Below are 134,326 nucleotides of genomic sequence, written 5' to 3' on the forward strand. Positions count from 1 at the left end.
CTTATTTTTCTGAGTAATACAAAACATGGACATTAACCCTGGCTGGTGTAGCTCAGTGGATTGAGCGCGGGCCTGCGAACCAGACGATCGCAGTTCGATTCCCAGTCAGGGCACATTCCTGGGTTGCAGGCCAGTTCCCAGCAGGGGCCATTTCCTAGCAGGGGATGCCCAAGAAGCAACCATACAGTGATGTTTCTCTTCCTCTACTTCCCTTCCCCTCTAAAAATAAATAAATAAATATTTAAAAAAAAAAAAAAACATGGACATTATATTTTCACTGGTATCCCCACCTGCCAAGGATTCTGTTCACATTGGTCTTGGTAATTATGTTATTTCATCCATTTTTCTGAACATATCTCTACAAGGCAAGGACTTTAAATCTATGTATATAATATATGTATGACCCTGTTGGTCCATGAGGGCAAAACCATATTCATAATCATACTAAGCCATAATTTGCCTTATTCACAGTGTTGATGTTGGCATGGAGAGTGGGTAAAACTGCTGGGGCCTCAGTGGGAATGAGGGCAGTGAACCCCAGGTGGTGGCTCGTAGTCTTCCTCACCAGGCATGGCAATAAAAAAAAGAATGCTCACTTCACTTAGCAATATCTGTGATAGAACAGGAAAAATGATCAATTTTATGAAATCTCAACTAAAACTACATAGCCATTATCACATCTAAGCAGAAATAGCAGGAGTTCCTCAATATATCATCAAATGTCTAGTGTTCAGAAATTCCTGGTTGCCTCATGAATTGTTTTGTCTTTGGTTTGTTCTAATCAGGATCTAAACAAGATCGACACAGTGCATTTGGTTGATTTTTATAGGTCTCCTTGAACCTCCTGTAGGTAGGCTTCCCTCTTTTTTTTTTAATTCTCACCTGGGGATATGTTTATTGGTTTTTAGAGAGAGGGGGAAGAAGAGAGAGAGAAACAACAACGTGAGAGAAACATCAATCAGTTGCCTTCCATGTGTGTCTGACCAGGGCTTGGTGTTCTGGATGACACTCCGATCAACGAAGCCACCCAACCAGAGCCTTCCTCTTTCTCTTTTAGTCTTTTATTTGTTCTGGGACAAAAAAAAATTGTTGCCCTCTTCAGCCTCTCCATCAGATGCTCTTTGCTTTGGCCTGGTGGCATTTCTTCTGATTTGGCATCACACCATCCACCACCAGGTGTGCTTGGGTGCCTTGTGGATTGTGTGGCTCCCACTTTGGAAGGGATCTCTGCCAGAGGTCCCAGTTACCAGTGCCAGGTAAAGTGAGACTTCTGAGAAAATTGTTTATTTCTGTATCATGCAGGGCATGTAACATGACTATTAATGTCCACAGTTGCAAACTTCACCTCAATCATCTTACTACTTTTCTCCAATTTTACACCCAAGGAAAGCCAAGCTCTCTGATCTCTGTCCATGCTGTCCACATAAAGAACATTGTGATTGAGGTGTGATCCTTGGTGTCTCATAGCCCAAGGTATATCTTGGTATATACCTTAAATTCTTGATAAAAACCAAGAATTTAAACCTGCCTGCTTTCTAACCTACAGTGAAGCAAAAGGCAACCATCCACATGCCCCATCATACAGACATTGCCTTTTTTCTTTGCTGTGCTGATTTCTTGGTTGGGTGTCATCCTGTACACCAAAAGGTTGTGCCCTGGTTCAATCCCCGGTCAGGGCACATGTCTGGGTTATGAGTTCCATCCCAGGTCTGGGATGGTGAGGGGAACAGCTGGTCCATGTTTTTCTCTCCCTTCCTCTCAAGAATCAATGGAAATATACTCTCAGGTGAGGATTTTATTTTTTAATTAATTTTTTAAAAGATTTTTAAAATTTATTTTTAGAGAGAGGGGAAGGGAGGGAGAAAGTGAGGAGAGAGAGAGAGAAGCATCAATGCATGGTTGCCTCTTGTATGCCCCCAACTGGGGACCTGGCCTGCAACCCAGGCATGTGTCCTGACGGGGAATCGAACTGGCTACTCTTTGGTTCTCAGGCCAGGCTCAATCCACTGAGCCACACCAGCCAGGGAGGATTTTTAAAAATAAGTGCATAATCTGGAATCCAGGAGTCACCAGGTACAAGCTTCCACTTGTCCTCTCCCAGTGGAGTCATATAGCCCTCTTAATTCTCACAGGAACACTGAGTAGGGGGTACCATAGACTGTTGCCAACCTGGATGCTCCCCCGACTGTGGCCATATTTACTGGGGGTTGGTAACATCCTAACTCCCAGTACATCTCAGAATTTGACTGTATTTGGAGATAGGGCCTTTAAAGAGGTAATTAAGGTTAAATGAGGTCATATGTGTGGGCCCTAATCCAATGACTCATGTCCTCATAAAGGGAAATCTGGAGACAGACATGCACAATCACACAACCAGGTATCCACTGTGTCACACAGTTACACCTGTTATCACCATTACAGTCACTGTAGCAACATACAACATTATCATACACAGTTTGGGACCTTCATGCTGTTTCAGGCCCCCATCACCTCCATGTCTGTCTCACACCATCATATATTGTGACAGCCACATGCATCTACACAATTAATTGACATGGTGACTGAATACCCACACGTGGTCATAGAGAGTGGCACACACACACCCCAACATCCAGGTAATATGTAGTTACCCACAACAGACATGTGGAGTCACCTAAACATGGTCACAATGAGTCACACACATTGCACATGATACATGCCGATCACACAGGCACCCACACTCCTCAACTGACCCCAGCACTCACATTCCTCATACACCCCTCATCCCCTCACCATCGTCCCACACATCCCTTACGTCTATGCACCGTACACGGTTCCTCCAACTGCACCATCCACCCACCACCCCAGCTCCGGAAAGGCCCGACCTGTGGACAGTATGCCCGCCTAGACTACAATTCCCGGCGTGCCCTAGGCTGCTCGAGGGCCTCCTGCGCAGAACCTTCTGGAAATTGTAACCCAGGTCGAAGCACGTTCCTTGGGACTGGAGACAAACCGGGCGTTATGGACTAGGTGGGCTGCGCGGTGCATCCTGGGAGTTGTGCTGGCGGCGGGTAGGCGCCCCCGCGCCCGCGCCGCCAAGTGTCCTCTCGCAGCGCAGGGAGGGAGGTAGGTCCTGAAGGTTTCCCACCCGGCTCTGGGCACCAGAGGAAGACCGCAGGTCCGGAAGCCTTGAGCCGGCCCGAGCGAGTGTGCGTGACGGGCCGCGGGCGGGAGTGAGGGGCTGACTGCGAGCCGCGCGAGCGACACCTGTGAGTGCGGGACCAATGGGCAGCGGGAGAGGAGCACCTCCGGACCGAGCGTAGAACTAACTGATGAACTGTGGGGCCCGCTGAGGAGATGAAGGGCGTGGGAGTGGCCGACCAGGAGTGGCCTGTGCAGGAAGACCGAGCTACGGTGTGCGACACGTGTTGGGTGTGGGCTTGTGGCTGGCGGGCTGGGAGTGGGTGACCCACCGGTAGGATGCGCGGCTGACCGTCCCGGTCAGGAGTGCGGCTGGCCAAGATGGCGGCTGCTTGAGGTTTGGTAGGTGGGTTGCGTGGTGTTGTGAGAGGATTTGTGCGTGACTGTGTGATTTCAGGTGTCCCTTGGCGTCTCTGTATCTAAGAGATTATGAATGTGGAATGATACTGTGCGATGGAGATGCTGTGAGATTGTGTGTTTAGTGACAGTGAGTGACAGAAATTGTATGTGCCTGGGAATATTTTGAGTTACAACGGAAGGGTGTGTGTATGTAGGCATGTGATAGACTGAGATTGATTGGTTGACTGATCTATAAAACCTCACCTGAGAAAGTTTATTGACTTTAAAAAGAGAAAGGTAGAGTGAGGGAGAGAAACATCATGTGAGGGAGAAATATCAATCAGTCGTCTCCTGGACCCATCCAAAGGGGAGGCGGGTCAAACATCAAATCTGCAAACTTTTGGTGCACAGGACGACACTGCAGTTAGCTGAGCCACCCAGCCAGGGCTTGGCTGAGATTTTTGTCGGGGGTACTGCAATGTGGGTGATTTGCCTATCTGCAGCTGAAATTATGTGACCAGCGCCTTATGGATATGTCCCTGGCACCTTCTGGGAGCTAAAGTCTGGCAGGGGGCTGTGAAATCATCAGATTGGAAGTTTACTGCACGGTTGCTGGGCGTCAGGGCCTGTGCTGGACCCCGTTATGGATCTCCTTGGGTAACCTCACCACAATCCTCTGAAGTAAGTGCCTTATCAGGTGAGGTATAAGGAAGAAGTCAGAAATGAAAGAACCCCTTTCTTCAGTTGATTAAGGAGTTGTGGGCCTGGAAAACTAGGAGAAATAAGATGCAGAGCAGGATTTTAGGACATGGGAGTAACAGGGACAAAGACAGGGACTAAGAGGAATGGGGTCATGGCAAGGTGACCAGAGGCCCAAGTGAGCTTTACAGTGGAGTTAGGGACTAGAACACAGCTTTGCCAGAGGTTGTCCACTGCCACTGAAAGGTTTCCACATTGGGATCTTGTTTTACTAATTTTCGCTTCTCCCTGTGCCCATGGCCAGGATTCCTTCAAAGGTCTCCTATACCTCTGTCCATGTAGCTTCTCAGAGTTGGGGCTCCAAGCAGCATGAATATCAGGGCTGACATTAGATGAGAAAGAGAAAAAGAGCTATAAACAATTATACCTGTGGGAGTTGTGGTTGGAGGAAGGAAAGGAAGTCCTTGAGTAAGGGGGAGCCTATAGCCACAACACACATGCTTTGGGGTCTCCTAAGAATGGTTACATTTCATGTTTTTCCTGACTGTAAAAGAAAAAAGATTCACTGTGAAAAGCTATACAATGAAGATGCAGAAAAAAGTTGTAGTATATAAGACCTTGACAAAGGTATAGATAAATTAGAATCCTTATCCACTGCTTGGTGGGAATATAAAATGCTGTAGCCACTTTGGAAAAACAGCTAGGTAATTTGTATTAATTTATTACTTTTAAAAAGTGATTTTAAAGACAGAGAGAAATATATATTTGTTATTCCACTTACTTATGTATTCATTGGTTGATTTTTTTAAGGTTTTATTTATTTATCTTTGGAAGTGAAGGGAAGGAGAGAAGGAGTGAAGTATCAATGTATGGTTGCCTCTCGTGAGTCCCCCGCTGGGAACTGGCCCGAAACCCAGGCATATACCCTGACTGGGAATCAAACCACGATCGTGTGGTTCACAGGCCCACGCTCAATCCACTGAGCTACGCCAGCGAGGGCTCATTGGTTGATTTTTATATGTGCCATGACCAGGGATGGAACCCACAACCTTGGAGTATTGGGATGACACTCTTAACAACTGAGCTACCCATCCAGGGCAGTCAGGTGATTTTTTTTAAGTTAAGCATAGAGTTAATATATCACCCAGCAGAGAATTGAAAACATTTGTCTATGCAAAAAACTTACATGTGCAATTTTCATAATGGCAGCAATTTTCTTTTTTTAAAAGATTTTATTTATTTATCTTTAGAGGGGAAGGGAAAGAGAGAGGGAGAGAAATATCAATGTATGGTTGCCTCTCGTGCGTCCCCTGTTGGGACCTGGCCTGCAACCCAGGCATGTGCCCTGACTGGGAATAGAACCACAATCCTTTGGTTCGCAGGCCCACGCTCAATCCACTGAGCTACACCAGCCAGGGCAGCAATTTTCATAATAACCAAAAAGCAGAAATGACTCGAGCCCTCGAGCCCAGTATACTCCAGTTGGCTGGAGCATCATTTCTTACACCATAAGGTTTCGGGTTTGATTCCCAGTCAGGGCACATACCTAAGTTGCAGGTTTGGTCCCCATTTGGGATGTATACAGGAGACAATGGATGGATTTTTCTCTCTCTCTCCTCCTCCCTTCCTCTCTCTATAAAATCAATAAATATATCCTCAGGTGAGTATTATAAATAAACTTTAAAAAATTATGTTCATTAAAAGAATCCAGACACAAAAGGTCACGTGTTGTGTGATGCCATTTAGATGAAGTTCCCCGAATAAGCACAGAACAGATATAGGAAGCAGATAAGGGTTTGTCAGGAGTTGGGAGGAAGGGAAATGGAGAGTGACTGCTGATAGGTATGGACTTCTTTTTGGGATGATGAAAATATCCTGGAATTAGATTTTGACAATAGTTGTATAACCTTGTAAGTGTACATTAAAAGGGTGACGCTTATGATATATTAAATGTATATAAATATATTTTTTAAGGATTTTATTTAGTTTTAGAGAGGAGAAGGGAGGGACAAAGAGAGGGAAAGAAACATCAGTGTGTAGTTACCTCTCTCATGTCTTTCACTAGAGACCTGGCCCACAACCCGACCGGGCATGTGCCCTGACCAGGAATTGAACTAGCAACCCTTTGATCCACAGGCTGGAACTCAACCATTGAGCCACACCAGCCAGGGCATAATATATATAATTTTTTTGCCCTGGCTGGTATAGCTCAGTGGATTGAGCATGGGCCTGCAAACCAAATAACTGCGGTTCGATTCCCCATCAGGGCACATGCCTGGGTTGCAGGCCAGTTCCCAGCAGGGGACACACGAAAGGCAACCATACATTGATATTTCTCTCCCTCTCTCCTTCCCTTCCCCTCTAAAGATAAATAAATAAAATCTTAAAAAATAATAATAATTTTTCAAGTAGGAAAAGATTATGGAAGAGGGACTACATAGCCCCACAACACAGAGGAATCCACCTCTTAGCACATTTTCAAGGTGCAACCATGCTTTAGCATGAATCAGTACTTCATTCCTATTTACTAGGCATAATATTCTATTTTATGTATATAGAGCATGTTGTTCATTTGTGGATGGACATTTGGGTTATTTTTGCTTTTTGGTTATTATGACTAATGACCTGTGAACATTTGTTTACAAGGTTTTGTGTGGACATACATGGCTTCATTTCCTTTGAGTATATTCCTAGGAGTGGAATTGCTAGGTCATATAGTAACTCTGTGTTTAACCTTTTGAGTAACTATCAGACTATTTTTCACAGTGGCTGCACCATCTTCCTACATGTGGTTGCCTCTCACATGCCCATTACTGGGGACCTGGCCTGCAACCTAGGCACGTGCCCTGACTGGGGATCAAACCCAAGACCCTTTGGTTAGCAGGCCAGCACTCAATCCACTTAGCCACACCAGCCAGGGCAAAAGTGATGCAGCTTTTGATGATGTAGGAGACCAGCCATGCAGCCTATGTCATTCAAGACACCAATGGAGACACTTCCCTGTGGAAACAGGGCCACAGGCCAGGAGTGGCCCTTGTGTCCCTTTGTAGAGTGACAACAGGCCAGTGCAGGAAAGGCAGGTGTGGGGGAAGGGCTGACGCTGTAGTTTGGGCTGTTTCAGGATGGGAGCCAGGAGCTGAGCCCTCAGAGGAAAGTTGTAAGCACAGCCATTCAGAATCGTCAGACACAGCCACTGAGACCCTTGTGGGGAGCATTTCCCCAGGATATACCTTTGGTGATGACTTTGAACCCTAGAGCAGCTTGGAGAAACTGGTAGGACTCTTGGGGGATGCCTGGACAAAATCTGCCACCCAGAAAGCAGATTTCAGGCACACTCCAGGGCATCATGAGGATGCCCCCATGGACCAGACTGGCTGTGAATCTGGTGCCTTCAGGAGCCGTCCCAATGTGTGGCCAGATGACACTTGGGAAGAGAAGACTCCTTCTGAGGAGAAATTTGGTCCATTGGATGGTCCTGAGACAGAGCCTCCATGCATGCACACAGGGAGGACGTCCTCCAGGTGCAGAGAGTGTGGGAAAATGTTCAGAGCACCTGGGCCCTGGAGCCACACCAAAAGAGCCATTCCCAGAATATGCCCTATACCTGCAGTGAGTGTGGGAAAGCCTTCAGCCGGAGCACCCACCTGGCCCAGCACCAGGTTGTGCACACAGGGGCAAAGCCCCACAAATGTAAGGAGTGTGGCAAGGCCCTTAGCCGGATCACCCACCTGACAGAGCACCAGCGAATCCACATAGGGGAGAAGCCCTACAGGTGCAGGGACTGTGGTAAACCCTTCAGCCACAGCACCCACCTCACCCAGCACCAGAGGGTGGACACAGGTGAGCGTCCCTACACATGTGATACGTGTGGCAAGGCCTTCAGCCAGAGTGCCCACCTGACACAGAACATGCGCACCCACAGGGGAGAAGCCCTACAGGTGTGACCCTTGTGGGAGAGCCTTTAGTGACTGCTCGGCTCTGATCAGGCACCTGAGGGTCCACTCTGGGGAGAAGCCATACCAGTGCCAGGTTTGTCAAAAGACCTTTGCACAGAGATCCTCTCTCACCGAGCACCGGAGGGTCCACATGGGAGAGAAGCCCTACAAGTGCAGCAACTGTGGGAAGGCCTTCAGCTGCAGCTCTGCCCTCCTGGTGCACCTGCCCGTCCACATCGCAGTGCTGTGGTGACCCACCAGGTGGCACCCTTGGACTCAGCATGGAAGAGAAACCCTGAGTTCCAAAGGAGCAAGGGAAAACAGTGGGTCATCGATAGCTCCCCAGAGTGATGAGTTCTTAAGGGCAGACCTGGGACTATCTGGGAGCAACTCTGTATTTGAGGATCCAGATGAATGCAAAAGTGTCCAGGTTCCAGATGTATCCCATTGTCTTCCATTCACACTAAATCCATCTCAGAGAGAGGACAGGTGAGCTGAGGAGCTGGGCTTGTCATCAGAGCCAGGGCAGTCGGGTGGCATTTCTGTCAGGACTCAGTGGTCCCAGGATGGTCCTGGCTGGGTTTCCAGCTTCATGCTTCCTTTTCTCCCCTGCTTAGCCCAGGTGAGGTACTACCCATACCACCTCCGTGCTTTTCCACTGATTATTCACTTCACTGTCCAACTCTAAGGCCAGCTCACGAGGCTGCCTCTTCATGAGGCAATTTCCAGACCCTGCATCTCATCCTCTCCTTCACTGAGGGTGCTGCCGACACTCGCCTGGAGGCATTTATCTGTGAATCTCCCCCTCCTTCCACATCCCACCAGCCACTGGCCCTTTTCGTTTTACCTGTACTCAGCTGTACTTCATTTTCTTCTCCATCATCACTTTCTGTGAGCCCTCATCGCCTGTCATGGATTCCAGCAGGGGCCCTCCCAGACCCCTCCCTGCCTTCTCCATACCGGCCTCCACGGCACTCTTTCCACACACTGACTCTGATCATGTTCACCATGGCAGAAAGCTCTCCAACGCCTCCCCTTGTGTGGCAGAGCTTCCTGAACGGGTTCCAGGTTTGCCAAGATGAGAGTTACTTTGGGCTCTAAACAACCTCGCAAGTTACCCTCACATACGTGTCTGAATATGGTCATCTCTCTGCATGTGCTGTGATGTGAATGGTTTCAAAGGACTGTTGTCTGGGGTGAACCTCAAGCTCCTGAACCTGTCCGTTCGTGAGCATCTGTGACGTGGCCCCACTGGCCACATCGAACTACTAGCAGTTCTTGAAAAAGCCGTATTTTTGCCCACTGACATGCCTTTGTACCCGTGCCTGGGACCCTTTGCTTTCCTCCAAGATGTTTCAAATATCTTCTCTCTCCCCAGCAAATTGTCACCCACCTCCTCAGGCTGACTTCAACTCGCCTTTCTCGCTCTCAGAACGCCTGCAACTTCCCTCTCCCAAATTTCCTACCATGTGGTATTCACTCCTGGCAGCGTACAGGGCCATTTTATTCTCCGATCCATCAGGTATTACTACAGGACATAAGAGGACAGGCCCTGACTCACATCTCTGACACGCTCCACCCAGCAGTGTCCTTGTGTTTGTTTTCTGGGCTGTCTCCCACCACAGTGGAGGAAGGGCCTTCTTTATTATCACTTTCCTAGTGGAAATCTCATTGTGCTTTTGATTTTGACTTTGATTTTTTAAGGTTTTATTTATCTATTTTTAGAGAGAGGGAAAGCGAGGAGGAGAGGGAGAGAATCAGTGTGTTGGTTGCCTCTTTCATGCTCTCTACTGGGGACCTGGCCCGCAGCGCTTTGGTTTGCAGATTGACAGTCCACTGAGCCACACCAGCCAGGGCTTGACTTTGATTTTTAAAATTCAACTTACTTAAACAAAAAAAAGTTCGCCCATTTACCCCACCTGTGGGGTTCTGTAGGAGAGGCACACTTAAAACAAGGACATGGGAAAGCTGAGGGTAAAGGAATACGAAAGGATATGTAAGGCGGGCATGAAGCTGAAGGATGCCAGTGCAGCTGTATTAGTTTCAGACATTAGCAAGCCATGTGTTTAAATTCGTAGAATTGTACACACAAACTAGATGGATATGGAGATCTTGATTATGTCATGGTTACATTTGTCAAATTCCATCAAACACTTGAAAGGTTTATATGTTATCGTATGTAAATAAAACCTTAATAAAGTTGATTGTAACAGAATTGGTTTGTATCTGTTTAAATCATAGGAAATTCTTTGTATGTTAAAAAATCATCAAATATCAGTAATTTCACATAGTTAAATGTAATTAAGTTGCCAATATTTAATATTTTTATCCACAAAGAAGTAATTTTCTATGATTTAAACTAATAAACCTTTGGCTGGTGTAGCTCAGTGGATTGAGCACGGGCTGCAAACCAAAGGGTCGCTGGCTCGATTCCCAGTCAGGGCACATGCCTGGGCTGTGGGCCAGGTCCCCAGTGAGGGGCGTGAGAGGAAAACCACACATTGATGTAGAAAAAAATAATAAGCAAACTAATACAAACCTATTTTTATTTATTTTTTATTTTTTATTTTTAGATTTTATTTATTTATTTATCTTTAGAGGGGAAGGAGAGAGGGAGAGAAACATCAATGTATGGTTGCCTTTCGTGCGTCCCCTGCTGGGAGTTGGCCTGCAGGGAACCGGCCTGCAACCTAGGCATGTGCCCTGACTGGGAATCGAACCGCGATCGTCTGGTTCGCAGGCCCGTGCTCAATCCACTGAGCACAAACCTATTTTTAGAAGATTATGTTTAGAGAGAGGGGAAGCGGGGGAGAAAGAGAGGAAGAGAAATATCAATGTGTGGTTGCCTTTTGCACACCCCTTACTGGAGACCTGGCCTGCAACCCAGGCATGTGCCCTGATTGAGAATCGAACCAGCAATCCTTTGGTTCACAGGCCAGCACTCAATTCACTGACCTACACCAGCCAGGGCTTCAAACTTATTTTTAACAGCCTAATATGAAGCTATTACTGATGTTTGTTCCCCCAAAATCAATGATATAAATTTCACTTGAAGAAAGTAGAAAAGAACAAAATAAGGAGCAGGTAAAAGAAGGGAATAGTAATGACACAAGTAGAGTGCAAACAGAACAGAGACCGTTTAAAAAAATGAGCAAAGACAAGTTCGTTTTTTGAAAAAGATTAATAAAATTTGATAACCCCCCAACCAGACTGGCAGAGAGAGGGGGAGAAAGTTTGGGGTGGGGTACAAGAAACATCAGGCCCAAAAGAGGTTGACATTGTTATAGACACTGCAGTCACTCAAAGAATACAGGACTATGTAAATCATCCCTGGCTGGTTTGGCTCAGGGGATCGAGTGCCAGCCTGTAGATTGAAAGGTTATGGGTACGATTCCCAGTCAGGACATATTTGTAGGCCAGGTCCTCAGTTAGGGGTGTGAGAGAGGCAACCAATCGATGTTTCCCTCCTTCCTGTTCTTTCTAAAAACAGAATCTTAAAAAATAACAAAAAAAAGGAATATGTAAATCAGACCACACAAATGAAATAGGCAAATTCCTTGAAAACACAGTTTATCAAGTATATGTTTATCAGCATATTCATGTTGATAACATGAATATACACCCACTATATACCAGTACCTGGAGGGCCAAACTCCAGGCAGGGACTGGGCAAGGATTCAGTAGGGTGAGTCCCCATTGCCCCACTAAGTTGGGCAATGGGGACTCAGATCCAAGGGACAGCAGAGAACAGAGAGGAGTCCTACCCCTCTCAAAGCTTTAAGTTCCCATGTGGGAGACCTGGCCTTTGGCTGGGGGGACAGTCCAGCATCATTACCTGGTGGCCATTCACACTGGAGGGCAGAACCATAACATGCAGCCTCCTTTGAACCTCCTCCCGGTGTGGGGACTGATTTGGGCAAGGTAGGTGGGGAGTTGGGTGTGTCTGGAGCCTCAAGCTACCTACCCACACTGGCTGGGGCCCTGCAGCCTGGGGAGCGAGACTTCTTGGTGGAAGAAAAAGGTCTTGAAAAAGGTGGGCCCTGGAGCCAGTCATCAGCCTCTCTACCCTGAGGACCCAATCCAGGGCCTGCCCACCTGACACAGGATCCCAGCCTACTTCCCTCTGTCCTGGGCATCCAGCCCCTGCAGCAGCAAAAGACAGTCTGTGGTCACATTTATTAATTCCTAGGAGAAATTAGGGAGAGCCCTCTTGTTCCCCCACCCACCCCCCAGGGGAGTCCAGCCTCCAGCTGCAGCAGGAAGGGTCTGTGCTGTGCTGAACCAGGACACTCTCAGCAGCCTGCGTCTGCAGTTGAATCAGTGTCCTAGAGAAATAATGACAAAAGAAATGGCAGGGGAAGGAGGTACCCTATGTGCAGTCAGGGCGGGCCTCACTGAGGCCACACAGTAAAAAGCTGCCAGGCCTCCCTCCTGGTGCTCCGGTCGACCGAGCCACCTGCCCCCCCACCCCCGTGGGGCCGGGTTTGAGTGTTGTTTCCCTTTCTGCAATTTTGACCAGTTTCAGAAGAGACTGGACACACTCCCAATGTGCTGTGAACATGTGCAAGGAAGGGCACTCTGGCAGCGGGCACAGTCTAGGCAAAGGCAGGGTGGGGAAGGGCAGCAGGGAAGAACCTAAGGCTCAGACCCCCAGGGGAAAACTTCACCTGCCACCCGGAGCTCCACTGGATCGCTGAGGTCAGACACAAAGGGCCAGCTGGTGTAGCGGCAGGTGTAGTTGCCAGCATGTTGAGGTCCAACATAGGTCAGCACAAGATCCTCTGAGGAGTAACTTCTTGTAACCACCTCTTTGCCTTGCAGCAGCTCAAAGGTGATGTGGGGCACACGGCTCAGGGGGCCCTTGCAGTGCAGGGTGGCATCATGGCCTGGACTCACTTCTCCGCTCCACAGGGGCTGGAGCTTCGGCCTGGGGAGGGGTCCTGGGTGCAGCAGAAGGTCAGGCCAGTTACTCCCTCGCCTCCAGCTGCTCCTGAATCCCTGCCCTGCCCTCCTCTCGCTATAAAGCCCAGACCTGCTGGCCTCTGTCATCCACACCTTTGTCCCCTTTCTTGGTCCCAAATGGAGATGGCTGCCTTCACACTCTGAATACTGCACTGTACTGGTTCACTGCAACTGTCTGCGTCCCTGCGTCACCCCATTCCCCAGGACCCTAGCAGTCCCCTAGACCTGGGCCCTGAACTGAGGCTTCCTGGGGTCCCCACATATGAGGGCCCGAGGTGAGGGGAAGAATACATAACCAAGAGAAATGGTGTTCCCTGCAGAGCCTAGTGTACAGCACAGCCCAAGGTTGGGAGGCAGGACCTGTGTGCCAATGGCCTCTGCCCGGTGGAGCCCTTGATGAGGAAATCAGAGGAACAAATAGACCCCAGGGACTGCAAGCACCTGGAGGCTTGCACATTAACCCTCCTCCCATGGGGAAAGGGGTACAGGTAGGTGTAAGGCTGGTAAGACAACATGGGCCCTGGCTGGTGTAGCTCAGCGGACTGAGTATGGTCCTGTGAACCGAAAGGTTGCCGGAGGGATTCCCAGTCAGGGCACATGCCTGGGTTGCGGACCAGGCACCCAGTAGGGGGCGTGCAAGAGGCACTGATGCTTCTCTCTAGCTTTCTAAAAATAAATGAAATCTTTAAAAATAAAAAGATAACACAGGGAAACTGAGGCGCACGCGCTCACGTCCCAGGTAAACGAGCCAAATACGAGGCATCCCCAGGACTTCCGACGTTTTTTCCGTAAGGGTTTCCACTCTGCATTTCTGTAAGGAATCGTCTCTTTGGCACCAAGGAAATGCGGGTGCCTCACTACGCACCGGGACGAAGGCGGTCGGGTCCGTCCACTCACCGCCCACACGCAGCTCCAGATGCTCACTGGGCGCCGAGCCCGCGAAGGGCGGCGCAGGGTCTGTGTAGATGCAGCTGTAATTGGCCCCGTCCATCGGTGAGACGTCGCGCAGTTCGAAAACGGCCTCGTCGCCTGCCGGGCTCTGGAGATCAAGCACCTGGCGCCTATTGTTGCCCTCGCGCACCAGGGCGAAACGCAGGCCGGCCCGGGGCGCTCGGCACCGCAGCCGCACCAGCGTGCCCGGCTCCGGGCGCAGAGTCGCTGGCTCTGCCGAAAGCTCCGGCGCAGGCAGCATCTCTGCGGGGAAACGCGGGTGACCGAGGAGCTGAAATCCACCCGCCCACTCCAGGACGCCCGCCTGGACACCCCCCCCCCCGCAAAACAAACAAAAAACATATTGCTCTCGTCTCCCACCCTCCTTGGATCTTCTGCACACTTCCTTGTCAGTTTCTTTGAACTTCCAGAATAGATGGGGCCAAAGGCATGGGGGTCGTGGTACCCGCTATGTCCACCTTCCACCACTCCTCCCCATCTCCCCAGCAACTGCCGCTGCTGCCAGTTTCCTCTCCGGGGTCCATGCTCCATGTCCGCGTCCTGAACAGGTCCTGCGGCCCGANCCCCCCGCAAAACAAACAAACAAAAAACATATTGCTCTCGTCTCCCACCCTCCTTGGATCTTCTGCGCACTTCCTTGTCAGTTTCTTTGAACTTCCAGAATAGATGGGGCCAAAGGCATGGGGGTCATGGTACCCGCCATGTCCACCTTCCACCACTCCTCCCCATCTCCCCAGCAACTGCCGCTGCTGCCAGTTTCCTCTCCGGGGTCCATGCTCCATGTCCGCGTCCTGAACAGGTCCTGCGGCCCGAGCATGGCCACCTACAAGCAGGTCTCCGCACCCACCCGCACCTGGAGGCTGGGGGTCCTCATGTACTTGGCGTCTGCATGGCCTGCGCCACACTTGAATGTTGACCCAATTATTCTTCGTGGGGCCGCAAAGTTGTTGAGCTCAGTGTCATATTCTCAGTTGGGGAAACTGAGGCCACACACATTCGTCGGGACCGGGCTGGATCCAAAGCCCTGCAGTCCCGGAGGACCTTCCCTGGTGTCTCCCCTGCTCCCCAGGGGCACAGCGCAAGGTTTACCGTTGCTCAGCAGCAGCTCCACGGGCTCACTGTCCTGGGACCAGGGCATGTCCTCCCCGTGCAGGTGGCAGCGGCAGGTGTAGAGGCCACCGTCCCCCGGGGCCATTGAGTTCAGCGTAAAGACAATGCGGTCCGGGTTGGTGCTCCAGCTGTCTACGAGCAGCACCTTGTCTCCACGCCTCAGCTCGAATTCCATGCCACTCTCCAGGGGCCCCACACAGACGAGGGAAGTCTTTTCGCCACGGAGCAGGACCTCTGCAGATGCTCCATGGAAACTCAGTTTGGGCGGTGGTGGTGCGACTACAAGGAAGGGAGGTTAGCTGGGGCGGTGGAGTCCTAGATACCCTGTTCACTGAGAAAGCCCAGCCTCCAGAACTGTTGCAGCCCCAGGCCTCCCGTGGCCCAGCAGCATCCTGTTCGGGCCTGCTGGGATCCAGGTAACTGTTTCCCAGACCCCATGCTGCTCGCGGTATTCAGGGTTAGGGGTCACGTTAAAGCAGCTCTATGCTCCAGGAACCTCCTCACCCAGGAAGCCCACCCATTGGTCCACATACTCACCCAGCTCCTCGACAGTCACAGTGGCACTGGGTTCAGAGGGGGTGCCTGCTGCGTGGGTCCGGTAGCTGCAACTGTAGTTGCCAGCCTGTTGGACTGGGAAGGTGGCCTTCACGTCCTGAGGGGCCTCAGCCACCTCCAGGAACTGGTCATCGCCTTTCCGCTTCAGCAGGAAGGTCACACCCCGAAGTGTCCCTCGGCACAGCAGGGTCGTTTCCAGGCCCGGCGTGATCCAGGACACAGGCTGACTTGAGAGCAGGGGTGGAGGCAGAGTCTCTGCAGGTGGGGCAGGGTGGAGGGTTCTGCGTGACTCAGGAGACATGGTGGCTCAGCAGGACCTGAACCAGCACATTCAAGAAAATGTGAGGGAGCCAGGGAGATGGACAGGGACATAAAACAAGAGGAAGATGTGTTATGGGCCCTACTGCGTACCAGGCTTGCCCAAAGCACTTTCTGGGAACTCAGTCATTTATTCCTCAGAATCTTCTGGGGTCAGTATAAAAATCACCCTCGCTTAAAAAAAAAAAAAAAAACTTACTCATTTCTAGAGAGGGGGGAGGGAGAAAGAGAGGGAGAAAAACATCAATCAGTTGCCTTCCCCATGGCCCCAACCAGGAACCTGGCCCGCAACCCAGGCATGTGCCCTGACTGGAAGTCCAACCAGTGACCATTTGGTTTGCAGGCCAGCACTTAACCCATTGAGCCACAACAGCCAGGGCTCACTCTCAGTTTATAGATGAGAAAACTGAGGCTCAGAGATGTCAGATGACTTGCCCAAAGTCACCTAGCCTCTCAGGCAGTCAGGGTGGGAGAGGGGGACAAGGAGAGAGTAGTGGAGGAAGGGAAGCCTCTCTAGCATGACCCCTTCTCACTGCTCACCTGCCCCAGTCACCTCTACCAGGTTGCTCAGCTGGGTCCATTGACTGTCCATATCATAGCGGCAGCGGTAGAGACCACGGGTGCCAGCCGTCACTGCTCCTAGCAGGAACCGGTGCTCTTTGGTGGGTACAGCAAGGTGCACATGATCCTGGAGCACCCCATCCTTGAACAGCTGGAAATCCGAAGTGAACAGGCAGGCCCGGCATGTCAATGTCGTGTTAGCCCAGGGTTCCAGCAGCGATTCGGTCTCTGCCCACAGGTCTGGCTGGGTCTCGACAACTGCGTAGGAGCCAGGGTCAAAGCCAGGCACCAGGACATAGGCACCCTCTGTGTGTGTCCACCGCCATCAGAGTGTGTGTGTGTCCACCCACCATCCCCAAGTCCCATATGCACCCACTGTCTTCAGTTCCCAAGTGCTCCCACCACCCTGAGACCAGCCCCGAGCCACCACCCCAGACCCAGCCCTGACTCACAAATGGCCGCTTCTGCCTCTGGGCTCAGGGAGAGACCTGCGGAGATGGGTCTGTGAGGCCCTCATTCCTGCCCCTTCTCACCCTCTCTCCCCAGGGGCCCCAGGCCCAGATGCCTCACCCCAGAGCAGCAGGAGGGCCACCAGCATGGACATGGTGGTGAGCCTCGCTCCAACCCTGCCAGCATCCAAGGTTAAAAGGCTCCAGCAAGGGCAGCAGTGGGTGGAACAGGGCACTGACCTCTTCTGGCTGTTTATCCTTCCCCAAGGCCAGGAGGGGGCTGGGTGCCTGTAGAGGGCGTTGGCTAGAGTGGACTCTTGTGGCTTCAGGAACCTCAGCAATAAGTGTGCATAGAAATGAACTATCATAGACATGGACAACAGGGTGGTGATTGCTGGGGGGAGGGGCTATAAAGGGGACTAAATGGTAACGGAAAAAAATAAAGATTATACCCTTTACAAAATGAATAAAATTAAAAGTAAATAAAAGTGATCATTTTAAAAATGAATATAATAGCCCTGGCTGGTATGGCTCCCTGGACTGAGCACCAGCCTGTGAACCGAGAAATTGTTGGTTCGATTCCCAGTCTAGGGCACATGCCTGGGTTGTGGGCCAGGTCCCCAGTGGGGGGCATGTGAGAGGCAACCACACATTGATGTTTCTCTCCCCACCTTTCTCCTTCCCTTCCCTTCTCTAAAAATAAAATAAATAAAACCTTTTTTTAAATCTTATTTTTTTAAAAAGAACTCATCGGCAAGAATGAGAATTTCCCCTCAGTTCTTGTTACTCTCAGATCGAAGATAGTTCTGCCCAGCACAGCCTCTAGGATATGATATGCGACCACAGGAAATGACCCCTTCACTGAGCATCTGGGCTCAGGGTTCTCTCCTCACTCTCTGTGTTCCCTTTTCTGTGGAAGGCACATATCCCTTTATCAAATGGTCTGGAAACTGGAGCAAATTTCATGCCATTCCTTGCTCCAATGCCCCCTGACCCACTGTCACTTTTCCGTCAGTTTTGCAATTTCTAACAAGCAGTTGTTCTCTGGAGTCAACCTGAGGCCTGAAATAATTTGACCAGGATCTAAAAGAAGTCAGAAGCATTTAACCAAGGCTCTCCACATGTTTTCAGTGAGGACACTTAAGAGCAACTGAATGTGGCTCTTTTCAGGACACTGCTGCCAACCTTCTCCAAAGGGTCACTTTGCAACTGGACATCGCAACCACACTGGTGGAAGCGTATCAATGAGTAGCACTAAGGGGTAAATGCCTCTGAGTGACACTTGGACAAACTGGACTGGTTCAAGGCAGAAACGCAGAGTTGGACACGTCCCACAGATCGTGGAAGTGCCACAGACGCAGCTCAGCTGTCACCACCGTGCTCTTTGGAGGCTACTGTGGGAGGTAGGGTATGACCTGAGGTTTCCCAAAGAGCTCTCACTCCAATCACACACATGATAATTGCATAACCCTCCTGTCCCCTCCAGGCCTGGGGACACTGGCCTTCGACCCAGGGCAGGTGAGGCCATGCCTTCCTCAAAGCCACTCAGAGTCTGGGTTGAAGAAGACTTTATGGAGCCACACCCAGGCCCATGAGAATGTGGATCTTTGCTGGTTCAGGGCTTATTCCTTGGAAATCCAACACCTTCTACTGTGGCCATGGCCACTTTGTGCCTTTGTTTCTTCACCTGACAAATTCGGCAGCTGGAGCACAAGACCCCGAGAGCAGGGTGCTCAGAACCCCTGGAGTGAAGAACTCTCCAAGCAAGTATGAGAACATCTGGGTGGCACTGACCAGTGGTGTGTCACAGCCAGTGCCAGACTACCCACGGGGTCCGTAAAGAGGGGCCCATTACCACGTGAGCCAGTGAGAGGATATGAGTGAGAAGCAGCTCTTTCTCAAACATTGTGTTTTTATTTTTAAATCCTCACCCAAGGACATGCTTATTGATCTTAGAGAGAGGGGAAGGGAAGGAGAGAAAAAGCTCACATGGGAAAGAAACATGATTGATTGCCTCTCTTATGTAGCTTGACCGGGGACAAAACCCACAATAGGCATGTGTCCTAACCAGGAATCAAACCCACAACCTTTCAGCTTATGGGACAATGCTCCAACCAACTGAGCCACACTGGTCAGGACCCAGACATTGTGTATTTGAGTTCAAGGGCATTCTTTCCGGGTGGGAAGTGGGCTGGCTGCTCTCCTGGTCCCTTATTGTGTTTCTGCCTGAGATGATGACTGTGCAGTTCCCCCAGAACAGGAGTGGGGACGAGGGCAGACTGGGGAGCAGCTCTGGGCCCCACCTGTCCAGCAGCACTGACAATCCCAGCAGTAGACGGATATGAATCTAACCTGCAATGCAAACCATGCCCAGGGCTGATGAGGCTGAGGGAGGGGCCGTCTCTAGAATGTTGGGCCATAAGGCTGCATTTCTACTCCTAGCCAAGAAATGAAAAAAGGTGTGCTAGCAAAAATTTGTTCACAGCAGCATTTTTCATAAGGTGGAAACAACCCAAACATCCATCAACTAATGGATGGATGAACAACATGTGGTCCATCTACATGATAGAATATTACTTTGCAATAAAAAAGAATAAAGCCCTCATATACAGTTGGATCTCAGAAAACATTTTGCTCAGTGAAAGAAACCAAACACAAACATGAAAATTTTTATTTTATTTTTTAATTTTTTAAAAAGATTTATCTATTTATTTTTAGAGAGGGAGAGAAATATTAATGTGTGGTTGCCTCTCTCATATCCCCCCACCAGGGACTTGACCTGCCACTCAGGCATGTGCCCTGACTGGGAATCGAACTGGCGATGCTTTGGTTCACAAGCCAGCACTCAATCCACTGAGCCATACCAGCTAGGGCAAAAATGAAAGATTTGATGTGAGAAATCTACAACAGGCAAATTCATACAGACAAGTAGACTAGGGGTTGCCAGGGACCAAGGGGAGGAAGAGCAGGGAGAAATTGCGTCATGAGGATGGAGTTTCCTTTGGGGGTGCTGGGAACGCCCTGGAATTAGACAATGGTGATAGCTGTACACATAGTAAATATGTTCAAAACTAAAAAATAAGGCCCTGGCTGGCGTAGCTCAGTGGATTGAGCACAGGCCTGCGAACCAGAGGATCACGGTTCGATTCCCAGTCAGGGCACATGCCTGGGTTGCAGGCCAGTTCCCTGCAGGCCAACTCCCAGCAGGGGATGCACAAAAGGCAACCATACATTGATGTCTCTCTCTAAAGGTGCCTTCCCCACTAAAGGTAAATAAATAAATAAAATCTTTTTTAAAAAACTAAAAAATATACTAAAAACCAAACTGAATTGTACAGTTAAAAATGGTTCACTTATGTAAACTGCATCTTAAAAAAAGAAAAAAAGGGAATGCACCCACGGCACCAAGAGTTCCTGCCCTAATGTCTGTGCTCGGCCACCTGGGCAGGCCCGTCCTTCAACATCCAGGATGTCACCCGGGTCCCGGCCACAGAGACAGCACTGCAGAGGATGAAGGCATGTGTGTTAACATTGCTAGGTGAAAATAAAATATGAACTCAGCCTGCACACCAAGCAGTTTCCACACCAGAAGCTTAAACTCTGAGTTGAAAACATTCGCCCCCAAGACATGGACTTTTCTTCAACCAGGTGTCTGTATTTTTTTAATCCTCACCCCAGAATATGTTTATTGATTTGAGAGAGAGAGGAGAAGAGGGAGTGAGGAAGGGATGGAGAGAGAGAGAGAGAGGTGGGGGGAGGGAAAGAAACATCAGTGTGAGAGAGAAACATCAGTTGGTTACTTCCCACAGGTGTCCTGACTGGGGATTGAACCTGCAACCGTTCGGTGAACAGGATGACACTCTAACCAACTGAGCTACCCAGCCAGGTGTCTCTTAATCCATTCATCTCAAGAAGAAAACTCTGTGTGTGAAGTGCAAGTGTGAAGCTGAGCACACCTGCTGGGAACAAGAGGCAGCATGCTGGCACGAGGTACACAATGCCTTACAGTGACCAGAGTCCCAGGGCATGACCAGCACTGGATTACAGATGGGAAGGGCAAGACTCAGGCAAGACAAGGAGCACAGGCACTGTTGCCCCAGTCTGTGTGACCAAGGAGCCCTTGGCTACCCACCCATGTTGGCCCACTGGCTACCCCCACCCCCCCAGAGTCCAGGGACACTACCAGACTGGGATCTGAGGTCTCCACACAGGGAGAGGTGACCTCCGATGTGGGGCCCTGTCCCCTCCTTCCTCCTTGTATAACTGTAACCCCAGCGTGAACTCCAGCCCCTCAGACAGAGGATGCTGAGCAACAGGAGGGCGAGTGCCCGAGTTTCTCTGCGTCACCCCTACGGAGGCACCAGGGTTTCTACAATCATGCACCCTGGAGCCCCCCACAACAGGATCCAGATCCCTCTGTCAGGACCCCAGGTCGTTGTGGTCCAGGCGTGAGGGACAATGGGACCTGGGCACCTGCCATGACCCTGCCTCAGGGCTTCCAGGGAATTCGGGGTCATGGCCGCTGGCCTTGTGACTTGGTTTGTGCAACAGCTGGCGGCCAGGCCAGCACCCAGCATGACCTTCTGAACCCCCAGAGATCTGGAGGCCAAGGACCGACCAGGGTGGGAGAAAACGCCAGGGGCAGCCTTCCCAACCCAGGATGGCCAATCTCCTCTGACTCAGTGGAAAGGCCAGAGGACAGGTGTCCTCTGAGGTGACCTGGGCATCAGGTCACCCTCAACTGAGCAGGTCCCCTGGAAGAGGCTGTAGTAATTGAATGGTGCCCCCACTGCCAAAAGACGTACCCACACCCTAGTGCCCAGAACCTGTGCGTGTGACCTCATTTGGGAAAAGGGTACTTGCAGATAGGGGTAAGGATCTTAAGATGAGATCATTCCGAATTCCACGGGTGGGCCCTGAGTCTAATGACAGGATCCCTATAAGGGGGTAGCAGAGAGAGAAGAGGAAGAGGCCAAGCCTGGACTGAAGCAGCCAAGAGCACCAGAAGCTTGGACTTAATGCACAGGACGGCTTCTGCCTTGGAGACTTCAGAGACCACTGCCCTGCCAACACCTTGATTCCAGCCTCCAGAACTGAGACAGCATACATTTCTGTTGTTTTAAGCCACCCCGTTGGTAGTAGCTTGTTACAGCAGCCCCAGGAAACTGATACAGAGACAGTCCAACACCCTGGAAGGGATGAATGGGTTGCAAGGGGGCCTCCTGATCTCTGCTGATGTGGAGTCAGGTGCCTGGACTGAGGGGCAGGGACGACTGGGTGGCCCCAGGAAGAAGCAGCTTGCACCCTGGACTCACAGGAGATGGGGGCCGAGGGTGCCCATGTAGTGCAACAAAACCTGTCTCCCAGGACCAGGCACAGCAGGTGGAAGCTGCAGAGAACGGCTGTGTCTCTTCCTCTCCCGACCTGCTGTGGAAAAGGGAGAAACATAAAGAAAGGAATTTCAACAAGAGCTGAAGGCAGCCAGCTCAGTGGGTGAGGTGGTCAAGGGTCACTTATTTGCCTCTTATTTGCCTGTTCACTTCAGGCATGGAACCTCCCATCCTCACTACTGTCCTCTCTCAACTGTCCAGGGGTAGGCAGGAGGGTTACAATGCGCCCACGACTGGCAGAACAGGGCGGGTGGTTAGGACGTAGGTGAACACTTGACAGAGTGGTGGACAGTGACTGAGCTCGACTGCATTGGTTCAGCGCAAGACTCCTGGCTTTCCTGCCTGGGCCTCGTTTTCTGTATCTGTAAAGTCGGAATAACAGGGCAACAACTCGGGTGGGGGGTGGGGGGTGTTTGAACTGAGCTGCGGCTCTTTCTGGGGCCCCTGATCTCCATTTAAAGCCCTGTGGTGGTTCTGGGAGCTCAATTTTTCAGATTCCTTTAGATCTAAAGTGTAAGAATTTTGGCAAGGCCTGCCTTTCTCTCTCTGAATCCCCATTTCCCGTCTGTAAAATGGGCAGAATGGGCCTTCCTAGACTTGGCATGAGGACTAAATGAATCAATCTGTGTAACAGTGGTGGGTTTTTAAAAATTTTTATTGATTGATTTTAGAGAGAGAAAGGAAGGGGGGGAGAGAGAGAGAGAGAGAGAGATCTGTTGTTCCACTTGTGCACCATTGGTTGTTTCTTTTTATTTATCTTTAGAAGTGAAAGGCAAGAGAGAAGGAGAGAAATATCAGTGTATGGTTGCTTTTGGTGCATCCCCTGCTGGGAACCGGCCCCTGCTGGGAATTGGCCTGCAACCCAGGCATGTGTCCAGAGGGGGAATCGAACCGCAATCTTCTGGTTCGCAGGCCGGTGCTCAATCCACTGAGCTACACTAGCCAGGGCTGGTTGTTTCTTATATGTGTCCTAACTAGGGGTCAAACCTGCAACCTTGGCGGATTGGGAGAATGCTCTAACCAACTAAACTACCCGACCAGGGCTCTAACAGTCTGGCACAAGGCTGGATGGTGCCTAGCAGGCCCTCAGAAAACTGTGTCTGCTTTTAGCTAATTTATGAAATGGGTCGTTCATTCAGCAGACATTTATGGAACTCGATTGTGTGCCAGGCTCTGGACGCCACCCAGCCGTCTCCAGAATTTGGAGCTACCCTGGCTGAAGCTCTAGTGAGTGTGGGGCTTTGTCCAAATCTTGATCTCCACACACAGCAAGCAATGAGCCCCCGACAGACTTAGGACCAGAAGCTTGACGCGGCAGGTGGTCCAGGCCCGTCGTCCCGGTAGACTGCAGCCCATTCCGGACCAGTTCAAGTCAGAGCCCGCGCGCGCCCTCTTACACTCCGGAACCAACCAACCATCCCCGCCCCGGTTCCATCCGGACCTGAATAGTTCTGCCATTCCTTCCGTCTTCTTTCGGGCCTGTGGGAGCAGGGCAGAGGCTCGAGGGGAAGGTAGTTCCTACCGCGGTCGGAACCCGGTCGGAACCGGACTCTAAGCTGAGTCGTTTGCAGTAGAAAATCCCGTAGGAGAGGAACTGGTGAACTTGTCGAAGCTGGACTGAGCGTCGGCGTTACCATGGCAACCGTCAAGCCTAGCCTCTCTCCAGCTTTGGTGATGGGAGGAGTGAAAAAAAGGCTTCGTTGCCCTGGCTGGTGTAGCTCAGTGGATTGAGCAGGCCTGCAAACCAAATGACCACGGTTGGATTCCCAGTCAGGGCACATGCCTGGTCGCAGGCCAGTTTCCAGGGACGCACGAGAGGCAACCATACACTGCTATTTCTCTCCCTCTCTCCTTCTCTTCCCCTCTAAAGATACTTAAAAAGAAAAAAAAAGAAAAAAAGCTTCATTGCCTGGAAATGACTCAATCCTCCTGCCTTCCAGTTACTGGATGCTGGTAGGTTCTAAAGGAGGATGGGCCTTCTGGCCTGGTTCTCACGCTGTCAGCATGCGCTTGTGCAGAGCTGGGGAGTTGCCAGGGTCCAGCCTGGGCAGGTCTCAGGGTCCCTGAAGGATGGACGGCGCAGGCGATGAATGAAGAGCCAGACACCTGGCTGGTTGCTGGAGAACGGCCAGCCTCTGACCGAACTCTCAGAGTTTGATTTAAGCTTTATTTTTCTAGAGATTGTTATATAACACTAGTTTGATTTAAGCTTTATTTTTCTAGAGATTGATACATAACATTAAACGAGCAGGTGCATGGCATGAAGCTATGTTAAACAAAGGTTATTTTGACCAGGAGAGTCATTAATCAGACAGTTAGCTGTATGAACAGAGCTTTTGTTGTCCTGCTTTTTTCCTATCTGTCTAATTCTGTTCCTGTCCAAGGTAGAGGAGGGGCTGTTACACTAACAACTTTTAGATATTCAGGGGCTACCTCATAAGGGGGGACTTTATTCTCTGGCCAAGAAATTACTTCATACAACTTCATTGGAATTCTGCAGATCATTGACCCTGAAATGCAGCTGTCTAAAAATCCCACCACCTACTAATCGCAAAAACAAACAGGCAGGGAGAGAGAGACAGGAAATCCAGCCTTTGCTGTGCAGATGCATCTCATCCATCCCGACTGGGTCAAGGGACAGCTGCTGGTCGGCTCCTGACAGGGAGTGCTGGATTGCCCCCATCCCTGAAATTCTTAAGCTGTTTCTTTGGACTCCCCAAATCCCAAAGGTCGGGTTCTCCCGGCTTTGTGATCTATAATTTTCTAAATTCCGGTCACTAGTTCCGCCAAAACCGGATGTCTGTTTCTCCCTCAATATTGGTCTCTAGCCATTCTCCAATTCTTGCCTCTGTGTTCCCCTAAAACTCAGGTCCTTGCTTCTCCTCCAGTGAAGGCCTTGAATTTCCCCTCTTCAAGTCCAGGTCCCCATTTCCCCCCCCCAATTTGTGCCTTGCCCCCACAAATCACAGCCACCATGAATCCGTATCTGTGACACTGTTCTAAATTCTTATCTTTCCAAAGCACGGTGGGTCACTCCTGTGAAGTCTGTAATGATGTCTACCATCAAGTGACCACCAGGGGACAGATCAAAAAGCTCCAAACTGGCCTTGTCTGATTCTGTTCTCATTTCTAGGCTGAAGGAGGAAACTGTGGTTCAGAAGGGTGGGCCTCTGTCTGCTTTTGAAGAGAAAGGGTTTGGAGGGCCCTCTGGGCCCTGCTGGGTGTGAGGGTGAATGGTGTCACTGCCTAAGCCTATCCACCCTGCTTTCCCCCAGTCAGCACTTCCCAGGGCCATTCCCCATGTCCAGGCACAGACCATAAGGATCAGACCATAAGGTCCCTCCAGGAACAGAAAGAAACCCACTTAGCCCCTCTTCATCCCTAGAGACCTCAGTGGGATGCCCAAGTCTACTGCTCTGCACATAACAGTGGTAAGGAGGGCAGGGGTATTGACCATTGGCTGCAGAGGTCTTGGCCTCCAAGTGTAGTTCCTGTCCCCACCCCACCCCCAACCACCAAAGACTGAGGTCTAACCCCCTAGACAGGCCAACTTCAGAGCCTGTGTCCTGAGCAATGACATGAGATACTACTAATGACAGTCCCAGAGTCTCCTGAGATGCTTCTAGATTGGTGTAGGGACAGGGTTGAGCCTTTTCAATCAGCCAGTCAGTAATTACACAAGCAATGTTCAGTAGGTGCTGAGCACATGCTATGTGCATGCCCAGGGCGGGTGCGCAAGTGGGGTCGCTGGGGACAAATGGAGGCCCTCCTGGGTCAACTGGCAGAGTCCCTTGTAGGCTGTAGTAGGAACTGGGAGGTGGGGAGCTTCCTGTTCTACCAGATGCCACCCTGTGCCATCCTGCCGGCCAGCAAGGGTGTGCAGCCGTAGTGGTCGTTGCCTCTGAGAAGCCCATCCGGGTAGAGTCCACGTTCCAACTCAGCACCAGGGTCTAGGTTTAGGAGGCGCCTAAAATGTGGGGTGGGTGTCTGAAGGACTGTCACGTGCTCTCAACGATGGCCTTCGCGGCCACTGGATATGGAAGCAGAGAAGGCAGGGCACCCACCACCATGCCGACAGAAACCCTGCACCCGTCCAGTGACCTCAGCTTCAACACAGGCTCCACATGGACCAAAGCTATTCCCTAGGCCACCTTCTGGACACAACCGCAAGCTCCTCCTACAGCGCTCCTCCCCAACCTGCACCCACACTCGATAGCAGGGGTCAAGAAGAGGCAACAGAGGGTCCCGGGCCGGGGAACCTGTAATGACAGACGATAAGCTTGAAAAATGTCCCCTCCCTGCCCCAAACTCACGAGTGTGGTGGAGGTGGGAACCACAAGTGGATCCCGCGCACGCGCACACCTCGGGGCCAGGACCAGCAGGGGGCAGTCGTGACCACAGGACTCCCATTCCACCACCTGAGCCTGTAGCGGTCTTGCCGGTGAGGCAGATATCACCAGGGCGAAGGGTGAAAGACTGCCGGACTAACTAGCTCCGCTAGAAACTTGCGGCAGGTGGGACGTGAAACCAGCGGCAGAACAAAACGGCGAAAGCTAGCGGGACTTTTGCCCTCATTAGACATGGCGGCACTGGCCTCACAGAGATCTCTACGCTAGTGCTGGAGCTTCCAAGGCCGGACAAGTACTGGACCTCAGACATCCGCCAGGAAGGCTAGTGCCTACGCTTCTGCAAGTGCGCACGCGCCGGAAGACTTTCGCGTACCCTGTGACGTGTCAGATGCCTTTACATTCTTGCTCTTGATTCGTTCACAAGTACACTGTGTCTTTACCGCGCGGGTCGCCTCTGCTGACCCGGAAGTTTTTGTTCCCGTTAAAGGCGTAGGTCGGCAGCCCGCGGCCTCTTCCTGTCTGTGCCAGCGGAGCGCGTGGTCCACGCGGAGCGACGGAGACGGCCAGGCAGCGCGCTCAGGTGAGGCCGTCGCGGGTTCGGGGGTTTGATGGACGTTCCAGAGTCTTTAAGGAAGCCATGGGCGGGCCCCGAGGCCGGAGGCTTCTCTCACGGGTCCTCACCTCTCCTTCCGGAAAACGTGCGTAGGGATCGGGAAGAGGCAAGAAGGGGTTGCTGGAGTCCCGCCACCTCCGGAACTTTCCCCGCAGCGGGCCTCGGGATTGTGGGATTGTCCTTTACAAATACAAGTTGAGATAGGAAGTTCCCGTAATTCTGAGATACACGATGCATCCTCTGCTTTGTACACGGTTCCTTCCTTAATAGTAGCTCCTGTTCCCTTTATAGTACCGGACACGAACCGTAGGTTTTGCCTGACTCTGCTCAGAACTCGTGTAGTGACCTTTGATGGCAGATAACGTTTCCGTTTTGCTGATACGAAAGCTGAGTCCAAAGCAGTTTGGTGACTCCCACTGTCGCAGAGCTCCTTAATGACGTGATTGAGAGTTGAACTCCAGCAATGTCACGTTAGGGCGCCTGGCATCTCCTGCCCAGCTGTGGTTCATGCATCAGCTGTTGACCCACGGGTTCTTGGTTGACAGACACATGCTTCTTGCTAACCCGTGAGTGGTTTCTCCAGGGTTCAGAAAGGTGGAGCCAGAATTTCACACCCTTCCTGGGTTCCTCATGACTTGTGAATTAGCAGGATGTGCGCTGGGCTCTGACGATTTCTGTCCCTAGGATGACCGACTGGGATCCGGCTGCACCTGCAGTAGCAGAGACTCCTGATATCAAGCTCTTCGGGAAGTGGAGCACCGATGATGTGCAGATCAATGACATTTCCTTGCAGGTTAGAGGAGACGTGGTTGTGCCCCCCACCACCACCAAGCTGGGGATGGGGGCCCATGTGGATTCTTTCAGGAAGGTCACTTCAATCTTGTAGCTGCCCTTCTAAGTCAAGAGATGAACACGTGACAGGTGAAAGGGGGATCCCTGTACCACCACACCCACCTGTCCACTGTTACTTGGATATGTACAGAGGTTGCTACCGTTTTTGTCAGAAGATGGTTTCTAACTCAGAATCCCATCCCATGGGTTATTTTTGTAGCAAAATACATGTAACATAAAATTCACCATCATGACCATTTAAAGGGCAAGGGTCCAACATCATTCTTCCACTTGTCCTAGCACCATCTAGTTTTTGTCTTCAGTTTTGAGCATTTTATTTGACAAATTTAGGCCATAGGATTTTTGTAATTTAAGTCTCTTTTAAACACTATATGCTTGTATTCAAGCAATGTTTGTTAGAGTATTGGTCTTGGCATGCTTGTTGAAAATTAGTTGAGCATAGATGTTTGTTTTACTTTAAATTGATTTTTAGAGACGAAAATATCAACTTGTTGTTCCACTTATTTCTGTATTCATTGGTTGATTAAAGAGAGAGAGAAACACCGATTTGTTGTTCCACTCATTTATGCATTCATTGGTTGTTTCTTATATGTGTCCTGACCAGGGATCGAACCTTTATTGTTTTGTGTATTGGGGCAATGGTGTAACCAACTGAGCTACCTGTTCAGGGTCCTGACACACTGTCTTGATCGCTGCAGCTTTGTAATAGGTTTGAAATCAGAAAATGGGACGCCTCCTACTTTATCTTATCTCCATATTGTACACTTGACCTCGTTTGCACTTTTGTGGGTCCCTTCTGGGGGAAGAAAGTTATATTTTGCGACTGCATTTGTACAGACATGAATAAAATTAGGTTGCATTATATTTATTATTTTCTCTTCTTATTTTATTTTTTTTAAGGTTTTACATAGTTTTACAGGGAGGGGAAAGGAGAGAGAAAGAGGGAGAGAAATATCAGTGTGTTGTTGTCTCTTGTGCATTTCTTACTAGGGACCTGGCCTGCAACCCACGCATGTGCTCTGGCTGGGAATCACACCGGTGACCCTTGTTTCCCAGGCTGGTACTCAATCTACGGAGCCACACCAGGCAGGGTCCCTTTTTATTTTATAAGGAATTGAGCCCTGGCTGGTGTGGGCCAGTGGGTTGAGTGCCCCACCTGCAAACCAAAAGGTCTCCGGTTTGACTCCCTATCTACATCCCTGAGTTGGAGGTGTGCAAGAGGCAAGCAATTGATGTTTCTTTTCTCTTTTTCTCCCTCCTTCCCCCTCTCTGAAAATAAAATCATTTTTCAAATGTATTTTCTTTTAAAGATATTTATTTATTTATTTATTTTTTATCTTTAGAGGGGAAGGAGAGGGACAGAAACATCAATGTATGGTTGCCTTTCGTGCATCCCCTGCTGGGAGTTGGCCTGCAGGGAACCAGCCTGCAACCCAGGCATGTGCCCTGACTGGGAATTGAACCGTGATCCTCTGGTTCACAGGCCCGTGCTCAAATGTATTTTCAAAGAAATGGAACAGCTCGTGTATACAGGGGTTCCCTCCATTAGACACCAGACTGTCACGGCAGTATCAGCCTCCTCTGTGTCCTTTCCTTGTCACTCATTGTATCTTTAGAAAACCACTGTTTATATCCTGATGTGTGAGTCATAGAATGGCCTTGGGCATGTTTCATAGTGGGACTTTTGAGAGTCCTGTAAATGATCACATAGTTCCTGATCCCATCCCCCTCCCCAACATGTTGGGGTTTTCTAGACATTTTCTTGGGAGATTTATGTATGCATAGAAAGGATTTTTGTGTTATATATTTTTTTAAACAATGGTTTGGGTGTCAGGACCAAGAGCATTGCTTGTAAACATTCTGTCATGCACAGGACAGCCCCTGGCCCTCCCAAGAATTATCTAAAATGTCAGTACTGCAGTTTCAGGAACACCAAATTGGGTGGTTGTGTTATATTTGTGATATTCTCCATAGTTTTCCACCCCATCCCCTCCCATTATAAAGCCACTTGTGCTGTAGTTGGTGTGGCTCAGTGGACTGAATGAATGCTGTTGGCCTGTGAACCTTAAGTTCATTGGTTCAATTCCTCGTCAGGGCTCATGCCTGAGTTGCGGGGCCTGGTCCCCAGTTGGGGGCACACTAGGGGCAACCACACACTGATGTTTCTCTCCCTCTTTTTCTCCTTCCCCTCCCCTCTCTAAAAATAAATAAAATCTTGGGGGGAAAAGTTAGTTGTTTACATTTTATGTTTTTGTAGCCGCGGGGGTGGGATGCTCATAACCAAGACCCCATATGTAGGCAGGCTACCCTAAGTGGGTGCTCGGTGCCTCTGGTCCATCCTGTTTCTGACCATGGTCTCCTCTTTTTCTTGCCCCAGGATTACATCGCGGTGAAGGAGAAATATGCCAAGTACCTGCCCCATAGCGCCGGGCGCTATGCGGCCAAGCGCTTCCGCAAGGCACAGTGCCCCATTGTTGAGCGCCTCACCAACTCCATGATGATGCACGGCCGCAACAATGGCAAGAAGCTCATGACTGTGCGCATCGTCAAGCATGCCTTCGAGATCATCCACCTGCTGACTGGCGAGGTAGGGTCTGAGGCCAGGTGGGCAGAGCGTTCCCTTAGCAAACCCTAAAGTTAACAGCCATCCCATGGTATGGGTGCTGTTAGGTGGAGTCCTACAGGTTTTAGAGATAAGAGACTAGGGTAGGGTACTGGCCAGACCTCAGGCTCATTCTCCTCCACCCCATCAGAACCCCCTGCAGGTCCTGGTGAATGCCATCATCAACAGTGGCCCCCGGGAGGACTCAACCCGAATTGGACGAGCTGGAACAGTGAGGCGACAGGCCGTGGATGTGTCCCCTCTGCGCCGGGTGAATCAGGTGGGCCTGGGGCTTTAGGCACAGGTGGCTGGGCTGATAACAGCAATCAGACCTTGGTGGAGTCCTGCTTGGGCAGAGGCTGGCAAGTGGGATGGTTCATTATGGTCTGCATGTTTTACCTGGAGTGTCATTTCCTCCAGGAAGCCTTCCTGGATTCCTATCCCATGTAGGGCAGATCCTAGCTCTGGACCTATTGGGCTGAGATGCCAATTGATTTTTGTTCTATTTTTTTATGCTGTGTGTGTGTTTCTTGGATTACTTGAGAATCCATTGAAGACATTTTAACCATTTCCCTCTCAACACTTAAGTGGGTATCTCTGAGAACATGGATGTTCCATCCCTACTGTCACCCCTGGGGAATTTTAATACCAGTTGAGTGTCTGGTGTTCCCTTAGTGTCCCCAGCACACCCTTTACAGCTGTTAGTTTTCAGTCAGGGGTCCGGGCCGAGAGCGTACAGACGCTGCATTTCCCTATTATGGTAGGTCTCCAGTCTCCTGTAATCGGGGACCCAACCTCAACCTTTGCGTCTGTCCACACTTTTTTGGCCCTCAGTCTGATCCCAGGTGTGGCAGCAATATGGGCTCCTGCCACGTCATCTCAGTGAGCCAGTGGGCAGTGATGTGTAGCCAGCAGTTTTGGGAGAGGGGCCCAGGCGGACCATGGCCCTGCCTGGCTTGGGGCATCCTCTGTCCCAGGCTTAGTGGACCTCTGCTCCCTAGGCCATTTGGCTGCTGTGCACAGGTGCCCGGGAGGCTGCCTTCCGGAACATCAAGACCATTGCCGAGTGCCTGGCAGATGAGCTCATCAACGCAGCCAAGGTGGGTGAGGACCCTGGGGGGCTCAAGGGGTGGGGTCTGCCCACATCCGGAGCTAATCATGCTCTTCCTTCCAGGGCTCCTCCAACTCCTACGCTATCAAGAAGAAAGACGAGCTGGAGCGTGTGGCCAAGTCCAACCGTTGATCATTGGCTGCAGCCCCAATAAACCTGTTTGCCCCTTGGGCAGCACCACCTGCCTGTGCCACTGTCTGTCCTTGGGAGTCTCTGGGAGATGGGACAGGACAGCCCCAAGTTCTGAGGGGCTGGTCACATTTCTGACACATTTTTTGGCCTGTTGGGGACCTGGATTCCCCAGGAAAGCACTACTGACTAAGAACCATGGCACCCTGGGGTGCTGGCCTGGCCACCTGGAGTGTTCCAGCTGGTTGGAAATGAGAAGGGTGGGGTTACCCTCACAGAGGTGTCACTCTGGCTTGGGGACAGGCTTGGTTGGTCCCCATGAGGTCTGGGTGGCAGCCTCCCATCCAGAGCAGCCCAGGAAGAGGAAGCTAAGCTGAGATCTGGGCCATGACCACTTCCAGCCCTTTTTGCTGGCCAGGAAGGGCCGACTGTCCAGACCACTGAGGGATCTGCCTACTTCCCACCCACACAACTCCAGAAGTCCCATCTGGCCAGGTTGTCCTGGGGGCTCCAGGCTGTCTCCTTAGGAGCAGTAGGTGGTCTGGCTGCAGCCCTTGGAGCCAGTGCCACCCCATGTTCCTCTGTGCCAGTGTCTCCTGGATGACTTCATGAGGAGGTGTTGGAGAGGAAATTGATCATCTGAGGTCCCTAGGCTGTTGGAGTTCTGTCACCCTGTGCTATCTTTCACCTGCCCACCACACTCAACATCGTTCTTTGTTCATCCTGGTGGGCGTGACAAGCAGTCTGACTAGTCTGGCGGGAACCTGGGACCTGGAGGGCAGTGGTGCCACCTCAGGCTCCCTCCCACAGGGAGGGGCACTTCTGTCCCTCTGACGGTAAGCCAAGGATTGGGGTCAGAACCAGCAGGGACTTGCCAGACAGAGGTGGCTCCAGCAGGTAGGAAGGGCCAGATGGCTGGGATTGGTCGGTGGGGAGCCGGGGACCCCTATTGTGGGCTTCCTTGCTCTGTGCTTCCAGGCACCTATCTTGAGGGTCCTGTGTCCTCTTCTCACCTGTCCCTGGAGTTTCTGCTCCTGCGGGGTCTGTCGACCTAGCTGTCCTGGGAGTCCCTATTTGCTCTTCCCCATGCCTGTCTGGCCCTCCCTGGAGCCACCCGCTCCTCTGCTGATTCTGGGTCTTCCAAGTTCCTAATCGGCTGTGTCCCCTGGGTTTATCTCTAGTTCGTCCGAGGTCCCTCCGTCTTCTCTTCTACGCCCCACCTTGAACATCTTCCTCTACCCCAACCCCGAGTCTCTTCTATCCCCCCATCCTGTCTTCTGCTTCTGGGGCCCTGCTCCACATTGAAGGAATCCCCTGCAGCGTGCAGACACTCAGTCCTTGCACTGCCTCACTTGCTGCCTGACTGCGTCTCCTCTCAGGCCCAGTCCGGATGCCCTGCCCTGGGCTTCCTTGGCTCCGCCACCCGAGGGCAACCCAGGCCTCTGGCCCAAGCTCCCCGGGCTCGCTGTCTACACCCCGGTCCCCAGGCCGGGGGGAGGAAGAGGAGGAGGACGAGGAGGATGGGGACTGCACCCCGAGCTCGGGCCCCATCCTGCCCCCCGCGTCCCCTGTGGAGTGCCTCATCTGCGTATCGCCCTTCGACGGCGTATTCAAGCTGCCCAAGCGCCTGGACTGCGGTCACGTCTTCTGCCTGGAGTGCCTGGCTCGCCTGTCGCTGGCCACAGCAGGCGGTGGCGACGCGGTGGCCTGTCCGATGTGCCGCACTGCTACGCGACTAGCCCAGCGCGGGGGGCTGCCCGCCCTGCCCACACAGTCCAGCCTGCTGCCCCACGAGGTGTGCGTCCCGCCTGCGAGCCAGGGCTCTGTGCGCTTCGACCGGCGCCGGGGTCTGCTCTACATGCGCCCACCTCCTGCGCCTGGGTCTCGCAAGACACGCTCCGCGCGCCCGCAGCCTCCACCTCCCCTGCGCCTGGGCCGCCCGCTGTCGCGCCGCCTGACGCTGGACAGCCCCACCTGGGCCTTTAACGCTGCGGTGGCACTGGCCGTGCTGGTGGCCGCAGGCCTGGTTGTCTCCGGCGTCTATATCTTCTTCCTCATCCCGCACGCCGCCTCTTCCGGTCCTGCACGGCCCCAGCTTGTGGCGCTCGCCCCGGCACCCGGCTTCCCCTGGTTCCCTACGCAGCCCACACCTGGGATGCCATGGACCGCAGGCCCCAAGGACAGTGACCTGGATGCCATCCGGCCAGAGGCTGCGGAGGATGCGCTGGAGCCCCAAGGGAGCCCTGGGGACACAGAGGAGGTAGAGGGGATGCTGGACAAGACCTTGGGCCTTGAGTGGGAGGCAGAAGATGGCCCTGGCTGGGCCAGTGGGGCACGGGGCAGGAGGAGGGTATGGGGGGCACAGTAAACGCATCTCTGACTGGTGGCAGATCCAGTCTCTGGTCCCGGAGATCTCGGTTTTATCCTGGGGGCCCTGCCAGAACCACTTGCTAGAATCCCCTGAGGCTTAGCTGGGGACCTGGTGGCACACATTTCTCCAGAGAGAGGTCTGGAGGTCTGGCGGGATTATCACCATTAGACAGGGACCCTTTCAAGAAGAAACCCATGAGAACACCTCTGCCTCCAATCCCTGTGGGCATTCAGCTGAGGGTCTTTGTAAAGACCCTGCTGGGAGGTCCAACCCTGTCTCCCTGAGATTGCAGTGGGAGTCCCAATCTTCATCTCTGGCTGGAGAGTCTTCCTCACTGACCATGGTGGCCCTGTCCTTGGAGGGCAGAGCTGCTGCTATTACTGGCTGGAAACAGCCCTCTGACCGGGCCACTGTAGGGCTGACTCCCACCCAGGTGGTGCACTTTGTTTTATATTCAGCTGCCTGCAGACTGTCTCGCTGCTACCCTGCACACCTGGCTGGGACCAGGGCTGGAGAGGGACAGGCAGGACCTGAGCCTCAAAGACTAGCTCCCATCTGCGTGCTGAGAACCAAGTTTCCATGGAGGCATGGACTTCCTCTATGGGTCCTGGTTTCTGGGATCCTCCTGATAGACTTTGGGGCCTGGGGCAGCTGTATCACCCAGGCTCACAGAGGCCAAGGTTGCCCTCTGGGTTAGTGATGCATGATTTTGGGGGTTGCTCCTAGATTTCCTTGGCAACTGGAGTCCCCATCACCCCCACCTCTCTTCATTAATTTCTCTCAGGGCCAGTTATTGCCCCTCCTCCTCTGCTAGGTTTCCATCAGCCTTTCCTGTTGGGCCCACAGGTGAAGCCTCAGCCCTCCTCATGGACAGCTGCCTCCAGAGAGGGCAGCTCTTGGATCCTGTTCTCCCCGCAGCCTTCCTGGCTTAGTCACAGCACAGTCGATGGCAGCCACCCTCAGGACATGAGTCATCTGCCCTGACCCCCAGGTCCTGAAACCCCGACTCTGTCTCTTCCCAGGGTTGGGGTGCTGTGTGTTGCAGGGGGCCTCCAGCATTTTTCCAGTGACATTTCTATGGGGCTAGAGACTCCTGTTTGGTTTGTTTACATGTGGTGTCCTCAGCACCTGGCATAGAGTGAATGCCAAACAGTTTTCTGGGAAGTGACAGCATTGCAGGTAACTGGTGGGCAGCCCAGGAATGCCTATGGACACTCTGGGCAGACACAGCTGCCAGTTACTCTGATCTAGGCAGTCAGCGGAGCTCCTTCTGATGTGAGCTGCTGCTTCCAGGTGGATAGACAGAGTGGGAATGGCAGGGTGTTCAAGGGAGTGTCTTTCGAGACCAGTTCCTGTCCAATACCTGTAGGGCCAGTGTCACTCACAGCCCAGCCTCCACTGGGAGGAGACCTGATCAGGCAGGAGCAAGGATGGCAATGTGCAGATTTTTCTGGCTGCTGTGACATATTTCCACCACTCAGTTCCTTAGAAAAACACACAATGTCTCACAGTTCTGCAGGCAGAAGTTTTGGGATCTGTCTCACTGGACTGAAGTCCAGGTGTCCACAGGGCCAGTTTCTTCTGGAGGCTCCAGGGGAGAATTTGTGTCCTTAGCTTCTTTAGCTTCTAAGCTGCATTCCTTGTCTTCCTCCGTCTTCAAAGCAGCAGGATAGTATCTTCAGATCTCTCCCTCTAACCCTCCTGCCTTCCTCTTTGACTTACAAGGACTCTGTGATGACACCCAGATAGTCCAGAATACTCTCACCAGCTCAAAGTCCTTAATTTAATCACATCTGCAAATCCTTTAGGCACCCAGGCAAGTTATCAGATTCAGATTCCAGGGATTAGGATCTGGATATCTGCGGGAGCCATTACTGTTTATATAGTGTCTCAGCTCCCTCCTCATCCCATCTCTCCTGCCTGGGATACAGGGGTGGGGGCAGGAGACCTTCCAGGGGTGGGTCCAGCCAAGGGAACCAGAAAGGAACCCTTGTCTGGTGGTACATAAAAGAGGGAGAGATGATGCTCTCCGCCTGAGGGTGTTCAAGGAAGGTTGCCTGGAGGAAGAGACATCAGAACTCTATCGTCAAGGACACTTACGGGGAAATGATAGCTGACATTGACTTGGGGACCTGACACAATGAGGTGGTGGCTAAGGGTAGTTGGCCTCTCCCTCCCTGTGCTAACCAGCTTCCTTCAGGAGGCTACAAGGAAGCATGATTTCTCCACCCTCAGCTGGGAACCCGAGGCCTCAGTCTCTCCTCCTGTAAAATGAGGTTGATGACAGAGCCCAGGAACCGCTGAGCATCCTGTCTGCTGATTACTACCTCGATGCCTGCCCGCCCACACTGTTCATGAACAAAGGGTCTGCCCGAAACCACCCCTGGGCCAGGATCACGGGGACTGCCTCCCACCCTTACCTTTCAGCCTGTGGTCACCTCTCCCAGGCCTCCCTCTGCCAACTCCATCCCTGCTGTCCCAGGCTTGCTCCTCCCCCCAGGTCCTGTGAACACCCAGACAGCAGGTCACCCTCAGTTCCTGGCATTATTACGGAGAGGCCTGTACCTGTCAGGCTTTGGTTCCCTCTCCTTTATGGTAAAGCGGACAATAAACACTTTATTTGCAAGAAGACTTCGTTAATCCAGTGTATTTATTGAGCGCCTGCTGTGTACCCACTAGGGGCACCAGAAGCACAAGGAGGGACCTCACATGGCCGGTGATGTCCAGAGGTCTAAGCAGAGGAACCATCATCTTAGCCATACGGCCTCCTCCGCCACGTTCGTGGGGCCTCCAACTCAGCAAATCTTACCTGGGTCCTCCCCCGGCTCTCCTCCCATTGCCCCTCGAGGGAGCGGCAGTGCCCAGATTGACAGATGGGGAAACCGAGGCTGGGGGTGGGCAGGGTGTGGACTCAAATGGGGACCAGAGAGCTTTCTGCAAAACACCTTCCCTCAATTACACGTTCTTGTCCGACCCAGACATTCGGTTTTCCCTATCCGCCACCCCCTGCCCCCCTTGCACACTTCCTGTCCCCGGCTCCGCGGCTACAGTTCCCTCCGCCTCAGTTCTCCCCTCCTGGCTAACACTTGCGCCCATTCAGGCCTCGGGAGTACAGGGCATGGGGAGACATTCGGCACTCGTGTCGTCCCCTCTGGCTTCGCCGCAGGCGAGGGTATCCTTCGGGACGCCATCGGTCGCAGAGCAACTCTCTTCCTCAGCCCGACGTGGTTCCCAAGTAACAAGAAGCTCCTCCTTGCAGGCGCGGCTCGCCGGGAAGCGCCCCTCTCCTGGGCCGTTGTTGGTCAGCGTCGCTAAGGACGCACTGTGAGGTTATTATGGGAAATGTAGTTCTACATGTCCTTCAGAAGCTGGGAACGCGCTCCCCTGTCGCCTTAGCAACGAGCAAGCGGCGCGCGAGAGAAGCTAGGAAATGAAGTGAACGCGTGAGGCGGGCGCCGACTGGACGGAGCTGCTGGCCGCACGGGTGGGGCGGGACTTCCGGGATTGCCCTGGCAGTGCTCCGTCGGCCGCCCGCGGTGAGTCTGTGCAGTCTATTAGCGAGTACCGCTCGGGCGGGAGGACTTCCCTTGAGTCAGGTGGGCGGCGAAGGAGAAAGGCGGGGACCCAGGCAGCGCCTCCGCACGCGCGGGCTCCTCCGAGGCGGCTCCGTCTCCTTGAGTGAGGCCCGCGTGCCCCGTTTCCCCGGAGGCGGCTCCGCAGCCCTCGGAACCTCGTACCCGGTGGAGACCGAGCTTCGAAGTTTCCTCGGCGGCCGGAGGTGGCTGCGCGCGGGGCGGCGGTGGCGTTCAGCCGACACTGGGCGCACGTCCTGGTCGCCGCCACGCTCCGCTCGCAGGTTCCGATGGCCGAGGAGACGCTGGTGAGTGTTAGGGGTCCGCTTCCAAATGAGCCCATGAAGGAGCAAGGCTGGGGAGGGGAGGGATAGCCGAGCAAAAATGCTGGTGGACGAAGACCGGAGCTCGGAGGTACGTGCGTGGTTCGGAGCGGCGACGCTGCTTGGGGCGGGCAGGGTAGTCGTTACTCTCCGTGGTGTCACGCTGGAGAACTGACATGTTGGGGGCTCATTAGTTTCATGCAGCTGGGGCGGGCTGGAGAGATTATGCTGGGTTGTGTGCCTGGCGGGCAGCTGGTTGAACCCTGTGAGGTGATCCCTGGGGCTCGGGGATCTGGCGGGCAGGAGATAGGGAGCTCCTGTGCTCCCTGCTCGGTACGTAGTTGTCATCTGTCTGATCCCCATACCTGTTGCTGTGGGCTAGATGCATACATAATCCAGTAGTAATATTAGGAGCGAGGGCCCTGGTAATTCTCTGAGGTGTAGGGATATTAGGAAGAGGGAGCGATGAGAGTATGGGCGGGGGCGGGGGATTGGGGCTCAAAGGGAAAGATGTGGCAGGACCCTAAGCTACACAAGGCCCAGGATGTTGTTTCTCTGTCTACATTTTGGTTGGCTTTTCTGCCTACTGTTGACCCGAAGGCTCAGTTGAATATCCATCATGGCAGGGGGTGACCTTTGAGGACGTGGCCGTGTACTTCTCCCGGGAGGAGTGGAGTCTCCTTAATCCCACCCAGAGGAGCCTGTACCGTGATGTGATGCTGGAAAACTTTGCCCTCATTGTCTCGCTGGGTAAGACCCTCACATTCTCCCAGCAGTCTGGCCACCTCTGCTTTTTCCCCATGGGAACTTGTGTTCATCCTAAAGCCCCACCACGGAGACTGCTTTTTTCTCAGGTTCCCTGGGTTGGTGCCCAGTACCGGACTGGGCTGTGTTCATCCTTCCTCTGCCTGAGCAGCCCTGTTGGCAGCCTCAGCCTCAAGGGCTTCTGGGGGATTATTTGGGGTTCAGATGTTTACAATTTTCCCAACAAATCTGATACAGCTCTGCCTTTTTCTATGACCCTGCTGAAGCCATGGCCCCTCTGCTCCCAGTTTTGCCACCTTCCTCCAAAGAAAATTGTATAGGGCCCTCCCTGGGCCAGGATTGAGCCATGAATTCGAAAGGGGGGAGAAAGAGGGATGTAAGAGAGAAACATCCATTGGTTGCCTCTCGTATGCACCCCTACTGGGGACTGAACTGGTAACCCAGGCATGCGTTCTGACCTGGGAATCATACCTGCAACTTTTCGCTTTGTGGGACAATGCCCAACCAACTGAGCCACACCTGTCAGAGAGCCTCCAGTACTTTATTTGATAAGTGTAGACACCTTTATCTTATTTCCAATCTTATGGGGAAAGCAGTCTTTTACTAATGAGTATGATATTGGCTGTGGGTTTTTGCAGGTGAGGTTTCCTTCTCTTCCTAGTTGGTTGAGGGCATTTGGCATGAGAAGCCCTTAGATTGTGTCTAATCTTTTCGCACGTCTATGGAAATTATAGTGTGACTTTTTCCTCTATTCTGTTAACATGGTGTATTTCTGGATTTGGTTTTAATATGTTCCACCTTGCATTACTGGAATAAATCCCACTCTATTGTGGTTTATAATGCCTTTTGTTAATTCCTGGATTTAGTTTGCTAGTATTTTTGCCACTATATTCATAAGAGTTCTCAATGTGCCCTGGTTGGCAACCTCAGTTGTTATAATGTCATCTTGATACACCAAGGTTGCAGGTTCGATCACCAATTGGCACACATAAGAAATAACCAATGAGCCCTGGCTGGTGTAGCTCAGTGGACTGAGCATGGGCCAGTGAAGCAAGGGGTCGCCAGTTTGATTCCCAGTCAGGGCACATGCCTGGGTTGCAGGCCAGGTCCCCAGTAGGGGACACATGAGAGACAACCACACATTGTTTCTCTCCCACTCTTTCTCCTTCCCTTCCCCTCTCTCTAAAAATAAGTAAATAAAATACTAAAAAAAGAAAGAAAGAAAGAAAGAACCAATGAATGCACGGACAAGTGGAACAACAAATCAGTGTCTCTCTCTCAGCTCTGCTCTCCTTGCCCCTGCGCTTCTCCCTACCCCCTCTAAAAAATAAAGTAATAAAAAAATTAACGAATCATCAGTGGTATAGATTTCTTTTCTTGTAATGTCTCTAAATTGAATGTGAGGGTAATTTTGGCTTCAGTGGATGGAAAATGTTCCATCCTCTGTTGTTTTTTGGAAGAGTTTGTATTTTTGTAATTTGTTAGCAATGTCCCTTTTTCATTCCTCTTTGTAATAAATTGAGTATTCTGTTTTTTTCTTGTTAGTTTAACATTTGTTGATCTTTTCAGAAACCCAGATTTTGGTTTCCTTGATTGTGTTTATCTAGTCTGTTTCATTTATTACTACTCTTTATTACTTCATTCCTTCTGCTAACTTTGGGTTTAGTTGCTCTTCTGTTTTCTGTTCCTTGAGGTGTAAAGTTAGACTATTGGTTTGAGGTGTTTTTTAAAAATTTTTTTAATAAGAGTTTATTTGAGCAAAAACTGATGACCTATGCCAGGGAGCAAGATCTCAAATGCCAGGGAGAAAAAGTGTTGCAGTGTCTTTTACACATTTGAAATTAAGGAGGAAGACTACATAAAAGTGGAAGAAAGTGAGTCAGGGAGTGTATTCCAATGTAGTTCAGATCATGTGCTCTGTTGAAGGGTCTAAAAAGAGGCATTTCAAAGGTGTGTTAACCCAGATGCACAGAAACAAAGGACTGCACCAAAGAAGTTACAGGCCTAGGGTTTGACTACCCACCTTGATCTGCTCCTGTTAGGGATTTATGATCAGAGGTTCGAGATATTTTTAAAATATTCTTGTTGTAGCTCTGGCTGGTATGGCTCAGTGCATTGAGTGCTGGACTGTGAAACAAAGGGTCACCAGTTCGATTCCCAGTCAGGATGCATGCCTACGTTGCAGGCCACGTCCCCAATATGGGGATGTGCAAGAAGCAACCATACATTGGTGTTTCTCTCCCTCTCTCTCCCCTTTTCCTCTCTCTAAAAATAAATAAATAAAATTTAAAAATTAATATGCCTGTTGTGAGAGAAATGCATTTGTATTTTGATTTTGTTCCCCGCCCCTGGCACAGAGCTCCTAAAACCTTTGGACTCTCTGCAGTGATGAGAGAGAGTGTTTTTAAAAACACTCATTGGGTGTTTTTTTGTATGCTCATTGTGACTGGTAGCTAGGGACCCCTAGATAGGTTCAGAATGAGGCCTGGTCACCAGAAAGACTAAGGCATGATTGGAAGGTGGAATTTTTAGCTACTCCGTACCCCCTCATCTTCCCAGCCCCACATAGAGAGCAGAGGGCCTGGAGTTAATCACCAACAGCCAGTGGTTTGGTCTATCTTGCCTACATAGTGGAACCTTCCTTAAAACTTCTAAACAGTGGTGCTTGGAGAGCTTCTGGGTTGGTGAACACATGGAGGTGTTGGAATAGTGGCATCCCCTGGGGAGGGGGTGTGGACACTCAACTCCCATCCCCATCCCCACGCCCCCCTTGGGAACACCTTGCCCTGTGCATCTCTTCCTTTTGGCTGCTTCTGAGCCGTGTCCTTTATAATAAACTGGTGACCTAAGGAAACTCTTTTCCTGAGTTCTGTGAACCTGAGTTTTAGCAAATTAATGAACCTAAGGAGGGATCACTTGTGGAAATCCCCGACTTGTAGTCAGTTGGCCAGAAGTATGGGAGTCCTGAGACTTTCCATTGATGTCTGAAGTGGGAACAGTCTTGTGCAACTGAGCCCTAAACCTGTGGCGTTTGACACTAATTCTGGGTAGTTGGTGTCAGAATTGATGCAATCCTTGGACACCCAGTCGGTGTCAGGGCTGGAGAAGTGGTCTGGGAAACTCTCTACATGCTTGGTGTCACAAGTGTTACGAGTAAAACAGCACAGAGGTGTTTGTAGCTATAATTTCCCCTTTAAGCTCTGCTTTTCCCCCCATAATGTTTTTATGTTGCGTTTTCATTTTCATTCATCTAAAAGTGCTTTGTGCCTGGCTGGTGTGGCTCAGTGGATTAAGTGCCAGCCTGCCAACCAAAGGATTGCCAGTTTGATTCCTGGTCAGGGCACATGTGTGGGTTGCAGGCGGGGTCCCTGGTTGGGGGTGTGGGAGAGGCAACTGATCAATGTTCTCTTATACATCATGTTTTTCCCCCTCTCCTTCTCATTTCCTTCCCCTCTCTCTAAAAGTAACTAAATAAAATCTAATAAAAAACCTTTAAAGTGCTTTTAAATTTTTTGTGGTTATTTAGGAGAGTTTTAAAGTCTATAAATTTGTGAGTTTCCCAACTTTTATTCTGTCATTAAGTTCTGTTTAGTTTCATTGTAGTCAGAGAATATACCTTCATTTATTTTTATTTTTTTAAAGATTTATTTATTTATTTATCTTTAGAGGGGAAGGGAAGGAGAGAGGGAGAGAAGCATCAGTGTATGGTTGCCTGTCATGCATCCCCTGCTGGGAACTGGCCTGCAACCCAGGCATGTGCCCTGACTGGGAATTGAACCGTGATCCTTTGGTTCGCAGGCCTGTGCTCAATCCACTGAACTACACCAGCCAGGGCCCTTCATTTATTTTTAAATTTTTAAAATGGGTTTTATATGTTTATTTTAGAGAGACAGTAGGGAGGGAGAAAGAAAAGGAGAGAAATGTGGATATGTGAGATATTCATCAATCAGTTGCCTCTTGTGTGCCCTCAGCTAAGTACCTGGCCTGCAGCCCAGGCATGTGCCCTGACCAGGAACCTAACTGGTGACTTTTTGATCCACAGGCTGGCGCTCAATCTCTTGAGCCTCACCAGCCAGGGCAGAGAATGTACTTTTTATGATTTCAGTCCTCTGAAATCCACTGAGGCTTGTTTTATGTCCTACCAAATGGTTGGCTGTGAGGAATGTTCCAGAGTGAGAACATTGAGGAGAAGGTGAGCATATGTATCTGCTCCCTTTGGGTGGCCTGCCCTGCATGTGTCTCTTAGTTCTAGGGGACTTGTAGTGTTATTCAAGTGCTACGTCCTTGTCCATTTTCTGCCTCATAGTTCTATCCCTTCATTGAAAGTAGAAACTGAAATTTCCAGCCATTATTGTTTATCTGTTTCTTACTTCAGTTATGCTAGTTTTTGCTTCATAAGAGATTCTTTTTTAAAAAATGTGGTAAAACATATAACATGGAATGTATCCTCTCAATTAATTTTTAAATGTACAGGGGAAGTTCCTTTTCTAATACTCAGTTTCCTTCTGGTTTCCTTGGTGACATAAGATTCCTGTGGTGTATGGCTGGCTGGCCTCTTAAACTTTCTCCCTCACAGGATTTGTACCTTCAGGATCCCATGTGGCGGCCCAACTGGAGGGTGAAGAAGAGCTCCAGATGGCCAACATGGTGGACATTACTCTGAGTCACAGAGCAGAAGCCAGGAGGGGCTCTGGTATCGGTGAGTGCCGTGGGGGAGCCTTGGTCTCGGTAGCAGGCTCACAGCACGCTGGGTCCTGTGTCCGTGTGCACTGGCGCTTTGGTTCTAAGGCTGGTGACTGCCCCTTACTCCCACCCTGCCTTTCCCTCTGGACACACGGTGTGGTCTTGCCGTGTCCACCATGACTTAGGCCCTGATGGCCCACCTCTGTGGCCTGTGTGTCTCATCATTTCCCCTTCTCTGTGCTACAGTCCTCTTTTTCTTCTTCACCATGCTTACAGTCACCAGTAGCTCAGGCCCTGCTTAAAGCCTGTTGCACAGACATGACTCGGCTCAGAGGCTCAGCTCTGCTCCCCACACTCTCCTGTTTTTGTGTCCTCACCCCTGTTGAGGTCTCCCCTGTTCTGTGATCTGGTGGAGCCCTATTGTGCTGGGCCAGCCCTTGCTCAGCAGACATTTCCCTGCTGCTCCGTGGGGATTCTGTGGACTCCCTGCTGGGTGTGTCCCACGTGCACCGGCCATGAAGGTGCCTCCTGCTGCTAATCCAGCTCTCCACAACTGATGCGTCTCCGTTTCAGGTTGTCCCTGTCATCATCAAGTGTCACTGTCATCATCACTGGATGATGGGGAGGCCGCTCCTCAACAGGTAAGGAGCTGCAGAGTCCGCCTGTCAGAGAAGCACCTTCTGGGTGGGGAGGCTGTGAAAGCCATCCCTGCCGCCTTAGGCCACCTCCAGCTCCAGGCCACCCACAGCAAGGCGGAGCCACGCAGGAGTCTGGGGCGCAGGGAGCCCTTCCTGCCCAGCCCCAGTCGCAAGCAGCAGCAGCAGCAGCAGCAGCAGCAGCAGCAGCAGCAGGGAGACCACACCACACAGAAGTCCTTCACGTGCAGCGGCTGCAGGAAAGCCTTCCCAAAGGCCTTCACGCTCCTCGACCACCTGGTAACTCACTGTGAAGAGAGACCTTTTAGGTGGCCAAAAGGTGGAAATGTCCCCAAGGAGAACTCAACCCTTCATCACCGAAAAATCCACACTGGAGAGTCATCCAACGTGTGTAATGAGTGTGGAAAGGCCTTCAGTTACCCGTCTAAACTAAGGAAGCACCAGAAGGTTCACACAGGCATAAAACCTTTCAAGTGTGGTGAGTGTGGAAAAACTTTCAACCGCAAAGACGCCCTTGTTCTACACCAGAGGATTCACACTGGAGAAAGGCCCTATGCCTGCCGTGAATGTGGCAAAGCCTTCAGCGTCCTGTCCACCCTCATTCGGCACCGGAAAGTTCACATTGGAGGCAGGCCGTATGAATGCCGAGAATGTGGGAAGTTCTTTAAATACAACCAGAGCTTCATTCTCCACCAGAGAGTTCACACTGGAGAAAAGCCTTATGAGTGCAAGCAGTGTGGGAAGGCGTATGTGACCCGCTCAGGCCTGTACCAGCACTGGAAGGTCCATACTGGAGAACGGCCCTACGAGTGTGGCCTGTGTGGGAAGACCTTCACCACCAGGTCCTACCGCAACCGGCACCAGCAGTTCCACACGGAGCAGAGGTCCTATGAGTGTACGGAGTGCGGAAAAGCCTTCAAACACAGTTCTACCCTCCTTCAGCACAAGAAAGTCCACACGGAGAAAGGCCTCTACGGAGAAAGGCCGTAGGGGGACAGGATGTAGGAAGGCCTTTCACTGTAGCTGGCACCTCACTCAACAGGGAGGGCATCTCTGCAGAAAGGAGACTGGGGAGAGGAGCATTTGAAAGTTGAACTGGGCACATCCCATCACTCATGCTGTGGGGGCTCCAGGTGTGGGGGTTCCAGGGAGGTTGAGAGCTGTGCTGCACTCTGACCTGCACAGGCTGTGACAGAAGCCATCATACCTCTGCCACCTGACACCTCTCCACAGTGCATTGTCACCCAAATGTACTCAGGGACAGCAGACCTCCATGCACCCTGCTGTGTATGGAACAGAGTCATGAATGGTGGAGCCCATGTTGGGCCTTATTTCCCCCTGAGTGGTTTAGGTGTGGACACAACTACCTGTGGCCAACAACTTAGCTAAGCAGTGTCTACAATGGACATCTGGGGACGGTGAACCAATTTCACGGACACTGCTGACACTGCATGCGGTACCTGTTGTGGGTTGACCCAACCCTGGAACTGTCTCACACTGCTCTGGAAGGCACAGCAATAAAGGTATCATTGCTTAATTTACCTTTAACGTAGGCTGTTCTGATTCCTATGTGAGGGAATGGTGAACAAAATTGGGCTCATGAATAGAGGGAATGGCTTCTGTGAGGACCCCTGACTCCTCTGTCTGGGAGAGGACAGCAGGATGGCAGAGAACAGTTCTAGTTGAGGATGGTGTCGCTTGCATTGGTGCCCGAGACCTGCAGGGAGACTGAAAGGTTTAGTGGGTGAACCGTGTAGTCTGGGTGTCAGGTTTATTGGTGGGTCAAGATTAGAGAGTTGGGGACTGGCTGGTGTGGCTCAGTGGGTTGAGAGCTGGCCTGTGAACTGAAAAGTCACCAGTTGGATTTCCAGTCAGGGACATGCCTGGGTTGTGGGCCACATCCCCAGTTGGAGGGGTGTGAGGCAACCGATGATGTTTCTCTTGCACACTGTTTCCCTCTCTCCCTCCATTCCTGTCTCTCTCAAAAAAAAATCTTTGAAAAGTTGGCATTAAATGCCCCAGGTGTCTAGGGACATGAGCCAGGGCCTTTCTTCCCAGCAAATGTTCCTGAATCTCTAGCACTGTTCAGAGGAAGCTGTTTCCAGAGTCAGCTCAGCAGCTATGTCCACTGAAATCTGGAATGTGGAGTAAGTTGTAGACTAACCATAAAACCAGCAGGGGCCTATTGGAAGACTGGTGGGCACAGAAACCCTACACTAATGCATGGGGGGCCTGGTACACTAGCAGGTCTGAGCAGGTTCTAGAGAGGCCTCCACACGTGCTCCGGCAGCTGTGGTTTCAGGAACTGAGGGTCACAGAAGTTCTCTGGATTACAGACTTGTCATCTGTGGCCAAGGTCACTCTCAGTTATTTTTCTTTTTTCATTCTTCTAGCCTGTGTGCATGTTCAGTTCGTGGCCATTGCTCAGTGTCCTGGGACGTGGCTTTAGGGACCCAGCCAGTGTTCCTGGTATCTGCACACCATGGCCTTCAATGTTTTTGGTACCACTGTCCCTGGGCTCAAGGGAGAAGTGGCTGATCTTGTGGTTTGCGGGATCTTTTGATTTAAAGAACATTGGGCTTTTTTCCGAGCTACCAAGGGAAGGGCCCGCAGGGCATTGTTCTCAGTTCCCGCGTAACTTAAAGGGAAACTTTCACAATGTCCGGAGGCCTTGATGTCCTGCAGATGAAGGAGGAGGATGTCCTTAAATTCCTCGCTGCAGGAACCCACTTAGGTGGTACCAACCTTGACTTTCAAATGGAACAGTACATCTACAAAAGGAAAAGTGATGGCATTTACATCATAAATCTGAAGAGAACCTGGGAGAAGCTCCTGCTGGCAGCTCGCGCCATGGTTGCCATTGAAAACCCTGCTGACGTCAGCGTCATTTCGTCCAGGAACACCGGCCAGCGAGCGATGCTGAAGTTCGCTGCCGCCACCGGAGCCACCCCCACTGCCGGGCGCTTCCCTCCTGGCACCTTCACTAACCAGATCCAGGCAGCCTTCCAGGAGCCGAGGCTTCTGGTGGTTACCGACCCCAGGGCGGACCAAGGCATCCTACGTTAACCTGCCCACCATCGCGCTGTGTAACACGGACTCCTCTGCGCTACGTGGACATCGCTATCCCTTGCAACAAGGGGGCTCATTCAGTGGGTCTGATGTGGTGGATGCTGGCCCGGGAAGTTCTGCGCATGCGCGGCACCATCTCCCGCAAGCACCCGTGGGAGGTCATGCCTGATCTCTACTTCTACAGAGACCCCGAAGAGATTGAGAAGGAAGAGCAGGCCGCTGCTGAGAAGGCTGTGACCCAGGAGGAATTTCAGGGTGAATGGACGGCTCGGGCTCCCGAGTTCACTGCGGCTCAGCCCGAGGTGGCAGACTGGTTGGAAGGCGCGCAGGTGCCCTCTGTTCCTATTCAGCAGTTCCCTAATGAAGACTGGAGTGCTCAGCCTGCCACTGAAGACTGGTCTGCAGCCCCCACCACGCAGGCCACGGAGTGGGTGGGAACAGCCACTGAGTGGTCTTAAGCTGATCTTCCACAAACTCTTATCAGAATGGAAATAAGGTTGATGGAAATAAACAGTTTCTTAAAAAAAAATAATAATGTTGGAAACTTTTCCCACAAGGTAAATGAACTGTCAGTTAAGCAAAACTTGTATGTTGCCTGTAGCTGTGTCCCTGGTCCTGAAACTGCTTCCTGTCAAGAACGTTAGTAGGAGCTCTTTCTCTTCTGGTCCCAGTTGCTTCAAGAGCTGTGGGTGTGGGTGCAGAGATGGCCAAGTCCAAGAACCACAACACACACATCCAGTCCCCAAAATGGCACAGAAATGGCATCAAGAAACTCTGATTGCAAAGATGTGACTCTCAAGGGGATAGACCCCAAGTTCCTGAGGAACATGCACTTTGCCAAAAAGCACAAGAAGGGCCTGAAGAAGATGCAGGCCGGCAATGCCAAGGCCATGAGTGTATGTGCTGAGGCTATCAAGGCCCTGGTCAAGTCCAAGAAGGTTAAGCCCAAGATCCCAAGAAGTGGCAGCCCAAGCTCAGTCCACTTGCTTACATTGCTCACCCCAAGCTCAGAAAATGTGCTCATGGCCACATCACCAAGGGTCTCTGGCTCTCCTGGCCAAAGGCCAAGGCTAAGGCCCAAACCAAGCTCCAGGATGCACATGCAGCCACGGCTCAGGCTCAGTCTCAGGCTCCCAAAGGTGCCCAGGCCCCTGCAAAGGCTCCATAGTAGAGGCCTCTGTGTGCCGATGTAAGGACAGAAGTACTGGTGTGCACCTGGGGTCCTCCTGTGGTGTTTGTGCAAATAAACCTAAGGCAGGGTTTGTCTGTCAAAAAAAAAATTAGAAGGAATTGTGTTTGGAGAGAGCCTGGGACCCAACATGATGGGCTGTGGGCTGCAGTGTTCATCCTACATATACTGGGGCTAGAAACCACCACTGCTGCCTGTAACTGTGCTGATTCTTCCCGCCCATCCTGATAGCTGAAGGGGTGATGACCATACTGCGTACAACTTCAGGCAGGTTTGCAGTAGGGAGTTTTTGGTCGGTCTGCTTAAATTCTCCCTAACACCGTAAAATGTATGCCCACCTCACATCTGCTCAGGCCCTCTTTTCTGAGTGTAAAGAGTTGTGTCTCCCACATGGGGGTTTGTTAAGAGCAAAGTCTAGTTGAGTCAGGTAGGGCCCAGGTCTCTGAACAGATGGGGGTGGGTGGCACTTGCCCTAAATCTGCTCTCTGGTCTCTTGCTGGGGCTCCATACATAGCAGCCAACCTAACGGGGAGTGGGTGGAGAGGTTTCCCTGTTGATGCTGGGACATCTGGAACAAAACCCAATGGCTCTGACCTTTTGACCTGCTCAGGGACCAGTTTGGGCAGGACTCAGTCATTCCATCATGTTGGCTCAAGCTCACCTGGCAGGCCAGCACCGACAGCCCATGGTTGCAGCCTCTGTCCTCGCTGTTCCAAGTCTATCTTCTCCCCAGACAGGGGTAGCTCTTTCACAATCTACCTAGCAGCTCCTGGTCCTTTGTTTTGTGACCCCAACTTGTCAGAGATGCTTGCCCCACCCCAGTCCTGCCTCTCCCACTAAAACCCCTTCAACAACTTGGCCAAAATACGCCCTTTTCATGAGTCCCCTCACTCACAGTCTCATTTGGAGTTTCCTCCCTTTCTATGTCTTTATGCCCTGATGTGAGGCTGGACACTGACCCTCTTGCACCTGCTTGTCCTCATAGATGTCTGCACATTTAAAATCAGGGCCACATTTGTACTTGTTGAAGACTTAGAAACAACCCTGGCTGGGTATCTCAGCTGAACCATTGTCCTGATGGGCCAAGGTTGCAGGTTCAATTCGTGGGCAGAGCACATGTAAGAGTCAACAAGAATGCGTAAGTAAGTGGAACAATGCTGTTTTCTTTCCCTCTCTTAAAAACCAATAAATAAAAATTAAAAGACTTAGCAACATACCAACAAGGGCTCAAGGCTTCACTGATATTGGAATCTAGCAGTAATGTGTTTCTTGCCTTCTTCCTTGCTTGTGGATGGCCATTATTTTGCCATCTTCACAAGATGAGGAAAAGCAGCTCTGGTATGACTTTTTAAAAAAAAGATGTTTTGTTTTGTTTTTTTAATTTAGAGGGGAAAGGAGAAAAGGGGGGGACACTGAATGTGAGAGAGAAGCACCAATCAGTTGCCTCTTGCACACTCTAACTGGGGAGCAGGCCTGCAACCCTGGCACATGCCCTGACTGGAAATCAAATTAGTGACCTTTCAGTTGGCAAGCCCATGTTCAACCTGCTGAGCCACACCAGTCAGGGCTCTCTTGACTTTTTTTAAAAAATATTTTATTTATTTTAGAGGGGAAGGGAAGGAGAAAGAGTGGGAGAGAAACATCAATGTGCAGTTGCCTCTCATATGTCCCCTGCAGGGGACCTGGCCTGCAACTCAGACATGTGCCCTGACTGGGAATTGAACCAGTGACCCTTTGCTTCACAGGCCCATGCTCAATCCACTGAGCTACAGCCAGGGCTTCTTGACTTCTTATAAGGACACTAATCCCATCATGGAGTCCCATCCTTATGATCTCATCTGAACCTAATTAGTTCCCAAAGGCCCCATCTCCTGATACTATCACAGAGGGTGTTAGGACTTAAACCAATGAATTCTTGGGGGGGTGTACAAACCTTCAGTCCATAATATCACCTAAGGAACCAAAGCAATTCTTTGTGACTCCCACAGATGAAGAGCCTAGTCCTCATGGTGACTGGACACAGAGTCAGTTTTTGTTTGCTTGTTTGCTTTTGAAGATTTTATTTATTTTTAGAGAGAGGAGAAGGGAGGAAGAAAGAGAGACAGAAACATCAATGTATGGTTGCCTCCCACGTGGCCTTCACTGGGGACCTGGCCTGCAGTCTAGACATGTGCCCTGACTGGGAATTGAACCGGCGACCCTTTGGTTCGCAGCCCACGCTCAATCCACTGAGCTATGCCAGCCAGGGCCACAGTGTCAGTTTTATAAAATAAAACAAATTGGTGGCAGTTGTGATTATTAACACCAGAATCAACATGAACTGCTGGGATATTTTCAGCTGAATGCCATCCACCCATGGAGAATGTGCACCTTCCCCAAGAAACCCAAACGGAACATCCCACAAGACACCCTCAACCAGCAGGGGTAAGTTCATTCCAGAGCACTCTCAGAGGCAATGGGAATGAAACCATCCAATGAGCCCAAGACGATCCTGATTTGCTCCAGGACAGGGGAGAGAAGGCACAGGAAGCTGTTTTCTCCATGTGTACGTGGGTGACTGCTGCAAATGTCTGGATCCAGGCAGGCTAGACGGGCTCCAGGGCACATACCTCTGCCCGGGTCCCTAGGCTACTTGGAAAAGGCAGAGCAGTTTCTGAAGGCTTTTCCACATCGGTGGTACATGCAGGTAATTTCACTGTAAGAGTTCTACTGCATGAAGTTTGATCTGAATGAAGACTCTCACAAAGTCTGTTTCCATAAGGCTCCACTCAGGTATGAATCTTTTTATGCTGAGCAAGGTTGCAGGGCAGCTAAATATTTTCCCATGGTGGCCACACTCCTAAGTCCTTTCTCTGGTATGAACTACCTGGTGTTGAACAAGTGTGGACCTTTCACTAAAAGGTTTCCCACATTGGCTGCACTCATACAGCCTATCTTGTGTGTGAACTCTCTGGTGACGAATCAGGTGAGAGTTGTTGCTGAAGGCCCTCCCACACTCACTGCACTCATAACACCTTTCTCCAGTATGAACTTTCTAATGTTTAATGAGAATGAAGTGTTGACTAAAGAATTTCCCATATTCGTGGCATTCATACGGCCTTTCCTTGAATGCTCCAGTGCTCAGTGAGACTGGAACTGTGAACAAAAGCCTTCCCACATTTGCTGAAGTCATAAGGCCTTTCTCCAGTGTGAATCCTCCAGTGCTGCATCAGGCTGGAGCTGTGGCTGAAGGCTTTCCAGCATTTGCTGCATTTATAAGGCTTTTGTCCAGAGTGTACTTTCTGGTGCTGAATGAGGGTGGTGCTATTGCTGAAGGCTTTCCCACATTCACTGCATTCAAAAGGCTGTTATTCTCTGGTATGTACTTTCTGATGTTGAAGGAGGTGGGCCCTTTGGCTGAAGTCTCTTCCACATTCACTACATTCAAAAGGTCATTCTCCAGTGTGAACTTTCTGGTGCTGAGCAAGATTGAGTTATTGTTAAAAGCTCTTCCACACTCACTGCACTTGAAGGGCCTTTCTCCAGTGTGAACCCTCCAATGCTGAATGAGAGCAGAGCTCCAGCCGAAGGCTTTACTACATTGATTGCACTTATGTGGTTTTGCCTGGGTGTGAACTTTCTGATGCCGAAGGAAACTGGACCTTTGGCTGAATGCTCTTCCACATTTGCTGCACTCAAAAGGCCTTTCTCCAGTGTGAACTTTCTCATGCCGAGTGAGGTGTGACCTGTTATTAAAGGTTTTCCCACATGCACTGCACTCATAAGGCCTTTCTCCTGTGTGAATTTTCTGTTGATGGAGTGCGAGTTTGTGGCTGAAGGTTTTCCCACAGTCACTACATTCATAGTATTTTACTCCAGTGGGAAATTTCTGGTGCTGCCTCAGCTTACATGGGTACTTAACGTCCTTCCCACACTCTTTACATACATGAGATGTTCCTCCAGTGTGAAATTTTTGGTAATTAACAAGGTTTGGTTTCTCCTCTAAGGAATTTCTAACTGTTGGGCCTTTAAATGCTGTCTCTTCAGAGTGAGTGTTCAGGTGGTTTAGGGGAGCTGAGCTCTTCCGGAAGGCTTTGTCAGTCACTGCAGTTGAGGAACTTCCATGTGGTATGGACTTCTGGGAGCTGCCCAAGGTTGGAACTGTGTGGGAAGAACTCTCTGCACTCGGTGCTCCTACATGACTTCCACTGCTGTCAATGGCTGGGTTCTGATGGAGGTCATGGCTATCTAAGACATCCTTACCACCTTCCCTGAAAGTGAAGGGCTTTTCTGACAGGTAGACCATGGAGCTCTTCACAAATGAGTCCCTGTCCTTGTCCCATCTGAAGGGCTTCTCTCCACTGTGCTCCTTCTGGTACTGGGGAAGATTTTCATTGAACCAAAACTCTCTTCCACAAGCTCCACGTGTGCAGGGGGTCTCCTCAGGATGTGTTCCTTGATAGTCTTCTAGATGCCAGATTGTCTTTTATGAATGGGCCACACACGTCACAGGTATCCGTCTCTGGGGTGGAGGGATATATATTGGGGATCCTGACCTGGGACAACCCTTCCACAGGAGCATTCTGCTTGGAACAAGCCTCCTCAGCTTTCACTTCATGCCAACAACCTTAAAGCCGAGAAATTTCCGGTTAACTTGGTGTTCCACTTGGTGACAAGTGCATTAGAAATGGGTAATGACACATACAGGAAGGGGCCCAGGGGACTGTTGACAGGCCAAGGGGGCCAGAATAAGAGTGAAGGGCCGACTGGGCAGGATGACACCCAGCCATGCCACAGAATACAGCAGGCCTCACGAGAGGCAGGGACAGAGATGGGGCAACGAGCATGAATAAACATCCCTCAAAGTGAGATGTGTGTACACATACACACGGCCAATGAGCACATGAAAAGATGTTCAACAGCATCGATCATTAGAGAAATGCAAATACAAGCCATAATGAGAGACTACTTCACACCCACTAGAATAGCTATAACAGTGGGGCAGTTCCATTCCTGTAAGTGTAGGGGACCGGTTTGTTTTAGTCTGGCAAATGTGACTCAGCTCTGTATGGAAAACCTGCAGATGTAAAGTGGTGGGCAGGAACCAGACCTTCAAACCGCGTTTTCCCATGGGAATCAGGCCTAGAAAATGCATACAGACTGTTGTGGCTTTCTCTTGATAAAATCCCATCACCCTGGTCTAAAACAACAAATGTGTATTGTCTATCTTCAAGGTAATTTCCAAAGCCTATGTGAACTTTCCCAAGGACAGAGCTAATCAGCTCGCCACCATTCCCCTCTGCATGTTATTTTCATTTCCTTGACTGTACCTAAAACCCAGACAGTAATATTCTATGTGATAGATAATAAATCTTTGATGTAAGACCTGAGGAAAACAATAAAAGCCTATCTAGGCAAGGGTCGAGGCGCTCTCCACTCGAAAGAGTGCCTGAGGCATCCATAGACACTTTCCCCTTGAGAGAGTAACCGCCATTCCCCTACTCTCCATAGGATTGTTGTTGCCTGTGCCTTTATTCTCGTCGCCAGCCACAACAGGTGGGCTCTGTTGGCTAGAGTCCACCAAATATATATATATACCCAAGAGAAATAAAAACATATCTATACAAAAACTTGTAAGGTAAATAAGTGTTCACAGCAGTATTTTTTCATAATAGCCAAAAAGTGGAAACAAGCCAAAAGTCTATTAGCTGCATACATGAACTCTATACAATGGAATATTTTTCAGTCATTAAATAGGAATGAGTGTTGTATATGCTACAACACGGGTGAACCTCTGAAACATAAGCTAAGTGAAAGGTAGTCACAGAGAAGCATAAATTCTGTGACTCTCTTTATATGAAATGTCTAGAATACGCATATCTGTATAGTCAGAATGTAGGTTATAGTCAAAATATAGTCAGAGGTTGCCCCTGACTCAGGAGAAAAGATTGAGGGAGGATAGGGTAAAAAGCTTTCCCTTAGGTGATGAAAATGTTCTAAAATCAGATTGTGATATTTATACAGCTATGTAAACATAGTTTTTTTCATTTTTAAAATTATTTATTTATTTATTTATCTTTAGAGGGGAAGGGAAGGAGAGAAATATCAATGTATGGTTGCCTCTCGTGAGTGCCCTGCTGGGGACTGACTGGCCTGCAACCCAGGCATGTGCCCTGACTGGGAATCGAACCGCGATTGTATGGTTCACAGGTCCACGCTCAATCCACTGAGCCACACCAGCCAGGGCTCATTTTTAAAATATATTTTATTGATTATGCCATTAGTTTTTCTAATTCCCACCATCATTCCCCTCCACCCTGCACACCCCCTCCCCCACCGTTCCCCTTTAGTTTATGTCCACGTGTCTCAAGTTCTTTAGATTCTACATTTTCCCTACTATTCTTGCCCTCCCCCTGTCTATTTTCTACCTACCATCTATGCTACTTATTTTCTATACCTTCTCCCCCCTTCTCCTCCTCCCACTCCCCTGTTGCTAACCCTCCATGTGTTCTTCATTTCTATGGTTCCACTCCTGATCTAGCTGTCCTCTTGGTTTGCTTTTGTTTTAGGTGTGGTTGTTAATAACTGTGTGTTTGCTGTCCTTTCACTGTTCATATTTTTCATCTTCTTTTTCTTATATAAGTCCCTTTAGCATTTCATATAATAAGGGCTTGGTGATGATGAACTCCTTGAACTTGACCTTATCTGAGAAGCACTTTATCTGTCCTTCCATTCTAAATGAAAGTTTTGCTGGATAAAGCAATCTTGGCTGTAGGTCTTTGGATTTCATGACTTGGAATACTTCTTTCCAGCCCCTTCTTGCCTGTAAGGTCTCTTTTGAGAAATCCGCTGACAGTCTGATGGGTACTTCTTTGTACGGGACTGTCCCCTTATCTCTTGCTGTTTCCAGGATTCTCTCCTTCATTTTAATCTTGGCTAATGTAATTATGATGTGCCTTGGTGTGTTCCTTCTTGGGTCCAACTTCTTTGGGACTCTCTGAGCTTCCTGGACTTCCTGGAAGTCTATTTCCTTTGCCAGACTGGGGAAGTTCTCCTTTATTATTTGTTCAAATAAGTTTTCCACTTGCTCTTTCTCTTCCCCTTCTGGTACCCCTACAATTCAAATGTTGGAGCGTTTAAAGATGTCCTGGAGGTTCCTAAGCCTCTCCTCATTTTTTTTGAATTCTTGTTTCTTCATATTCTTCTGTTTGGTCATTTTTTTCTTCCTTCTGGTCCACTCCCTTGATTTGAGTCCCAGTTTCCTTTCCATCACTATTGGTTTCCTGTGCATTTCCCTTCATTTTAATTAGTTTAGCCTTCATTTGTTCCTCTAATTTGTGACTAAAATCGACCGGTTCTGTGAGCATCCTGATCACCAGTGTTTTGAACTGTGCATCTGATAGGTTGGCTATTTCTTGGTCGCTTAGAGTTACTGGCTCTGGGGCTTTGAGTTCTTCTTGAGCCATATTTTGGTCTGTTCGCACCTGTTACATATGAGGAGCGGAGCCCTAGGTGTTCACCAGGGCGGGGCGACCCAGTTGCTGGGTTGAGACACTGTATGTGGGGGCGGGGTCCAAGAGGAGCAATGGCGGTCCCCTCTGCTGCTTCCCACCACCAGGGCCTGCAAGGTCCGTCTCACTGCTCGCTCCTTCGGCCTATCTGTGCGCGAATGTGTGACCGTGGTCAGCCTGCCACCTTGTGCCCTCACTGGGTCTGCCTGGTGCTACCCCACACCTAGGATCCACCCACGGCTGCCTACTCACCTGGGTCCAGAGATCTCCCCTGCCGGACCCGCTCTGTTGCTGGTTCCACCCCTCTTACTATTCTGGCTGAACACTTCGTTGTTGTTGGACTTCCATTAGTTCAATTTTCTATGTTTTGGCTGCGTTTTTGTTACTGAAACTTTGTTGACTTTAAACTTGGTTGTGAGAGGGGGCACAGTGTTTTCACCTATGACTCCATCTTGGCGAAAGTCTTAAACATATAGTTTTAAAGGGTGAATTTTATGATGTATCTAGTGAAGCTGTTGTTTCTTTTTTTAATCCTCACCTGAGGATATGCTTGTTGATATTTTAGAGAGAGAGAGAAACATTCATGTGAGAGAGAGACACTTACCACTTGTTTCTGGCGTGTTCCCCTACTGGAGACCAAACCCACAACACAGGCATGTGCCCTGACCCAGAACTGAACCAGTGACCTTTCGGTTTATGGGACAGATGCTCCAACCCACTGAGCCACATTGGCCAGGGCTAAAAGTGTTTTTAAAAAATGTCTCATGGGGGAAGGGGCAGAACCCAGACATGACCCCACAGTGGATCAAGCTCAGTGGGACCTATTAGGCAGAGCAGAGAGATGCCTGATCCTCAATCTCTGCTCCTACAAGGCATCTGGGCAATAGCTACTAGGATGACTCATGAGACTGTCCAGGGAAAGACAGGGGAGTGCACACGGCCCAGTCCCAGCTCCCGCAACATGAAACCTGGGAAAGAAGCCTCCTCCATTGTTGGGCTTTGGGAAAAACAGAACTTTCTATGAGGAAGAGGCATAGGGCAGAAGCTGGCCACCATAGTGCAGCAGGGCATAGGGTTTTACCAAGCGAGGTCATAAGCTCCAAGTTCTCCAGCATCACATCATGATACAGGTGCTTCTGAACCTCACCAAGGAGCCCCCATTCCTCCTTGGAGAAGTACACAGCCACATCCTCAAAGGTCATTGGGCTCTGCATGATGCGACAGGGAGCCAAAAAGTGGGCTGAAAAACAAAGACACAAAATAGTCAAATGCACACATTCAAGCCCTTGACCTGTGATTCAGAGTTCTGCATTATCTGCCACTGACATCTCCTCTTCCTGTAACACTCTCAGTCCATCCTCCCTAGGCCTCCACTTCAGAGGAGACGGCAGGCCCTGGAATCACTGGTATCCCTCTCCCCTTGTACTCCCCGGTCACTGTACTCAGGCCAATACGACCCAGAGGAACAAAAAGCAGGTAGGCAGAGGGATGCTGTCTGAGCTCTGGATTGCCAGGTCGCTCCCCTCCCCACAATGGCCACTGTCCCTTACATGCCCCACACGTGAGAAACCTGGGGCTCTTCCTCCTTCCTCAAGCATCTAGCACCAGGGCCCACTGATTCACATTCCCTGGCCTTGTACAGGGACCAGATTATCAGCATTTCTCCACCCCTCTACCCCAGGGCCACACAGTAGGCAACTCCCGGGAGGTCCCCCTTCCACTGTGCACACAGTATACTCAAGAATGACAACCAGCACCCAATAATGACCTGGCCTGCCCCAGGTCTCTAAAAACCCCCACTGCAAGAGACAACCATCACCCCTCTAAAAAAGCCTCCCCTTCCCATCCAGCCAACAAAAAGAACCTGGACCATGGCAGTCACCTCTTTGATGGTCTTCCTGCCTCCAACCTCACCGCGCTGCTCTCCACCCAGCATCCAGAGGGGGTCAGTTAAGACCTGATCATATCACCTCCCTCCTCTGTCCTTGATTCCCACCGACTCTGGCCCCCTATTTCCAGCAGACGAAATGGAGACCTGCTGTTCCCTCAACACTTCCACCTCACTTCCAAGAAATTTGCACATGCTGATCCCTATGCCTGGATACTCTTCCAGGCCTTATCCCATAGGATTCCAAAAATGTGAAGCCCTACCATATAAGCTTTGGCCTGGGTTGAGGATGCTGGGCAAAGTGACAGTCGGGGCCCCAGACACCATCGTTTCCTCAACCCCTGATTTTGAGGGCGGGATCCTCCACTCACCTTTGGCGAGTCCATGGGCGACGGAACCTGAGTCCATGGGTCAGAACCTGCAGGCTCATCCGAACCCCAATTTCCACTGGGCGGGCGACCACCGGCCGAGAGTCGTACTCAGGGCTTCGACTCCACAGTACAAATGGACCCAAGGAACTGGGAGCTTCCTCCAGGGGCAGTGGGAGGAACGCAGGATGCAGAGGTTCGTCAACTCGGTTCCACATCCGGTAAAATCGGGGGTCAGCAAGGAACAACGATTAGCGTGAGTGAAAGTGCCTGCAAACTTGCGGCAAGAGTCCTGGCACTTCCCTGCCCTCTTCTCCTCAGATGTAGTGGCCGCCAGTGTCAGGCGCCACAGGAGAAACGGATACACAATGATGACAATGGAAGTCCCCCTCCATACTCTGCACCCCCTTCGAAAGCGCCCCACTCCAGAGCTCGATTGGCTCCGGGCTCGCCTAAAACTACTGTTTTCCTGACCCAATCGAAGTGCCGCCTGCTCGTTGCCTAGGTGATCAGGAAGGATGCACAACGCATGAAGCTGCTCACCAGATGCGAACTGCGTTACCCAAACAGTCCCTGCTGTGCGTCCTCACCAGTGCTGGCCAATGACAGCTTACGCCAGGGCATTTCTGGCTTAAGCCAATGATCTGTACTTTAGCCAATGATCGCCTAGGGGCGGGGCGGAATTCCGCAGGTCAGACCGCTGCTTCGGCGTCTGTTAGGTCCTCACAGAGGGGCTGTGGACCGTTCCCAAGAGGCTTCCGGTGCCCAAGGAAACCAGAGCGGGGAATGCACGAGGGTCTGGAGGTTCCACCTCTGTACCCCGTACGCTCTGCTACTGCGGCGAACTACGACTTCCACCAGCTCGGGTGTCTGCGGTCGTAAGGGGGCGGGCCCTCGGCTTGGTGTCCAGTTTGACCCAAACTACCGGTTCCCGAGGTCAGAACCCAGCCTGTAACCGGACTGCGGGCGTGACACGTGAGCCGAGCAACTAGCCAGCAGTGAGGAAGGGTCTCCTGGTCCTACTAGGCTGGACTCCGAGCCCCGGTGCCCCGAGTTTCCCTCTGAACCCCAGGCCTCGGCGTTCAGGACGGTGGAGGGTCTCCTTTCAGAATCCTGGATGGTAGGATGTGGAGTGTGTACAGATAGATCTGCGCGTGCACGGACTCGGCGAGGAGACCCACCTGAGAGCGCTCGGGAAAGGCCTATCCCCACTACAGGGAACTGAGGGCGTGAGTTGGAGTTCCACCTCATTGGACGGCAGAGAGCGGGAGACAGGATGCTGCCACTGCAATATTCTTCAGGAGGGTTGTGAGGGTGGCCTGTCCGCGACAGAAGCAGGGCCTAGGGGAATGGTCAGATTCCAGATAGATTTCTGCTAGCATGGGGCTGAGTGAAGCACCATCCCTAGTGTTTAGGAAGAATGAGGTGCTGCCCGTGGAGATCGGAGGCTGGCAGGAGGAGGCCGTTTTGGAGATTAGCAGTTGGACTTTGTTGGTGTCTAGTCCCAGTTGTCTGGAGAACTGCGAGTCGAGGTGACAGACACATGCCAGTGTGAACACACAGGGAGTCCTCATTTGGCTTCCAGGTATCCAGGCTGCGGTGCATTGGTGGCCAGGACCAGGGAAGGGCCTGAGAATGGGGTTTGGAAGGCTGTGGTTACAGATGGGCCCTGGGGTGTCCAGTCTAAGGACCACTGGCTGAGTGGAGGATGTAGGAGCAGAAAGAGAAGCACTTTCCAAAGACCCACAGATCTTAGGAGAATGTACTTCCAGCAGGAGAGCCCATGCTCTCAGATATGTCAGGGGACAGGGTGTGGGAAACATAGTAGAGTGCTGTAGGGACAGACTGGGGTTCCATGTTCCATGCCAGTGCTTAGGTCACATCCATCTGCCTCCCACTCCATCTGGTTTTGCAAGACCCAGTGACCTTCCAGGACAAGGTCAGGTACCTCTCTCAGAAAAAGTGGGCTCCTTAGTGAGGCCTGGTGGGGCTTCTGCTTGGATGTGTGTGTGTTGCCACCCTCCAAAGCAGAGAAATGCTGGTGAAGTGTGTGTAGGCTTTTTTGGGAGGGGACAACTCCTTCCCAGATGTGTATCTGACACACTCTGGAATAAGTCTATAGGATTAAGTCAGGGTGTAGTATAACCTACAGTGTAGGATTAAGCTCAAGAAAGGCACAGAAGCCCTGGCTAGTGTGGTTCAGTGGACTGAGTGCTGGCCTGTGAATTGAAAGGTTACTGGCTTGATCCTAGTCAGGACACATGCCTGGGTTGTTGGCCAGGTCCCCAGCTGAGGGTGTGGAAGAGGCAACCAGTTGGTGTATCTCCCATACATCGATGTTTTTCTAGCTCTCTTTCTCTCTTCCTTCCCCTCTCTCTAAAAATAAGTAAAATTAAAGAAAGAAAGAGCCACAGGAGGCAAGTCCTCAGCATGTAGGAGAATGCAGGTGTGGGGACCAGGCTGGGATAAGAGTCATGGACTCCCACTCACTCCTTAGCTTTCAGCAGGATCCAGTACAGGCAGGCCCCAGGAGATGTGTGACAAGGAAGGGGGACAAAGAGCAGTGTGCACAAGCCCAGGAAAATCCAGCTGCAGCTGAGCACCTGGTGCTCAGGTCTGTACGAGCACATGTGCTCCTCTCCTCACACACTGAGTACAGTCTGATATGGGATGGCCCTGCAAAGGGAGGGGATGAGGAGAGTGGGGGAGACACAGAGATCAAAGCAGTGGGGTTACCCATCATGGAGGGACAGAGACAAAGAAAAGGTAAGAAGATGGGAGTAAGATGTGGCCACTGGCCCCAGACACAAGCACTAGTGGATACAGCAAGTGCGAAGTAGAGTGTGAACCCAGCCCCACCCCACGTCTCTCCCAGCTCTCATTCACCAGAGCTAGGCCCTCTCTCAGCCTCTCTTGCAATGGCTGCAGACATGTCCACCATATCAGGCACCAGTGTGTTTTGCCCTGTTCCAAGTGGCAGCCAGACAGGACTTGGAAGATACAAATACTGGGAGAAAGACAGGGTGGGTAAGTGGCTGGCCCAGCTCAGGGCAACCCACCCTGTGACAGACTAAAGGGAACCCATGCCATCTTTGCAACTGGGAAGAAAACATAATTGCGAAATAAGCCTCTGCAGAATTGGTATCTTACAGGAACAGCCCAGTGGGCCCCACTGACCAGAATGTTGGTGTCTACGGTCCATGACACAGCCAGACTCCTGGAAATGTCTGACAGAAAAAGGGGGCAGAACCTGAGCACAGCGGTTCCACCCATCTAGACAAACTCAGGCAGCCTGACAGGCTCTTGGCCCTGAGTCCTTCCCTGAGGAAGTCTTCAGAAGCAGCTGCTTCTGAAGCAGACTATACCTGCAGCCTAGCTCTGCACACACAGCAGGCAGTTCAGGGAAGGAAGCAGTGTTCGTGCTCAGCCGTGAGAAGACAGCTGCTCCTGGGAGAAGAGGAAAAGCAGAGCCTAGAACAGGAGACCAGGAGGGCGAGGGCCTTTCCCATTTAGGCCACAAGTGCCAAGTTCTCCAGCAACACGCGGTGGTACAGGCGTCTCTGAGCCTCATCCAGGAACCCCCACTCCTCCTGGGATAAGTATACCGCCGTGCCTTCAAAGGTCACACAGCCCTGTCATGATGGGGACAGCTAAGTCAACCAGACCAAAAGACAGCAGAAAAACAAACAAACAAAAAAATGCACAAATGAACACATCCAGACTAGGCTTGTGATCCCACATCCCCGATATGTCTGGTGGGCAAAACTACCCTTAACACACTTCTAGGTCACCCTCCTCTCAAACGCCAATGCCATGAGTGCCAGCTCCAGTCCTGTGTCATCCCACCTCTGTCTCCAGTGTGTCTCAGCCTTCATCTGAGGGACCTTGGTCACCTTCTGGACCCTCCTCTCCCCCACACACCCTTCCTTGTTGCTGCTCCTCCATTCATCTGACAGCCTCCCTCTCGCTGTCCAGGTACCCAGGCCAGCCACCCAGGACACTTGCATGTCCAGCTGCCTATCCATCACCTCCACTCAGGAAACTCAGCCTCAACATGGGCAAAACCCACCTCCTGATCTCCTCTGACTTCCCATCTCACTTCCACCTTCCAGTTGCTGAGGCCAAAATCCATGAACACACCCCTACCTCATCCACTTCTCTCTCTCATCTTTCACATAAAAAAAATCTGGCTGGCTTAACCTCAAAGATACAAAATCCAATCCCTTCTCCCAACTCCTTCACCACTCTGGCCAGGCCACCACTGTCACTTCCCTGGTCTGTTAAGGTCACACATCCTTAGGGACCTCCCTTTCTCCTTGCTCACCCTCACCCCTGCCCCATCTGTTTTCCACTCTGCAGCCACAGGGAGCCTGTGAACACCTGAATTAGGTCATCTTCCTCTGCTCCAGTCCTTCGGTAGCTTCCACCCACCTCCCTCAGATGACAGGCCTATCATCTCAGGCTGCCACTCCAGGCCTGGCTCCTGTCCACCGGTCCTAAGCCCGACCTCAGTCCCCTGAACACTCCCAGCTCAGTCTCACCTCCAAGCATTTGCACATCCAGGTGCCTGTGCTTGAAACAGCCTCCCACACCTTGTCCTGATACATTCGAGAAATGACGGTCTTTCCACATAACCCCTGCTTGGGGAGACCCTAGGGTCCCCAGCAGCGAAGGAAGGGGACGGAGAAGAGTCCCGGGAAACCGGTCGTCTCCCCTCCCTGGGGGTACCCTGGGTGAGGTCCGTGTGAGAGGTCAGCGCCGCGGCTGTTGGATCCGAGCCGGTTCTGTGTGCTCGGCCAACCCCACACTTGCATTGGGTCGGATGCCCGCCCGCCGCCCGTCATTCAACAGTGCAAACGCGCACGGGGCCCAGGGCGCCGCCTCCGGGGGCCGTGGGGGCCGAGGGCCGGTGCGCAGGACTCCGGTTACAGGGGATCGCAGTACAAAGCGCCGAGGTCGGCCCCATCCTGCTTACTGTCTTCCCGGGCTGGTCCTAAAGAAGCGCCAAAAAAGCGGCCGGAACGCAGGGCTCAGGACCCCAAAGATGACAAGAACCACTGGGAAGAATAAAATGATCTTCTGCTAGGGGGCTGCTAGAAGTCCCGCCCCCACCGACAGAGCCACAGGAAGTACCCCTATTTTGCGCTGTGATTGGCGCAGGTCCCGACCCCCCCCGCCGAGCCTTCTGGTCATTGTAGTTCAGCCTGCATCCGAGCGGGCGGCTTCAGGACTTCCATGGCAACGCCTAAGCGCACTGTGAAGAGCTCTGGGAAATGAAGCTGAGTTGAGGACTAGCCCGTGGAGGCTTCGCTTCCTCTTAAAGGGGCCGCTCTCAGATTTCCTCCCTCGGCGTTGTCGAGCAAGCAACCCGTGTCCTGGGCCTCGGGCTGCCGGCCCTGAGGGGCTTCTGGGAAACACTTTTCTTCTGTGTGTGAAATGGAGGTATGCCCCGTCCCCAAAGGAGATTTTATGCAGTAATTTAAACGTCTTGTATTCATCAATCCTCAAACTAGTCCCTGAGTCAGTACCATCAGCGTTACTGGGGAACTTGGAAGTTCTTGCTCCAACCACGGAATCGGGGTTGACCGGGGTCAACTCTGGGGTTGACCCACTCTCCTGAGGAATTGGGATGCTCATTCGTAATCAGCTCTACGTCAAATTCTAGGGAGGAAGCTTGGAAAATACAGCTTCCTGCTTAGCACAGATCCAGGGGCGGGGTGCTAAGTACATGGGAGCTGTTAGTGTTATATTATTGTTTCACCACCGCCACCATCATCATTATCATGGCCAAAAGGCACCCTGGAACTACCCTTCCCAGAAGGCTCTGCGCGTGAATCCGCAGCGCGCATTGGACCTGGCGGGGGTCGAACTTCCGGCCTCCGAGACTGTCACTTCGCTGCAGGGCGTCGGGCCACCGGGGTGTTGGGGGCTGGGGCGCGGCCGGTGGGTCCGTTTTTCAAGGAGGTTCGGGAGACCCGAGGCGAGGGCTGAAGGAAGACGTGAACTCTAGGCCCGCTCCGCACCCGTCGTGCTTGCTGGTCGACGGCCACGCCCCCCTCCCCCGCCCCGGCCTTGGTTTCTCCAGAGTCGCGTGGGCAGCCCCCTGGGGCCTTCGGGCGGCTCCCGTACCCGCGTGCTTTCCGGCCTCTGTGGCGCCGCGGAGGCTGTACCTTGGCCGTCCGTGCCCTTGACGGACCGGAAGACTGAGGCCAGGAGCAGGGGCGCCCAGCTCGGCCGCCGCAAGCGCTGATTCCGATGGCAGGGGCGGCGCAGGTGAGTAGAGGTAGTCCCAGACTCCACGCGCCCGCCGGGAACCCTCCTCCATGGACCAGAGTCCCGCCCGGGAGGGACTTTACCGGACATCTTGTCTTCCCCTCTCGATACGCTCTGGACCCGGTGTCCAGGCCAGTGGGGTGTGCACGTGAGGGATCACCACTTCTGGCAGCCAAGGAGGTGAGGGTCCCGCACGTGTAATAGCTGGGAAGGGAGACAGCCTGTGTGCTTTCAGACCAGAGCTTTTCACCTGGAGCTCGGGAAGATAGTATGCATGAAGTGTCAGGCCGAGGAGTGGACTATTCCGAAGGTGCCAGGAGCTACAGATGATTTTAGACATGATTAAAGTTAGGAATTTTAACCAATTCTGCCGTTTCTCGAGTGGAGAACAGACACAGAGGTGGGAGGGGGGCGTGTTGTGTGGAGGGAGGAGACGATGGTACATGGACCAGACTGGGTTTTTGCAGAGGGGAAAGCTGTTGAATTCTGAATAGATCTGCCTTGTTATCAGGTGCAGGGTGTGATTGAATGTCCTGTGTGAAGACCTTCCCAAGTTTTTTTAGTCTGAATACCAGAAGAATGGAGTTGCTGGGTACTAAGTCAGGAATTTGAAGGGAAAGCAGGTTTCAGGGGAGAATTAGGAAGAATCTGCCCCAGAGTTGAGTTGTCACATGCACCTCGAATTGTTGATTTTCAGAGACAGAGTTCTGGTATTCTGAGCTGAGGCAGGGCCTGGGAATCAAATATAGGAGGAGATTTCACTGACTCAGCTAGGGCGATAAAGAGCTGCTCACAGTTTCTGAGATTCTTGGGAAGTCTACCCGGTGGCAACCAAGTTAAGAAGAAAATAGAGGGGGCATGGCTATGGAGGGAGAAACTGGCCCATTAGATCCTTTAGTTCATTCCGTGGAGACCAGAGGGGAGTTCATTCTGTGGAAACCTCTCCTACAGTCCTTTGGGCTAGGGGAGCGGCCTTAAAATGTCAGGCAAGTTCAGCAGGGCCAGCATTGCCAACAGAGATGGGCATGTGGTGCGAGGGAAACAGCTGAGACTTATACAAATGCTTATTGGGAGAACAATGGGGGCATGTCTGGGGAATCAGCTTGTGCAGAGGCTAGAGAATGACTGGGTGCCTGGGACTGCCCTTCGATTGGCAGCCCGCTGACAGTTGGGGGCTTGCTCTGGCTGCCTTGATTAGAATGGCCAGTGGGCAGGCCAGGGAGGCTTGTAAGGCCTAGTCAGGGAGGGGCCCAGACAGGTGAGGGAAGTTGCATCTGCAGAGCCCTAGCAGGGAAAGGTAAATGTCTGAGGGAGATCAGCAGAAGTAGCCACTGGGACAGAGAGTTGGACCTTGGGGCACACAGCCATAACTTACATCATATCTGTCTTCCCTTGCCCACTGTTGTAGGGCCTGATGGTCTTTGAGGATGTGGCCGTGTACTTCTCCCGGGAAGAGTGGGGGCTCCTGGACGCAGCCCAGAGGGCTCTGTACCGCCACGTGATGCTAGAGAACTTTGCACTGGTGGCCTCACTGGGTAAGGCCCTGGGTCTTCCATGGGAAAGCTTAGTTGTCACCGAGCAGCCCCACACCCACTGGCTGAGTATGTCTGTCTGGCTATGGCACCTTTGTGCCTGGGCTCCTTTGGCACTGCTGACATGTTTCTCTGCACAGGCACCATTAAGCTGTTCCTGTGAGCCCTGACCTGTGGTGGGACCTTCAGGTTCTCTTAGTTGCACAGATGATGCCACCTCTGACGCACAAAGCCCTGACTCCTGCCATCTGTTGGGCACTTGGTTGTCATGAGCTGAGGCTGGCCCCTCACTTGCTTGTCTTGTCTCATAGGACTCTCTGCCTCCCGACCTCGTATAGTCATCCNGTATGTCTGTCTGGCTATGGCACCTTTGTGCCTGGGCTCCTTTGGCACTGCTGACATGTTTCTCTGCACAGGCACCATTAAGCTGTTCCTGTGAGCCCTGACCTGTGGTGGGACCTTCAGTTTCTCTTAGTTGCACAGATGATGCCACCTCTGACGCACAAAGCCCTGACTCCTGCCATCTCTTGGGCACTTGGTTGTCATGAGCTGAGGCTGGCCCCTCACTTGCTTGTCTTGTCTCATAGGACTCTCTGCCTCCCGACCTCGTATAGTCATCCAGCTGGAGTGTGGTGAGGAGCCGTGGCTTCTCAGTGGGTCAGATGTGACCCTGGCCAGGAATTCCCAGAGGAGGCCCAGCCCTGGTGAGTGGAGCTTCCAGGTTAGGGGGGTGTCCTTCTTTCCCACCCTTCTGGACACTGTCTCTCCCGCCTCTCTCCACATCCTCTCCTGCCTCCCACCTGATTCCCTCCTGTTCTTCTTTCACCATTAGCCTCTCCTACAGGCTCTAGCCTTAGCTGCCCTTAAATGGGGAAGTCCCAGGACACCCCAGACCTCAGAATCCCACCCTCAGCCACAGTGTATGGCCTCAAACCTTCCCTGTCTTACCTTACCACTTCATCTCTGGGGCCATTCATTCATGTGTTCATTGTTTCCTGAGCTCTTGCAATGACCAGGCCTCGGAACCAGGGGCATAGCCTTGTTTAGGATAGTCCTGGTCCTGCCTTCATGGAATTGACCACGCTAGGGGAGAGGAGTCCATAAACAGAGTTCGTGAGTAAAACTCTGGCATCAGGTAGCCATCAGCATAAGGAGCACAGCAGCCTGGGGAGTTCCCCAAACAAGTGAGCTGTGTGCAGAAAGGGTACCTGTTCTTCTCTCTAGCTTCCACACCAGACCTTGAGGGTCTCCTTGCCCACCCGCTTAGACTGTTCCAGTCACTTCCCTGTGGTCAGGATGACCTAGTAATCCACTGTTTCTGTGCCTTCAGGTTCTCAGTGTCTGGCAGAGGGCAGAGATGTTTCTGGGGAAGCAGCATGGCCAAGGACCTTCCAGGATAGGCTCCCTCCAATGCCTGCCAGGGTCCTCCCCACCACTGCTGCCTGTGAACCTGAAAAATGCCCAGAGGCTCAGCAGGGCATTTCCTCATCTCAGGAGAGAAAACCCTCAGGGGTCTCCATGATCTACTGGGAAAGGCTCCTGCTACGCCCGGGCAGTGGTGAGGCCAGCATCAGCCTGCGGCTGACTTCCCCGCTGCGGGCTTCCCTGGGCAGCCCACCAACAAAGAAAGCCATCACAGATCATGCAGAGCCAGGCAAGCAGCTGAGGGCCTCCGAGCTTCAGAAACCCCCTGGGAGAACCTTCTTGAGTGTTCCAGACCTCAGGGCTGTTCACACTGTGGGGGAACTAGGAACGGAGATGGCTTGGCAGGAGCCTCAGAGACTTCCTGCCTGCCAGGAGCCCCCAACCTGGGATGAGCTGGGTGAGGCCCTCCACGGTAGCCCCAGCCTGCTTCCCGGGGAGAAGACCTTCGAATGCAGGGCATGTAACAAAGTGTTCGTGAAGAGCTCTGACCTCCTCAAGCACCTGCGCACGCACACCGGGGAGCGACCCTACGAGTGCACACAGTGTGGCAAGGCCTTCAGCCAGACGTCGCACCTGACACAGCACCAGCGCATCCATAGCGGTGAGACTCCCTATGCATGCCTGGCCTGCGGCAAGGCCTTTAGGCACAGCTCCTCACTGGTACGGCACCAGCGCATTCATACAGCTGAGAAGGCCTTTCGCTGCAGCGAGTGTGGCAAGGCCTTTAGCCACGGCTCCAACCTCAGCCAGCACCGCAAGATCCATGCGGGTGGGCGGCCCTACGCTTGTGCGAGGTGTGGCCGCCGCTTCTGCCGCAACTCCCATCTGATCCAGCATGAGCGCACACACACAGGTGAGAAGCCGTATGCTTGCACGCTCTGCGGAGCCGCCTTTAGCCAGGGCTCCTCGCTCTTCAAGCACCAGCGTGTGCACACCGGCGAGAAGCCCTTCACCTGCACACAGTGTGGCCGCGCCTTCAGCCACAGCTCCAACCTCACGCAGCACCAGCTGCTGCACACTGGCGAGCGGCCCTACCGCTGTGGTGACTGCGGAAAGGCCTTTGCCAAAGGCGCCGTGCTGCTCAGCCACCGCCGCATCCACACGGGAGAGAAGCCGTTTGTGTGCTCGCAGTGCGGCCGTGCCTTCCGCGAGCGCCCGGCCCTCTTCCACCACCAGAGGATCCACACTGGTGAGAAGCCAGTGCGCAGGCGCAGAACCAGGCCTCCTTTGGGGGCCTCATCAGAGGGCATTCCAAGGGACCCGCCCACTCCTGCTTCAGGCCCAGACACACCTGAGCTGCCAAAGCTGGCTGAAGCCTAGGTCCCAGCTCTACCCTTTCTTACCTGTAATGAGTCCCTTCCAAGGCTGAAGGCTGAATCCTAAGCAAATCCACTCTGGAGAAGTTTTGTGTGTGCTCTGAAGTTCACATGGTGACAAGATCTGCCACTTCAGCCACAACTGCCTCCTTCATCCCCCAGAGGTCTCACCGAAGAATGGTCAGGAAAATGGACATGGAGGCTGGGACTTTGGTGGAGCTGAGTGGTGGCTGTCAGAGGCAGGGGAGGCTGGCATGGTGGTGCCACTGGTTGCATGTTATGACTGGACACTTAGGGGAGGAGGGGAGTGCTGATCTGTTCATCCGAGGCTCCCTGGGAGTGGGCATAGTGGACAAGAGGTCATGTGGGAGTTGGGTGCCAGCCTTGGGCAAGGGGCTGGGCTTTAAGCCTCAGCTTTCTCTTCTAGGGAAAAGAAGGGGGGAAAAGGATTCTAACCTACAGAGGGTGTTTGCAGTGCTCTGACAGACAGGATCTGTATAAGGCCAGCTTGTGCCAACTTCCAGCTCCTGTTCTGAGTGCTGCAAGGTTCCCCCTCAAAGTCCTTTGAGGTGGCTGATGTGGCCATTACCCCCACTTCTCATAATAGGAGACTAAGGCACAGAGATGGGGTGTAAGTTACACACTGTAGGGCCAGGCCTAGCATCCAGGCAGCTCACCACCCCAGCCCCACACTCGTCTGCCAGCTGTGAGGGCAGAGAGAGGCCTGGCCTGGCTCCCTGCACATGGCCGACCGTCGGGAGGTGGAAGAGGTAGAGGTCTGCAGGGGGAAAGAGAATAATGGCTCCCAGCCACATTCGTCCATACAGATTCATATCCAAGCCTCAGCTCTGGCCACATCCCATTGTTACCAAAGTCAAAGTTACAGGAGCCTTTACATCCCTACTGCCCTGACAGGAGGTGACTGAAATAACAGGCTCATAGAAGACAAAATGGGGCTGCTTGCTTCTGTATGGTCTCTGCCCAGGTGTGGCACCCTCCTGAGATCCACCCTCAGTGTGATACCCCCACATGATGACACTGAGGCAGACAGCTGGGGTGGGGGCCCAGTTTGCTTCCTGTGGTCTTCAGCAGCTTGGATCCCATCTCAGCCTCTGGCCTCACTCGCAGGGAAGTTAATGGTCTTTTTCTTGGGGAAAAAAGGACTAGAAATTACAACTTGGAACTAACTTGGGAGAGACGTTGACTGTAAATTCTTGCACAGCACTGTGGGAGTCCACACCTTCAGCCTCCCCTCCCACCAGGTCCAGGGAGGCTCCCTGATAAAGGTTTCTTTTTCAAATTAAGTGCATGATAATAGCCTGGTTTCACTCTAGCACAGAGCAGATGTGCCATCAGGATGTGTCATCGCCATGGACCTGCAGGGACTTGGCTTCAACCTGGTGGGTCTTTTGGAAAAGCCACAGGGTAGAGGCACAGCCTATCTGTTGCCCCCTGAAGTGCTGATGTGTCCTCTTGGCAGCCAGGTAGGTGAGTGGCAGCTAGATGGGGTGAGGCTGTCCCAAACAGCAGCTCTGCTAGGAGTTGTGCCTTTGTGGTTCCCAGCTATGGCATCTGAAGCAGGGGCTACATGTGACCCCAAAGGTTGACCCCAGTCCAGCAGGTGTTCCAGTCCCATCATATCCAAGACCTCAGAGACATCTGTTATACTGAGTGAGCACAGACACGATACCCCCACCCCCACTCCCCACCTGCCAGCAGAGCCAATCCCATCTTTTGTCCCAGTTCCTTCGATGTGGGGAGACGGTTGGGGAGAGGAGTCGTGCAATACCCCACCCCCCAGACCCTTCCAGGACATGTCCTCTGTGCCTGGGCTCTTGAACCATTGTCTGCTCCTCCTGGACTCTTGCTCTCTGTTCTGGTCCACATTCTGGCCTTGCCTCCATCTCTCCTTTCCCCAGGCTTGCCTCCCCACCCTAACTGAGGACTCTTCTGAGAGTCTGTGGGGACCCACAGAGTCACATGCCACATTTTCTGCAACTTGGACAGAAGCTCCTTCAGGAGTCCAGTTTCCACCTTGAGCTCTCCTGACCCCTCAGCTTGAGCCTACTGTCTCCCCACTACCTTCCTCCCTGCTTCTTTGAACCCCTTCCTATCTCTGTGGCCTCTGCTATCCCTGAGTTTCTCCATAAATGTACCCCTCCCACTACTCAGGACTGCTCAGTGACCTCCACTCTGTTCCTATGGGAAGAGCTACCATGGGCATCCTCCTTCCACCATGTGGAAGCTGCCTCCCTCAAACCTCTGGTCACACTGAGCCCTGTCCTGCCAGGTGGGCTCCCCTGTTCTTAGCCCTGAACAGGCTGTGACTATAAAAATGTCCCTGGTCTTTCTGGGTCAAGATGGTGAACTGAACCCATCCTCTCAAAAGCCAACTGAAACCACAGAAGACCATGTTTAAGACAAACCTTGTGGGTTTGTGAGGAGGAGGATGGAAAAAAGAGTACATGACAATGGCATTCTACTCCTAGATGAGGATGAGGGAGCTGTCACTGGCTTAGGGAAAGTCAGTACTGAGTTGGCACTAGGGTAGGTGGAGGTGGACCCACCAGGCTTATGCTGCAAAACTTAAGAAATGACACTTGCAGTCTCCTTTGAGAGAAGACCTAAAGGATGACTGAGGGGAGAGATACTGGAGGAGCTGTGAGCCCCAGGTCTTTCTAGGGTGGATGGTGAGAGATCTGCTTCTAGAGGGTCTGCTCAGTCCCTGTGAGAAGACCTAAGCCCCCACAAAAGAGCCCAATTTAATGTTGCTACTGGGAAGAGTTGACAATCCCCAGCCACTCACATGCTCAGAGCTTCCAATCAGTGGTTAAAACCACAGCTCTGTAGAGAGCTGGCAGCTAGGGATTCCTAGGTATCAGAAGTCATGCTTCACGCACTTGATGTGTGGAAGCAAAACTGACCTCGATAACACTGTCTATGAAGGTAAACTAAAAATAAAGGCCACCTTACTAGTTCTGGCCCCCAAAGTAAATAAAGTTTTGAGTACTGGTATCTGAAGACCGGTCAGACTCAGATTATGTAAATCATGGGACAGGTTCCTAATTGGTAACTGGGTGCCCACCGGAGAAAATGCTCAGCGAAGATCAAATGAAGGACCCACACTCTCCTCGCTGGAAACAGGTCAGGGGGGCCGGACCCTGTTTCCTTCTGGGACCACCAGGAAGTAAGTCTGCGGAGCAATAGTACGCAACCCGCAACCCGGCCTCCTCTGAAGGCAAGGGGACGCTCCAGCTGTTGCCTTGGAAACCTCTGCAGGAGGGCGGACACATTCCTACCGCAAGACCAGCCACAAGCCTCAAGCAGCGCATTGGGGGAGGGGCCTGGGTAGAGTGCCAGCTCTGATTGGTCGGAAGGTCACGTACCTCACCTCGCTTACCAATAGGAGCCCGGCCCATTTTGCACACGCGCAGAGGTCTAACGGCCCACCTTGGCAGTTGCTGAGTTGTAGGACACAGATGCAAGGAACGGCCGCCAGTGAAGGAAGGGAGCTCCATAACCTGGGCTACTCTGCAGATTCCTCTACGAAGAATGGAGCACTTCTTAGTCGTGAAAGATCTCTGAAAATAGCCTCCGCTGACGGAGGTCGCGACTGTCCTTACTTGTTGAAGCTCATGGGAAACGTAGTCCGAAGGGAGGGGGCGGTGTCTTCGCAGCAGTGGTGTGATTGGCCAGAACTGTGTCGCCAAGGCAACGCACGGAGGGGCGTGGAGCGGGGCGTCCTGCGAGAGGTGGGAGAGGCGCGGAGGTGCCAGTGACCGGAAGTGGCCTGCGGGCGCGGTAGCTGAGGTGAGCGTGGGCCCTGCTGGGCTGGGCTGGGCGCGGCTTCTACTTCCCGGGACCCAGGCCCTCCCCCCTGCGCTAGGGAGCGCCCGCGGATCTTCCGACGTTCCTTGAGCGCTTCACCTTCGAACGTCTCCCATTCAGAACACTGTTCTGCCTCCTCCGGGAAGACCTCCCTTCCTTCCATTTTTGAGAGATAGACTCGGGAGGCTGGTCTCGCGGGTTTGACAGCCCCCCCCGACGTGGGCGTGTTTCATTCCAGACCCTCTTCAGGGTCACAGTTACCGGCTCACGACTCTTCGCAGGTCGTCATTGTGGTGTGCTTTTTTCACATGCACCATGTACATGGTGCGAGTGATCCACAGTTTGCTATGGTCGGCGAGCACAGAGCCCTGGAGTCCAGCCTCTACCCTCGACCGAGAGCGCAGACGCGTCTTTCCCAGTAGCCAGCCCCTCAGGGTGACCACTTCAGTCAACATGTTCTGCCTTAGCCCCTTCCCATCCTCTCGGCCCCAAGCCTCCCTGTCCTCCTGTGGACTGACTGCTACCTCCCTCTTCTGCTGGACACTTCCTGTGGCTCCTCAGCCTGACCCTGGAAACCTATCTCTCCAACACCCCCGGTTGTTCCCAGATGTTGGCACTTTCCTGGAAGCTCCATTGGACAAACTGCCTCCAAGCACTTTTCCAAAGTCTGCCTTATCCTGATGACTTGGCGGCCTTTTGGCAGGTACCCTGACCCATCCTTTTCTGCAGGTTCCTCTTGGTGGCTCCAAGAAGACTCTTGACACAAAAATGCCATCCTCACTGGAGTCCCTTCTTCCACCTTCCGTGGATCCTGCAGCCACTTTAGAGGACCCTGAGGCAGCACGCCTGCGCTTCCGGGGGTTCTGCTACCAAGAGGTGTCCGGTCCCCAAGAGGCTCTGGCCCGGCTTCAAGAGCTCTGCCGCCAGTGGCTGCGGCCAGAGGTGCACTCCAAGGAGCAAATGCTGGAGCTGCTGGTGCTGGAGCAGTTCCTGGGCTCGCTGCCCTCTGAGATCCAAGCCTGGGTGCGAGGCCAGAGGCCAGGTAGCCCTGAGGAGGCTTCAGCTCTAGTCGAGGGCCTGCAGCATGATCCTGGGCAACTACTGAGCTGGGTGAGTATGGCCAGTTTGGCTTTAAGGAGGTACAGAGCAAGACTAGAGCCCTGGTGACTTCTCTGTTCCCTTCAGATCACAGCCCACGTCCTGAAGCAAGCAGTGCTCCCAGCAGCACAGAAGGCAGAGGACTCACTGGGGAGGCCTCACCCTCCAGGGATAGTAGAGCCCCTCAGAGCAGCTGCTGGGGAGGACCCACAGGATGCCCAGAAGAAGGGGTCTGCTCAGCTCAGTTGCAGTGTGAAGGAGGAGCCTGATGTGGATGGGCAGGAAATGGGTAAGAGTGGGGGCCGCACTTGGCTAGGGGGTCTCCTGGTGGGAGTGTGGATGTCCTCAGCTGGGATGGGGACCCAGGAGGGACTGCAGACTGCATAGCAGATCCCTGTGAGGCAGGAAGAAAGTGCTGGCTCACTGCATGCCATGTGGCTGGCACACACAGGGGCCTCCTGCCTGCTGGCAGAGGAGGGCCACGGCTGCAGCACTTGCACCAGCTCATCTGCCCTGGCTCACATGGGCAGCCCCTGACCCCTGTCTGCCTCACTTCCTAGCACCTGCTAGTCCCCTAAATCCAGCCCAATCCCAAGAGGGACCAGTTGGACATGGGGAACCGGACTCCACCTCTTTCCATCCACCCAGGATTCAGGTGAGCAGCCCCAGGTGGGAGGAGAATGTCTTGGTGAGCACTCTGCCAGCCAATGTTTTAGGCTCCTAGGCCAGCCATTCTTGTGCTCTTTGCTGCTCAGATTGGAGTTGGTACCAGGGTCCCCTGCAGGTCCTGGGGGACAGGGACAGACTGGGGGTCTCTATAGTTGGGTAGGACTTTAGAAAACTGGTTTAGAGTGATGGGAACAGTTAGGAGTTGGCTTCCTCACAGAGAAGTCAGTCGGGGGTTGCAGCTCCCAACCAGTCCTGAGCCAGCACCTGGGGATTTACACCCTCCCTTGTGTGCAGGTGGGGAGGGGACAAGATGACCAACCATGGGTGAAAGCCTAAGCCTCAACCACACAGCAGTCCTGTCTCCCCAGCACAACTGAGATCAGAATGGAGAGTCTCTTCGCAGGAAAGTCTCTTCGCTCACAGTCCCCTCTGTCTAGCTGGGTGTGGAAGCTCAGCTGAGGCCCCCACTACCTGCACTGCTCTCTTCTTGAGTGTGGGTAGCAGAGTAGCAGGGGTCCTGTCCTCTCCCAGCAACTTTGTTCCTAAGCCACTCCACTCGAGCATCCTAGTGGAAGAGGTGGGTGGGATGAGCTAGGAGGCTGCAAAGTGCCCCAGGCTCCCTCTACAGCCTGAGGAACAATAGGAAACAGACACAGACTGGATTCAAAGCCTCCTCACCTCCAGTCATCACCACCCCAGCTGTGACTCCCTGTGGCCACTGCCTCCTCTGTCACTTGTCTGTGGGGACTATTTTTCCCAACCCAGCAAAGCTCCAACCAGATAATGGGATTCTGAGAGGCGAGAAGATTCTCTCTGTCCACACAGAGAACCCAGCCCACATTACCTGTGCCAGGTGTGGGGCTGTACCTCCCATCGTGTGGGCAGCCAGGTGCCCACATTTGGGAGTGCTGAGGGCTCTTTGCAGCTTCCCTGGAAAGGAGCCTGGAGTCCCCTGAGTCCCTGGATCTTTTGCTCAAGGGGACACTGCTCAAGGCACAGGTGTGGGTCCAGCCACATCTTCCCTGACTGCCTCTCAGCAAACCCAGGAGCCCTAGGCTCTGTCCCTCCAGAACGTGGGGTGGGGCAGCTCAGGGATGAATGCTGGCAGCTTCCGGTAGGTGAACCGTAGGCCGCTCCCACACATCCGCTTTCCCATCCCTCACACCTCCATCTGAGTGTGGTCTGAGTCTCCAGGGAATGAGGCTGTGACCTGGAGAGGGGTGGGCTGGAGTGGAGGTGCAGGCAATGAAAGGCCTAGTCCCGGCAGGAGGAGTGGGGGCTGCTGGACCCGTCACAGAAGGAGCTGTACTGGGACGCGATGCTGGAGAAGTACGGCACGGTGGTCTCCCTGGGTGAGGACCGGCGGCACCTCCTCCCCTCTCCCCTTCCTACATCCCTCCCTATCCTGTGGGTGCCCGCCTTCTTCCTCTTTCCCAAGGGGCTCCCATGCTACCTGCCAAGGTCCCCACCCCCTTCCTTTGTGCCAGCCCTTCACCCGCCCAGTGCCAGGAGTGGCGCCTGATCACCCCCAACCCCAGCAGGGTTACCGCCCCCTAGGCCTGATGCGCATGCTGAGTTGGAGCCAGGGGTACTGAGCACAGGGACAGAGGACCCAGGAAGCTTCTGTCAGCGTGAGTGCTGCCCCATGGGAAAAGGGCCACCCAGTATTGGGTGGGTGGGAGCTTGTGTGGCACACACGCAGTGGGAAGGGCGGGGAGGGGGGCCAGATGGCGGGCCAAGGTTCTGGTTCCAGGGCCATTGGTCCACCACGTGTCCTTTTCCCAGGGGGTGAGAGCGAGGGTCTGCCAGGCTGCCCCGAGTCCCCGCTGTCCTGGGAGGGCCCGTCTGGGGCCACCGCATTGGTCCCGCCACCACCTGTGCCGAGCGCCGCACGGAGCAAGCCCTACACCTGTGAGCAGTGCGGTCGCGGTTTCGACTGGAAATCAGTGTTCGTCATCCACCACCGGACGCACACCCGCGGGCAGGGTGCTCAGGCCGCATCACTGACTGTCGGGGGTGCTGAGAAGCAGCTGCAGAATCCCCGGGAGCCGGGTGCACTGCGCCACCCCCGGCGCATGGCCCCAGCCCCTCGGAACTACGCCTGCGAGGAATGTGGGCGCAGCTTCAGTTGGAAGTCGCAGCTGGTCATCCACAGGAAGAGCCACGTTGGCCAGCAATGCCACTTCTGCGACGACTGTGGCCGCGGCTTCGACTGGAAGTCCCAGCTGGTCATCCACAGGAAGAGCCACCGGCTGGAGGCCCCGTGAGCGGCTGGAGAAGGCCGACTCACCTTAGCGATCTCCTCGTCCTCAGGACCTGGACTCAGCCTGGAAGACCGGGGGACAGTAGCGGGCCCTGTAGTAAATCAGGGCTCCCAGGAAGCCACCTGGGTGCAAGAAAAGAAGCTGCTCTTGCACGCCCCCATGCCCCGTCTCATCTGAAGTGAGGCCTGGTTTGAATCCACCCTGACCAGTGGCCGAGGGGCGACTTCCAAGCTTGGATCAGCCGGCGATGCAGGCTGACGACTTTTCCAAGCCCTGGGACCGCGTTAGCCGCAGGTAGTTGCTCAACAACTGCCTCTTCCCACCCTTCCTGACACAGCAGGGTCTGGGGTGCACATGTGGTAGGTGCAGAAAGCCCAGGAGAGCATCGGTCTGCTTCTGTTTGCAGGAAGAGAGAAAACTAATAGTCCTTCATATGTGTTGTAGGTTTTTAACAAATCCCACTTTTACAGTAGGGAAGTTTTTGCATAACAATCCTGATTTCTGGCTCTGCTGGTCAGAAGATCAGCAGTTCCGCTCCTCCTGCCTGGCAGCTGGGGCCACTAAGCAGCAAACCCATGAGAAGGTCCAGCGATTCTGGTCCAGCAGTCCTGGTTCCCAGCCAACCTTCTTCCTGTACTGGACACATCACTCTTCCGGCCTTGTTGTCCTTTGAGCTCATGAGTGTCAGCTTGAGTGGACACTAAGGGACTTACATTTTAAGCATGGGTAGACAAGGGGGCCTCACAAAAAAAGGATACACACATGACTTAGGCCATGCACACCTGCAGGTCAGGACTGTGTCCCCACGGCCCACACAGTAGATCAGTGGGTCACAAAGTTAGAGAAAAAAGGATTAGCTGCCTGCTGCCCGTGGAGGTATGTCTGGATTCCTAGGCAGGCATTTGGGACTTTGTTCAATACATTGTGTTGGTTTCCTGTTGTTGCTGTAACAAACTTGGCTTGAAACAACACGAATTTATTCTCTCATGACTGTGAAATGGGTTTCACTGAGCTAAAATCAAGGTGTCATCAGGCAGGCTGCTTGTGAAGCTCTAGGAGAGAATGTATTTCATTGCCTTCTCCAGCTTCTAGAGGCTGCCACATTCCTTGGTTTGTGGCCCCCTCTTCCACCTGTGAAACCAGCCATGGTGGTGAAGTCTTTCTTATGCTGCCATCTCTCTGGCTGTGATCCTCCTATCTCTTCCTTATAAGGACCCTTGTGGTTGCGTTTAGGGTCACCTGTACTCTGTGACAATCTCCCTGTCTCAGGATCCTTAATCACTTTCTTTGCTCTCCACCTACACACTTGATTCACCTACAAAATCCCTTTTACATGTGAGATAACAGGCTCCAGGGATTAGGATGTGAATGTCTTTGGGGGCCATTATTAAGCACCCTTCTCCATCTCCTTCCTACTTTGAAAACAAGGGGCAATTGTATGTGGGACGGTTTCAGGAAACAGGAGTCCTCTGCAGCCTTGGACAAATGCAGGAGTGGCAGGTGGGTGTGGCCAGACAGAGAAGGAGCTGCCTGGGGGATCACTTTGGGTGGGGGCACTTGACCTTGCTCCAGCCTAAAGCTAGGAGGGGGAAGTTTCCATTGAGGGAGGAGGGAGGAGAACTGTCTCCTCCATACCCAGTCTTCTGAGGACCTACTGACCTGTTGCTGTGACACTACTATGGGCTACACCAGGGGTAGCCACTCCTATAGGCTAGTTGAGGTCTTTGGTGGGGAGGTAAGGGGGGCCCTGAAGTATGGTTCCTGGAGAGTACTAAGCCCTGCACTCCCGGCTCACTTCTCCATCCACACGGACATCCATGTACACACCCAAGTTTATTCTTGCTGTGTTCCTGGGCCCAGTGTCAGATGTGTGACAGGAACATCGATCGGTTGCCTCTGGCATGCCCCTAACCAGGGACCTGGCCCACAACCCAGGAATGTGTCCTGACCTGGAATAGAACTAGCAACCCCTTGGTTGGACAGATAACACCTAACCCACTGAGCCACACCAGGCAGGGCAATGTTTTTAATTTTGAATCATGTAGTCATTAGTCCAGTAGCCATAATAACTACCTTTTTTGTTATCCTTGCAAACAGTTTGGGACACAAGGTTAATTGATTAGGTCCAAAGGTTATTATGCCTCATTGATTTGTTTTTAGAAAGGGGAAGGGAGGGAGGAAAACATCAATGTGGGAGAGATACATCAGTCAATTGCCTCTTGCATGGCCCCAACTGGGCATCTGGCCTGTAACCCAGGCATGTGCCCCGGCTGGGAATAGAACTGGCGACCTTTCAGTCGTCAATCCACTGAGCCACACTAGCCAGGGTTATTTTGTTGTTGTCTTAACATTTGAAAGCCTTCAGACATAAGACATGCAAGGTAGTTCCTCTGACATGGCCGCTCCAGCTCCGCATTAAAATGTCTCCCTTTATTTATTTTTTGACAACGGTCAGCACTGAGCCCTGCCCCTTCGGGTGTCTTGTTGGCAGTACAAATGTTCAGAGTCTCCAGGTACCGTCACATACAGCCTGGTATATTTCCTGTGTCAGGGGCCGGAAGGCCTGGGCCTGGTTGTCCAGCACAAACAGTGAGTCAGCAATGACGCCCACGTTGAAGCCCTCACGCACCAAGTGGGACTTCACCAATTTGAAAGTGCTCGTGATCTCCAGGGTGTCCTGCAGGGGCAGTGGATGGTAACTCCGACTGAGACTCCCACATCCAAGACCTCCCACCCACCGCACCAACTACTGCCACCCTGGGCTCACCTGAATACGGATGAAATGGGGCACAGCATAAGCAGGGAGCCAAGTGCAGACATGTTGGTACAGCCTCTGTCCATCGAAGGTCTGGCCAGGGACCAGCTGCAGAGCGGCCATGCCTACCTTCCCCTCACACCCTGGGAAGCACACCAGTCACTCTCTGCCGACCCTTTTGCCTGGCACAGCGCTGTTCACTGGCTGTGCCCCAGCAGCCCCCCCACTGCTAAAATAGAGTTTAAAATTAAGTGAACCCCCCCTGTGAACCATAGAGTCACAGGTCCGATTCCTAGTCAGAGCCCTTGCTTGGGTTGCGGGCCAGGTCCCGAGTAGGGGGCGTTTGAGAGGCAACCACACACTGATGTTTCCCCTCTTTCTCCCTCCCTTCCCCTCTCTAAAATAAATAAATAAACAAAAAATATCGTGGTTCGATTCCCAGTCAGGGCACATGCCTGGGTTGTAGTCCAGTTCCCTGCCGGCCAACTCCCAGCAGGGGACGCACAAAAAGCAACCATACATTGATGTTTCTCTCCCTCTCTCCTTCCCCTCTAAAGATAAATAAATAAAATCTTAAATAAATAAATAAATAAAAAGATTTAGTTATGTTAAAGAACTTCATTTAAAAAAATAAATAAATAAAATAAAATAAAATGAGGCCCTGGCTGGTGTAGCTCAGTGGGTTGAGCGCGGGCCTGCGAACCAGATGATCGCAGTTCGAATCCCAGTCAGAGTACATGCCTCGGTTGCAGGCCAGTTCCCGGCAGGGGCCAGTTCCCAGCAGGGGATGCACAAGAAGCCACCATACCTTGATGTTTCTCTTCCTCTTTCCTTCCCTTCCCCTCTAAAGATAAATAAATAATAAAATATTTAAAAAAATAAAAATAAAATGAGGTGAACCCTACACACCTGGCACAGACACACCGTAGACGTTCACCTCCTGCAGGAAGTCCACGAGTGACAACACACCCTCCACCTCCCTCGTGGACACGTTCTCACCCTTCCATCTGCGGGGGAGTAGCCGGGCTTGTAACCACTCCCCTGATAGTAGGCAGGCCCCGCCTCTTGCCCACCAAGCCCCGCCCCTGGCTCCGGAAGTTCCGCCTCTCCAGTCGGCCTCCCTTTAGTGTCTAATAGCTCCGGTGGCCCCGCCTTCCAGTCCCGCCCCCAATAAACCCCGCCCAGGACCGGAAGGTGTCTCCGAGGCGGTCGAGGAAGTAGAGGAATCCTTCGCGGTCCATGGACAGCACGTCCCCTGAGTTGTAGTAGACGTCGTCCGGGCGCCGCACCTTTCGCACCAACTTCCGTTCCGAAAGCTCTCGAGGCCCGCGGTAGCCCAGGAAAGGGTTGCGGCCTAGCACCCGACTCAACAGGAGCCCCGGCTCCCCTGGGGGCATTAACCATGGACAAGAACCTCAGAAGCCCACCAGCCACCCGCGGGAGATTTGCAGCAACGATGAGCTCCATCACCCGCGAGAGATAGAGTCAGGGAGATGTGGAAATGGGAGAAACAGACTCAGACACAGGGACAGGGAGACAGAAAATGAGAGACAGAGAGACGGAAGGTGGCATGGGAAGCCCGCTGAAGAGGTGGACAAGGGACAGAGACAAATCATGGCGGGAATAAGTGTGGCCAGGGCCTTGCAAAGCCCCAGAAAAGAGACTCTAAGAGAAGGTAGAGGGCAACAAATTGATGCCTGGGAGGACATGGCTTCCACAAAAAGCCTGAGACAACGACTCTAATGGACACCCAGAGACACAGCAGCCAAGAGATTGAGACTGGAAAGTCCGGCAGAGCTGAGAAGCTGAGAGGCAGAGGGTTCCGGATGGTGGTCATACGGGCTGGGTATTCAGCATCCAGGTGAGAGCTGCAGACACCACCAAAGGGCGCTGACCTCAAAGCTTGGGTGGCTTGCTCTAGCCAAGGAGGAAGTGGGATCCCTACCCTTTCCACACCCGGCGAAGGTTCCCCAAGCCCTATACCTGGACCCACAGGCACACAGAAGCCTGCTTTGTCCCTCACAGGCGCGGCGGCCTCCATGTCAAATTGTACAAGCTCGAAGGGGCACAACATCTGAGTGGAGGGTGGGAAGGTATCAGCAGAGGTACGGTGCACTCAGCTTTGATCAGGGTCACTGTCATACCCAACCCACTCACTCGAAGGAAGCAGCTCATCTTGCCCACGGCCCCACAGCGCCCTGGATAGTTCACAAAGCCAATGTTGCCTTCCGTGGATCCGTAGACTTCCAAGATCCGAACGGGGCCAAAGCGTTGCTGGAAGGTCTCCCACACATCTGCCCGGAGTCCGTTGCCCACTGCCAGGCGGACTGTGTGTGTCTGGTCCTCTTGTTGCTGCAGGGATGTGACAAGGAGCTACCCGGGAAACCCTTCCTGGGAGGGCTACCTTGGGTCTGAGGAGTTACCTGGGAGTTGATGAGGGGTTTATACCTAGGGGGTCTACCAGGGGCTCTTACTTGAGAATAGTTACCTGGCATCTGTACTTAGAAGGTTACCTGCAGATATTACCTAGAAGCAGAGAGTGTTAACGTGGCCTTCCTTACCTGGAGGGATACCTAGGGTGACTGAAGGCCTTGTCTTGTATCTTATGTAGGAACAGATACCTGGAATTTTTATCTGGAGCAGTTATTTGGAGACCTTGACCTGGAGGTAACTTGGGAAGTGATTTGAAGCTTCATCTTGGGGAGTTACCTAGGGGCCTTACTTTGGGGTAGTTGCCTGGAGACTTTCCTTGAGGGCTTGCCTACAGGCTTTATCTGGAGGGATACCTGGGGACCTTGGCTGGAGACAGTTACCTGTGGTCTATACCTCATTGCTCTGTAAGGACGAGACTGGCTTACATTTAATGAGTTCGTCCTGGGCCACGCTGTGTTCTGGGCACAGTACATATGTTTAGTTCTCATAATACCCCCTTGAGATATTATCCCTGTTTTCCAAATGAGGACACTGAGGCTGAGAGAAGTGAAGTCACCTGCCCAAGGAAGCACGGGTGATCATTGAAGGAGCCATTATTGGAAATCTTGTGTGTGACTCATTGTATGTGGCTCTTGTCTGGGGTGTTTTACCTGTGGGACCTTGCTTGAGACCTGTACTTGAATATACCTTAGAGATTTACCTGGTGTGACAGTTGGGATTTCATAGCTAAGGTGTTCCCCCTGGAGCCCTACCTGAGTGCCTCACCTGGGGAATGTTACACAGGTACCGCAGGACCTCACCCACATATGGGATCACAGTCACACCGTGTTGCCGACAGTCATCCCAGAAGCAGGAAGCAGAGAACTTGGGGGCCAGGACACAGGTCGCTCCTGGAAGGCAGGAGAGGAATGAGTTTTTCAGGTCTTGCTTCCAAGCCACTGTGAGAAGCTGCTTTGGTCTGAGGCCCCTGGAGCACAGGATGATACTGGGCTTATCTCCACATCCCTCGCCCAGCCAGAGCTGCCTCCATTAGAGAATCATAACGAGGCCTGCGTTCGAATCCTGTCCTCAGAATGTGTGGAAAGCTTTGGTGCCTCATAGAAAGCAAGCACTGGTAAATAAGGGCTAGGAAAATTAATCATTTTTTATTATGATAAGTGTTTTTTTTTTAGATCTTATTTATTTATTTTTAGAGAGAGGGTAAGGAAGGGAGAAAGAGAAAGAAACATCAGTGTATGGTTGCCTCTCACATGGCCCCCACTGGGGACCTGGCCCACAACCCAGGCATGTGCCCTGATTGGGAATCCAAACTGGCGACCCTTTGGTTCACAGCTCATGCTCAATCCACTGAGCTACACCAGCCAGGGCTATTATGATAAGTGTTTTATCTGAGCAGAAGTATAGGCTGGTAAATGGATGGATGGAAAGGTGAGTGGGTGGATGTTTTCAAGGATGCTCACATGGATTAATTTTAGGAGCCACTACATTCACCCCAGGTAAGTGAACCCTCCTTTTCTGATTCCTTTCTCTACAGCTGGCTCTGTAGAGGGCAGTCTCCCCAACTCAACCCTAATCCTCCACAGAATCCTGCAAGTGAAACATCGTTATCCCTGCACCCAAAGGGACAATGGCTGGTGTGCTTGGTTAGTAGCAAGTGTATCTTCTTTGAGCCTGTATTTTTGACAGGTAAAATATGAAATGGGTGCTGACCCTGGCTAGTGTGGCTGAATGGATTGAGTGCTGGCCTGTGAGTAGGAAGGTCACCAGTTCAATTCTCAGGGCACATGCCTAGGTTGGGGGCCAGGTCCCCAGTTGGGGGTGCACGGGAGGCAACCAATCCATGTTTCTCTCCCTCTCTTCCTCCCTTCTTCTCTAAAAGTGTATATATAAAATCTTTAAAATAATAAATAAAATGGATGCTGGGACCTTGAAAATAACAGCTCTCCAAATGAAATCTATAATTCAGGAAAGGTCATCAAGAGTTAGTAAAACCAGCCCTGGCTGGTGTAGCTCAGTGGACTGAGCGCGGGGCTGCGAACCAGACAATCGCGGTTCGATTCCCAGTCAGGGCACATGCCTGGGTTGCAGGCCAGTTCCCAGCAGGGGCAAGTTCCCAGCAGGGGATGCACGAGAAGCAACCATACCTTGATGTTTCTCTTCCTCTCTCCTCCCCTTCCCATCTAAAGATAAATAAAAAAAATATTTTTTAAAAAAGTTAGTAAAACCAGGTGTAAGGTTGGTAGAGAGTTTTCCAAGTAAAGCTCTCAATTCACCTCAGTCTTTTTAAGTTAGGATAATAGTTATGAGCTGCCTCCGATGCGATGAATTAGGAAGCACAATGAACCTGACCACACAGTTCTTGCCAAGAGTAATTGAACAGAATCTAACATCTCTAGAGGAAATTTCCACTCTAACAGGAAACATGAGGAAAGAGGAGCAGCGACCAAACAATGAGACTGACTGTGAGAAGACAGTTTGACAGTTGGGGACATTTGAACATGAAGTGTGCTTCAGATGGTACTAAAGAGTCCCTGTTTACAAAGACTTACATACAAAGTCTCATCATTTGCAACATACAGTTGCAAGTGAAAAGATACTGTTTCTAGGATTTGCTCTAAAATAATCCAGAGAAAAATTCATGTGAAATAAAACTGGCAATATGTTAACAATTGTTGAGGCTGGGTGTGGATGAGGACATGGGAGACTTCATCAAAGTATTTACTTTTGTGTATGTTTGAAATTTTCTGTAATTTAAAAAAGTATTTTAATATAAAAAAGACAAGGGTAAAGGGGGAAGTGATAAACTACAACAAAATGTTCATGGTGGCTGAAGCTGGATTGTGGGTATGTGAGGATTCATGTAGAAATTTTTATATGTTTAAAGTTTTTTTTTAAGATCTTATTTATGTACTTTAGAGAGAGGGGAAGGGAGGGAGAGAAACATCAATGTGTGAGAAATACAGTGATAGGTTGCCTCTCACACGCCCCCAACTGGGAACCTGGCCCACAACCCAGGCATGTGCCTTGACTGGGAACCGAATTGTGCCTTTGGTTTGCAAGCTGGCGCGTATTCCACTGAGCCACACCACCCAGGGTATGAAGATAAAACTTTAAGGAAAAAAAAGAAAGAAAGAAACCACTGTGGAGAGGTCTCCATGTGAATTCCTAGACAGGTGTCCCCGGAGACAGCCCAATGGAGTGCTTGGTGAGAATTTCCTCACTGGGACAGGAGCTCACACAAGTTATCTCACACCAGCTCTTGTCACCTCCTTACTAAAACAGCCTTTGGGGACTGTCTGGGTGTCCAAGCCTCTGTGCAGATTCTCCTGGGGCTCTCTGCCGTAAAGGGGAGACCCAGGGTGCTGGGTAATCTGTGGGGCCTTGTCACTTCAGTCTGGTAGTCTCCTGCACTGGAGAGGTTGTCAGGGAAGGGCTTACCGAGCTCCAGGCAGCCAAGGACCCCAAGGACAAGTCCCATCACATGGTACAGAGGCAGGACCGTGTAGACCACGTCATCAGCTGTGACCCCGCATAGAGACAGCATCCTGCTCATCTGTAGTACCCGCTCATGTGTGAGGATGGCAGGCTTTGGGAGACCTAGAGGATGAAGGCATGGGAAGGGCGGGGTGGCAGGGGGACAACATGCAGGGCTGGGTCTCCATGGTCAAGTTTGCATGGTCCTCAGAAGCTGGTCAAGTGTGAGGGTTTGCAGGTGGGTTCAAGGAGGTCTGATAGGTTTGGGGTTCAGAGGTAGACTGCTCCGTTAGGGTTTCAGTGGCTGTTTGCTAGGATTCTGGCACTGACTACTCATATCACATTGGTGGGAGTGGGGTTCAGGCCAGATTTCACAATCAAAGCACAGAGTGGGTTTTGGAGGTCAGGTTTGGGATTAGGTCAGTGTGAGAGTTCAGAGGTCGGGGCTAGGGTGGCTGGGTTGCCCTCACCAGTGGTCCCTGAGGTGTAGATAAACAGAGCAGGGCTCTGCGGTGTGATCCCAGCACGTAGGTCAGCAGGCACAGGGTCTGTGGGTGCAGCGTCAACAGCAGCCCCCAGTGCCCCTACTCCCGGTGTCCGGGAGGAGAGGCTGAGGTAGAAGCAGCGGATGTTCTCTGCCTGCAGCTTGGGGAGAATCTCCTCCAGGTTCTTCTCGAGGGCTGCGGGGATGGTCCAGAGGAGAAACTGAGGCAAGGCCCACCCTCGAGGTTGGGAGGGGAGACCCTGGAGACCCAGAGATGGGGCAGAGAAGCTCACTATCAGCCCCAAAGGATGCAGCCAGCAGACAAAAACTTCTTCATTCTTCTGTAAAGAACCCCATGAGTACCGTAATTTTCTGTGTATATTGTGCAGTTTTTGCCCAAAATTTTGAGGAAAGAATAAGGATGTGTATTATACGTGGGTAGTACTAATTCTCTCTGTGTGTGTCTCTAAAGACATGTTTTTAAATTCTTTTTGCCCTGGCTGGTGTAGCTCAGTGGATTGAGCACAGGCCTGCGAACCAGAGGATCGCAGTTCGATTCCCAGTCAGGGCACATGCCTGGGTTGCAAGCCAGTTCCCTGCAGGCCAAGTCCCAGCAGGGGACGCACAAAAGGCAGCCATACATTGATGTCTCTCTCCCTCTCTCCTTCCCCTCTAAAGATAGATAAATAAATAAAATAAAAATAAATAAATAAATTCTTTTTAAAAAGATTTTATTTATCTTGAGAGGGGAAAGGAAGGAGAGAGGGAGATAAATATCAATGTATGGTTGCCTCTTGTGTGGCCCCTGCTGGAAATTGGCATGCAACCAAGGCTGGGAATTGAACCACAGTTGTTTGGTTTGCAGGCCCGTGCTCAACCCACTGAGCTACACCAGCCAGGGCTAAAAACATTTTTTTAAATTCTTTTATTTATGCTTATGCCTTAAAAGTGTAACTTGAGAAAGCAGTAATGATATCCATATGCAAAATAATATGCTGGAATATGATCATTGGTTTTGTTTCTAAATATAAATTAAAAAGTAATTGAATTAAAATATTAAAGCCAAATTTTTTTTCCTGAAAGTTTGGGCCAAAAACGTGGGTGCGCATTATACACGGCAACATACGGTAGTAGTTCTTGGCCAAAACAAAGATAGAAATAGTCATGGTAAAAAAAAAACAAAAACACTTCGGGTAACCCCAGTATTGCTGTAAAGTTCCAACAGCCTCCGGAATGAGCCAGGAGGAAGGAGCTCCTTGCCCAGCCCCCACCTGGACCCTTTGAACAGCAGTCTGTGTCCCCGGCCCCATCCCCTTCTGTCCTCTGGGGTCTTCACCTGGGTCTACTACCAGTACCCGAGCCCCGGAGCTCAGCACCGAGTGCACCAGGGGCACCCCGCGGATGTGTGGGTTGATCCAAGCCACCGCGCAGCCCAGCTTGGCCAGTCCCAGCCACAGACCCAGAGCTGGAATGGACTGGGAAGGCAGCATCAGGAGAGCAGCAGATTCCCTGGTCCCCTGGCCCGCGACATCGGCCAGCTCCGCCTTCAGGGCCCACGCTGCCCGGCAGGCCTGGGTGTTCAGCTCCCCGTAGGTGACCGAGCGGCCCCCGCGTCCCGTCCATACCAAGGTCACGCGGCCCGGCTGCCTGTGCGCCCGCCGCTCAAAGGCATCCACGAAGGTTAAGGGGGGCTTGCGGCTCAAGCGCGCCCTGATGTCCAAGCCCAAGCGGAGGATCCCAACGATGTAGGCCACGTCGGCCGGCAGCCAGCGCAGCCCCGGGGGTGGCCGTGCGGGCAGCAGAGCCAGCACGAGGGCCACTGTAGCCAGACTCGACCAGTGGGGCATCCAGGGAAGGAGCCATGGCCGCGCCACTGCGGCCAGGGCTACCAGCGCACAGCAGGCGGGGTCCCCCAGGAGCCAGCGCAGTGCCAGGGCCACGGCTGCAGACCATGCGGACCTCCCCAGGCTCAGCAGCAGGAGCAGCAACAGGGGAAGGTGCAGCCAGCGACCCATTGCACCAGTTGTGTTCAGAGAAGTGCCTTCGGAATGCTGGGAGCTGCCGACCTCGACCTCTGGCCCCTGGCTGTTGCACGCAGTTCTGACAGCAGTGATACCAGCCCCAGCACTCTGCTGCCACCCTCCTTTCCTTTTTAAAAAATATCTTATTTATTTATTTTAGACAGAGGGAAGGGAGAAAGAGGGAAACATCAATGTGCGGTTGCCTGGAAGGAAACCAACAACTCTTTGGTTTGCAGGCCCCTTGCATAGTCCATGGAGCCACACCAGCCAGGATCTTATTTTCTTTATTATTTGTTCATTTTATTTTATTTTAATCCTCACCCATGGACTTTTTTTTTCATTGCTTTTTTAAAAAAGTTATATTTGGAGAAAGGGGGAGGGAGAGAGGGACACATCAATGTGCAAGAGAAACATTGATCAGTTGCCTCTCATTCCTTCCCAGTGCCTGAAACCCAGGCATGTGCCTCTGCTGGGAATTGAACTCATGACCTTTCAGTTGGGAGTACAATGCCCAAACAACTGAGCCATGCAGGCTAGGGGTATTTTTATTGTTTTTACTTTTTTTTTTTTTAAGATTTTATTTATTTATCTTCAGAGAGGAAGGAGAGAGGGAGAGAAACATCAATGTATGGTTGCCTTTCATGTGTCCCCTGCTGGGAGTTGGCCTGCAGGGAACCAGCCTGCAACCCAGGCATGTGCCCTGACTGGGAATCAAACCGTGATTGTGTGGTTCGCAGGCCAGAGCTCAATCCACTGAGCTACACCAGCCAGGGCTGTTTATACTTTTTAATCCTTGCCTAAGAATATGTTTACAGATTCTTTAAAATTTTTTATTTATCTTTTTTTTGCCTTTGTTTTTTTAAATATATTTTATTGATTATACCATTAGTTGTTCTATTCCTCCCTTCATTCCCCTCCACCCTGCACACCTCCTCCCCCACCATTCCCCCCTTTAGTTTATGACCATGTGTCTCAAGTTCTTTAGATTCTATATTTCCCCCACTATTCTTGCTCTCCCCCCCATCTATTTTCTACCTACTGTCTGTGCTGTTTTCTGTACCTTCTCCCCCCTTCTCCTCCTCCCACTCCCCTGTTGCTAATCCTCCATGTGACCTCCATTTCTATGTTTCTGCTCCTGATCTAGTTGTCCTCTTAGTTTGCTTTGTTTTAGGTGTGGTTGTTAATAACTGTGAGTTTGCTGTCCTTTCACTGTTCATATTTTTTATCTTCTTTTTCTTATATAAGTCCCTTTAGCATTTCATATAATAAGGGCTTGGTGCTGATGAACTCCTTGAACTTGACCTTATCTGAGAAGCACTTTATCTGTCCTTCCATTCTAAATGAAAGCTTTGCTGAATAGAGCAATCTTGGCTGTAGGTCTTTGGATTTCATGACTTGGAATACTTGGAATACTTCTTTCCAGCCCCTTCTTGCCTGCAAGGTCTCTTTTGAGAAATCAGCTGACAGTCTGATGGGAACTCCTTTGTAGGTGACTGTCCCCTTATGTCTTGCTGCTTCTAGGATTCTCTCCTTCATTTTAATCTTGGCTAATGTAATGATGATGTGCCTTGGTGTGTTCCTCCTTGGATCCAACTTCTTTGGCACTCTCTGAGCTTCCTGGATTTCCTGGAAGTCTATTTCCTTTGCCAGACTGGGGAAGTTCCCCTTTATTATTTGTTCAAATAACTTTTCCACTCATGGCTGTTTCTTTTCCCCTTCTGGTACCCCTATAATCTGGATGTTGGAACGTTTAAAGATGTCCTGGAGGTTCCTAAGCCTCTCTTCATTTTTTCTGAATTCTTGTTTCTTCATTCTTTTTCTGGTTGGATGTTTCATTCTTCCTTATGGGCCACTCCCTTGATTTGAGTCCCAGTTTCCTTTCCATCACTATTGGTTTCCTGTGCATTTCCCTTCATTTCAATTAGTTTAGCCTTCATATGTTCCTCTAATTTGTAACTATAATCAACCAGTTCTGTGAGCATCCTGACCACCAGTATTTTGAACTGTGCATCTGAGAGGTTCGCTTTTTTTTTTTTTTTTAGAGATATCGGCTCTGGGGCTTTGAGTTCTTTTTGAGCCATATTTTGGACTGTTCGTGCCTGTTACATATGAGGAGCGGAGCCCTAGGTGTTCACCAGGGTGGGGCAACTCAGTCACTGGGTTGTGATGCTGTATGTGGGGGTGGGGTCAAAGGGGAGCAATGTCAGTCCCCTCTGCTGCCTCCCGCTGCAGGGGCCTTGCGGTCCGTCCCACTGCATGTGAATGTGTGACCACGGTCAGCCTGCCCTGCACCCTTACTGGGTCGAGATGCTACCCTGGCTGCCTGCGCGGCTGGGATCCTCGGGATCCTTCCTGCCCGACCCTGCTCTGTTGCTGGCTCTGCCCCTCTTACCGGTCCCGGTTGAACAGTTTATTGTTGTTGGGCTTCTGTATAGTTCAATGTTCTGTTCTTTGGCTGCGTCTGTTTACTAAACCTTTGTTGTATTCAAACTTGGTTGTGGGAGAAGGCACAGTGTTTCCATCTACGCCTCCATCTTGGCGGAAGTCCTCTATTTATCTTTAGAGGGAAAAGGAAGGAGAAAGGGAGAGAAATACCAGTGTATGGTTGCCTCTCGTGCGTCCCCTGCTGGGAACTGGCCTGCAACCCAGGTATGTGCCCTGACTGGGAATCAAACTGTGATCCTTTGGTTTGCAGGCCTGAGTTCAATCCACTAAGTTCAGGCCTGAGCTACACCAACCAGGGCTGTTTATAGATCTTGAGAGAGTCAGTGGGCAGGGGGAGGGTGAGAGATAGAGACATCCATCAGTTGCCTCTCATACCCGCCCCAGCCAGAGATTGAACCCACAACCTTTTGGTTGTATGGGACAGCGCTCCAAACAACCAAGTCAGCCAGGGCTCTTCTTTTTATTTCTCAATTACAGTTGACATTCAATATTAGGTTTGTTCCAAGTGTACCACATAGTGGTTGGACAACTTTTTAAAAACTATTTTCTTTATTTTTATTTATTTATTTTTAAATATTTTATTTATTTATCTTTAGAGAGGAAGGGAAGGAGAGAAGGAGAGAAATATCAATGTATGCTTGCCTCTCGTGAGTCCCCTGCTGGGAACTGGCCTGCAACCCAGGCATGTGCCCTGACTGGGAATCGAACTGCGATCTTTTGGTTCACAGGCCTGTGCTCAATCCACTGAGCCACACCAGCCAGGGCAATATTTTATTTATTTTTAGAGAGGGGACAGGAAGGAGAAAGAGTGGGAGAGAAACGTCAGTGTGTGGCTGTCTCTCATGGGTTCCCCACTGGGGACCTGGCCTGCAACCCAGGCATGTGCCCTGACTGGGAATCGAACTGGTGATCCCCTGCTTCACAGGCCCGCACTCAACCCACTGAGCTACACCAGCCAGGGCTGGACAACTTTATATACCTTAGGAGGTGATTCCCCCTGACACCTAGTACCATAGGACCATACAGATATTGCAATATTGACTATATCCCCTATGCTGTACTTTACATCCCCCTATTGTGTAACTGACAATTCTTACTTCTTAACCCCTTCACCTTTTCACCCAGCCCCCAACTCTCTGCCCGAAGCCCTTCTACCCCCACCTATTTGTTTAGCTCTGTCTGGTCCTGTGTTACCTCTCTGCATCTGTGGATACCCACTGTGTACCAGGCACTTGGGAAATGGGCCAGGGGCAGAGTCAACAGGACAGCAAGGGCAGTGGGCTGCATGCGCAGTCTGCCACTCCTCACGCCTCACCTAGAGGTTCTCCAATGACACCCACTTATTTTTTTCAAAGATTTACTTTATTTTTAGAGAGAGGGGAAGGGAGAGGGAAACATCAATGTGTAGTTGTCTCTTGTGCACCCCCTACTGGAGACCTGGCCCACAACCTGGGCATGTGCCCTGACTGGGAATCCAACTGGGGCACTTTTGGTTCAGGGACACCACTTAATCTGCAGGGATGTTGGGAACTGCTCTGCCTGGCTTCAGGAGTTGTACCTGCCCATGGCTAAGGCTGAGTGAGCAGCCTCTGGAATGCGAGCCACTAAGGAAACAAAGCTTATCTCTGGCAGCAGCGCTGCTTCTGCTTCATCCCCTGCCCCCAATGCTTGGTGGGTTAGTCTATGACTGGTACGACCCCTCAGAGGGGGGACAACCCAAGCCAGACACAATCACTTGGGAAGCCTTCAAGGAAGGATTCGGGGGGAGGTGCAGCAAAGAGGGAGTGATGAACCCCCACCACCCCCACCACTCCCACCCCCACCTCCGGCTATTCTGACGTAGCCTAAGTCCCCATTTCTGTCTGGGAGAAGCGCTTCCTGGCTCTAATCCACTTAAGCCTAAAAACCTATGATAGGGAAGGCCGTGCATCCCTTTGCCAGCTAGAGCAGGTTCCAGGGTGATCGAGAATAAGAGAGCGTTCCTAAAGTCCTGTGAAGCCTGCTTTCCTAAGAGTACTTTCATTCACATAAAGGTCCGAGCAGGAAATGAGTATGTCTCCCAAAGTTTTTGCACCCCCCTACCTGACAGACACTGACTCAGATTAAGCCCTTAGATTTCTTTGAAATGTTATCTGTTGTTTGATCTTTGCCACCTGACACTGATTGATGAACTTTACCTATAGTCCTCTGTGTTCCGAACCTAATAAAAGCCATTGAAGAAGAGGTTCTTGGTCCTCTTGTGAGAGATTAACCACCTCTTCTCCCCAAGCAGATCATGTCTTGGTACTTTCATTTTCATCCGTGGTGGATGGGGGGACTTGCAGTCAGAGTCGCCCCCACACAGGGAGATTAGGCGTGGCTGGACTGAAGCTCTAGCCAAGGGTACCGTAAGGACTGAAAGTAGTATGTGCAGTGTTCAAATTCAAAACCAGTCTGACTCCCACTCATGTTCTGTGCTGTTGTACAGACGTACCTTGCCATCAGTGGGGGCCATGTGCATGGTGGGACCCCCGACCTCTAGTAGACAGTCCCTGGGGGAGTTCAGAGAGGTGCTGCCAGTAGCCCAGGCACTGGGGCACCACCCTCCAGGGCGCACCATCCCCTCAACCTGTCCCAAAGCCTTAGGGCAGGATACCCAGGCCAGGAGCCACCCCTGTGCTAGAGGTAAGAAAGGAGCAGCCTCCCTCTGGGCTGGCAACCAACTGATTGCAGGGTTTGGTGACAGAAGCTTTGTCCTCAGCAGCCCAGCAAGAAACCCCAGGGTGCTGGCGGCCAACCTGACACCAGCCCACCTGGCACTCCAGTCCTTGCCTGCCAGGGCAATTACTCCAGGGCTCAGACCCCCTCTCGGCAGCCTCACTTCAAAGACCCTCTGGGCCCTACAGAACTAAGGTGCTCAATCATCCTGCCCATCAGAGGGAGAGGAGCTCTGAAGCCCAAAGGTCTTAGAAGATCTGGGGGACCGGCTTCAAAATTTGCCTGTGGACAGCAGCAGCAGTGATTGGGGAAGAGACGACCTGTGGCTGACCTGTACCCTCTGCACAGGTCCTCTCGGAGTCAGGTGCCAGTTATATGTGCACCCCACTCCAACACAGACAATAGAGGTACCCACAGACAATAGAGGTACCCTTGTCTTTGCCCCAGGGAGGGGGCACTGAGCCACGATGCTCACAGCCAGTCTGTGGGAGCGAGGAATACACAGTTCAGGAGTGTACAGCTTCTGGGTCTGGGCCCAAGAGCCAGTCTTTAATACACAATTCATGATGAGTCCATTGGAGCTCCTTTAGGTGCCAGATCAGGAGTGGCCAGGGGAAGACACCTGGCCCAGCCTGACACTGGGGTAGAGAAGCAGCCCTAGAGAGCACCCCACTTAGGCAAGGCAGTGGGGCAGGAAGCAGAGTCGGAACCTGGAATCCTGGGGCCCACCCCAGCCCCAACCCGATACTACCTAGGAGGGGTCTGAGTTGGGCCTGTGGACAATGGAGGAGGGTCTGTGCTCATGGGACAGCATGGTGGAAATAGCTGGACTGTGGTCAAGATGCCATGGTGGACTGACCTGGCTGGTGGGCATGTTTAAGGGGTCCGGTAGTGGGCATGGCCTAGCCCACTGGCTATCAAGACCTTGTGAAGGGTGTGGCCTATTTCCGGGACTTGGTCAAACCCATGAGAGGTGTGGCGAAGTCTCATGTCCCAGATCAGGACGCAGGGTGTGCAGCCAGGTGGCGCTCCAGCAGTGCGCGGTGCGAGAACACCTTGCCGCAGGCAGGGCAGGGCACACGCTCCGGGCGGTGTGTGCGCATGTGCACATTGAGTGAGCTCTTCTGCGTGAAGCGCTTGGCACAGACAGCACACTGGAAGGCACGCACGCCCGTATGCGTGACCATGTGCTTGAGCAGGTAGTCACGCAGTGAGAAAGATCGCCAGCACACGGCACACTGGTGGGGCTTCTCCCCTGCGGGCGACAGGACAGACCCCCCCAAGCACGTCAGCTAGAAACAGACGCCCCACCCCACCCCCTGAACCCTTGCCAGCAGAGACTCCCCTCCCCTCCAGGACCAGCCATCAACCCAGAACCCCCTGCCTGACAGGGACATTCTGGAACCACCCTCTTACTCCCAGACCATACTGTCCAACAAGGACCCCCACACATGGCCTGGTGTATCCCCTCCTCTCTGTCCCGCTGGGGCTCCCCTCTCCCAGACCCTTATCATCACACCAGAATCCCACTGACTGTCAGGGTCTCGAAACTCCAACAGGTACCCTACCAGTACATCACAGTACATCACAGCCCATTGGGGCTAATCATTCAATGTCCCTACCCCGACTCCTGACAATGAGGCCTCCTCTCCCCACATTCCTACCATGCCCATAGAGGATTCTGAACTCTGATCTCTGGCCACTGCTGAGGACAGTCTAATAAGTCCCAGCACCCTTACACTGGAAGAGATCTGGACATACCTATCTAACCCCTTTCTGCAGGAACCCCTGCCTGCTGGCCATTCTAATGTCCCCAGGGAGACAGAGCAGACTGCCCCTCACCATGGATCAGAGGACACAGGCTGTGCTGATCCCTAGAGTCCTCAAGTCTAAACAGAAGCCTTTCTCAGAGGCAAGTGGCTGTGGGGCAGTGCCCAGGAGGGGTTCTTGCAAACCAACCAGGCCTGGCACCCACCTGGCTAAGGCCACACAAAGTTGGCAAATCTTGACTGGTACTGCTTTGGGGCCCCTGTTCTCTCTCCTCCCTCCCCAAGGAAGCCAGCTGGAGATTTCAGGCAGAGATTTCAAAGTGTAAATCACATCACAGAACATTGATGCCCTCCCCAACATTCCGTGAAATCCCAACTTCCTGGCCCCGCAGAACTCCCCATGCCGCTCCCACTGGCTTTCCAGACAAATCTTTGCTTTTCTTAGAATCCACCTGGGCCTTTGGCATTCCATACTCCTGTGCTCCCAGGAGCACCCGCAACAATCCTGTGACACACTCAGGACCTGCCTGCCACCACCTCAGCCCCTGGCTCCACAACCCCTAGCACAACACTCCCCCATCAGCTTCCAAGCCCACCTCCCTGACATGCTGAGGTCCAAGAACTCCCTGCAGCCTTGGGGAGCTCCATGTCTCTCCTCCAGCCCTAATCAAACCGCCTGTCTTCTTGTTTCCCATGCTTTCCCAAGGGCAGTGAACGAACCCACACTGCCTTGCATCCAGTCCCAGGCACTGGATCCAATGACATCCAAGTAGACCCATGAAGGTCCCCACAGCACGGCTCCCCAACCTGGCCATGCTGCCACCACCACCATCTCCAGCTCTGTGATTAAAGGCCACACTGCCAGTTTCCAAAGAGTCGGTTCCTGTCCTACAACCCAGCCTTAGGACACATCCCACACTCCACATGTATAACACTTGGGGGCTCAATTTCCACCAAACAGCAACAGAACCATGTTACCACCCCTACCCAGTGCCCAATCCCTCTCAGGTTTGAATCTCCAATGACTCAGAGGCTGAGACACACCCTGGCTCACCGGAATGGATGAACATGTGTTTGGTGTAGTTTTTCCGTGAGCTGAACGTCTTGCGGCAGTGACTGCACTCATAAGTGGGTGGCTGGGAACCTGTGGTTTGCGTAGAAGGGACCAAAGGGGCAGAGGCGCGAGCAGAGGACGGGGCCGGAGGCTCCCCCAGAGTGGTACTGGGGGCGGTCTCTGGCTGGAGCGCAGGGTAGAAGGTGGTGGGGGGTGCGGGGGCCAGCCCGGAGGGTTGGAGAGGGTGCTGCACCGGTGGCCCTGGAGAACCCAGATGAAAGGGGAAAAGGGCTACGGGCGGCCCTGGGGTTTTCACTGTAGGCGGGCGAGGTCCTGACACAACACAGTCGGGTGGGGCTGGGGCTGGGGCTTCGGTGGGACAGCTTTCCACGGCTGTGCCTTCTTCCCCTTGCCACGTAGAAACGTAAGTGTCAGGGAACACGTCCTCGACCGCCGAAGGCCCCCGAAAGAAGTCCCTCCCAGTGCTGTACTCAGGGAGGCCGGCGGGTGCAGTTGGTTCCTCACGCGCGTTGTCAGCGGCTGAGGTAAGGAAGCCTGCAGGGCATTCAGGGAAGGAAGGGGGCGCCTGGCCCTCGCCCGGGCCGCCACCCTCGCCATCCTCGCCATCAGTGTCGTCATCTGTCTCCTCGTCCTCATCCTCACCACCCTCATCTGGGCCCGCAGACAGGGCGGGGTCAGTGGACGACCCCTCTGCTTTGGCAGGCGCAGAGGGCCCAGGTAGCTGCAGGCGTGCGGGCTGACGCTGCTTGCGGCTGTGCCCCGCACCTGGATGGCCCAGGGGCCGAGCAGCCAGCAAGTGACGCAGGCGGTGACGAAGCTGCGCAGGCGCCAGTGGCGGGGGCACAGGTGTGGGCAAGGGCGGGGGCGCGGGGGTGCCTGGGGCAGGGGCACGGGTGCGGGCGATGATCTGCGTGCACTCGTCTATGACGGTCTGAATGCGCAGCACTGAGGCAGCCGTGAGCACCTGAAGTGCTTCGCCTTGCGCCACCACCAGTGAGCCGCTGTAGAGGAACTCCACTAGCTGACGCACTGTCTGTGCGGGCACCACGGGTGGCACGCGGATCTCGGAGTGACCGAGCAGCAACTTGTCCTGGAAGAAGGGTGAGCCAGCGGCCAACACGCACCGGTGTGCGCGCAGCGAAGCCTCACGGATGCGCACTGTCACGTCGCAGAAGTGCCCGCCCAGCCGCTGCCCGTTGAGGGTCTCAAGCAGGGAGCGGGAGAAGTTTTGCAGGTGGATGTGGTGCACTGCCTCTGCCGCCGCAGCCATCTACACCGGAGGAGGGGGGTGAAGGGGGGAGGTCAGCCAGGAAATTCCTTCTGCTTTAGTGTCCCTGTCCTTTCAGCTTTTGACACAGTATAGGGCCCAGGGGCAATTCTCAGCCCTCCCTACAGGACCACTGCAGCGCTCAGCTCAGCACACAGGGCCCAGCTTGACTCCCCTCTACACACACACACACACACACACACACTCTCTCTCTCTCTCTCTCTCTCTTCAGGACTTCTGCTGGTCTTGCCATCTCCGCAGTTTCCAGCAGACCACCGAGGGAGGCTGAGAATACCAAAGGCCTACCATTCCCTTTTCGCCAGTGTTGCTTACTACTCAGGGGAGGGTCCAGGGCTGGCACCTCCTGTCTTGACCTATTCACCCACCCTTTCCTCAGCTCCAGTACCTAGCTACCTTCCCCACATCCCCCTCCTGGGGCGGGGGGGGGGGGGGCAGCCCTGTGGAGAATAGCGCAGAGACCTGCGTCCAGAATGGTCTCACTCTCCACCAGGACAGTTGATACTCCACTCGTGGCTTCTTTTGCTCTACCCCTGCCACACCCCCCACCCTCAGAGCATCCAAGGCCCTGTGCAGACCCGGTTCTGCTGCCTCATCACCTGGCTGTTAGCCAGTGTACAGGAGGTCTTCACAGGGTGGAGTGGCTCAAGCTGCCTATTGGACTATAGGTGACCAAGAGTGTGCAGAGCCACAAAAGGTTCAGGGTATGTTGAGCAAAAGCCTGGCAGGTGCCCCACAGGAGGAAAACACCTGGTTTCTGGCACACTACAACATAGCAGCCTGGTGCTTCTTGGAATATGGATGGTACCTGTAGGTGCCCCACAGGAGGAAAACACCTGGTTTCTGGCACACTACAACATAGCAGCCTGGTGCTTCTTGGGATATGGATGGTGCCTGTAGGGCACAAAGAAGGGACTTGTGTGGCCTCCACAGGGGTGTGTGATTGGGTTGGAGTAGGTGGAGCATGGCTGGGCAATTTGGATGCTTCTTGTCCAACTGGGGCTTCATAAGCCCAGCACTGCTCACCCTCAGGCACCAGAAAGAGGTGAGAACCCCCAAGGGCCTCTGAGAATTGAGCAACTCTGCTACTTCACCCATCAAGCAGGCACCATGCTCACTCAACCTCAGTTTTCCCTCTATCAAACAGAAATAAAATAAAATATGTGACTCATCCCACACCCAGGCCACACATTTACAGTCTAGGGGAGGAGAGTTGGAACACAGGATCCACCCTGAAATCAGTCTAGACCATGCAGGGTCACATGGCCTTAGAGTGAGGCCTTCTTTAATCTTTAGCTTCTACTGGGGTGTTAGCTCACTCTGTCCTGCTCTTTAAGCCCAAATCGCCTTGCTGGAACCAGACCCCTCAAACCGCTTCACACACCTCCACTGGGCCAATACCGCTGGCTTGGACTGACTCAATGACCAGTTCGTTCCCCCCTCCCGGTCTATTCCCCACGCAACAGCCAGAGGGAGCCTGTTCACTCCTAAGGATCGGGACCCTCCTCTGCTCAGAGGCCCCTACCCGCACCCCCTGCGAAGAGTTCTTGGCAATTCTGAGTCAAGTCTGCAAGCACAGTTGCCTCTTCCACAAGCATCCTCCTTTCTGTTCACCCAGCACCTAAAGGACTTCAAGTGCGCGCCCGGGAATGGGACAGAAACCTGTGCATCAACACCCAGGGCTGGATCCCTTCCTTTTTCGATCCACCCATCCTTGGTCTCTGACAGGCCCCGGGTCCTCGGTCCAGAGGCAGCAGGGCCTTTCAGGAGCCTAGGAACAAAGGCCACCTGAGGACTCGGGCCCCTAAGCCACCCCTCCGGGGCCCGCGCCGCGTTCCCGACGCCACACCTTTGACAACGCCTCACACTGAACCCCGAGCGTCCTCTCCCGCGCTCTGCGCCACTGCAGGCACCGTACCCTGAGCCCAACGCCCACTCTCCGGTCTGAGCCGGGTGCACCCGCTGCAGCCCGCAAACCCGCGTCTCTGGCGTCCGCGCCCCGCCCACACCCTGCAGCGCCCCCTCACGTCGGCAACGTGCTCCCCAAACCTAGTGCGGGAGCCCCTCTCCTGACACTCCCCGGCCTCCCCGCCGGCCCGGGGGCCGGGGGATGCCCGCCCAACCCCACCTCCGGCTCCTCTTCAGGTACCGGGCCCGGCCGTAGCCGCCTCCGGCTTACCGCCGCGAAGGCCGCACTTCCGGGCCGCGACTCCGGCGGAACCGAAGTTCGCAGCGGCCGCGGCGCTGGGAAGTCCTGGGCGGGAGCACGTTTCCGGTGTTTCTATAGAGATTAACCGCCGCCGCCTCCTGGCAGCAGTTCCCGGGAAACCAGTCTCAGATCCAGCGACTGCTGGGCGGCGAGGAACCTCTGGGTCTTGCCATGGTTCCGGAGTCGCCCTAGAGACGGGGCGGAGGTGGGGCCTGTGCTGTCAATTCGCAGGCCACGCCCCCGTGCACGTGCTGCGGAGCTGGAGATCTTGTGCAGCATGAAGCCTGCGAAGGCAGTTTGCGGCCGGAGCTCGAGCTCGGCCTACACCCCATGCGACCCTGGAAGGAAAAGGCCTTGCACTCATAACACGAGTGCAAGCAAGAGTAAGGCTCGCGTGTGGGGTGGGGGAGCAGACCTCACCCGGCCTTGGAGCCCAACTTTGCCTTGTGCCTGAGCTTGGTTTCCAGGCTGAAGGTGAAGACAGCCTGGTTGGATGGTCTACCCCTCCCCGGCCCTCCTGCCCCAGGGCTAGCCATGATAAATAAAGGAAGGCTTCTGGAACCGATTGATGCAGCTCGGAGCACGGAAAAGAAAGGGTGGAGGGCGAGATGGGTGGTACCTCTGCGGGAGGGTGGTGAGCAGCCAGACCCCAAAGATCAGGAGTCACAAGGGACAGAGTCTGGGAAGAGCTGTCTGTCCCTAGGGAACAGGCTAGGTCTGCAAGGGCCTTGACGTGGGACTGGCTGTCCAGCACATGTGTGATAGATGGTGAGGCTGGAGAGGTGAGCTGGCCTGGCCTTCCTCTCTACTCATAGGGGCTGGAGGGAGGCAGGAGGGCCTGGACCTCAGTGGAGCCCATGCCTTAAGCAGCAGGCATGGAGTCCATCTTGTTGGAGGGGTGACTTCTCAGCCTTCAGTGTGGAAACAAGGTAGGAGTGCCTGCTTACCACAGCTGTGTTGTAATCCTTTTGAAGGCCACGGAAAGGAGGGGAATATGCTAGGTGGGGCATCACCTTCTCCACTGGCAGCCCCTCCTGTGGCCCATGACCTGAGGAAGCTCATTAAAACCCGAGTCTAATGGCTTCATTGTCTTTGTTCAGAATGTGGATCCCTCACAATGGCCTGCCTGGTTCATGTGTCTACCACATTCCACCTCATCGACCCCTCTTGATCTCTCCTCTCCATTTCCTGTCTTCTCTGGCCTCACAGGCCCCTTGCTGTGCCCACCTCAAAGCCGGCCTGTGCAGTTCCCTTTATCTGTAGCACCTCACTCAGCTTAGCTGCTGGCACCTCCCCAGGGAACCTCCCTGACCTCAAGTTTCCCTCCATCTGTCACACGGAGGGCATATCTGTCCTTCACCTTGACACACAGCTGCTCCCCCTACAACTTAAACGAAATGGAGGTGGCAACAGCTGCCTCACTGTGCCCTAGACCTAATTCCATTGGATTCTGGGGCATTGTAAGTCATCTAATGTAGGGGGGCAAAATTCTAAAAATGCCCTGCCCAAGTCTCCAGAATATGGCATGTATAATCAAGGTTACTAATCAGGTGACTTCACAATATGGAGCTGACCGTGGATTGTTTGGGCAGGCTTGAGGTGATCAGCAAGGTCCTTAAAGGCTGAAGAGGAAAGCAGAAATTTGAATTAGGAGAAGGACTGGGGGCCCTTTGAAGGTGCAAGGGGCCATGTAACAAGGAATACGGGAGTGATCGTAGGGTCCAGAACCTGAGAAGACCCCTGGATGATAGCCAGCAATAAAACAGGGATCCTCAGTCTTACAGCAACTTGGAACTGGATTCTGCCAGCAACCTGAATGAGTTGGGAAGCTGATTCTCCCCCAGAGGTTCGAGATGAGAGCCCAGTCCCACCCACAACTTGACTGAATCCTCTGCGCCACCCAGAGGCTGCAGCCTGGATGTCTAACCTACAGCTATAAAGTGGGTGTTTTAAGCTACTGTGTTTGTGGTTAGTTGTTAGCAAGCAACAAAAAACAAGTACAGCTGCCAGAGACTCAGGGTCTCCACATAGTAAGTGTCTGATAAATGCCACTATTTCCAGGGGATGAATACTTCCCGTTGCCTCTCTCATGCCATATGCTTCAGCTCTGCCTTACCACTTTGGTGGTCTCATTCGCCCATCCTTCAAGGTCCTACAAGCAGGGGGATCTTAGGGGTCAGAGGGAAACCAATTCTCCAGACATAAGGCTGGGAGAGCATCAGTGCAGGTGGAAAGGCTTGTGTGAGGACTCTGAGGAGGGAGGGTGTGGGACTGGGGGGGAGAAACTCAAGCCCTGACCCCTCTCAGGCCTTGAGAAAACATGTTTTGTTTTTCTCTCCAAAGGTCTCTGTCATAGTGGTTATGGAGGCCTTTTGGGGAATAGTGCAGCTGAAGGCACAGGTTTAATAAGCCAGGGAGGGGCAGATGTGGCCTGGAAGTATTTGAAAATCCTAGGTTTAGAGTCTTCAAGGTAGTGGGGGGTGTGAAGGGGCAGGAGACGAGGCTGACCATCAAGGGAATATCCTCCGGGGTCCCAAGGATACAGGCACAGAAAAGAACATTAGAAATTGAGCTCCTGAGTGGCTGGGGTTCATCTGTTGGTGAGGCAGGACACCCACCCCCAGGGCTTAGGTCAGGAGTCAGAAATTCAGTCCCCAGTTCCAACTCGACCTGGCTTCTCAACCCCCCTCCACCATCCGTGGCTATGAGGCTGGCTTTCCAGTTAGGATCCCTTCTGTGGCAGCCATTGTTTGTGGATGAAGCCTAGCGCCCAGGCTACAGTGTCTCCAAGCCCTATGGTAATGGATCTGGGCTGTGCCAGGTGTGGGATGCAGGTTCTAAGACCCAGACACACATCTCAGTGCACCAGTAGCTTCCCTTGGCCTGGCGGGGCGGGGGTGGGGGGTGGGGTCAGACACTAAGCATGTACCCAGGAAAATGTTCTGGTACCTTGATAGAGGTACCGGAGTTGAAACTGTGGATGGTACTTGACTAGGCAGGTACCAGCAGTGGGGAGGGGCAGGGGGGGTGGGGTATAGTCAACAGCCTCCTTGACTGTATTGAGAGGAAATGAGACCTTTGGGTGGGGGAGGGGCAGCGACAGTATCCTATAGAGACACCTGAAAGGGAAATGGACCGGGCTTGAGTAGATCCTGTTGAGGATGGGGCCCTGAAAAGATTTAGCAAAAAAAGAAACAGCCGGAGAGGTATCAGTGACTGCCAATGAGGGTGTGGTGTGTGGGTGGGGTGAGGAATATTTACAACACAAAAGGTTTAATTTGCTTTCATGTGTAAAATACAAAGAAGAGACTATTAGCCTCCTAGAGCAGCCTGAAAAAACCAGGTGGGAAGGAGGAGACCTAAACTAAAATAATCTTAATTACAACTACTTCTACAATTCTTTAAGGTCCCCATGCCCAGGCTACTCCTTGATTTTGAAAAGGTGAAAAACCCAAGAAACAAGAACAAAGTGGCATGCATGAGCTCTCTCACCCCCAAATTAGCAATTTAAAAAATTTTGTATTGATAATTTGTAGAGAAACTCTTGTTCCAAGTATTTATGCATTCGTTGGTTGATTCTTACACACGCTCCTATCTGGGATCCAACTCACAACCTTGGTGTATCTGGATTAACGCTCCAACTGAGCTACCTGGCCAGGGCAAAATTTTGCTTTTCTAAATTTGTCTATTTGTTGTATTTGTTTATTTATTTTGGTCAGGTATTTACTCTACTAAAACAAAATGTAAGCCAAAAAATTTTGTATGTAAAGCTTTGTAGGGCTACAAGGAAAGCACACGTGGGCAGGTCTTTTCCTTAAGGCTTCTAGTTCCTTCCTGGGATTAACGAATCCTCTAAAACCAGATTTAAATGTTCTGTCCTAATCCCTGCTCCTCGTTTGAGTCCTGGGGCTGGGAATTCCAGCTCATCGGGCCCAGGATGTAGGAGCAAGGTGTGAGTTTGACGCTTTCACTTCCTTCTCCAGCCTTTCCTGCACCGGGACCTCAACTTGCTCAAAGCATTCTCCCATCTAGTGTACAGAAGATCCGGTCATGCTCAGTGAACTAACCATGTTGTGACACTTAGCCCCCCCCCAGTTACAGAACCTTCCCATCATCCCCTGTGAAACTCTTGGGATTATTCATCTAACCCCTCCCCTCTTTAGGAAACAGGGAATCAAAGTCGCTGTGGAGTTGCAAATTTATACCCATGGGACCCCACTCTCTGAGGTCTCCTTCGCCCTGCCTCAGGCTCCTGGGCCCCTCGGAGGTTGTGAATTGTGTTGAGGTTGGATTGTTTTCATTCGGAGCTGTGGCCTTGGCTTCTGATTTGAAAAGCACTTTCTGTTGGGCTGAGGTGGGTGATTGAGGCCGAACACTCCCAGCCCTGCTTGCCACGCTGTCCGAACCCTGACCTAGCCAGGTTCACCAGGATGAGGGCTGCCCTCCTCAGCCCTCTTCATGTTTAAGACACAGATTAACTCTTCTCTTTTAACCTCCGGATGCAGCTATTAAAAAAATTACAGTTTACATTGGGTGCAGCTTTTAAAAGCAAGAATAGTTTCATCTCTCTCTCTCTTTCTCTTCCCCCCCAGAGCACACGTGATGAAATCTTTTCCAGACTACTTCCTTTCTCCTAAATGCCAAGGGCCCTTCTTCTGCTTCTGTATCTTGTTTCCTGAACCTACACAGCCCATCTGGCTCGCTTCTTCTACGTCTGTACCTTTCTTTTTCTTTTCTTCTTTTTTTAATGAGGTTTAGCCTTGTAAAATTTACTTATGTATTTTTATTTTTTTTATTTATGTATGTATTTATTTATATTTGTTTAGAGAGAAAGAAAGGCAGGGGAGAGAGAGAGAGAGAAAAGAAACATCGGTTTGTTGTTTCTCATTGGTTGATTCTTGTATATGCCCTGACCCAGGGCCAAATGCAAAATCTTGGCATATCAGGATGATTCCAACCAACTGAGCTACCCAGCCAGGGCCTCTGCAACTTTCTAAATAAATTTTCTCTTATAATGTAAAAATAATAATAATAAAATAAGTAAAACTAAGAATGTTTTCCTAATTAAAATACATCCACACAAAAAGAAAGAAAAAATAAAAATACAAAAAAATAAAAATAAGCAAACAAAGTGTTGTCCAGGTTACCAGCTTCCACAAACCCACCTTGATGGCTGGTTTGTCCCAGCCTGGGAGCCATTAAGGGTTCTTCCCTGGTGTTCCAGAAACCCTATTCCCCCTTTTTTAAATTAAGGTGAACTTCACGTAACACAAATTAACCATTTTAAAAAGAACAATTCAGTGGATTTTAACATAGTCACAACGTTATATGACTACCACCTCCCAACTAGTTCTAAGACGTTTTACTCCAAAAAAAAAAAACCTGAAGAAAACTAAAGCAAAATAGTAAAAATAAAAACTGTGCCCGTTGGTGGTCACTCCCCATACACCCCCTCCATCCAGCTCCTGGCAGCCCCTATTCTACTCTTTGTCTATGAATATGCATATTCTGGATATTCCATTCAAATGGAATCATACAATATGTGGTCTTTTATATATGGCTTCTTTTTTTAAAGCATTATATTTAAAAATGTTTTATGTATTGATTTTAGAAAGAGAAAGAGGAACACTGATTTGTTGTTTCACACACTTATGCATTCATTGGCTGATTCTTGAATGAACCTTGACCAGGGATTGAACCCCAACTGGTATATCTGGGTGATGCTGTAACCAACTGAGCTACATGGCCAGGGTCTGCATCTGGCTTCTTTAACTCAGCATCATATTTTCAAGGTTCATCCATGTTATGCTACATATTATGGCTTCTTTCCTTTTTTTTTTTAAGATTTTATTTAACTTTAGAGGGGAAGGGAAGGAGAGAGGGAGAGAAATATCAATGTATGGTTGCCTCTCGTATGTCCCCTGCTGGGAACTGGCCTGCAACCCAGGTATGTGCCCTGACTGGAAATCAAACCGTGATCCTCTGGTTCGCAGGCCAGTGCTCAATCCACTGAGATACACCAGCCAGGGCTGTCCTTTTATTTATTTATTTATTTAAATTTAGAGAAGAAGGGAAGGAGAGAAGGAGAGAAATATCAATGTATGGTTGCCTCCCATGCGTCCCCCACTGGGAACCGGCCTGCAACCCAGGCATGTGCCCTGACTGGGAACCGAACCACGATCATCTGGTTCGCAGGCCCATGCTCAATCCACTGAGCCACACCAGCCAGGGCCAGGGCTGTCCTTTTTATAATGAATAAGACTCCAATGTATGGAAATACATTTTTTAAAAACCCATTCATCAGGCGATGAGCATTTGGGTTGTTTCAACTTTGGCTATTTTGCATAGTGCTGCTATGAACATCCCTGTACAAGAATGTGTTTGAATACCTGTTTTCAAATAATTTGGGTATGTGCCTAAGGAGTTGATTACTGTAAGGATCACATGGTAAATTTATGTTTAACACTTTGAGAAACTACTGAACTTTTCCATGGTGGCTATATCATTTTACTTTCCCAGCAGGTTCCAATTTCTCCACATCCCTGCTGATACTTGTTATTGCCTATTTTTTAAAAAGCCATCTTTCCTAAGTGGGTATCAATCATTAATTTCATAGTAGTTTAGTTTGTATTTCCCTGATGAGGAATGAGGTGGAGGAGCCACTTATTGTCCAGGCCACTTTATATACCTGCTTTGGACCTTCCCTCCTTTTCTCACAGTTGATTATATGCTATAAAATACTGCCATTGCAGCCCTGGCCCGGGGCTCAGCTCTAGTTAGAGCACTATCCAAGGCACCAAGGTTCCAGTTCAATTCCTGGTCAGGGGATACGCAGGAATCAACCAATGAGTGCATGGATGGGTAAAGCAACAAATCAATGTTTGTCTCTCCCTTCCTCTCTCTCTAAAAAAATCAATATTTTTTTTAAAAAGTACCTTAAAAATACTGCCATCATGGTACCCTTCAAAGACTTTCAGTAAATTAACATTCATTGTTATACAGTCACCAGCAAAATCTGTTTGGGGACCTTTGTGCAGTCTGTGGTCATTTCTGCTCCAACTCAGCAGCCCGGCGTCTGGTGGAAAACAGTGGACCCTTGCGAAGAGACATCCCCCTTCTGAAAGGGCAGGCTGGCTGCTTCTCTCTTTTCTTCCAACGTCCCGTTTAGCGCCTACTAATGGAAAGTTAGCCCTGACCAGTATGGTTCAGTTGGTTGGGCATCATCTCACAAAGCAAAAGGTCATTGGTTAGATCCCTGGTCAGGGCACATGCCTGGGTTGTGGGTTTGGTCCCTGGTCAGGGTGCATGAGAGAAGCAACCACGCAACTGATCAATATTTCTTCTGTCTCACACTGATGTTCCTCTCACTTCCTCCCTCTCCTCCCCTTTCTCTAAAAGTAAATAAGTAAAATCTTAAAAAGAAAATAAAGCTAAAGGAACTCCTCACTGTGGGGAGAGGGTTTGTACAGGTCCCATCTGCATCCCATGCAGAATCTCAGTGTTGCTGACTCTAACATGGGGAGCAGGTAGTGGCAGTGGCAGCTTGACCGTTCACTGCCCACTTGTATGTTCCCCCACCATGGCCACATTGATGCCACACTGTCCATTCACCTAATAGTGTCTGCACAGATAATCCTGGCCTGCTCAGTTATCTCATTATACGTTGGGAAATGATGTTTTCCAAATATTAGCATGTAATTATCTAAGCCACAACAGGGACCATGTCTTCCTCTGAAATTCAGTTTCCCCTGGGAAGGCAGGATCTGAACTGAATTCTCGGAGTGTGGGACTGGCTTGAAGGCGGCATCATATGGTGACAGCTGGGCTTATTTTTCTGGCACTCTCTTTGAGAACCTTTAAGGGCTCGTGGATAGGATGCACTCATTGGGCGTCAGTCAATGATTGTCACTGTTTTTTCTGATGCTTGAAGTACATCATCAGGTTTGGCTTCGGTGTCCTGTAGCATGTTCCTGTCATTCTTTGGGCACTTCTTACCAGGTGAACCTGGGACTTTCCCTTTATGGTTCTAAAATCAGTTACTTCCTCTGGTTTCTCTCTGCCAGGGAAGGAATGAAACTCTGGACTTTGGATGTTTCCTCTCCTTTCCTTCCCTGTCTGTGGGGGACCTCCACCCACAGAGCTCCCCCCCGCTTCCCCCCGCCATTGTCTGTCGCGGATGACAATAAATCTACCAAGACATGATCTGCTTGGGGAGGAAAGATGGCCAGTCCCTCAGAAGAGAAAGGTCCCAAACATTTCTTTTCCTGAGTTTTTATTGAGTTTGGCTCACACAGAGACACAATGCACATAAAGCTCATTAACCAATGCCCAAAAAGCTACAGTCATGAAAAACTGACATCATTTACAGATAATAGTTGAAACACTATTGCGAAGGACACAAGGATTCCAGAAACACAAGGATTGTCTCTGGTCCGGGTTGGCTTTAGCTTGTGTCGGTTTCATAGCAACAGGGCAGAGCAAGCCTCAAAGGAAACAATGTATATTCTTTCTCTGGCCAGATTTCTCTGGAGGAGCTCTGTTCCAGTACAAGGTTGCAGCTGCCTCTAGCATAGTTCCCAGGCTGAGTCAGGCCGGGAGAGCAAAGCAGCTAAGAGACTAGGAGACTTTTACAGAAAGACTGAGAACTGAGGCTACGACAAAGCCAAGGTAGTGAGGGTCTTTCTATCCCTTCTCTGTAGACCCCTAGGTCCTTCCCTGACGGCCTGTCTCGACTGTGCCTGTCTTAGGTTACACCTCCCTTGAGGGGTCTTACCCATCTTTGGCTTAGCAGTCATCCACCCGGACTGAGCAGGGGGAAATGAGGGAGGCAGGGGCTGTGCTTCTGCCAGGAGGATATATTCTGTCTCCTTAGTGGCTCATGTCCCCAAGGCCTTATTACTCAATTTTAGCCATGGGCCCCTTGTTGTCTGTTAATGAGACTACAGTTCTTGAAACCAGGCAGGATGTCTCCCAACACCTATGTTCCCTGGGGGCCACACAAATTCCCTGGGAAGCAGCAGATGGGAGGGGTAAGGGTACCCACTGAGCCCAGGACTGGGCTGGACTCATACAGGCTATGGGGCTCTTGACACTATTTTCTCTTTGGGGATTGGTTTTTCCAATGTGAAATGTGGATTGCAATAGGCTGACAAATGACCCCCAAGGATGTATACATTGTAATCCCTTGAACCTGGAAGTGTTACCCTATAAGGAAAAAGAGCCTTAGCAATTTTTTTTTAAAGCTAAGTTGGACTTCTTTTTTTTTTTCTTAAGATTTTATTTATTTATGTTTAGAGGGGAAGGAGAGAGGGAGAGAAACATCAATATATGGTTGCCTTTTTTGTGCATCCCCTGCTGGTAGTTGGCCTGCAAGGAACCAGCCTGCAACCCAGGCTTGTCCCCTGACTGGGAATCCAACCGCGATCCTCTGGTTCGCAGGCCCGTGCTCAATCCACTGAGCTACCCCAGCCAGGGAGCCTTAGCAATTTTGATTAAAGATCTTGAAATGGAGAAGTTATCCTGAGTTATTCAGGTGGGCTTTCAATGTAAATGCACCTTTTAGGAGCATCCTTTTAGGAGCAAGGCCGAGGCAAATTTGACAACCATCTTAGTGTCCTTGGGCTGCCATAACAAAATACCATAGATGGATCCGCTTAAAAGCTGAAATACTTTTTTTTAAAGATTTCATTTATTTATTTTTAGGGAGAGTGGGAGGGAAGGAGAAAGAGAGGAGGAGAAACATCAATGTGCAGTTGCCTCCCGTGGGTCCCCCAAGTGGGGACCCGACCCGCAACCCAGGCATGAGCCCCGACTGGGAATTAAACCAGCGACCCTCCGGGTCACAGCCCGCGCTCAATCCACTGAGCTACGCTAGCCAGGGGAGAAATACTTTTTTTAAAAAAAGATTTTATCTATTTATCTTTAGAGGGGAAGGGAAGGAGAGAAGGAGAGAAATATCAATGTATGGTTGCCTCTGGTGAGTCCCCTGCTGGGAACTGGCCTGCAACCCAGGCATGTGCCCTGACTGGGAATCGAACTGCGATCGTGTGGTTCGCAGGCCCACGCTCACTCCACTGAGCTACACCAGCCAGGGCAAAAACCTGAAATGCTTTTCACAGTTCTTGGGGATGGGAAGTCCAAGATCAAAGTGCTGGTGTGGTAGGTTTCATTCTGAGGCCTCTTCACTGGGCTTATATGAACACACGTACATTGCTGTGTGTTCACATGATCTACGGTTGTGACCAAGCTTTCTGGTGTCTTTTCTTAGGAGGACACTGATCCCAATTCAAGGGCCCCAGCCTCATGACCCAACCTAAGTCTAATTACATCCCAAAGGTCCCATCTCCAAGGGCATAGCACAAGGGCAAGGTTGAAACACATGTACTTAGTGGCAGACACAATTCGGTCCATAGCAACAGCCCCCAGAGGAAAAGGCTCTGTGAAGATGTTGTTATTTTTTTTAACTTTTTAAAAAAATTTATTTAACTCTTGTTCAAGTACAGTTTTCTTTCCTGTATTCCCAGGAAGATGTTGTTATTGAAGACTGTTGTAACACAGCCACAGCTATGGAACCCAGGATCTTGCCTGGAGCCTTCAAAGAGGGAGCATGGCCTTGCCCACAGTTTGGTTCATGATTTTTGCCTCCAGCAGTGTGAATTCAATTTTTGTTTTAAGCCATCAAGTTTGTGATAATGTTACTGTTACAGTAGCCTTCTCTAGGCTTAGAGGATCTGATGCCTTCTCTGCTTTGCCTGTATTTTCAAGTTTGTCTTTGGCTTTCTGTCTCTCACCCTTCCATTTTCCCCTGGTACCCTTGAAATGGGAATCAGATCATGCCATTCCTACCTACAACTTAAGAATATCCCACTGAAAGCCACAGTGGCTGTGTTTATAATCACACAGCAGGCAGAAAACCCAAGCGCAAGTGTGGTTCATAGGAGAATGTACAAACAGAAGGGTATCTGAGTGATGGGACCCACACAACGAGGGCCACACACAGCCTCGTGGATGCATACTGTGGAATGAAGCCAGACAGGTTCCACACACAGACCAGCAAGGCTTGTCTGGAGTAGAACTCAGGATGGCCCTGGGTATGAGGGTCATGGAGGGTTCCTGGGAGCCAGAGGCATTCCCTTTTTTTTTTTTAAAGTTTACTTGTTTACTTACTGATTTTTACATTGAGAATAAGGGGTGGGGGAGGGCAAGAGAGAGGGAGATAAGTAGAACAACATCACTTTGTTGTTTTACTTATTTATGTATTCATTAATTGCCTCTCAAATATGCCCTGACTGGGGATCAAAACCTCTACCTTGCCGTATTGGGATGACCCCCTAACAGACTGAGCTAGCAGGCCAGACAGCATAAGGTGATACTGACTGTTCTTCGGTGTTGTCCAATGGGGGGACAGAGGCAGGATGTACCCAAGTCGTGTGGAACACCAGAACAAGTTGTGTTGGACCTCTGGATAGGCTGACTCCTCAGAGATGACCTCTGAGCAAGGCTTCTGCTCTTGCTATGCCTGTGCTAGATCCGCCAGTGCTGGGATGCCCTCTTGAGCTCCTGAGCTTGCTTGAGCCTGGTTTCTCTTTGATCTCACCCTCCCTTAATGATGTCTTGGCAATTCCAGAAGCCTGGTTTTCCCCATTTAGACAAGGGGTCTGGCAGTGGCTGCCATATACTGGTAAAGGTCCTGGGTCCAGAAGGAGGAAGGGGGAACTCTTTAGAGAGAAGAGCATGGGCCTGTGGCAGGTCTTTGAAACCACAGGACCAGTTGCCAGTTTAGTCTAGGGTCTATAACAGGGGTCCAGCCACCTCTAAGCACATTCTACTACTCCTCACAACACATTTCCCTACGTGCCTGGTCAACCTCAGGGCCTTTGCACTACTTTCTGCCTCAACTGTCTTTCCTGCAGGTGTTTGGACTCCCTTAGGGGAGTCCTCTTCCATAATACTCCTTACGATCGATCACCTACTTATTTTGACTCTTTGGCCCCTGACAACCGACCCACGCCTGCCTCCCATGATTTTGATGCCCAGCGCTTGATGGAGTCTTGGAAAGAGTCCTGCATACATTACTAAAGGACACCACATCTCGCTCAGTTCCGTGCCAGGTACGGATTTTCCTTCCCAATCATCCAAGGGAGGTCCAGCCCGAGTCTGGGGCTGCAGACAAGAGGGGAGGGCCGGTTGCAGGGCGGAGCTTCGCTGTTCGCTGCTGCTGAGGGGCGGGGCCTCAGCAGGGCTGGAACAAAGGCCTGCTCCGCGACAAAGCACCCCCAACCACGGCCCCAAACCCCGCGGGGAACAAAGGCAGGCCACACCCGCCCCGGGAGCGGAAGATACGCCTCCGTCGCCTCCAGCGGGCGCGCGAGGAGGTGATTGGGGGCTGCGCCTGCGACCCTGCAGTTGGGCGCGTGCAAACGCGGCAACTAGGGCAGGGTTTGCGGCTGGAGAGCTGTGCGTCCCCTCCAGGGACGAAACCCTCGGATAGGATTCACCCCCAAGAATCTCCCATCAGAATTTGGCCAGCGTTGAGGTTCGGGTTGCCCACCCGAAAAGGCATCGCAGACCATTTGCTCTGTAGCCATTTGGGAAAATTTCACGTTAAACAACAAAAGGTTAAGACCCAAAAGTCGGCCTCCTGGCTCTGAATGTCACTACCCCCAGGGCTGGGGACCCTGCTCCCCTAACTCGCGCCCGGTATCTCCTCCAGGTCTCAGCCTCGCCCCGTCACGCGAACGCCCGTGACGCAGCGATTGGAGACACCTCCCCGCCGCCGAAAGGGCGGAGATTGAAGTGGAAGCTCAGACTGCAGACCTGGCGCAGTACAGCGACTTAACTATGAGGCAGAGGGAGGGGTACCTCGCTCTAACAACGAGGCGCGCTCCGCCCACAAACTAGGTAGAGGCAGTGACGACACAGATGCCCCGCCCCTGCCTCCAGGGCCGCGCCGCTGTGGGATAGGCGGAGGTGGGAAGATCTACTCTGGCGCTTGCGTACTCTTGTCATCCCCAGCCGCGGCCTATCCTAGTCCCACCCCCGGAGCAAGATTTCCAGCGCGCGTGCGCGGCGTCGTCGGCGCCAGTTATTTCTGTCCCGCCCCCCGGCCTCGGCTCTTTCTGCAAGTGGGCGCGCGAGCGAGCGGTCGTTCGCGTGTCGCGTGTCGCGTGTCGTGGGTCTCCGAGGCCTGAGGAGGAAGCGTGAGCGGGGGCGGCAAGAAGCGAACAGGCAGTAGCCGACCGGGCGTCTGCAGCGCCCCGCGCGCAGCGGGCGGAGGCCCAGGCGGCGCTCGGAGGCGCTCGGCCTCGCAGCGGCGGCTGCGACCCAGCCGTTGGCGGCGAGTGTTTCTGCGCCTGCGCGGCGTGTCCCCCAGCCCCTACTCTTCCCCCCCCCCGGGGCGCCCACGGCGGCGTGAGAATGGCGGCGTCGGCGGCAGCGGCCTCGGCCTCGGCGGCGGCGGCCACAGCTGCCTCGAGCAGCCCGGGACCTGGCGAGGGGTCGGCGGGCAGCGAAAAGCGTGCCCCTGCCGCGGCCGCAGCTTCGGCTGCGGCATCTGCCTCGGGCTCGGCCTCCGCTTCGGCTTCGGCGTCGTCGCCCGCGGGGGGCGGTGGCGAGGCGCTGGAGCTGCTGGAGCACTGCGGCGTGTGCCGAGAGCGCCTGCGGCCGGAACGGGAGCCGCGCTTGCTGCCCTGTTTGCATTCGGCCTGCAACGCCTGCCTCGGACCGCCGGCGCCCTCCTCCGCCAATAGCGCGGGGGACGCTGGGGCGGCGGGCGACGGAGCCGGTGAGTCCCATCTGGCCCCTCCTCCATCTATGGCCTGAAATCCCGACTAGGCGTTCAGATAGGGAGTTCGTTTTCAGCGTATCGGTGGTGAGGTATTGCCTGGTCGGAAGGATAGTGTTTAGAGGGATGGTGGGCCGGATTGGGTGCGGGTAATAGGGTCTTGGCGGTGCGTTGAGATGGGGCGTCTGCTTTCCAGTTCGACGAACTAGTTTGGCTCCTGTGGGAGGGGAGGGGCTCGCCTTGCACAGACCGAGTATGGGGGTCCAGTGGTGGAGGTGCGATGGCTTTAAGTCCTGGATGCGAATGTACCGTGTTGTTGTTTTTTTTTTTGGTTCCTACTCTTCACAGTTGTGGACTGTCCCGTGTGCAAGCAGCAGTGTTTCTCCAAAGACATTGTGGAGAACTACTTTATGCGCGACAGTGGTAGCAAGGCTCCCACTGACTCCCAGGATGCCAATCAGGTATGTATGTCCTGCCTTAGCAGTAGGTTTTGGCCATGGGAACCCGGCACTACCCTAGGCACATGGTTACCAGCTCCAGGTTTTACTTTGCCAGAACTGTGAGGCTCTGGGCAGGCCATAAAGGCTAAAAGCACTACTTGGTTTTAAGGTCTTCGGGATGTGAATGCAGATCTATTTGGTATTTGTTTTCTGACTCTGCCTTTGCTCAGCAGTGCTGCACCAGCTGTGAGGATAACGCTCCTGCCACCAGCTATTGTGTGGAGTGCTCTGAGCCACTGTGTGAGACCTGTGTGGAGGCACATCAGCGGGTGAAATATACCAAGGACCACACTGTGCGCTCCACTGGTATGCAAGATGGACAGGGTGGCCCAGGCTGCCTTTGTATTTTTGCCACCGGCTGTATTTGATGAGGTTGCATGAGTCTCTCAGGCTTCTTCAGAGGTCACTGCTTAAAAGTCTGGGTGGCAGAACTGGGGAGTGTGGGCCTTTGGTGTGTAGTCTGCTGGCTGGGTGGGAAAGGAAAGGTCACAAGCATGTGCAGACAATACAATGCAAGGTGTTTGAAAAAGGATGTAAATGGCACCCTGGTGTCGCCTGGTACCTGGCTTAAGGCTCTAGGAGAAAGGCCTCTGGGCCAGAACAGGTTCTTGACAAGCTGGGAGAGCCTTTAGGTCATTAGTGACAGTGAGTTCTGGAAGTGGTTTATCTTTAGGGTATATATGCCAGGTTTCCAGACTTATATGTAAATATGCTGTCAGTGGTATGAAGATGGGTATAATAGTTTTCTGAGTTCACCTTGGTTTTTGGTCTGCATGTAATCACGAGTGGCTTTTTGGTAGCCATATCACGGCTGCTCCAGACCAGAGGACAATACTATTGGGAAGATGAGGATGGAGATGGTGGTTGTGGGGCATGAGGCACCAGGAGGGAAGAGTAGGTGTCCACAGGGAATCCTGGGTTTTAGGCAAGAGTCAGGGTGTAGGAGAAAGTGATATTGGAGGAGCCGAAGTCAGGGAGATAATGCTGTTACATAGCATTATCAATGTTACATAGCTTAGGCTGGATTGGTGTAGCCAGGGGGTTTGGGGCATTGGGGAGGAAAGAGGAACAGACTTCCAAGCATCTTTCTAATGGTGACAGACTCTGGAGCAGGACAGGAGGGCATCCACATGGTGTCTTGTTGTTTGGGTGGTAATGAGCACTTCCCCCACAGTAAGAGGGGTCCTGACACCTTTCTGGGTCCTGGTCTGATACCTCATCTCTCAGTGTGAGAAGCCTCTGAAGGGCCAGGGGGTTTTAAGAGGTTGGTGGCCTCTTAACAGAGGGGAGGGAGGGTCACCAGGCCTGGCTTCTGAGGAACTTGCCTGGATGGTATTCTAGGCTCTGATTTGCTTTCTGTGTGCCAGAGAGCAAATACTGTTTGTCCCGAGACTCACAGTAGCCAGATTCTCCTCTTCTGCTGGATAGAATCTTCTGTGAGTGCAGGAGGAAGAGGCCCAGTGGGGGTAGGGAGTAGTTGGAGGCATAAAAGCTCTCCAGTGTCTCTGGGGACAATTCCAATAGAGGAACAGCAGGGGGTGGTCCCCAGGCCATGATCCTCACATTTTGTCATAGCCAGAGCTGAAAGGGAGATGGAGCTGTTGAGGGTAGGAGGTGCGTGGTCTGTTGATTAGGCTTGGGATTGAGGGTTTTGAGAGCAAGGATCTGGCCTCTAGGCCTCTTTCCTGTCCCCTGCTGCAGGGTCCTCTATGTTTCATAATAGATAGTCCAGGGTTGCAGGACAGGCAGGCAGTGAGACCCCCTGACTTGGAGGGACTGAGCATGAGTTCTATCCTTATGGTACCCATTCCCTAGGGCCAGCCAAGTCCCGAGATGGCGAGCGCACGGTGTACTGCAATGTGCACAAGCATGAGCCCCTCGTGTTGTTCTGTGAGAGCTGTGACACCCTCACCTGCCGGGACTGCCAGCTCAACGCCCACAAGGACCATCAGTGAGTCCTGAGGCGGGGGCAGGGGCTCTGCCTGGTCCCATGCTCAGTGCCCAGGCCCACCTCTGTCTGCCCTCAGATACCAGTTCCTGGAGGACGCAGTGAGGAACCAGCGCAAGCTCCTGGCCTCACTGGTGAAGCGTCTCGGGGATAAGCATGCGACGCTGCAGAAGAACACCAAGGAGGTTCGCAGCTCGTAAGTGGATGCCTGGGCCATGGGGGTGCCCCAGGTGAGCATCTGCCTGACTGGACCTGACCTGGCTCACCCTCACCCCAGGATCCGCCAAGTGTCTGACGTGCAGAAGCGTGTACAGGTGGATGTTAAGATGGCAATTCTGCAGATCATGAAGGAACTAAACAAGCGGGGCCGGGTGCTGGTCAATGATGCCCAGGTACACCTGCAGGGAGCATCCTGGGGACTAGCACCCTCTGCTGGCTGCTCATGCCCTCCTTGTGTGGGGAGGGATCCTTGGGGCCTCCTCTTCTTCCTGATGCTGCCTCTTCGTACCCACAGAAGGTAACGGAGGGTCAGCAGGAGCGCCTGGAGCGGCAGCATTGGACCATGACCAAGATCCAAAAGCATCAGGAGCACATCCTGCGCTTCGCCTCATGGGCCCTGGAGAGTGACAACAATACAGCTCTCCTGCTGTCTAAGAAGTTGGTGTGTGCTGGGCATGCCTAGGTGATGGGTTGTAGACAGGTGCTGCCAGCATCCTGGCACTTTGTTCACTACCTGGGAACTCATACAATGCCCCACCCCCAGATCTACTTCCAGCTACACCGCGCCCTCAAGATGATTGTGGACCCCGTGGAGCCACATGGCGAGATGAAGTTCCAGTGGGACCTCAATGCCTGGACCAAGAGCGCTGAGGCTTTTGGTGTGTCTTGGTCTTCCCCTTGCTGCACTTGCCATCCCTCCAGGCACTGTGCCTTATGTCTGTCTCTCTCTCGCAGGCAAGATTGTGGCAGAGCGTCCTGGCACCAACTCAACAGGCCCTGCACCCATGGCCCCTCCACGGGCTCCAGGGCCCTTGAGCAAGCAAGGCTCTGGTGGTAGCCAGGTGAGCAGGGGAAGGGGATTCTTGGGGGGAGGAGTGGGGCTTGGTGTCTGGGGCACCTGCCCACTCAGGTCCAACCTGCTTTGTCCATAGCCCATGGATGTGCAGGAAGGCTATGGCTTCGTGTCAGGTGAGTGAGTCTGATCTGCCAGAGGGGGGAGAGCTCTAGTGTGCCAACTCTACCTTCCTACCCACTGTCTTGTCTTCTGTATTTCTACCAGATGATCCTTACATGAGTGTAGAGCCTCATGTGTCAGGCATGAAACGGTGAGTGTGGCTGTCCTTTTGAGCTGGGTGGGCACACAAACAGGGTGTTCACACCAAGCCCCATCCACAGGTCTCGCTCAGGTGAGGGTGAAGTGAGTGGTCTCATGCGCAAGGTGCCACGGGTGAGCCTGGAGCGCCTGGATCTTGACCTCACAGCCGACAGCCAGCCACCAGTTTTCAAGGTCTTCCCAGGCAGCACCACTGAGGATTATAACCTGATAGTTATTGAGCGTGGGGCTGCAGCTGCAGCTGCTGGACAGCCTGGAACTGCGCCCGGGGCCCCTGGGTCCCAGCCCCTCCCTGGCATGGCCATTGTCAAGGTGAGTCTGCCCCCGAATCATCGTGGCTGGCAAATAAGTGACATCTGCCTATGCCTGAACCCTGCTGAAGCCCCAGCATTTTATTTCAGGAGGAAGAGACAGAGGCTGCTATTGGAGCCCCACCTGCAGCCACCGAGGGCCCTGAGACCAAGCCTGTGCTGATGGCCCTGGCGGAGGGCCCTGGTGCTGAGGGCCCCCGCCTGGTCTCACCCAGTGGCAGCACTAGCTCTGGCCTGGAGGTGGTAGCTCCAGAGGGCACTTCAGCCCCCACTGGTGGCCCAGGTGCCTTGGATGACAGTGCTACCATATGCCGTGTCTGCCAGAAGCCAGGTGACCTGGTCATGTGCAACCAGTGCGAGTTCTGCTTCCACCTGGACTGCCACCTGCCAGCCCTGCAGGATGTGCCAGGGTGCGGAGGCTGTGGGATGTGCTTGGGGGATGGGCGTGCCAGATCTGCACAGTTCCTCATTCTTGTCTCCTGTAGGGAGGAGTGGAGCTGCTCACTCTGCCATGTGCCACCTGATCTGAAGGAGGAGGATGGCAGTCTGAGCTTGGATGGTGGTGACAGCAGTGGTGTGGTGGCCAAGCTCTCACCAGCCAACCAGCAGGTGAGGGTTGAGGCCATTACCTCAGCTACCCAGCAGGTGCACAAACCCCCACCCCCCAGCAGCTTTGACATCTTACCCCAACTGTCTATAGAAGTGTGAGCGTGTTCTGCTGGCCCTGTTCTGCCATGAGCCCTGCCGTCCCCTGCACCAGCTAGCCACTGACTCGAGCTTTTCTGTGGTGAGTCCTGGGATCTGGAGGGTGGGGTGGGGGACCAAGGGCAGGGGCTGCCTGGCCTCACCTTCAGCCTGTGGTCTCTGCCTGTAGGATCAACCTGGTGGTACCTTGGACCTGACCTTGATTCGCGCCCGCCTCCAGGAGAAGTTGTCCCCTCCTTACAGCTCACCCCAAGAATTTGCCCAGGATGTGGGCCGAATGTTTAAGCAGTTCAACAAGCTGACAGAGGTGAGCCTATGCAGGGGCAGGGGCAGGGGCTGGGGCATAGGGGAGATCAGGGAACCACCACCTCCATCTGCCTGTCTAGGACAAGGCGGATGTGCAGTCCATCATCGGCCTGCAGCGCTTCTTCGAGACTCGCATGAATGAGGCCTTTGGTGACACCAAGTTCTCGGCTGTGCTGGTGGAGCCCCCGCCGCTGAGCCTACCTGGTCCAGGCCTGAGTGCCCAGGACTTGTCCAGTGCCGCTGGTGATGGCCCCTGAAGCTGGGCCCCCCTGGGCCAGCTCAGCCTGCCTGGGTCTTGTTCTCTCAACCCCATCCTTTCCCTCCGGTGGCCTGGCTCGCACTCCTTGGTAGCCCCATTTCCCAGTCCCTCACAATACGGTTTTTACTTCTGTGGATTTAATAAAAACTTCACAAGTTCCTTGGGTGTTGGTCAGTGGGGGCAGTGTTCTTGGGACCTGGTCTCTGCCTGCATTTATGCTTCCCCAGATTCAGGCAGGTTAGGGTTAGGGATGTGGGCACTTTCCCCCACCCTTTTGCATGTCCAGGGGAGTGGGGAGGAGTATCCCAGTTTGGCTTCAGTGATGTGGAAAACACCAGGTGTTCAGGAGGGTTGCATACACCTCAAACTGAAAAGCAGTGCCTTGTAGGTGGGCTGTTCCAGGTCTGTGGGTGTGCAGGGTGGAGCCCCAGTTGTGTACCATATACTGGACCTGACCTTGCACTTGGCTGTAACCACTTCTGTGAACTGGAAGGGGAGACTGCCACTCTGCCAAGCTGAATTGGGAAGTATGTCCCTGGCAGGTAGGTTTAAGCTTCCAGGAACACACCATCTGGGGGTTATAAAGTTGAGGCCCACATACTAGATTCCAGGGAGGGGTTAGTCCATCCCAGCCCACACCTAACTCATCTGGTTGATCCCTTGACAACCATGCTGAGTGGCCCACATGGAGCCCTGAATGTAACTCCTAAGGAATCCCAGACTGGCCCACAGGAGGCCAGCCACACAGGCCTAGGAACTAGTGTCCAATCTCTTTATTACAGAAGGGGCACAGTGAAAAAGCATCCACTGGGCCCCTAGGGTAGGCTGGGGCTGTCAGTCTCTCCGTAGGTTCTTGAGACGTTCCTCTAGGTCTGCATCAGCATCCACCAAGGCTGAGGCTGCGGCCTCTGCTTTCTTCCCACCAGTTGCCACACTGAGGGAGGCTCCAGTGGAGGGGAGGTCTGTAGAGGGGAGGGGGTTAGAGATCCTAGGGAGCAGCAATGGGAGGGATGTGTGTGGACAGGGACCCAGGCCCAAGGTTTGTAGCACTCACTGGACAGTTCATCTGTCAGGCTCAGTCCCAGCTCGTCCAGGACCTGGGACACAACAGCATCACTAGGGAAGAGAAGAGGAACTATGAGGATCACTGAGTCCCCCTGTGAAGGCCAGGCCTTAACTTCCACCCCCCACCTCTCCACAAACCTCTCCTCTTCATCCTCCTCATCACCCATGGCATCATCAATAGCATCATTCATCATCTCCTCCTTCATGTCCATGATCTCTGCCTGCCGCTCAAACTCCATCATGATCTTCTGGATCTGGGGCAACTTCAGCTGCAAGTGGGGGGAGGATGAGTGCTGTCCCTGAGGTTGGGGCTGGTAGTGATGGGTTTGGGGAGAGACACACCTGTCTGTTCATGGTGCCCATGGCCTTGGTGACGCCTTTCATGGCTTGCGCCATTGAGTTGTTAGACTTGAGTGTCTGGATCTTGAGGGACACAGCCTGGATGTTGGCCCGCATCAGCACAAACTTGCGCACATACCGACGTGTGCGTACCAGGTCCTTTGCCATGATGCGCACCGCATCCTGAGGAGGGGACAAAGGTGGCAGGGAGCCACCGTTCCCATGAAAGTTTTCAGAGAATTCCCTGTGGCTAAGCAGTGCTCACAGCTCCCTCCCAGGCACTCCAGGCTCCTTTAAGTTGCTTGACCTGGCTGGAGTCCCTTGCCTTAAAACACCCATTTCTGAATTTTCACCCTGGCCAAAGAATCTTCCCCCCCCCCCCCCCAGGTCACTTATCCAAAGTTCAGCTGTTGACTCCCTAAACCTCTTCCTGGCCTTGCCTATCCCAGGAAATGGTACCACCTCAACCCAGCTGCTCAGACCCAAATTCCTCACCAACCACAGGCTCTACTCACTATTGGTTTAGGCAGGCTGTCCTCTTCACCTGTAGGTCAGAGTGTACTCCAGGCCATGTCTCCTGCAGTAAACTGTTTCCACTGAGCTCACCTACACTCCCTCATCTAGTATTTGCTGCTTTAATCTCCACTGGCTATCTTCATTGAAGATTTGCCTTGGATATTACCCCCCAAAAGGCAGGCTTTATAGACCCCCAAACTAGGAAGGCCCTGTTTACCCTTCACTCCATTTTACTCAAAGCACCTGCTTGTTGGTATTCCTTTCTGCTTGCTGCCATCATAGCAGTGACTGGGTACACAATAGCACCTAATTCTGTACTTCAGCCCCTGCCCGGCTGCACTCACCATCTGGCCCTGCTTGGCCATTTTCTTGATGTCTGCGATGATTTTCTTTTCCTGGGTCTCTAGCTTCTGTCGCTCACGGTCCAGCTCTCGCATAGCGCGGTTCAGGGCTCGTTGGTTCTGCCGCAGCAGCTCCTCTGGCGTTTTCCGGCGCCCGAACAACAGGTCCATGGAGGCAGGAGCCCGCTGGTGGGCCTGGGACTATGCGAAACCTAGCTTCTGGTTGGCATGGGGCCCCAAAAAGTGGCAAGAGGCAGCATGTATGGAGGGGCGGGACAGGCAGGGTTGTGTAAGACGGGAAGGGGCGAGTAGGGAGAAAGGGTATATAGTGAATGGAAGACCAAAACAGTGCTACCGGAAACGTCGGGGAAGTCCTACGGCCACAGTGGGGACAGCTGTGCCTAAAAGCCAACACAGCGTTCCTGTACCAGCCCCTTCATCACAGTGCCTCAAGTAGGCTCTAGGCTTCCGCCTCCCGCTGCAGACAGGGGTGACGCCCTGTTGTCTCTGATGGACTGAGGCTGGAGGTGCGTGGTTGGGCGTCAACTGGGGCATTTGGGACCCCGAGAGTCAGGGTAGCGGGAGTTCCTCACGGGAGGGCAGGATACGTGGAGGCCCCGAATGCCAAGCTGACAGAGAATGGACGGCATTCAGATCCCGGGACTCTGAAAGTTGAGGGAACCTCTGTGCTGAGAGTACATTTAGGAGCATGGGGGAACCCTGTAAACCTAGGGCTGTAGAACGGGCGGGCGGTGTCCACACAGGCCAGGGTCTGAGGGCCGTGGGGGCCTTGCGCCCCGAGAGCAAGGTGGCGACGCACACCCTGATGGTGAGCCAACAGTCCCAGGAAGAGCAAGGCTCAGGACGACCCGGTGAAGAGCCCCTCCTACCTGGCTGCCCACGCACCCACCCGGGACCCGAGGCCCGGTAGGGGCCACTCACCGAAGCTGGGACGGGGACCCACTTCCGCTTCCGGGTTACGAGCCTCTTGCTCGGTTCCCGGGCGCGGTGGTCTACGAGAAACCCTCCGGTTCTGTTGCCTCTGCGGTCGCCGCCTTTTCCGGAGTAAACGACCTGACGTCACAGGCCCCGCCTAATCCGAAACGTGGGGAGGTGGCTTAAGCGCGCGTGCGCACACGCCCTATTAACAGACCGGCGCCGAAAGTGCATGCGCACCAGCTTGGTTTCACCGCAGCAGGCCAAGGATGTGCACAGGTTCGAGTCTTGCGGCAAGAAATCGAGTCACATCCGGAACATGAGACCCCCGAAATGTTGTTGCACCTTCGACCTCTTCCCCAACACACCTCGGAAGCCCTACATCCCATTATTAACTCACTACTTGGCCCAGTCTTCAAGGAACTTTGACCCTCTCCTTGATGTATATGGACCTCAGACACCTGGTGCCAGGAACCAGGAAAGGTATCTCCTCCACTGGCCCACCCACCCATGGCAAAAGAGAGTGGCAGTGGTGACTGTGCAAACTTTCCTCCAAGCAGATATACCCGCCGTGGACATCGGCAGCCCCTTCCAAACCCACAGAAGGAAGAGGCAGAGGCCATGCAGTAACATTCCCCTTTAATAGCCTGGTGGGACCTCCAGTGGTGAAGGGTTGGGGTGGCAGGGCCCCAGCCACCCAGTCCCCTTGGCCACCCATCCCAGAGCCCAGAGTGGGGGGGTGGGGGGTGGGCTGGACCGCACCCAGCGGGGGGCTAGACAAGCCAATTCATTTCCCATCGCTGAGCTGGTCCGGGTTGGGGGTGGGGAAGCAGCGCCGACCTTAATCACATGGTGGTTAAAAAAAAAATAACTAGGAGCAGGTGGCAGGAAGGGGAGGCAAGGCTGGGGCATGGGATTCCCCCACCTGCTGCCCCATGCCCACCACCTGTGGCCCCTAATAAATATTTGCAGGGGACGCCGGGGCTGGTGGCCCTGACAGGGATGGGTGTGCGCCAACCCTATTTCAGGCAGCGCTCGAAGTAAGTGGAGCCGATGTAGCCACCCCTCATGGAGCGCTGCACGTTCTGCTCAAACAGCCGCCTGTTGTTCTGCAGGACCTCAGCGGCCTCCTTGTTCAGTGGATCTTCAGGGTTGGGCTCCTGCAGCCAGTTCGGGTGAGGGTCAACAGGACCAAGGGGTAGAGAGATCAACTTCTCCAAACCCTACCCACCCACCTCTACTCACCAAGAAGAGATACTGCAGGCCATAAATTATGGAGTTTATCGTAAGGACTGGTTTCCAGTCCTCTCTGTGGGCAGAGAGCATCAGGTTCAGGGACCAGTGGGTGGGAAGCTGCCACAGACCCTGCTGGGACTGGACAGGTCAGGCACAGGGCACAGGACAGTGTGGATGTGAAGCTAGGGGGAGGGTGCAGAGCAGCACAAGCCAGGGAGAAAGTCAAGGTCATGCCATGAGGAAGAAAACTTGGAAATGAAGAGACACAGGAACAGAGGCCACAGCAGGAAGAAAGGGATGGAAACTGGTTCAGTGCATGGCCATGAGGGGGCCTGGCAGGCAGGACTGGGGAGAGCAGTGGAGGGCCAGTGCCTTCACCTGAGAATGTTGAGGCAGACGTTGCCCTCGAGGTCAATGTTGGGGTGATAGACCATCGTCTCACACTTCACCTTGGGGGGGTCATGCGGGTAACCCTGGCCCACCTGGCTCCAGGAAAAGAGGGGAGGTGGATAGTGTCCCGGCAGCGCCTGGGTGGAGCCTCAGCTGTTACCTCCTCAGCCCAGGGAGCCACCCCTGCCCACCTGGGACTCACCTTAAAACTAAACACAAACTTCCCGCTCTTGTAGAAGCCCTGTGAAGGGAGAAAAGAGAAAGGCCTCAGGACCCCATCCTGCAGGGCCTGGCAGGTGAACCAGGTCTCCCTAGTCAAGATGGAGCCACGGCCTACTCAGTGCCTGGGAGTCTAGATAAGTGTGCTCTCACCTCATCAGGACAGATAACCAGCTTGAAGTTGAGGAGGTCGTCTGGATCTGAGAAGCTGATGTCACACGTCTTGGGCAGGTTCAACTCGTTTATGTCTGGGTTTGCACAACAGAGGAGCACAAAGAGAGGGAAGGATGAGGAGTGAGGAGGGTGGTCAGAGCAGGGTAGGTGCTAGCAGAGCCCCTATGGCCTCCTCCAGGACCCCAGGGCTCTGTCATGGGCTGTGCCCCACATCCTCAACCCTGTCCCTACTTTCTGCTCCACAGTCTCCAAGCAGGATCTTCTGGATCCACAACACAGCCCAAACGTGTAAACATGCCCTAGCATCTGCCCTCTGACCGCCCCCCCCAGCCCCAAATCCCTGTACCCAATAGCTAGGTCCCCCAACTCAGCTCCTAACAGTACCGATTCCCAGGTGGTCCCCAAGAGCCTCTGACTATCCCAAATTCCAGGATCCCCAGCCACAACTTTCACTATTTAGTGGACTCTGCTAATCCTTACCTGTTCACTGAAACTCGACCCTGCCACTCATACTCCACATCATCCCCTCGCCAATCCCGGCACTCTACCATCCCTCTGCTCTCCTCTCACCTGTCACCCCCAAATCCAGGTTCCTATCTAACCCCCAGACCAGTTAGTTCCCAGCCCTGCTAACCTATACTGCTCTCAACTCTCCTGGCACCCATCATCCTTTCCTCTACCACCTGTCACCCAAACTTCAAGACCCCAGAACCTACTCCACCCCATCTGAGTCTCAGATTCCTAGTGACCCCAGCATAATCACAAAATCCTCTCCCACTTTTATCCCCAGCACCCGGCCCCTAGTATTCCCTTGTCCTCTTCCTGCCATCCAGGTTCTCGTCTGACCCCCAGACTCAGTCCCTAGCCCCCAATACCAGACTTTCCGAGTATCGTAAATGTCCCATCCCGTACCCCCCAATCTCTTACTCTGCGGTGACTGCATTACCCCACCTCTGATCCTCCCATCACCCCAAAGTTCAGGCCCTGACCTCTGACTCTCCACATCCACGGCCCCCTAATTTCGGCCACCGCTGACCCCAGGCGAGCGCATTATCCAACTCCCGACTCCTTCTTTACCCCATCCCAAGCCCTGACTTCCGACCCCCACCCCCACCCCCTGACCCCCTACCCTTCTGGATCCGCAGCTGCGCCGCCGACGCCTTCTTGCTGCTGCCCTTGGTGCCGCCCGCCGACTCCTCCTCCTTCTTCTGCTGCTTCAGCGAGAACAGCTTGATCATCCTGCTGCCGCCGCCGCCGCCGTTGCGGGGCCCGGGACCCCGGCCACCCGGCCCCCCGCCGCCGCCCGCGCCGCCTCCGCCACTAGGACCGGCCGACGCGGCCTCCTCCTCTGATGCCGCGGCCCCTCCGGCCTGCCGCGCCGCTCCGCGCCCACCGCGCGGCCCGCGTCGGCTCCCGTAGTCCGGCTCTGGCCTGGCCCAGCGCCTCGGCCTCGCTCGGCAGTGCTCGGGCCCACTCGGCTGTTTCCGGCCCGCTCGGCCCCGCCCCCACCCAGCCGCTCTCTCCGCCCCCTCGCCCGCTCTGGCCTCTCAGGCCCGGTTGCGGCTGCGGACACGGGCTCCCTGGGTCGCGCCGCTTGCCCGTTCTTTCGTTCCCTCCGCGAAGAGGATGTGGCTCGAAGTGGAGGGAGGCAGAGGCGGAGACAGCCGTATATTGGAGTAAGCTCGGCTTTTGCGGGAGCAGCGGCTTCAGCGCGGAGGTTCGCAACGGCCTCGGGATCCCCACTACTTCGGAAATTTCCGCCGCCAGTTCACTTCGGCTCTTCCCGCTCGGCCTGCTCTATGCGCCTGCGCAGCCGCAACCACCGCTGCCGCCCTCCTCGCTTGCCCCGCCCAGCGTGGCTCCGCTTTGGGGCTTAGAGTTCGGGTATTTTCGGCTGGGCTCGAGTACTTCCGCTGGTGCGGTCGTATCTCGCTCACTTCCGGGAACGCTCACGGGGCCCAGCCAAAGGGCGCCATTTTTAAGTACGGCAGATGCGGATCGCTTCAGTAGCGGTAAGGGGATCCTCACCCTACTGCAGACCGCAGCGGAGGTTGCTTAAACGGGGCCCCTGTCCCGGAGGTCACAGACAGAGGCATTGTGATTACGGCGGGCCAGAGCATGGGACTAGGCCAGGTGCGGTTGTGCTGAGGGTACGGGGTGATCCAGCGCAAATCCCAACAACCCGCTCGCAGATATTTTAGTTGAGGTGAACCAACATGTATTGTGCGAGAGTGCTCATGAACTGTAGAGAGTTCTGCGATGAGGGGAGGATTTGGAGGGGTGGACCCACTTTTCGCGTACACCCTAAGTTCCAGCGGTGGCTCGCGGAGCGTCGCGGGTGGGCCCTGCCTCCCTCCAATCACAGCTCAGCGTCCACTAAGGGCGGGCGGAAGCGACGTCTGGCGTTCTGCGAGACTGTCACCGCGGAAACCATCTGGCGGGTGGGGATCTTGGGCGCTAGGGTCTGGCGGTTGCGGGCGGCTGGCACTTTGCAGCTCAGGCCTTCCGCGTCCGACAGTGATACACGCGATACGTCCCTTCTTGAGAAGCGGGGCACTGAGAAGACGTTCCGTAGCCGCCTGGAGCGTTGTGGGAGACGCGGTTTCCATGGTCCTGTTGGGGTCGCGCTTGGGTCGGCTCCGCAGTTCCAGGACCGTGGTTCTTACTTCCGCGGAGCCGCCCTGGCGCTCTCATCCCCAGCGCCTCCTTAGTCCCTTCTCGGGCATCACCCCAGCCCCCCCCCGCCCCCCCCGTCCGCAACCCAGTGAGTCGCCTCCACGTCATCGAATTTCGGTCTTTCAACTTCCTGGTTCCAGCCTCCACATATACTCTGTGCCCCGTGAGTGCTGAACTTTGGTGTCCCTTGGCTCAGTGGACTGATACCACCTATCTTTCTGTAATCGCTTCCCCTTCCCGCTCTTCCATTCTCAATGGCACCAACCCACGTGCATCCTGCACCCAGTCTCACATTCCCAGCGTCTTTTCTTGAGTCCCGTGAGAACGATGTGCTGGGATGAAAATAGGGGCTCAGAATCCTCAGACAGTTCAGTGTGGGGGCTGACATGCTTGCAACCATCCCAGTGTTCTCAGGCTTCAGTCATGACTGGTCCTGGTTATCAGGGCTTCTCCAGACTCGGCTCTCTTCCTCTAATTCTTCTACTCTGTTCTTGGCAGCTGCTCTGCTCTTGCAGGTTATTTTTGTTAAAGTTGTCCTTACGTGAGGGTTGGTGATCAAAGACTCAGGGGTTGATCCTTTTGGCTAGCTTGGTGCATGTGTCCATCCTCAGGCATGTTGCTGAAGCCCATCTGCTGCAGGCCCATGTAGGTTCTCTGGAGAGGTGACATTGGACTTGTGTGGTCTCTAACATTGTGGCTGAGATTCAACTGTGCAAAAATGCTGGGAAAAGGAGTCCATGGGGGCTGGACCAGAGACAGAGGGGATGGCCCAACTGATGCAGGAGACTGAGTTGGAAGTTTTGTGGCTGTGTCTTTCTTCACTCTTATCCAGTGGCAAAAGGGCACAGGTGTTTGTGTGTTGAGGGTGCTTGGAGCCCCTGGGCATGCAGCCTCCCTGGAGGCAGCAAAGGGTTTGGCGTATGTAGAGGCCCTGAGGGAAGCTAGGGTGAGGGTGGAAGTGCATCTGGGGGTGTTAGCATAGCCCCTGCAAGCTGACACTGGGAAGATACTGTCAATTTTGAAACAGCAGGGCAGGAGCAGGTGGCAAAGGGAGGCTGAGTGCTGTGGACCTCCAGACGGGAGATTGGCAACTGGGGTCAGAGTAGTAGTGGGGAGGGAGGAAAGAGAACAGATTTGGGAGGCTGTGGTTGGGGTGAGAACAACTGGATAGATGTGGCATGGGGAGGATGGGCTTAGGAGGGAACTATGGGCTCAAGTACAGAAGATCTAGGGACATGCTGGGTGGGCACTGTTGTAGCTTTTATGAGATGACCAGTGCCTTGGGCTTCTCCTGGGTTCGTCTTTGGCTCTGGCCAAGTGATGCGAAGTGATCATTCTATCCAAGCCCTCTGCCTTACTGATAGTACGGTTCTCTCTTTCTCTTAAAGATTTTATTTACTTGTTTTTAGGGAGAGGGAAAGGGAGGGAGAAGAGAGGGAGAGAAACATCGATTGGTTGCCTCTTGTACAGGTCACAACCTGGGACCAAATGCACAACCCAGGCATGTGCACTGACTGGGAATTGAACTGCTGACCTTTTGCTTTGTGGGACAATGCTCAACCAACTGAGCCACATTGATCAGGGCAGGACGGGTTCTTTTTGGCTGTTGTTGATTTTAAAGATTTATTTATTTTTAGAGGGAGAGAAAGGGAGGGAGAGAGGAAGAGAAACAATGTATGTTTCCTGGCTGCCTCTTGTGCACCCTCCACTGGGGACTTGGCCTGCAACCTGGCCATGTGCCCTGCGCGAGAATCAAACCAACCACCCTTTGGTTCACAGGCTGGCACTCAGTTCACTGAGCCACACCAGCCAGGGCAGCAATTGGGATCTTAACCCCCAGCCACTTAGCCAGCTTGTAAAGGTATCCTTGGCCAGTTGCAGAAATGGTGTTTTCTCCTTCATCTGTTTTTGCAGAAATGGTCTTTCATGGGTGGCTATCACATCACTCTTCATGTTTTTCCTCAGGAGGCTGGTTTGGCAGGTGCATCTATACACTTCTCAAGGCTTCAAGTTTGGGGCCCTGGCCTTTCATGTTGAATTTTTTTCTGTGTGGACTTTCATGTGTTTATGTAGTTGTATCTGCATTTTTTCCTTTATGTGTTCACTACATTAAGATGATCAAAACTTAAGAGCGTACTTGTTGCTGATTATAAAAGTCACACAGGCTTATAAAATCCGTGTTACAGGATTTCTAAAGTTCTGGCAATGTTCTTTCAACCTGAGACCATTGGCTACCTCAGTTCCAGTACCTGCCCTGACCTGACTTTCTCAGCTTCTGCCTAGGGGCCCATAACTACCTTCTGTCCTAACTAAGATCCCAGACCAGGGTCCTCAGAGTCCCCTTTGTGGTCAGTGAGAGGACAGTGAGTTCTACCGTAAGTCCCAGAGGAAACTTCCCTCCCTGACTGTGCCACTCAGGAGTGACCCTGCCTGGAGAGCTGCTAATTTTGGCAAATGTAGAGAATGCCAGAGTGGCCCTGGTCCTGGCTGAGGAGTGAGGAGGAGTAATGGAGGGGAGGTAGGAGGCAGGCAGGGAGCGTGCTTTTTCTAGCATGGAGTCACAAGCCTCTGGCCCAGGCTGGCGTGTCTTCTTTCCCTTATGCTGGGGCACCAGTCTTATGGGGCAGTGGTCCCCAACTGTTTTGGCACCAGGTACTGGTTTCTTTGAAGACAATTTTTCCATGGAGGGTGGAGGAGAGACAGGAGGTGGAGCTCAGGCAGTAATGTCAGCGGAGCTTTGCTTACTCGTCTGCCGCTTACCTCCTGATGTGCAGCCCCATTCCTAACAGGCCATGGATTGGTACCAATCTGTGGCTCTGGGGGTTGGGGACCCCTGTTGTGGGGGGTCAGGGTGATTCAGAGCAGTAGGGGAAAGTCTACCTGCACATCTGGAAGAAGCCTGGTCACACAGGCTTCAAAATGCTGTTCTCGGAAGCACAAGGCCAGAGGCTGATGAGAGGCTGCTGAGAGACTTACCTCCAAGCCTCCTGCTACATGAAGATTCCTTCTTTGGCACTGTTGTTCACCCTGTTTCTGGCACCCAGGGTGGGGGTCTGTGCCAAGGGCCTGGGCAGTGGGATGGACGTGGAAGATAGCTAGGGCAAAAGAGGCACTGGCATGGGAAAAGGGCCACACCTCAAAGCTTCAGGATGCTGAACCTATATGGGCAGGATGTATTTCCTGTGACTTGCCACTGAAAACACTCCTGATGAAGATCTCCCAGTGTGGGGGAGCCCTTGGGAGTTATGCATACCCTTGGGTTCAGGGTAGGAGGTGAATGCAGCCTATGGTATGGGAATGATCACTAGGGGGCTGGGAAACTGGCTCTGGGCCTCCCTCTGACCTCCGTTCCCAGACTGGTTGGAATCCCATCAGAAGGGGTCCCACTCTCAGTACCTGCTGGTGGTAAACATGGGAATGAGGGAAAAGTCCTAAAAGAATGTGTATTTCCAGATAAAACCTTCCAGCTTTTACACCTAAGGAATGTCTTCCGAGGTTTAGTTTTACAAGCACATCCCAGGCCACATATGGTTTGCTGGGTATGAGTTTGCTACTTTTATTGCATCCAGTGATCTTGGCTGGCTAGAGAGAACTGAGTCAGTCCAGGTCCTCCCCTGCCAGTTGGTTTGACCCACAGATATGTGCCTTGAATTCATCCTAACAGTACTGGAATCATAGTAAATGGGGAAACCTCACAGCCATGGGCAGTTGCTGCTAGGAGCCACTTCTGCAGGGGGCCATGACTCTCAGGAACCATGAGGTTGTAGGTGGGATTGTTATAGAGGGACCTGTGCAGGTGGGGTGGCATTGAGTGTCTGGAGATCCAGAGCCAGGTTCTTTCTACTGTTTATTGAGCACCTACTGGGGCATCAGACCCTGGACCAGTCTGCGTATACCTATGTGATGGCAGGCCTCACAACAACCTTGCAAAGTCGGTGTCCCCCTACACACAGATAACTGAGGTGGGCACATAGGAGGACAGTGGGCACTGGCTACTCTGCACTGTGGACACGCTGATGCTGGATGAGCTTGGTGCTCTGGTGGAAGCGCCGGCCACAGTCCTGGCAGGAGAAGGGCTTTTCATGCCGGTGGGTACGCAGGTGCTGCGTGAGCGTGGGCCGCTGGCGGAAGGCCTTGCCGCACTCCGGGCAGGCGTAGGGCCGCTCTCCCGTGTGGATGCGCTGGTGCTGTGTGAGGTTGGCATGCTGTCGGAAGCACTGGCCGCACTCGGGGCAGGCGAAGGGGCGCTCGCCTGTGTGGATGCGCTGGTGCTCCGTGAGCCGTGAAACCTGCGTAAAGCCCAGGCCGCACTCACCGCAGTGGTAGGGCTTCTCGCCAGTGTGTATCCGCTGGTGGCGCGTGAGCTTGAGACGCTGGCTGAAGCACTGGCCGCACTCAGGGCAGGAGAAAGGCTTCTCGCCTGTGTGCACCCGCAGGTGCTGTGTGAGAGTGGGTCGCTGGCGAAAGGCCTTACCGCACTCGGTGCAGGTGAAGGGCCGCTCGCCGGTGTGGATGCGCCGGTGCTGCGTGAGGTTGGAGCGCTGCCGGAAGCTCTGGCCGCATTCGGCACAGGCGAAGGGCCGTTCACTGCCATGCACTCGCCGGTGCTGCAGCAGCACCGAGCGGCGGCCGAAGCGCTCGCCGCACTCCAGGCAGCTGAAGGATTTGTCGCCTGTGTGCACAGCCTGGTGTTCCACCAGCACTGCGCGCTGCGCGAAGCTCTCGCAGCACTCGCTGCATGGGAAGGGACCTGGGGGCTCTGGTGCGCTGGGAGGCGTGGGGGGCCCAGTGCCGGAACCTGGAGGATCACCGTGGATGCGCCGGTGCTGCAGCAGGTTGGAGCGCTGCCGGAAGCTTTGGCCACAGTCGGTGCATTGGAAGGGCTGCTCGCCCGTGTGCACACGCTGGTGTTCCTCCAGGCGTGCGCTGTGCACAAATCGCTGACCGCAGTCGCCACAGACAAATGGGCGCTCCTCCGTGTGTGTGAGCTGATGGCGCAGCAGGTGTGAGCTGCGGCTGAAGCCACGGCCGCACTCACCACACACAAATGGCCGCTCTCCCGTGTGTATTTTCTGGTGCCGCAGCAGGTTGCTGCGTTGGCTGAACACCTTCCCACACACGTCGCAATAGCCACCTCGTACTGCCCCAGAGCCTGTACTGGGACGGCCTCGGCTCCGACCCCTGGGGGCTGCCCAGCAGACAGTGGTCATTTGCCCCACACCCTGGCAGGGATCCTTGTCCGTGGGGTCCTGCTCACCTGGGTCGCTGGGGAGCACGAGTGCATGCGAGAAGCTACCTTCTCTGAACGGTGACTGGAGTTGGCCTGTGAGGCCAGCGACACCGTGGTCCCAGTGGAGGTGGGAGCTCACAGTGCCTGGGCCAGCAGAGACACTGTCCATCTGGAGCGCAAACCCTGCATTGCACAAAGGGATCCACTCCTTTGTGACAGAACCCACCGTGTGCCCAGTGCATTCCAGCCCTGGGTAAACAGTGTGAACTGGACTCTACCTGTGCAGGCATCCTCAGGAGGTGACAAGGGGACAGAATCTTGTATGGGGAGGAAGACTAAGAAGCTTGGTACAGGCTTTCCAGGTCTGACTTCCATTTGCGAAACATCGCCTTTCTAGAAGGGCTGTTTGCAAAGGTGGTCCTTGTACCACCAGGTGAGTGAGGATGGTTTCCACAAATGCATAGAAGTGGGTGGGTCTGATGTGCTTTGCTCAATGCCCATGGGGCATCTGAGGGACAGTGTGTACATGTAGGTGTGGGATGCAAGAGTAAGGAGCTCCATCCTTGGGGAAATATAAACCTGGGTGATGTGGCATATGTATGGCATATGGAGCCCCGGGCCTGCATGAGATCAAATGGAGTGGGGTGGAGGGGTGTCTGTGGAGAAAAGGAGTGCCCTCTAGCCACAATCTGAGCTCAGGAGTAGATGCTGGGTAACGGACAAAGTACAAGCAAAGGCCACTGAGAAATAAGGCAGGAGAATAGGAAGCCCAAAAGTCAAATCAAGGAGACAGAGTATCAAGGGCTTCAGTGGTTTCAGTGGTGGCAAAAAAAAAAAACCCAAGTTATCAAAAGGCAGATAAATTATATCAAAGAAAATAACTTACGCACATCAAAAACAACTTCAAAAAAGAAAAAAGACAATCTGAGAAACTCTCCAGAGGCAAGGTGTTAATTAACCTTAAAAGAATTCCATCCTGGCTGGTGTGGCTGAGTGAACTGAGTGCCAGCCTATGAACCAAAGGATTGCTAGTTCAATTCCTAGTCAGAGCATATGCCTGGGTTTTGGGCTAGGTGTCCAGTAGGGGGTGCATTAGAGGCAACCACACACTAATGTTTCTCTTTCTCCCTCCCCAACTCTAAAAAGTAAAATCTTAAAAAAACTCTGGCTGCACAGTAAATATGCAATTGAGGGGCAAGGGGAGCAGATGGGAGACCTGATGGGGAGACTGAGGTGGCTGGGGGACCTGTGTTTGAGTATGCGAGCTGTAGTTGTCTATAGCATGTGCAGCCTGAGGAAAGAATGGGGCTGCAAAGGAGGAATCCACCAGGGAACCCAAGGTATGCTGCCAGTGTGGCTGGATAAAGACTGGGGTTGTAAACTGAAAGAAGTCCCAAGCTGGAGGAAGTGGTCAGCCACGTAGTGCTGGCTGGGCCTTGCTGGCAGCTGAAATCTAAACAGCAGAAGGGGCATGCATATACCAGATCCTGCTTTTAGGTCCGACCCGGAGAATGTAACCTAAAAATACCTTGGGCAATTCCAAAGCTAGGCCAGCTGGTGAGGTTCAGGGATCCAGAGCCTAGTACAGTGAGCTCTAAAGCCCAGGGACTGAAGCTGGGGGCTGAAGGGCTGTGACAGCCCAGTCCACCCACAGACCTGGACAGGAAGGACCTGTTTGCTTTTGGTTGGGCTGCAGAGGTATCGTCCTTGAATGGCCTGGGGACCAGATGAACCTTCACCTCAGGGCTTCTTTGTTTTTAAAGATTTTATTTATTTATTTTTAAAGAAGGGAAGGGAAGGGAGGGAAAAAAGAGGGGAAGAAACATCAATGTGTGGTTGCCTCTCATGTGGCCCCCACTGGGGACCTGGCCTGCAACCCAGGTATGTGCCATGACTGGGAATCAAAATGGGTGACCCTTTGGTTTGCAGGCCCACATTTAATCTACTGAGCTATATACGCCAGCCAAGGCCACCTCAGCACCCTGTGGCAGCCCCTCACCTAGGACGATGCAACAAGCTCATAGAACTCAGACAGGCAGTCTGTCAACAGTGCAACCAGTGGGAGAACGCAGCTGAGGAAACTGGGCTAACCAGTCTGGGAAAGAAACTAAATTATTTCTAAATCCTCAAAGGAGGGATCAGATTCTATGAAACAAAAACATTATGGAGAAAGAATGAGTGATCCTCTTTACTGCTAATATAGCAGATGGCGACTTTCGGGGAACAATGTCATCTATTTAAAATTGTTCCATCTTGAAATGAGTAAAACGACAAAGTTTTTTTTTTTGTGGGTTTTTTTCCCCATAAGATCCCCAAAGATGAAGAGAAAAGGAAACAGACTGAATAGTGTCTACTCTGGAAAGCAGATGAGTCGGTGACTATGTACCAGACTGGAGAAGGTGAATACTAAATCAGTGGGGAAACAAAACAGTATCAGCATGTTTTACCCTAAGGAAGGCTCAAAAAATTCAGGAGGTACCAGGTACCTCTGGCCTTATAGGGATAGGGGTGCCATGTAGGTGGAGGAG

General features: G+C 52.7%; 13 protein-coding genes and 1 pseudogene across 28 annotated transcripts in view; 7 read left to right on the plus strand and 7 right to left on the minus strand.

Annotated features, from left to right (window-relative positions):
• Positions 1 to 12,315: 12,315 nt before the first annotated feature.
• A1BG (alpha-1-B glycoprotein) lies at positions 12,316 to 17,248 on the minus strand. The gene is made up of 8 exons (XM_037047635.1): positions 17,181 to 17,248; positions 17,063 to 17,098; positions 16,590 to 16,868; positions 15,714 to 15,986; positions 15,156 to 15,455; positions 14,013 to 14,309; positions 12,821 to 13,093; positions 12,316 to 12,478 (listed from the first exon to the last, which is right to left on the minus strand). Exons 1-8 carry the CDS (start codon positions 17,212 to 17,214, stop codon positions 12,471 to 12,473), a joined length of 1,500 nt encoding a protein of 499 aa, XP_036903530.1. The 5' UTR covers positions 17,215 to 17,248; the 3' UTR covers positions 12,316 to 12,470.
• A 10,028-nt stretch (positions 17,249 to 27,276) lies between these two features.
• Positions 27,277 to 32,158, plus strand: RPS5 (ribosomal protein S5). Its single transcript, XM_037047666.1, has 6 exons — positions 27,277 to 27,378; positions 28,096 to 28,204; positions 30,641 to 30,850; positions 31,017 to 31,145; positions 31,867 to 31,965; positions 32,040 to 32,158. The coding sequence occupies exons 2-6, from the start codon at positions 28,097 to 28,099 to the stop codon at positions 32,106 to 32,108; spliced, it is 615 nt and encodes a 204-aa protein (XP_036903561.1). The 5' UTR covers positions 27,277 to 27,378; position 28,096; the 3' UTR covers positions 32,109 to 32,158.
• Positions 32,159 to 32,951: 793 nt separating this feature from the next.
• Positions 32,952 to 37,106, plus strand: RNF225 (ring finger protein 225). Its single transcript, XM_037047660.1, has 2 exons — positions 32,952 to 33,002; positions 33,485 to 37,106. The coding sequence occupies exon 2, from the start codon at positions 33,496 to 33,498 to the stop codon at positions 34,471 to 34,473; it is 978 nt and encodes a 325-aa protein (XP_036903555.1). The 5' UTR covers positions 32,952 to 33,002; positions 33,485 to 33,495; the 3' UTR covers positions 34,474 to 37,106.
• A 912-nt stretch (positions 37,107 to 38,018) lies between these two features.
• Positions 38,019 to 46,023, plus strand: ZNF584 (zinc finger protein 584). 3 transcript variants are annotated; one of them, XM_037047652.1, is made up of 4 exons: positions 38,019 to 38,356; positions 38,998 to 39,121; positions 43,713 to 43,835; positions 44,393 to 46,023. In XM_037047652.1, the coding sequence occupies exons 1-4, from the start codon at positions 38,339 to 38,341 to the stop codon at positions 45,463 to 45,465; spliced, it is 1,338 nt and encodes a 445-aa protein (XP_036903547.1). In that variant the 5' UTR covers positions 38,019 to 38,338; the 3' UTR covers positions 45,466 to 46,023. The 3 variants fall into 3 exon arrangements, with proteins under 3 accessions (XP_036903547.1, XP_036903549.1, XP_036903548.1); XM_037047654.1 differs by lacking the exon at positions 38,998 to 39,121 and having other exon boundaries at positions 38,020 to 38,356; XM_037047653.1 differs by lacking the exon at positions 38,019 to 38,356 and having other exon boundaries at positions 39,056 to 39,121; positions 43,179 to 43,835.
• Positions 46,024 to 47,068: 1,045 nt separating this feature from the next.
• On the plus strand, positions 47,069 to 48,063 carry LOC118988191 (40S ribosomal protein SA-like; annotated as a pseudogene).
• A 2,920-nt stretch (positions 48,064 to 50,983) lies between these two features.
• On the minus strand, positions 50,984 to 59,115 carry ZNF132 (zinc finger protein 132). The gene is given in 9 exon segments (XM_037047672.1): positions 50,984 to 51,542; positions 51,545 to 51,840; positions 51,842 to 52,205; positions 52,208 to 52,812; positions 52,814 to 52,889; positions 52,922 to 53,192; positions 53,194 to 53,339; positions 57,305 to 57,463; positions 58,483 to 59,115. Coding segments are annotated over 9 exon segments (1,995 nt in total). The 5' UTR covers positions 58,520 to 59,115; the 3' UTR covers positions 50,984 to 51,501.
• A 28-nt stretch (positions 59,116 to 59,143) lies between these two features.
• On the plus strand, positions 59,144 to 69,464 carry LOC118988181 (zinc finger protein 324A-like). 2 transcript variants are annotated; one of them, XM_037047637.1, is made up of 4 exons: positions 59,144 to 59,477; positions 66,161 to 66,287; positions 66,872 to 66,988; positions 67,615 to 69,464. In XM_037047637.1, the coding sequence occupies exons 2-4, from the start codon at positions 66,167 to 66,169 to the stop codon at positions 69,027 to 69,029; spliced, it is 1,653 nt and encodes a 550-aa protein (XP_036903532.1). In that variant the 5' UTR covers positions 59,144 to 59,477; positions 66,161 to 66,166; the 3' UTR covers positions 69,030 to 69,464. The 2 variants fall into 2 exon arrangements, with proteins under 2 accessions (XP_036903532.1, XP_036903531.1); XM_037047636.1 differs by lacking the exon at positions 59,144 to 59,477 and adding an exon at positions 64,102 to 64,752.
• A 956-nt stretch (positions 69,465 to 70,420) lies between these two features.
• ZNF446 (zinc finger protein 446) lies at positions 70,421 to 77,882 on the plus strand. 2 transcript variants are annotated; one of them, XM_037047657.1, is made up of 7 exons: positions 70,421 to 72,835; positions 73,583 to 73,963; positions 74,039 to 74,240; positions 74,512 to 74,606; positions 75,888 to 75,972; positions 76,159 to 76,251; positions 76,406 to 77,882. In XM_037047657.1, the coding sequence occupies exons 2-7, from the start codon at positions 73,622 to 73,624 to the stop codon at positions 76,885 to 76,887; spliced, it is 1,299 nt and encodes a 432-aa protein (XP_036903552.1). In that variant the 5' UTR covers positions 70,421 to 72,835; positions 73,583 to 73,621; the 3' UTR covers positions 76,888 to 77,882. The 2 variants fall into 2 exon arrangements, with proteins under 2 accessions (XP_036903552.1, XP_036903553.1); XM_037047658.1 differs by having other exon boundaries at positions 76,162 to 76,251.
• A 1,447-nt stretch (positions 77,883 to 79,329) lies between these two features.
• On the minus strand, positions 79,330 to 88,118 carry SLC27A5 (solute carrier family 27 member 5). Its single transcript, XM_037047630.1, has 10 exons — positions 87,367 to 88,118; positions 86,017 to 86,226; positions 85,511 to 85,669; positions 82,838 to 82,962; positions 81,797 to 81,991; positions 81,623 to 81,713; positions 80,828 to 81,026; positions 80,549 to 80,646; positions 79,652 to 79,782; positions 79,330 to 79,561 (listed from the first exon to the last, which is right to left on the minus strand). Exons 1-10 carry the CDS (start codon positions 88,043 to 88,045, stop codon positions 79,385 to 79,387), a joined length of 2,064 nt encoding a protein of 687 aa, XP_036903525.1. The 5' UTR covers positions 88,046 to 88,118; the 3' UTR covers positions 79,330 to 79,384.
• Positions 88,119 to 93,698: 5,580 nt separating this feature from the next.
• ZBTB45 (zinc finger and BTB domain containing 45) lies at positions 93,699 to 99,751 on the minus strand. Of its 5 annotated transcripts, none has more exons than XM_037047647.1 (3): positions 99,502 to 99,751; positions 96,017 to 97,307; positions 93,699 to 94,448 (listed from the first exon to the last, which is right to left on the minus strand). In XM_037047647.1, exons 2-3 carry the CDS (start codon positions 97,305 to 97,307, stop codon positions 94,192 to 94,194), a joined length of 1,548 nt encoding a protein of 515 aa, XP_036903542.1. In that variant the 5' UTR covers positions 99,502 to 99,751; the 3' UTR covers positions 93,699 to 94,191. The 5 variants fall into 5 exon arrangements, with proteins under 5 accessions (XP_036903542.1, XP_036903540.1, XP_036903543.1 ...); XM_037047645.1 differs by having other exon boundaries at positions 99,451 to 99,751; XM_037047648.1 differs by having other exon boundaries at positions 99,472 to 99,512.
• A 12,868-nt stretch (positions 99,752 to 112,619) lies between these two features.
• Positions 112,620 to 118,835, plus strand: TRIM28 (tripartite motif containing 28). 4 transcript variants are annotated; one of them, XM_037047585.1, is made up of 17 exons: positions 112,620 to 113,314; positions 113,660 to 113,775; positions 113,988 to 114,120; positions 115,630 to 115,765; positions 115,842 to 115,958; positions 116,040 to 116,154; positions 116,277 to 116,423; positions 116,526 to 116,640; positions 116,717 to 116,823; positions 116,914 to 116,950; positions 117,039 to 117,087; positions 117,158 to 117,407; positions 117,497 to 117,816; positions 117,892 to 118,015; positions 118,107 to 118,193; positions 118,281 to 118,418; positions 118,498 to 118,835. In XM_037047585.1, the coding sequence occupies exons 1-17, from the start codon at positions 112,948 to 112,950 to the stop codon at positions 118,672 to 118,674; spliced, it is 2,535 nt and encodes an 844-aa protein (XP_036903480.1). In that variant the 5' UTR covers positions 112,620 to 112,947; the 3' UTR covers positions 118,675 to 118,835. The 4 variants fall into 4 exon arrangements, with proteins under 4 accessions (XP_036903480.1, XP_036903482.1, XP_036903481.1 ...); XM_037047587.1 differs by having other exon boundaries at positions 117,042 to 117,087; XM_037047586.1 differs by having other exon boundaries at positions 113,663 to 113,775.
• A 599-nt stretch (positions 118,836 to 119,434) lies between these two features.
• CHMP2A (charged multivesicular body protein 2A) lies at positions 119,435 to 122,022 on the minus strand. 4 transcript variants are annotated; one of them, XM_037047661.1, is made up of 6 exons: positions 121,880 to 122,022; positions 120,941 to 121,156; positions 120,084 to 120,263; positions 119,880 to 120,010; positions 119,731 to 119,792; positions 119,435 to 119,638 (listed from the first exon to the last, which is right to left on the minus strand). In XM_037047661.1, exons 2-6 carry the CDS (start codon positions 121,106 to 121,108, stop codon positions 119,511 to 119,513), a joined length of 669 nt encoding a protein of 222 aa, XP_036903556.1. In that variant the 5' UTR covers positions 121,109 to 121,156; positions 121,880 to 122,022; the 3' UTR covers positions 119,435 to 119,510. The 4 variants fall into 4 exon arrangements, with proteins under 4 accessions (XP_036903556.1, XP_036903560.1, XP_036903559.1 ...); XM_037047665.1 differs by having other exon boundaries at positions 119,502 to 119,638; positions 120,941 to 121,138; XM_037047664.1 differs by having other exon boundaries at positions 119,502 to 119,638; positions 120,941 to 121,149.
• A 473-nt stretch (positions 122,023 to 122,495) lies between these two features.
• UBE2M (ubiquitin conjugating enzyme E2 M) lies at positions 122,496 to 125,226 on the minus strand. Its single transcript, XM_037047667.1, has 6 exons — positions 125,022 to 125,226; positions 123,872 to 123,966; positions 123,702 to 123,740; positions 123,488 to 123,591; positions 123,119 to 123,182; positions 122,496 to 123,033 (listed from the first exon to the last, which is right to left on the minus strand). The coding sequence occupies exons 1-6, from the start codon at positions 125,128 to 125,130 to the stop codon at positions 122,893 to 122,895; spliced, it is 552 nt and encodes a 183-aa protein (XP_036903562.1). The 5' UTR covers positions 125,131 to 125,226; the 3' UTR covers positions 122,496 to 122,892.
• A 5,172-nt stretch (positions 125,227 to 130,398) lies between these two features.
• The window catches only part of MZF1 (myeloid zinc finger 1), a 7,944-nt gene continuing 4,016 nt past the window's right edge, over positions 130,399 to 134,326 (minus strand). For both annotated transcript variants that reach the window (XM_037047606.1, XM_037047607.1), the window contains one exon: positions 130,399 to 131,981. In XM_037047606.1, coding sequence (XP_036903501.1) covers positions 130,561 to 131,981 — 1,421 coding nt within the window. In that variant the 3' untranslated portion in view covers positions 130,399 to 130,560. The remainder of the gene's footprint in view (positions 131,982 to 134,326) is intronic.

The sequence above is a fragment of the Sturnira hondurensis genome, unplaced genomic scaffold, assembly GCF_014824575.4.
Source record: "Sturnira hondurensis isolate 20B ecotype Veracruz unplaced genomic scaffold, ASM1482457v3 Scaffold0006199, whole genome shotgun sequence".
Lineage (NCBI taxonomy): Eukaryota > Metazoa > Chordata > Mammalia > Chiroptera > Phyllostomidae > Sturnira > Sturnira hondurensis.

Bases quoted from the DNA above. Each gene is read 5' to 3' on its own strand.
- A1BG (XM_037047635.1), bottom strand. From the start codon at position 17,214: ATGTCCATGCTGGTGGCCCTCCTGCTGCTCTGGG. The intron at 16,869-17,062 runs GTGAGTCAGGGC...GCTCCTACGCAG, and splicing joins AGAGGCAGAAGCGGCCATTT to TTGTCGAGACCCAGCCAGAC. The intron at 13,094-14,012 runs GTGAGTGGACGG...TGCTGCACCCAG, and splicing joins TCTGGAGCTGCGTGTGGGCG to GACCCCTCCCCAGGCCGAAG.
- RPS5 (XM_037047666.1), top strand. From the start codon at position 28,097: ATGACCGACTGGGATCCGGCTGCACCTGCAGTAGCAGAGACTCCTGAT. The intron at 31,146-31,866 runs GTGGGCCTGGGG...TCTGCTCCCTAG, and splicing joins CTCTGCGCCGGGTGAATCAG to GCCATTTGGCTGCTGTGCAC. The intron at 31,966-32,039 runs GTGGGTGAGGAC...TCTTCCTTCCAG, and splicing joins AGCTCATCAACGCAGCCAAG to GGCTCCTCCAACTCCTACGC.
- RNF225 (XM_037047660.1), top strand. From the start codon at position 33,496: ATGCCCTGCCCTGGGCTTCCTTGGCTCCGCCACCCGAGGGCAACCCAG.
- ZNF584 (XM_037047652.1), top strand. The intron at 39,122-43,712 runs GTAAGACCCTCA...TCTCCCTCACAG, and splicing joins TGCCCTCATTGTCTCGCTGG to GATTTGTACCTTCAGGATCC. The intron at 43,836-44,392 runs GTGAGTGCCGTG...TCTCCGTTTCAG, and splicing joins CAGGAGGGGCTCTGGTATCG to GTTGTCCCTGTCATCATCAA.
- LOC118988181 (XM_037047636.1), top strand. The intron at 66,288-66,871 runs GTAAGGCCCTGG...CTTGTCTCATAG, and splicing joins TGCACTGGTGGCCTCACTGG to GACTCTCTGCCTCCCGACCT. The intron at 66,989-67,614 runs GTGAGTGGAGCT...CTGTGCCTTCAG, and splicing joins CCAGAGGAGGCCCAGCCCTG to GTTCTCAGTGTCTGGCAGAG.
- ZNF446 (XM_037047657.1), top strand. From the start codon at position 73,622: ATGCCATCCTCACTGGAGTCCCTTCTTCCACCTTCCGTGGATCCTGCA. The intron at 74,241-74,511 runs GTAAGAGTGGGG...CTCACTTCCTAG, and splicing joins TGTGGATGGGCAGGAAATGG to CACCTGCTAGTCCCCTAAAT. The intron at 76,252-76,405 runs GTGAGTGCTGCC...TCCTTTTCCCAG, and splicing joins CCCAGGAAGCTTCTGTCAGC to GGGGTGAGAGCGAGGGTCTG.
- SLC27A5 (XM_037047630.1), bottom strand. From the start codon at position 88,045: ATGGGTCGCTGGCTGCACCTTCCCCTGTTGCTGCTCCTGCTGCTGAGC. The intron at 82,963-85,510 runs GTAAGCCCTTCC...CCTGCCTTCCAG, and splicing joins CCTTGGCTGCCTGGAGCTCG to GAGCGACCTGTGTCCTGGCC. The intron at 81,027-81,622 runs GTATAGGGCTTG...TAATGCCCCCAG, and splicing joins CTGTGTGCCTGTGGGTCCAG to GGGAGCCGGGGCTCCTGTTG.
- ZBTB45 (XM_037047647.1), bottom strand. From the start codon at position 97,307: ATGGCTGCGGCGGCAGAGGCAGTGCACCACATCCACCTGCAAAACTTC. The intron at 94,449-96,016 runs GTGAGCCAGGGT...TGTCGCCCGCAG, and splicing joins ACACATGTTCATCCATTCCG to GGGAGAAGCCCCACCAGTGT.
- TRIM28 (XM_037047585.1), top strand. From the start codon at position 112,948: ATGGCGGCGTCGGCGGCAGCGGCCTCGGCCTCGGCGGCGGCGGCCACA. The intron at 114,121-115,629 runs GTATGCAAGATG...CCCATTCCCTAG, and splicing joins CCACACTGTGCGCTCCACTG to GGCCAGCCAAGTCCCGAGAT. The intron at 118,194-118,280 runs GTGAGTCCTGGG...CTCTGCCTGTAG, and splicing joins CTGACTCGAGCTTTTCTGTG to GATCAACCTGGTGGTACCTT.
- CHMP2A (XM_037047661.1), bottom strand. From the start codon at position 121,108: ATGGACCTGTTGTTCGGGCGCCGGAAAACGCCAGAGGAGCTGCTGCGG. The intron at 120,011-120,083 runs GTGTGTCTCTCC...CCCCACTTGCAG, and splicing joins TGGGCACCATGAACAGACAG to CTGAAGTTGCCCCAGATCCA. The intron at 119,639-119,730 runs GTGAGTGCTACA...TCCCCTCTACAG, and splicing joins CCTGACAGATGAACTGTCCA to ACCTCCCCTCCACTGGAGCC.
- UBE2M (XM_037047667.1), bottom strand. From the start codon at position 125,130: ATGATCAAGCTGTTCTCGCTGAAGCAGCAGAAGAAGGAGGAGGAGTCG. The intron at 123,592-123,701 runs GTGAGTCCCAGG...TCCTGGAGCCAG, and splicing joins AGTTTGTGTTTAGTTTTAAG to GTGGGCCAGGGTTACCCGCA. The intron at 123,034-123,118 runs GTGAGTAGAGGT...AACTGGCTGCAG, and splicing joins GCCTGCAGTATCTCTTCTTG to GAGCCCAACCCTGAAGATCC.